Genomic DNA, 144,179 nt, shown 5'->3' with positions numbered 1-144,179 from the left:
TTTCTTCTTCGAGATTGATTATATTTGGTGCGTGATTTCTGGCAAGTAATTTTCATTTCCAAATATGGTAAACCTATACAATTACAAATCTCTGTACAGAGGATGTGACCAAAATTGAATCTAATCTCCACTATTGATATACCCCTCATCTAAGGGATGTTGGGAAAAGAAACATTTACCCAATATTGAGTTGGGTAGTTAAATTGTAAATGTTTTTGCATATATTTACGTTTTTGTAAGTGATCAGGCAATTTACCATGGTGGTGGTGGCATCACTGAGTGGATGTTGAGTGTCGGGTTGCGACGATTTGTTTTTGTAAGAGCACTTCCGGTTATGTAGGTTGTGATCTTTTTACGTCATGTTTAAAGTACTACAAAACGGGCAGTCTATTATATTAAGGTTTGGTGAGTTTTAAAATACAGTTTTAAATAGACACAAACTTGTAATCGTTAATTTAAGTATACGTACAGGCAAATTTCCAGATGTTTTCAAGATCGCCAAAGGCATTCCATTATTTAATGCGGATGACGTTACCCTGATGTCAAACTACAGAGCGATTAGCCTGTTTAGTGTATTTTCCAAAGTCTTGGAGAAGTTAGTTAAAGACCAATTAGTATCTTATTTAGAAGAGAATGATATATTAAGTGACTGTCAATTCAGATTTAGAAAATCTAAGAATATCGCAGATGCTTTTTTTAATATCTCTAAGAGTCTGAACGAAGCAATGGCATCTAAAAAAAAATATTTATTGGCATTCCTCGATTTAGCCAAAGCATTTGGTTCACTTGATAGATACAAATTACTCCAAAAATTAAAATTAGTTGGAATAAAAGATAATTCATTTTAATTGGTTTGATAGTTATCTCGAAAATCTTGGGCAAATAACCTCAATTAACGGAATCAATAGTAATCTGACATCTGTAAATTATTGAGTAATCCAGGGTAGCACTTTAGGACCTATTCTGTTTTTAATCTATATAAATAATATTTCTAAAATTAGAATTTCTGGGAAGCTTCCACTTTTTGCAGACGATACTGCTCTATTTTTTGAGGGGTCCAATTGGGAAGAAGTTTTCCAAAAAGCGCATAGTGACCTATATCTAATAAAAAAATGGTTTGATCAAAATTTGCTTTCCTTAAATATATCTAAGTCTAAATTTATGCCTATTGCCCTGAGAGACAGCAGTGACACCCTAATTAATTTAACACGTGTGGTAATACCACAAGTTGTGGTTTGTCATTGCGGATCTTTAGAAAGGGTTGATCATTATAAATATTTAGGGGTTATATTGGACAAAGAATGAATTCATCTGCACATGTTCTCTATGTTAATGGTTGTAGACTTAGAAAACTCATTTATGCTTTTCATCAACTGCATGAATTTTTAACTTTAGAAGAAATAGCTTATTTCACATATGTTCAATCGCTTTTAGAGTGGGGTATCATAATATGAGGTGCTAGTTACTGAAGTATTTTAAATCTACTGTTTGTAACTCAGAAAGCAATACTTAAAGCAGCACTGGGAAAAAATAGGCATTACGCATCGGAGGCGCTGTGCACCGAAATGAATGTTTTTGGATATAAGAGTAGTTGTTGTATATATTTTTTTAAATTACAGAGGTATATTCGAATTTCAGACTCACCATTACGCAACAAGAAATTTCACATGCTCCATATTTACACCCAGGCTAAATAGAAACATTTTCAAAAACAAATACATTTTATGTTTCTCACATTATTTATAGACATTTACCAGAATTTCTCAAGGATATGTTTTATATACATTATAAAAATTATAAAAATAAAAGTAAAAAAACTGTATAAAAAGTGTGCGTCGTGATTATATGGAAAGGATTATAACATCTGATTACAGAATTTAATGTCCAAAATTGGATTACAGGATGGGAGCGTGTTTTTATATTTGTGATCGCATGGTGATAGTTTTGTGTGTGTGTGTGTGTGGGGGGGGGGGTTGTGTGGGGTGTGAGTGTGAGCGTGTGATATTGGTTGCCAGCTTGGTAGGTAGAGGTGCGGGGTAATAGTTTGGGGTAGGATAACTGAAAGTAGGGGCAGAGGCCTCAAGCATTATCCTGACTGAGGAGTCCGTTTGTTTGTTGGTTTTTTATTTCTTATCATCTAACAGTTCGTCGTTTATCCTTATTTTGATTACCTCCATTCACTGTTAAGTACGTTTGCTATTACGTCTCTTCTATAACCTCATATTGCTTTTTCTTCTTTACCAATATGAGCGTTATCTGTATTTATAATTATTAAATAAATTATTTATATATATATATACATATATTTTTTTTACTAAACAACGTTATTTAAACATCTTATTTCCCTAAGAAAATTATTTTTGAATTAGTGGGACACATTCTCTCACGCACAGGTGCTATGCACCTGTGTGAAGAAATATTCCCACAATCATTTAGAGTAGTCTATACATATTTAATATAAGATTTAATTGAATTAAACATCATTTAAGGTTTATATTTTATACCTTTATTCATTTTAAATATACATTTATTTTTTGAAACCAATCTAGACAGATTGTAAACTAGATAAAATATTAATATACCTCATATGATATTTCTTACTTATTTTAACTTTAAATATTAAATGGTGAAATTTGGCAGGTAAATCATGAACACAGTGCATTTATAATATTGCATTTTCGGTGTATTTACTAAAAAATGACTTTACGCTGATAAGAAAGTCTGTTAATCTAATGTAAAGATGTCCTGACCTAGAGGGGAACTTTTACAATTAGAAAGTTTACCACCACCTCCTGGAATCTTACACTACAAGGATTGATGCATTTACCTTATTGTTCGATTGATTGGGATAGCTAAGAGTCTCTCAACCATTAATCTTTGCAAGGATTCGTATAAGATTAAATACAGGACGATTAAGTGGGCTGAATGAGGTATAGTCTTGCCTAAAAGTGTAACTATAACAATCTGCTTGTTGATGGGAACGTTGCGTTGGGTGATTTAAACCTGACGGTAACAGAGAACTATGGCTGAAAAACTGGCTAGGTTAGGTCACACTGGCAAAGCTCTCTCCTGTCAGATGGATTCTGAGGGATAACAATACTCACCGTACTGATTCTAAATCCTTATGTATAGAATAACATATACTTTATTTTAGAAAAAATAAGTCATATTTTCTCTGAGAATTATATAAAAACACAGTTATAATTTTATTACTGCTGACAAGAAAATGAGTCTGTATTACTATCCGATACTAAATATGTTTCACGGGTAGGAGAATTTTAATTTTGTGTTTTCAATCAGAGTGATCTAATCCAAACAAAGCCACTACGCTCTTTAGTTGTTTCAGTTAAGTCCTCCTTTGTAAAACTTATAATTAAAATCGGTTCCAGCACCAGTTACTTCTTGCATTCCAGCTGTAATTCCAATGTTCCATTTCGATAGTAATGCTGATCGAGTATCAAATATTAAAAGAAATAAAACTTATTTCTTCGAATGGTATACAAAAAAATTAAAGTCCGCACCATCGAATTCATTTGTAGTTCCTTGGTATTTGGAAATTAAAATTGTATGATACAATGAATTTTTAAATAGCTACTTTGAAACTATTTGATGCTTCTAAAAATGTGGGTCAAATTCATAATTACCGAATTTCTTAAATATATTTGGCATTCTCATAACAAAACGCTATACACAGTGCAGCTAAAAGTACTCGTAATATAGGATATAAGATTCCTAAATATTACAAATACTACAATAATACAAATAATTGGCTTAATAATAAGAAAGCAATTGCTTATTTATTGCCTGTACTTCCTAACAATGACTAATAATAAAAAATGTTCAACCATTATATAAGTATTTCTTTAGCTTTTGTTTGAATTAAAAGGGTGTGTTCAACAGTTAACTACGTATTGAACATTATTTGAGTTAAAATGTTTGAAAATGTTCTAGTTTTGAGCTTTTAAGTAAAATATTTGAGATCTGGAAAAATATTACTAATTGAATTATCTTTATTAACTTTGAGTCCAAAGCTGTTCTAATTAAACTAATAAAAAATATCCTCCGGAAAAGATAGTTTACACGTATAAAATATAATGGGAATTATTTTAATTATTTAAAACGAAATGATATAGTGGTACAAACACAGGTATTCTTATTGAAATGGTCCAACAATAGCGATTATATCTGGACTAATAAAAGGCTTAGTTGGATGTGTATAAGTACTTATTTTGTTTCTAAACACAGGGAATGATATTTCAAAGAAATAGGCGACAGCGAATAATCAGGTGTTTACTACCCTAATATGGCATTAAAACTATGAATAATTTTATAAACCATTTGGTTTCATCAATACTTTTTTATGTGTAATGTTTGCACCTTATTTAAAATTTAATTAGGATACACTTATACCTGGTGGTATAAAATTATTATATACCACAAGCAACTGATGTATTTATTGCAATGAATGTCACTTTACCTGAATATTTGTGTAAAACGCAATCCTACAGTAATACCATGACACTCAAATAATTCAAAAGGTTTCATTTAAAGTTACTCAAACATGGAAATCGAAGAAAAGAGGTGTTAGCCTTGTGGCTATAATACTTGGGCTTTCCCTAAGTTTGAAACCGAATTTCGAAGTTTAAAGTGCTGTAACATGTAGAGTCATCTCTCATTGCTCTCACGCCCTGTTACTTTCCTGGAGTTGTGCTACCATCATGTGCTGTTTTAGCTGTGTTCAGGTAAACTATGAGATATATAATTTACGCGTTAAATCTTAGAAAAGTAAAATCACTGATACTATGCTATAAAGCGGCTAGGAAAAATGTATCGACGTTTAATTTTAACTTACATTTCATAAAATAATTTATTTCCGAATTATTTTTAGCTGAGCTTAGCTAAGCCTATCCCTTGAGGGGATAGAAGAATTTAGTTTCTGTCTGTCCATCTGTGTATATCTGTACGATAATTCGTGAACGATCTTATCTATAGACTTGATATTTTGTATGAAGCTTATTTCTAAACATTCTAAACAGATTCGAGTCCTTGATGGTAAATGTCGTTCCATGGTATTTGCCTCAGCGATATTGATCAATTTTACATTGATGTTATGTGCAACCATAGTGTTAATTATAAGTAAGTCTCGTACAATTACTGAATAAGTCAATTTTCAAACAATCTTATGTTCACGTTACAATATTAACTCAATCACGGTGTTTAATAATAACTTATTACTCATTAACGGTATTTCATATAACAATAATTAAACTTAATAGAGTTTTATACACTTTTATTCTTTTGAATATGAATATTGCAGCTAGTTTAATAGTTAATAAATCTCATCTTACCTAAGTAGTTTTAATTATTTTTCTGAGAACTTTCTCCAGTAACTATGATGGTGGCAACTATCTTCACTAGATTTGCCTCTATTACGGATATTTCTAACTCCTTTTTACTTCATTTGCACTTAGATATTTATTTATACTCTTGGATACACCAAAATTAAATATACAACTATATTTAATAAGTTATATATCTTTTGGCTCATTTTGATTCAAGTCTTTATTTGAACTGCCTGAAAATGAGGTTTGAATTTAATTTTGAATAAAATATGTAATTGGCTTTAAAATAAAATTACTTTTGATTTTGAATAATTTTGACAACTCGTCTTACTTAGTACAATATTAATTGGATTTTTATTTCTCAAGTTTTGTCTATTTACAACTATATTTTAAAACCCCACCAAACCTTAATATAATAGACTGACCGTTTTGCACTACTTTAAACATGACGTAAAAAGATCACAACCTACATAACCGGAAATGCTCTTACAAAACCAAATCGTCGCAACCCGACACTCAACTTCCGCTCAGTGTTGCCACCACCACCATGGTAAATTACCTGATCACTTACGCAAATATAGCAAAAAATTACAGTTTTACAACCCACCTCGATCTTGGGCAAATGTTTCTTTCCTCACCATCCCTTAGATGGGGGCATATGAATAGTGGAGATAAGATTCCATTTTGGTTACATCTTTAGTACAGATATTTGTAATTGTATGGGTTTAAAATATCTGGAAATTCCTTGCCAGGAACTTACTCACCAAATATATCAATCTCTTAGAAGAAACATTGCAGGATACAGATGCTGTCTAAACCTAAGTACTTATATCACTTCGAAAACTAGGAGAAGATCCACAATACCACCTTTGTTCCTGTTTCTCATCGATCTATCCAACATGCATCAATCCAACAAATCATCAATCAGTCTTGTATCATGTGATGAGCGACTGAGACAAACATAAGGCATCACTTGTCACTCTGTGACATCAAACAGACAATCCTCCCCATCATTAGCTTAATACACATGAAGGTGTTTGGACATCACATCAGCATATTGATATATCTTTGATTTTATACAAACTACAAAAACAATAGTCGGAAAAAGACTATAATGTAACAAAACGCAAAATAACGAATTTTGATTTGAATATAATATAGAGGTATTAAAATTTTTTATTACGATATTTATAACAATATCTATTTCATGCTTCTAAAACGTTACTTTTGCTTTTTAAATAAGCTACAATATTTAAAAAATAAGAATTTTTTAAAGCTTGTTTTTGAGGTCTAGTATTGGCAGATGATTTACAAGGTGACCTAATCTATGAAACCCGAACATAAGTTTTCTCTGCCCTTCAATGTTATATAATATCTATAAAACTTGATAATTTCACACGATAAGTGCCTTTAAAGCAGTTACAGCACCGTACATGTGAATGAATGAGGATTTTTCGAACATTGATTATCTGTGAAAGGTACAAGACTGAGACAAACATAAGGCATCACTTGTCACTCTGTGACATCAAACAGACAATCCTCCCCATCATTAGCTTAATACACATGAAGGTGTTTAGACATCACATCAGCATATTGATCTATCTTTGATTTTATACAAACTACAAAAACAATAGTCGGAAAAAGAATATAACGTAATAAAAGGCAAAATAAAGAATTTTGATTTGAATATAATATAGAGGTATTAAAACTTTTCTTTTGTATTACCAAGTTTATAAAAATATCTATTTCATGCTTCGAAAACGTTACTTTTACTTTTTAAATAAGCTACAACATTTAAAAATTAAGAGTTTTGTAAAGCTTAATTTTGAGGTCTAGTATTGGCAGATGATTTAAAAGGTAACCTAATCTATAAAACCCGAACATAAGTTTTCTCTGCCCTTCAATGTTATATAATATATATCAAACTTGATAATTTCACACGATAACTGCCTTTAAAGCAGTTACAGCACTGTACATGTGAATGAATGAGGATTTTTCGAACACTGATTATCTGTGAAAGGTATAAGACGGTATACAAGAAATCTTGTAAACAATACGATCTCATTTCTTCCTCAGGTGGATAATTAACTAAACACATATCTAAATCATACGAGAATATTTTGATGTGTTAGGTTTAGGAATCAAAACAGATATAATTTGTGTAAACTCCATGCACACTATCTCTAACACATGAACTTAATAAAAGCAAAAGCCCAATTATTAAAAACGTACTGAACTTAAAGATAAAAATAGATATACAGAGAACGACCAATCAATAAATACGGCCCAGGAGCCAATAGTAATTGGCAAACGTTATGGCGGAAATGAGATAGAGGTAGATAAGTAAACGGTGGTTTTTCTTTTTATTACTGGATGTAGATCAATTTAAAACCACATTGTGATTCGTCATTGGTTTACTAGAAAATCTCTTATCTTTTTTGTGGTTTAGCGTTATTCCAGTTAGTTCACTTTTTTAAATTGACAACCAATGCGAAAAATAAAATCTAGACTGATTAGTACTAATTTAATGTACTTCTATGTATTGTATTGTTTTTTGTCTAAGATTTCCCAAAGTTTGCTAACCATTCGATGAACATCGTAAATATGAATGAAAAAGTATTTTTCGGAAATTTACCATCGCACAGTTTTACAAAAAGACAGTAAAATTACGTTCTAAGATGCTGGAACTGCTCTAATATATTAATGGTTCCCCAAGGACTTATACATTGTAAAAATATAATTCTGAAACATTATTATTTTTATTATTACATATTTAATCATATACCACTGATTATAATTGTGTTTAAAATGTTAACGAAATATTTAGTCAATATCAAAGTTAATGTCGAAATCTTTTATTGCCATCCGACTATGTACATACCATTAACAAAGGTCCGTTCAATGTTATTAGTCTATAAAAATACTTGACATAAGAATTGGATTTTAGAATTCTACACCTGCTTACGGTGTAAACTATGTTATATATCAGATATGATAATTATGTATTAGATACGTTATTAAGTATCACTAGTTTACAGGTTAGACAGTTGGGCGTAATACTTTTGAACACTGTATCATTACGAATGAACTAAAAATTATCTAAGCTTCCTCTGACAAAATACCACATCCGACTCCGACCTACGCGTGGAGGGAGGGTAGTAAATAAATTAATTACAAAGTAATTAGTATGTCTTTAAAAAAAAATTAGTGTTGTGCTTTGGTATAACTAAATATCTGGAGTTTCGTAGATTGTATCTATTAGTATTAGTAGGTGTGAATATGTTCTTGAGGTACTATGTAAAAAGTTAGGGTGTTGAGAATGTATATACCAAAAATTTCAAAAGGTTAATAAAAAACCCTCTGCTAGAATCAGATTTTTTCACCCCACACCCCATATTACAACTGCATGGGACAAATATGGATATATACAGCAAAAATAATATGCTTTAAGTTGGGCATTCTTGTCGGTAAATATTGAAAGCCTCTTAAGAACAAAGATACTACTGCTTAAATGACCAGATACCTTATCTATATTATGTCTTGAGAAATCAAGGTGGGAATCAACTCCATAACCAACACTTTACTCGCCAAACCTCTTGTTGAATCGTTGTCAATGTTGGCGTCGTCAATTACGAAAACCTCCGGCCATTACTGTTTTACAGGAAACAAAACTTGAAAATAACACAAATATTGTAAAATCACCTGACCATAACTTCCTACTATCTTACACGAAAATTAGTTCCACTTTGAATGGTCTAAATTTCATTATTGGTCATTTTAATACCTTAAAACCTTACATTGTTCTGTTCAGAAGGACAAAAGCAATAGGTAAAAAACGCGAATCTCATTTCCTGTGTGGTTAAAATAAGTTTGAAAGTAGTGCATACAAATTCAATAAAACTTTCTAGGACGACTTATAATCTCACTTGGAGAGAACACGATGACAAATAAGGAATAAATTAATTTCCTAATATTTTAGCTGCTTACGTAAGTAATCCACAATCAAACATGTTAAAAAATTCCAAAAACTAATGAACTGTATTAGAGTTAACGAGCCGCGATTGAGTAATACGAGTATACGGCATTATTGTAACGGAATTGCTCTAACCAAAGAACACTCAGATAGGCTATCGGGAGCAGATAACTTTGAAAATAATAGATAACAAATAAATCATAGAGGTACAGCACATAAATATAACCATAAATTTACGTTTCAATTTCAGTTAATAAAAAACAAAGTTATTTGTTATTCCCACCCCCTAAAACTATATATATATATATATATATATATATATATATATATATATATATATATTTTTTTTTTTTTTTCATGAGGATAATCAGAATTCGTTAATAACGTGAAACAACAGTGAAACTTTTCGGATCGGCCTTCAAACTCATAGATACCTAACTACTTTCTGGTGTAGCACATAACCTACATAGTGTTTATGAGTTTTTTCCATTCTTATGGTATTTTACTGCAACAGACAAAGACATACTTCAGTACTTTGTTTGAGTCCTTGACAAACACAAACAGGATCTGAAAAAGTTATTCTTTCAGTGTCCGCACGATATTAGAAGAAAAAAATGATCTGAGATGTTGCATGAAACTATACTTATGTATAAATGTCGAGCTTGATGATGCTGCTTGTCACTCCATAGTATTTGGATGAACATTGATGTTTATACATGTCTTTTGATTAACCTTAATTTTAGCCAACTGTAAAATCGCAGAATAAATACATTTATAAATTAAGTTCAATTATATTGCATTATTACATGTAACATAATAATTGCACTAGCCTATCTATTAGCAATATATTTCGGGAAAGAAGCTAGTAAAATTTCCCTTTTGTCTGCTAGGGGATGTACAATTAATGTTCTTCTGATCGTCAATGTGCGGATAGGACATTTTGTAGCGGATTCCTTGTTAATTATCATATTAATCCTAACAATTGAGTAAGGGCGCAAAAACATAAGTCACAGTTGTTGTGGATTAGAAGAATCTCTCTACCCCGTTTGGGTAGAGAGATTCTTCTGAGGACCCAGTCTGATGACGCTGCTATCTCGAATATCACTTCCATGATGAAGTCGAGCGTCGTCAGTTTCTTCGGACTTCAAATCGATTTAAATTTACGAAAAACATTCTTTTGGTTTATACTTTGGCTACTTTTACTCTCTTTTGAGCTACGGCATTATGTTCTGGGAAACCGCCTCTAAGTTTTCACTTGAGAAAGTTTTTAAATTACAGAAGCAGGTAATTCGAATCGTCTATGGGCTGGGATGTCGTGACAGCTATCGATATGTTTTTCCTACTGAGGGTCTGTTAACTCTACCTTCTATTTTCATATATTCAGTCTGTTTGTTCACTTTTAATAATTTTTTTCCGATTTCCAAATTCATAGCCACAGATTTTTAACTAGGCACAAGAGTATTCTGGTCATACCTGTGTTCCGGACTAGCATATTAAAAAAATGAATTAAATACCTATGACTCAAATAGGTCATCAATCCTTAAACAATAAGAGATTGTTAAAGTGCAACTTCATTAAAAATACGTTTTTTTTGCCGTAAAGCCTATTATTCAGTAGAAGAGTATTTAGAAGTCTTGTATAGCGTGGATTCCTTTATACAATTCATAGTTCTTCATGTACTGTAATACCCTGTTTAAAATTCAATCTTATTTGTTTACTATACAACTGTGTTCTATAAAATGTGTTATCTATGAAAAATAAATGGTTACACGTTGACTTTGACATTGGTTCTTAGACTGTTGATGGTTTCATCTACCGCACCTCACCATCACCGAACTCCCTAACCATCATTCTCTTCAGTTATTCTTCTTCACAACTCGTTGCTAATGTTCACTGAAAATGTGATGCAAGACAATGAAGATTTACTTACAATTTTGTCGATCTCCGTTACATATTCTATATATACTCAACAATCTCTTTGAACCTACTATTCTTTTAGAGATATACCAATCCCATTGCAACAATTTCCCCAAAAATTATTTGAATGAGATTTCACCAGACTCCAATAATTCTCTCGTATCTTCCAACCCACAATTTGTTTAAAAAAGGCAGTAAAAATGTCAATGAAAACAAAAGTATGCTTATTTAGACCTTTTTTACAGAAAAGTACAAAGTTAATATACGACCCAAAAGTGTAAGTGGTGTCGACTACAAATAAACTTCATCGTAAGCTCTCTTTCCTGCCACATTTTTATAATTTTTGAAATACCGAAGCTAATAGGATGGACCCCGTAATTGCAGGCATAGAACCAATATAAAAACAAAACAATGTATAATAACAGTGTACTCAAAACAAAATTGGTCAAAAGAAGTTTTTTTACAAATTAATAATTTAAATTGTAGGATTTATTTTACCAAGGTGGTCTAAACTAATGTAAATATCATTTCTATAAACACGTAATAAATAATATGTCCGTTAATACATTCTAACATTTGAAAACATGTTAAGCAAGACACTAAAATAATAATACCGTACTATATATAATACTTCGGAAACAATAAAGTCTATCACACCGTTTGAAATCAGTGCAACTAAAACGAGTGTTACTCGACTAATACCCTATTAAGCTCGAGTAAGCTAAGAAGAGATTAAGCTTTATAAATTGTGAAGGGTTTTAAAAAGTTGATATCGAAGAAAACGGCGATATCTTGTCCAAGAACGCTTGGCATTCAGAGACCAGCTCCACCCACGTCCGCATCGATTTCGAATTGCCCTCGACTGTTTTTTGCATCGCTGCTTCTGCTACATCGGATTTCTACCACCACTTATAGTTTATCTCTAAGAATTACAAAAGACACTAAATAATGTGTTCAAAATAACTATTTAGACAAAACCTTCTGACGGAACATGTTTATTAAAACAATAGTCTAAATTGGTTTGCCATTTAAAGAAAGAACGCTGTATTTTGGACTTCTAGACCAGACCGATCACAAGAATTTAAACCAGATGAACCGAGGCTTAGTAATGGAGATTATAATAAGCGCATGGTAACGGGTTGAAAGCCATTGCGTCTGTCTTTTGAAGATACGATCGTCGTCTTATTGGGGTTAGTTCTAACTGTAGTAGTGCAATCTCTGCAAAAAAACACTCCCACACAATTTCACCATTCTTCACATCTTAAATTCTTCTAAACGAGTTTCCATTTTTCGATATTTTAATAATAATTTTATTTAAGGTAAGACTTTTAATTATGAAAATAAATTTAATTCTATAATAAAAAATGGAATGCACAGTTGTGTTTATGAGTTTGTTAAAAAAATGCAGTGTAATAGAAGTAGCAAAAAGCATATCTGTCGGCAGGGTTTAATAGATCCTGAGGTGCTGCTCAGCCGTGACCAAGTATCCTCCCAACTCGGTCACGAAGTAATGACACAATTGATCTTAAAATAGTTCAAACGTCTCGTTATGACTTATATGTGAAAAATTGATTAAGTTGTTGTTGTGTGTTTATTGTCATGCACTACTTTTAGGTTATATTATTAACAATTTGAAATTTTTGTCAAGAACTAAAAAAATTAGTTTATTGTATAAACAATTTTGTTAACAGTTCGTAGATTTGTAGTTAAGATTTGAAAATTTACAACTCTATGACGCAAATCTCAGACCTACGAAAAGGTTTGTTAAAACCGGAGCAACAGTCCATGTGAATCATCGCTTCGTCCCTACAATACAATACAAGGTGACTAATTAAATAATTTCTGTTTACATACAACGTTTGTGTTATAAAGATTTAATGCTTATTTGTTATTCTGTATTTAAGTTCTACATTTTGTGATTGATCATAAGGTTTTTTTACTGAATTTCTTGAAATTTAGTACTCTATTTTTGCAAGTGTCTATTGGCCCATGTGTCATAAATCCTGTAACATTAAAGCAAAGAATAAACTCTTCTTTCTTTGAATATTTAGTCCAAAAGGATTTTCGTTACGAATAATCACCGTAAGAATGTACACTAAATAGGAAGGTGAAACTTAGATGATCAGTGCTAGACAACTTGCCTTGTCACAGACATTTCCATAATTGATATTAGACGTTGTCGCTTGATTCACGTTGTTTGCATCAGACACTTCTGAAACTGGGAAAAGCGAGTAGTTGTCGATATTGTAGACTCGAAACTAATATTATCTGTAAAAATAGACAATATAAGGATAAGTCAGATAAGAAACATAGTAGTACGTTTAATGTCTGCCCTCACAGTATGTGATAACTATTATCTGTTTGGTGAATCATGACTCGTGAAAGATGATTACGCTTTAGAGAAAGCCATTCACAGCCCAATGATTAGCTTGCATTATCATCATTAGTTTAATTCACAGTAGATATATTCAGTTTTATTAATTATGTTTTTTTAATGATTCAATTTACAGTTAGAGGAATTTAGCTGTGCTCATAGGGCCCTATTACTACCCTTTCAACAAATAAACGCCATCCGTGTGGCGGGTTGCGTTTACGTGCTAGCAGCTGAGATGAAGGCGCAACAATCTTTTTAACGACTTTAAACTCGCGATTTCGATTTGAAGATTAGTATTGACAAATACATTATTTTCAAAAACACGTTACACAACACCGTAACAACTGATAAACAAGGGGATAAGTCCTATTATTGCTATTATTTGGTATTCTCTTATTATTTAATTCCACCACAATCAGCACTGTCACCAAACAGACTGATTGTAGCAAATTTGATGAGTTATTTGGGTCAATACGATTCCTGAAAGGAGGGTTTTTACCCATGAGTCACAGGAAATGTTTTCGGGACGCAGCGCATAATGCTACCCCAGCACCCCTCCTGCATATCACCACACAGTCAAGGTCACGCGCGCAGCTAAAGTCCTCGAACTGTATATGTATACGATATTTGCAAAAATAAGAAAATAAGTTATAATACAGTGTACTAAGGAATAGTAACTTACGGCGAAATGTATTGTGGTGTATTGAATCAATGTAGGAGTAAGCCACACCACGTGTCGTTTACGAGGAGTCACTGTTGTTCAATGCATGATTTAAAGTATATAGACCATTTAGTTACTAATAGATAGATAGCACAACTGTCAATAAAATGGTAGTGAAATGTTTACATTCCCCGAAAAACTAAATAAAATTTGTATCATCAAACTGAACTCTGTTTTAACTATGTTCAGCCAAACTCCGTGGTTGGACAAACAGCATCATAGAAATACTCTTGTCAAGTTAAGTTTGATATATCCAGACGTTGATATAAATCGTCTAAGTTTAACGGTGCTTGATAAAATCCAGGACAGTTTTTTTTTCAGAATGTTAGGTGTCAAATTGGGCTATCTATACTTTGGTGTACCTTCTGAGGTGGTTGGAGAAAGATTTTGAACCCAATCCGTGCACTCAAGACGAAGGATTATAGACCTCTTGTTCTTATTCAGGTTGATAATCGGTTACCTGTATTCCCCCCAGGTTGCTCTGCAATGTTGACTTTATCGTCCCCAGAGGCACAAGATCGAGATCAGTGTTCCAGAGGAGGTTTATGCCAACGCAATATTTTTACCGCAGTGGCATATAGAGACTTCTACTGGCTGGTAGTGAGGTGGCAAACAGTGTGGACTTTTTCCATGGATCCCAGTCATGTTTTAGACGAAGCCTCAAAGAAATACAGATTTGAGCTTGATCACGACTGAAATTTATTACTTAGAAGCAGTCAGTGTTGATATAAGTACCTAGTAATAGTATTTTAATTCTTCTTTCTTTTATTCAGTGTAATTTTAATTTATATAATTAATTATTTGTCTACTAGATTATATGACTTACTGTTGCCTCTTTCCTTATGAATGCCTTTAATCTAGTATGGTTGGCTGCTAATATGTATTTAAATTTGCTATTCTTAGTGGTTTGTTGTAACAATAATTTGTTAGTCTTAATTAATTTATTTCATTTAATTTATTGCTTCTAATCACCTAATATTAATTCTAGTCATACAACACTATTACATGCCTGTTATAATGTTTATTTATTGTTGTATTGAGTTTTTGTAAAAATATTATTATCTGTTATTATTTATCTGTTATTGATTTGAATGTAAAATTCATTAATCTAATAATGTCATTGTTTACTTATCATTAATTTTAGTATAGACTTAACTCAATATTAGCTTTAAATAACTGGTAAATAGCCATCATTGCATTGTAACGATTTGTATTGTAAATGGTGATTCCGTAAATAAATAAATAAATATATAATTTAAAGTGTACATTGAATTCTGGCTTTCTTGAGGTATCCAAATATTAATTCACATTTATGTACATAAAATTGGATTTCATATTGGTGACAAAATAATGTACTAAAAGTCTACCCAACAAATCCCATAGAGTAACATTCACTATAATCTAACTCAGTGTTCCCCATGAGGAACGTAGCTTCATGCACGATCTCAAGTCCATAGGTCCATAATTAGACTACATGTGTTAACATGCCACATGTTACACGCTTAGACAAATCCCATAGAGTAACATTCACTATAATCTAACTCAGTGTTCCCCATGAGGAACGAAGCTTCATGCACGATCTCAAGTCCATAGGTCAGATCGTTTTAGAGATATCGTGTGAGCAGACAGATACATGGACGAACATAAATTAAAATTTTTTATCCCCACGAATCATAAGCTCACTAAACGCCCAATCCCATTTCTACCACATTTTTATGTCACGATTTTGTTGTATTTAGACTCAATCTTTTATTAAACAACTTATTTGATAAAATTACTTATTTCACTACATAAAACACATTTTTTATATATGTATGCCATAGTGCTAGTTCATGAATCAGGGTAGGCAGGTAATAAAGACGTCCAGCAGTTAATAGGCCGAAGGTAATGAGCAGTGTTAATGAGATTAAAACGTTCTACTTCCTGCCCGATCAGTCGCAGAATCCAAAATTCTTAATGCGTGATGTTCAAGGTTTCCCTATGCATATACGAACTAAAGATGAATATATGTGTAATTTTACCTGCAACTTCTACGTAAGTTTGAATTACTTTAGATGAAAGAGTCTGCCGAAATGCAACTCAGTCGATATTACGGATGCTAGTGTTATATAATTTTTATGCCTCATTTCATTTTATTTGTTTATAATTATAGCTATTAATATTACATAATTACTTTTACTATCCTTTTATTATAATATATAATTTTATTTATGAGTATGTACAGTAACGATTGTGAACTGCTATAAACTAAATCATGAATAGCGTTAGAATCACAAAAACCGAATAAAATATGGTTATCTAAGTAAATGATAGCGTCCCATAAAAACGCGATTCTTAAAATAATGTAAATAAAACGTAATTTAGTTATGAAGCCAAGCAGCCAAGAAACCTCTGTGTAGAAAATGATGTTGGGACAGAGATCCAGATGTTGATTAAGTCAAACCAACTCCATATTCCAGTCACGAGCTCATACGTGGTGGAGTCCCAAAAGTTGTGCTGGCGCACAGTATACATCTTCTTCTCTACCATAAGTACTGTTCTTCTAACATTTTGTTCTTATCTCAATTCTCAATAACTTTTTAAAACCACCCATATCTGGTATTAAAAAACTGTATATACAGACTTATTTTTATACATGATTAACAAAACCCAAACTTGGGAGGACGTAAAATAGAATTTCCTTCCATAAACCTCTCTATTGTATGCATAATCGATATATATATATATATATATATATATATATAAATTATATATACATAAAAAACTGGTAATTAATAAAATTTATGTAGAATATAATAGGACTTACAAAGAGTATAATTGATTACTATGTAATATTTCTGAAAACGTACACGAAAATAAAAATGACGTCACCTATTACATCACATACAACAATATTTGATAGTATGATGAAACAAAAGTCGTGCACGCTTCTGAACTAAACATTCACTTCCAGTATAAATGTGGTAGTTTTCATTAACATTTCTCAGCTACAATGTAAAAGTATCAATTTTGAGTTATATAATAGTCAATAAGCCCAGAGCTTAGGGTAAATAATATTGACGTATATTACTGTAAATAATAGAAGTAATTCAGTTCTTGGTAAATAATATTGACGTATATTACTGTAAATAATAGGAGTAATTCAGTTCTTACTAGCAGTGAAGATTGATTGCTCAAGGATTTCCATTCCAACGACTTCGTGGTCAGTATTCAAGTTATTCATCCTTACTTCGTGGAGCCAGTGTTGTGGTTGTCCTGTTAAATAGGAATATTTCCTAAGTAGAAATTCATTTGGGAACCTTTGGGTGATATAAAGGAGGTGTTCAGGATCATAGAACCATATTTTTAAGTGCCCTTTAATCTAACACCTAGTCCCAGACAAGTGTAAGTACAGAACGTCAGTGCTGTAGCTGTGTAATTATGTAGTTTGTCTTGTAAACTGAAACATATTGTTACCAGAACAGGTTTTAAATTAACTGAAAATCGTATTTTAGGAAACTCTGTACCCGTACCGATAATTTAATATATACCAAAATGTTGGAACTTCAGGGTAATGGTTGTTTATGTTTCATGTAGGTTTGATTTAATTTTTTACATTTTGAACCCGAAAAAGCGAGAATGTAATAATCATGACATGTCCAGTTAGGGAGTTTTTTTACAACAATTAAAAAAAGAAACCACTCATTATCTTATTAACGTTTAATTGATGGATACACCGTTGTTAATAAATGTTTAATTTTGAAACTTATTATCAGCTATAAATATAGAATAAATATTTAGGCGTATACTTAAAATTAAGTGGTTCATAAAGTTAATAAAGTGGTACAAAGTAAATAAATCTATATCAATTCTTCATTTTATACGGAGGAATATAGGTTGCTTTTTTAGATTATAAAAATTTGGGCATTTAATAGGTAAAAACTTGACGATATCGCAGTTACAGGTTGCTATGAAACATGAGCCTTGTTTCTTTCACATGCCATGTCATAAAAATTGCATGAACTCGTGGCCATTTCAACGTGAAAACGGTGTCTTTTACAGGCTGGCTTCTTCTTATACACCGTTACCTTCTTACGCATATTCAAAGTTGTAGAATCATTATTATAGAGCACTTCTATTTATGCCTTCTGAGAGGCTCTTTCAGTATTTTTCCAATATGCAAACAAGAAATACTTTTCATGAAAAATTATAGTAGTTTTTTGGCCTATCATGTTGCATAACCAACCATGGATTTTGGCCAATGGCCTTGAACATTTTCATCACTCAAGAGGATGACGCAAATTCTCTTTTGTTTGTCCGAGGTTGTAAAAATGTATTTGCCTTTGATTGTCCTGCATTCTATCAGCCAATACGTCATTTATGTCTATCTGTCCACAGTTCAACACTTTTTAATACGTCGTTCGCTGTTCGTGCTTGCCGTTTATGGAACTCACTTCCTAACAATATCAGAAGTATCGAGAGCCGTGTTGCTTTGGTGCGATGGTCGAGGACTAGTTGCGGGCGATGTAGGCGTGACAATTGGTGAACCTGTGGGGTGCATGTGTGTCAGCGGTGTGCATGGTTAAACTAATGGAGGTTTCGTATAAATATTAGTACTAGGTTTTATTGACAATTTGATTAGATAATCTGAATATAACTAAGTTCTTATTGCAATTTGATTAGGTTCAATGTATTTAAGTTAATGTAGCTTAGTTTATAATGTTCTTTACATTTATTTTGTATGATTTTAAGGTAATGTTATAAGTATTGCTTGAAATTATTTTGTTAATGTTATTTTTAAATTGAGTTGAAGAGACGACAGAGCAGCCCTATCGCCGCATAAAAATTAAAGACATATTCAATTCCAGTTCAACAATAACATAATCTATAAACTTGAAATTTTGCATTGAATCTCACGACACTCCTGCCTTACAACATTTGAATAATCATAGAAGAATTTGTGTAATATAATAATAAAATAATTACGGTAGTTACAAAGCATTTTATATTTTTCGCATGGGACGGTTTTAAATATTTATGTTTCAAACTGCTAGACATACTTATATCTTATTTTAACGCAATAGCATCTATGGAAGTGTCCTCTTCAAAACACAAGCATGTTGTAGGTAATTTTGCCGAATACTTAATATGTACGGGTGTGAGATTTAAAAGACTAATGAAATGTGCTCTTGAAATATGTCATGAATAAGAGCGTAATACACAAAAAACATGCATTTTGTAAGCTGAAAAGTAGAATTTGTTGACAGATATTGTAAATGCGAGGGTATGGATTTTTAATGATGTGCCGATCAAAATGTAACATAACATTTCAATACGTCATGAATGGGAACGTTATACTCTAAATACATGTATTTTTAAAATGAAAAGTAGGTTGTGTTAACATATATTACTTATACACGGGAATAGATGTTACATGAGATGTCGATCAAATTGTAACTTAACATTTCAATACGTTATGAACATGAACGTTATACTTTAAATACATGTATGTTGAAAGTGAAAAGTAGGTTGTGTTAACATATATTACTTATACAAGGGTATAGATGTTACATGAGATGTCGATCAAACTGTAACTTGTAACATTTCAATACGTTGTGAACAGGAACGTTATACTCTAAATACATGTATGTTGAAAATGAGAAGTAGGTTGTGTTAACATATATTACTTATACAAGGGTATAGATGTTACATGAGATGTCGATCAAACTGTAACTTGTAACATTTCAATACGTTATGAACAGGAACGTTATACTCTAAATACATGTATGTTGAAAATGAAAAGTAGGTTGTGTTAACATATATTACTTATACAAGGGTATAGATGTTGCATGAGATGTCGATCAAACTGTAACTTGTAACATTTCAATACGTTATGAACAGGAACGTTATACTCTAAATACATGTATGTTGAAAATGAAAAGTAGGTTGAGTTAACATATTATATTACTTATACAAGGGTATAGATGTTACATGAGATATCGATCAAACAGTAACTTGTAACATTTCAATACGTCATGAATGGGAACGTTATACTCTAAATACATGTATGTTGAAAATGAAAAGTAGGTTGTGTTAACATATATTACTTATACAAGGGTATAGATGTTGCATGAGATGTCGATCAAACAGTAACTTGTAACATTTCAATACGTTATGAACAGGAACGTTATACTCTAAATACATGTATGTTGAAAATGAAAAGTAGGTTGTGTTAACATATATTACTTATACAAGGGTATAGATGTTGCATGAGATGTCGATCAAACTGTAACTTGTAACATTTCAATACGTTATGAACAGGAACGTTATACTCTAAATACATGTATGTTGAAAATGAAAAGTAGGTTGTGTTAACATATATTACTTTATACAAGGGTATAGATGTTACATGAGATGTCGATCAAACAGTAACTTGTAACATTTCAATACGTTATGAACAGGAACGTTATACTCTAAATACATGTATGTTGAAAATGAAAAGTAGGTTGTGTTAACATATATTACTTATACAAGGGTATAGATGTTACATGAGATGTCGATCAAACAGTAACTTGTAACATTTCAATACGTTATGAACAGGAACGTTATACTCTAAATACATGTATGTTGAAAATGAAAAGTAGGTTGTGTTAACATATATTACTTATACAAGGGTATAGATGTTGCATGAGATGTCGATCAAACTGTAACTTGTAACATTTCAATACGTTATGAACAGGAACGTTATACTCTAAATACATGTATGTTGAAAATGAAAAGTAGGTTGTGTTAACATATATTACTTATAAAAGGGTCTAGATGTTACATGAGATGTCGATCAAACAGTAACTTGTAACATTTCAATACGTTATGAACAGGAGCGTTATACTCTAAATACATGTATGTTGCAGATGAAAAGTAGGTTGTATTGCCATACATTACTTATACAAGGATGTGGATGTTATATGAGGTGTCGATCAAACTGTAACTTATAACATTTCAATACGTCATGGGAGTGTAGTGCTCTAAATACATGTATGTTGCAAATGAAATGTAGGTTGTATTGACATACATTACTTATACAAGGATGTAGATGTTACATGAGGTGTCGATCAAACTGTAACTTATAACATTTCAATACGTCATGGGAGTGTAGTGCTCTAAATACATATATGTTGCAAATGAAAAGTAGGTTTGTGTTAACATACATTACTTATACAAGAGCACGGATGTTACATTAGCTGCCAATCAGTATCTTATAACATTTAATGTGTCATAAGTGTAGGCTTAGTGCACGAAACACAACCTTATCGCTGTCAAAAAGTCTTACTAAGGAATGGTATACAACATATTACATGAGATGTCATTCAAAATAGTAACGTGAAAAATTGTAACATATATGAATCGAAACGTTGAACTCGAAACACAAGGTTGTAACAGGCTGAAAGGTATGTTGCCATGCATTCCATATGCAAGCTGTGATTGTTACATGAGCTCTCCAGACTCTGGAAATGTAAACCAAACTACGTCACTGTTCGGTCGCTCTACGGGTATAAAAATGACTTTCCATCATCACTATCCATACTCGGTGATAATAAACATGTGATCATTAATGATAACACAGTGATACGTTATAATAATAATTGAGCGATAGCGTAAAATATAGGTATACAGTGTATATAAAAATAATCTAAATTTATAACAATAATAAATAAATTAAAAAAATATATGTATAAATATAATATAAAATAGGTTTAACAGGAAATCAGTGAGTAAACTGCAAGCCCAGATAACAGACAATAAAACAAGTTTTAAAATATTACAGGACAATACAGTCAACAGTATGTCTTAAACAAGTAGTCTAGTTTTAAAATAAATAACAATTAATTCTCGTTATGCTCTAAGTTGATTGTTTGCTGTAATTTTTATTCAGCTGTGTGTATAAATTTGATTTTATTATCTAAACTATGTTATGATTTCTGGAATGAATCATTTTGCAAATGCGTTTAGCGGTTTTTTTTACTGAACAGATTGTGTTACTATGTTCGAATCTCAGATTTAACACCTTCTCTACCTATTCTTTTATAGAAGTGACTTCAATTGCTTAGCAAACATAAAAAAATTAATTTCAAGGAAGAATTTTGTGTTGTTAACTGAAAAAATAAACATTGTGAAATAAAAGTATAAGAAAAAGCGTCGTATGACTAAATATGTCTCGTGTGTTATTCCTCAGAATAGAAGTAATTTTGTAAAGATGTACAATAATAAATATCAGTAATGAAAAATAATAAAGCATATAAGGAGAGTTTGGCAAAGAAGTAGAATTTCGTCCATTGGTGTAACAATGCCACGGCTCTTCGTCTCTTGTAGAAGCAAAGGAGGAGTTGATGTAACGTTACACTGATTACTTCCTTTTAGTAAGGATCTTAAAATTGTCTCTTTACAGCAACCCTCTTGTTAGCTATGAATACTAGGTTAAAAAAAATAACAGCAAAATTAGATATTATTACTCTATTCTTTTTTTACATGTTTCACTTTAATTGGATCACGAATGCATTTTTTTATTTTAGTTACAAATTACTGTCAGTTTACACACACACACACACACACACACACACACACACACACACACACACACACACACACACACACACACACACACACACACACACACACACACACACACATATATATATATATATATATATATATAATATATATATACATAAACAGAACTTTAAATTGAGAATTTTCATTGCGTTGATGTTTATGATCGAATTAGGTCTGAAAGCCAACATATATATTTATTTTCTTCAACAGGGTTACAACTAAAACTCAAATGTGGTACTGCAAAGACATATAAGTGAGTTAAAAACTGTCGGAGTAAATATTTTTTAACCTATCGGCAATCAAAATGCTGTAGGCTTAGGGCTTCTCAGTCCAACGTAAGTATGTGTATTTTATTCAACGGAACATCAAGTAAATTGCAATTATGGTACTAGAGATATTTTAGGCCGGGCGTAGATCATATCGGCCGGAGGTAGACGCTTTTGAACCGATGAAGGTTTTCCTGTAATTTACTCTTGGTATGTACTCTTATATGTTCTTGGTCGAGGCATTAGGGCAGGTTAAATTTAATTTTTTAGAACCAGAAATGTAAGCTCTTTCATTCGCAAACACAATATGAACCTGTCACAATTGTTTCTGCCTGAACTCTCTTACCTATAAATACTTAAATAATTAGTACCATATATAGGCCTAAAGTACATACGTTTGAAAACTATCATAGAGCTCCATCATGTTACATCCTAGATCCTGTTAGATGCTTCTATTGAGAAGTTTACACTCTTCTATTTTGAAAATTGTGTGTGAGGCCACGGGTGCTAGTATTAACATTATTTTGTTTGTATTCATCTTTAATTAGTTATAACATATCCTTCGATCTTCACATGCATGGAGTAAAAATGCAAAATTTCAATTTAATATGTTTCATATTCAACTGCAATCTCAAATGCTATAATGTAATCTATAATGCTATAATGTAACACATAGAAGCAAAATATTTTTCACACATCATGTTGAATATTCCATATATTGTTTTGTTTTGTACATGTTACTGCAGCCATCTCTCTTCCTACCTCTGGGAAAGATAATTACCTACATATTGTTAGAAAATATAGATTTAGTTAGTAAACTCGGAGTAACATATGAAAACAAATTTGTATAAATTAAATAAGGTGAACACCCAAAACAATGTTTATTTATTAAAAGTAAACATGCCATGAAAAACTTGTGTAACAGAGCCCACCCTCAACTAAATCTTTATCTGTACTGTGTACTTAAAGTTTCCAGCCTGTCAAAACTGTCAGATAGCGAAACATTTTCGTGTCCATGGTTTCATTCCCAGCATCGTTGGCCCTATTCAATGGAAATAGTACGTGTGTGAGCAAGAATCCACACACAAGCTTAGATATGTGTAGTTGGAAGAACGACACATATCTAAGCTTAATTCCATCTGCCTGAGTCACGGGTACCTTAAATTACAAAGAATAACTGTTCTTCCATTTTATATTCGGCTCAGTATTTCCTCTACAGTTGATCATATTATTAAATTCTGGCTGTGATATAAAATATCATTTATATTTGTTCTTAATTTTGGTACATTGTACACTAAAACCAAATAATTATTTTTCATTGTATAGTTTTATAGATAAAAGTATTAATAAAATAGTGATATTAGAAAAAAATAAGTCCTTCAATATTAGAAGAATATTTTGATTATCGTTGGTTCTAGCTAAGCCAACCGGTCAGACCGGTTTAAATATTAGTTTAACACATGTGAGCCAGGCTAACTGTTAAACCGCACGCACCGCGGGTGTTTTGTGGTTTTGTGTCAAACCTTAGATAAATTGACTTTAGTTCACTGCGTCTAAATTACTTCCGTGTTTTCCTAACCAACGAGAGTTTTAGTAATGGATTTTGGAAATTTGCCAACGATATATTACTAAAATAGATTACTAGTTAGTACCCCCTCCCCTCCCGGCCGTCGCCTTTATGTTCTGTTTGTTTGAGAAGTCTCTTTATTTAAGGGCTTCAAAAGCTCCCATCCAATAAGGCAGAATACTCAATTTATTGCGAATGCATACATCCTGAAATATAATTCAAATAAATGTACATGTCAAGTGTAGAGATGTTTCCTGTATGAATTATGAAAATAAATTTAACTTTTTCACAACATTAAAACAGAATATATAATGCATTTCATGACAATAGTACTGAAAAATATATTTTGCTTATTACAAAAAATATATTATTCTAAATTATAAAGTATAATAAATTGTCTCAATGTAACGTTACTGTTTTCAAATAAAAATGTTCATTAAAGCGTTGAAGGTTACACTCTAGTAGCAAGTTCTAGGAGCATAGGAACATTGTTTTTAAACCCTTATTAATGTGTTGTTAACAGTAATAAAACAGATGTTACATTTATTCAGTTAGTTATTTATTAATAAATCACTAACTTTAATTATCGCTTTTTGATAATAAAAACTGCATCTTTTTATTTAAGTAGATCAATTTAAATAATTAATCCAAAAATAATTCTTTTTAATTTTAATTTCAATGTGGGGTAGTCGTTGTATCCAAATTAATATTCCTGAATAAAATATGCAACGTAGGAATAATATACACTATGAATCAGGCTTAATTGGTTGCAACCGAAATTTCAGTACTTTCATACTGGAGTAGGCTTCCAAGACGTTCAGCAAAGTTTCATGGCTGGAGATTCACAATTACAATATTAATAATTACTGTGTATTTAAAAATGTAGTTTCATGGTAAATGAAATGCCTAAAAATAAAATCTTTCTCAAAATATCTTTCCATTCGGTTTGTTCTCAGTGTTGTCTATTAATTTGGGTTTCATGGCAGTGTTTAATTACTAAAATTCTACATACCAAGTCACTAGAGATGATGTTGTATGTAACACCATCAACATGATATGACATAATGGTGTTGTATTATGTAACAGTTAGTTAGACTAAATGTTATAATCTCATTTAACTGTACTCAGTTTGTTTACAAATTTATTTATTCAGGTACTTTCTCATTGCCATCATGTTTAATTAAGTCTTATATAAAACTCTTTTCACAGAAGTTAGTGTTGCTTATATGGAAATAAAGCTGCATGCAAAAGTCTTTAGTTCAGTTCTATTTTGAGATATTCTGCGGACGTGGAGTCATATAGACCAGACAGACAGAAATAACATTTTTTCTAGCCTCGAGAGTGATATGTTTTGCTAATGATCAGCCAATAAAGTTCTCACATTATCAAAATAATATGTGCGCGTTATATATGGAATATCTACAAAACAAATTAAACAAACATTATAAACAACCAATAGAAAATATCTTCAACGTAAAACTCTTAGAATTGATATTACAGTATGGGGAATATTATCTTTTTATACTCTGTGTAATACGACAATTGTGTTTATTTTAAGAATACATCAATTTTGATCAGATTTTTTACTGATAAGAGTTCAAAAACCATACACCAAATCAAAAATTATATTTATATTAATTTTCGTAGTAAGAAATCCTTCTGTTCTGGAGTACCATAGTACGCGTGTCTGTTTTGGAGCATTACTATAGACTATAAATAATACTAGACTCGGTTTAGCAAAGAGTGATTAAATAATTTTCATTACACGTTTATATGAACGAAATAACGCCAAAAAGAGCACAATTGATTATTTTTCATATAGCGATCTCTGCACATTATCATCTCACTTTTTATATTTTGCCAATTATTTATCGCTTGGTAATTTGTATCCAAGTCATGTTATCTTCTTATTAAAATTCAGTCTTCATTATTTTTCGTAGGCTAATTATTTGTCTTAATTTGTATGACATTTTTGTAAATAATTTGTTTAATAAACTTGAAAAGAAGGTTTATTGACTTTATAGGTTGTAAAACGATATAATTTGACACCTATGAACCTCCTGCCCTCACTAATTAAAACAGTTAATAATTAAAATATAGGGGTAAACAGGGTTGTAAGCACAAAGAAGAATTATATTTTGTCCGATGTCGTACAAAGATTAAATTTGACACACACGTGGATCATGATTTACAAAAAAACCAAAGCATTTTCATGAAGATTTTCATACGAGTTTGAAATGAGTTTAAACCCCTTTAAATTAACGAATTGCAATCAGTCGCCTTTTGACAGATGTAGACTTACAGACCGACGTCCATCTAAAATTCCTTCATAAGGACACCAAGGCAAACGTTACTACTAATCCGTAAAATTTAAGACCGGAAGTGGGTGACAAAGGCAAGAAGTACACGCTTATGAAGTGACGCTAAATAAATTTATCAGACTATGGTGTATATTTACTTCCTTAGACAGGATAACAATGCACACTTTACTTTTGTTCGGACAATAATTTAGATCGCAAGTAGATAACAGGTAATGGAATTTAGACCTAAGTACATTTTCAGTACCAACATATGTTTATACTTTCTAGATATGGTTATCAAAGCAAACGCTACTATTGCATCCGAAATAAAGTGGAAAGGAAGAAGAATATTATATAAGGACTTAAATACTTTTTGACCGAAGAAAAATTTCAAATGTAACAATAGTTTTTATAGATCGAGGAAATAATACAAACGGTAGTAGGGCTTTGGGAATAAACTAGAAATGCTTCTAGGCGCGCTAAATTTGAAATAAGACTACTGCAAAGTTTTGGTTGCTTTTTAACCTCTTAATAATGAAAACTGAAATAATATTAAAAATTTTAGTTGCGAGGCAGTGTTACTGCTTACTATGGCCAATTAAAAAGGTCACTAGAAGTTTGGGTCTGCTATTGGCCGGTGCATGCTAGAAGCCTTGATATCCCAGAGGCATAAGGGTACAAGAGGCTGGAGGCTTTCAGAGCCCATCACCACCTTTAGAATAAGAGCTCTCTGAACCGGAAAATTAGCAAAAGAAGTCCCAAAATTATGGAGCTGACTGAGACCAAAAATCTCTCAGAATATGGGAGCATATATGTTTAAAATTAGTTTTAAAGTAAGTTGTAGTGTTTTTTATGGATCCAGGTGGTTCAGTGACGTATCTTTTAACTTACCAGGCTGAGAAAACTACTACGGAATTCTACCTAAAGTTGTAGCCGGTGAGCCAAAAGCTATTGTTTTCATTAAAATTCATCTGTGCATTCCATTAATCCGTAGATATTAGAGGTGATATAAGGTGAAAGACCGCAACAAATTTTTTAATTCAATACGAACGAATGTATGGGTACCTAATTTAACAAACATAGTTTTTAAGTTTGCAAATCACTTACCTTTAAAAATATGTAAATCATTTACGTTTATTTTAAGGAATTATGTAACAGTATCCCTAAATTACATTGGTTGGTGTAAAAATAGGTAAAATTTAGTTTTGGATTGTATCCGCTGTATGTTTTGTAGCTAAAAAATTAAAAGCGCGTATAAAAAAGTAAAAGTATACACATAAACAGGACATAAGGAGTTTTAAAATATACGATGAAACAACAATACGAGAGTGATTAGTGGTAAGTAAAGAATGAAAATTGTGCAACTTGATGTTTGATTCACTAAACGTATTGGTGACCTGTTCTTACAATGTTCATCTCGAGAAAACTTACTCCATTTTAGTTTTAATTTTATAAATTTATTTTAAACTAACGTTTTAAATTAAATATGTGTCAGAAATAAATCTTTTGTAATCAATCAAGTTCAAGCGTGTCATTGAGGACGGAGTCACGATCCTTGTTATTGCAAACCTTAACATTTGACCAGCTACATTCTGTTCGGGTTCTTACTCCTGTGGCGAAGACGCATGAGAGATTAGCTCAAGATCTGGGGTTCAACTCGCTAATGCCGGACTTCTTTTGCCTCTTTTCCATCCTACTTTTGGACAGCACCAATCTCTACTGTAGTTAATATAGTTACTGGTATATGAAAACTCTGTCCTAATTCCTTCTTTTTATTTGTCATATGTTTGCTCTATGCTTAATTGCATATTTACTTTGCTATTAAATTAGTTTGAGCTATTTGTTGACTATTTGTTTTAAATTATTTGTTGAAATACACATCTACTTAGTTTATCACTTATCAACCATTTTGTACATTTCATTTGAGTAAAAATTAATATTTTCAAAATTTGTTTTCCTAGGATTTAGAGTTATTAATTATTATAATTAGTAATTGATTATTGATTCCAGCTAGACTTAGAGTTCAATTATTTGTCACTTAATTTTTATTAGGCTTTTATCACTAAACAGTTATAAAAATCGTATCTGACTCAATATAGAAGTTGGGTAAACAATAGCTACTACTATTATATGAAATGCCTTGTTTATTAGCATCGTAATTATAATAGGCGTGTAATGTAACTGCTCAACAAGGGTAAATCTTGCCTTATTGTAGGGAAATACAAATACGCTAAATACACTAAACAATGTAATGGGCCTGTCAGTACTAAACGCAGCTCGGACAGAATCCATATTGGTCACCTACAGCCTTTTATACCTTCCGGAACTTGCCACTCACACTCCTGGTGTCTCAAAACATGGATCAGAGATCTTGAGAAATGTCTTTGCTATTACTGGTGATTTGTCTCTCAAAAGCAAGTATGCAACTTTCATGGTCGATAATGAAGCGAAAATGAAATTAAAGATGTCTTTATCGGAAACAATGGCGAAAAAACACATCCAATTGGCGAATTTATGACTATTAACCTTACATAACCATAAATGTATAAATGAATTTTTAGGGTAAAACAACAGCCAAAATATAGTTTACATTACTGTTGTACATTCACAAATGTTAATCTAAATATAAAATAATACAGTTCAAAGAAGGTTCTTAATGAAATAAAATAAATAAAATAAAGACTGGAAGGAAATTAACAGACATTAACCCATCACAATGCATAGGAAACCACCGTCCAATGACCTATGCCACGAAATTGTAAACTCCACAAGGCCCGAAACAGATGGTCTTTAACCACCGTCCGAAAACGTTCCCGCCACGAAATACCTATGATATGATCCGGGGGATTATTCTAGAGACTGTGAATAATTTACTGAAAATAGAAGATCTATGAACTGGAATAGAACAACAAAGAGGCTTCATGTCGATTGTTCCAATTGCTTGTTGAGGAAATAAAGAAAACCGTTCAGACAAATAAGAAGGGGATTAATAGTTATAAAAAATGGAATGCAGCATGCTAAGAATGTGGAACTGACGGACTAGATTCACTTTTAGCAAATTTGACTGATTTATGAAGGGTTTTATACGATAATATCGTCTAAGGTTTCAAGATAAAAGCGAATACAATAATTTTTTAACATGTTGCACTCTATCCGAAAAGCTCCCACCATCATTTATAACTACGCCACAGTCTTCACCAGCATTACTTTAAAATTCATGGGTAGATAAATAGCAAATAGACCCTGCCACAAGTCTCATTACATTATAGGTCCAACTAATATTCTTTGTAATAATCAGTCCTAGATTTTTGACTTTGTCACTGTATGAAAGAGGATGACTGTTAAAAATGAGTGTAAGAGAGTTGTTCAAGTGATACTGCTCAGAAGTCTGGAAGTTCCAATGATTATATTTAGGGTTCTAGGATATTTCTAAGCTGATTTAATAAGTGTTACCAGTAGCAGACTAGTTGCTGACGACAAGGTCTAGGCAGGTATTGAGGAATGAAAACTCCAATGGTATCTTAGTACTCACTCCAAGCGAGTGGCTATGAATAAGACTATCTTCTGATGTTGACTTTGGTGAGTGAGGACTTAATTAAGGTTATTTAAGAAGGAAGGATGAACTTGATCATCTCTCCGATAGCAACGCAGAGCCGATGAGAAGACTGGCTATAACACTTAGGGGACTCATTGCAGCCTAGTGGTCACCGATCTGATTGCGGGCAGATCTCCACTTGAATTCACCATCAGATAGTAATAAAATGGTGGCTAAATAGTTTTCAAAGCTTTTGAATAGTATATTGAAGTGCGATAAAAATCCACATGCCCTCCGAATGTTACATAGACCCTCACATAGACTGAGTTGTGGGTATGAGGTAATACAAAATTACAACCCCAAACTTCATGTTATAAATCTAAATACCAAACTAAATCCATCCCCTCTTTACGGAATGAACCATCTGATAAGAATTTCAGTGAAGATAACTCAAATCTTGTTTTCAAACACAAACTGCTGCGATGTAGTGATAGTCATGCAAGAGACTAGGAGGACTTGCGTGGAACACTGTTGCCCTGGTGCTTCAATGCTGCAGGTTCTGGATCGTTTACGATCACTCAGGAAACACTTATCTAGTCTGAGAATTGTCGTTGGTATAAGTGGTACTAATGTTAAAACACAAACCCCTGCAACTCACCTTCAAGATGCATTAAATCTTCTAATTAATACATTTCTATACAAAATTATAATATCGTATTATAATGACATCGTATTCTTTTTGAAAACTTTCCTTCATGGTACACCAATTTCATTCATGTAATTTGTTCTTGTTAATAATAATTAGCTTTACAATCTGCGCTATTTTAATATAAAATACTTTAGTAAGTAGTAAACTCTTATACTATACTCTTATATTATACCCATTTTAAAGTTATTTAATTGAACTTGTGGTGTTACACGTTGTATTTACTACTAGACCATAACATATTAATAAATGTTGCGTCATTTTTAAGACCATTTCATAAATAACTTAATAAAGGTAAAGATTTAATACATGAGTCAGTTTGGACTCATGTATTAGGAAACCAAATCTAACATTTTGACACAAATATAAGTATATTTAGTATCTCTAACACCGTAAGATGTATTTTGAGTGTAGCGTAGAATCCTTTGTGTTCTTAATTGAGGCCTGTAGTTAATTGTTAATTGATTGCTATTTTACTGTTTGTCGAGCTCTCTTCATGTGTGAACGATACTGTTTTATCAACTGGAGAAGGCAAGACATAACAGTTTTTGTGTGTTGGCTCTATGTAATACACTTCAAAGAATCCCAGAGACATTATAAATTGTACTGTAAGTTATAATTTTGGATAGAGGAGAGGATAATGTTTTAAAAGATAACGAACAGTGAATATTGAGAAGGAATTTTATTGGCAATAACTACATCACAACCAGGGATAGTCAAAAATGTTACCCGCATTTACACTTTTCAGGTTGGATCGTAATCATCCAACACATTTACACATCCATTACAGATGTGGGACCATGTTTCAAAGGCTTAACATTTATGAAAACAATTAATTGTTTTTATAGCTTTTTTGACTCCATCAAACCCAACTTTGACATGATGATTATGACGCTGTACAAACAATGTTTACTTTGATAGAACAGAATTTTATCAATATAAAAAGAAAAATGATACCCTTGTTTAGTAACATTTATCAAACTACAAACGGTACATGTTTTAACATTAATCCATCTTCACAGTATAGAAGTAACCTATTTAATAAAATTAAATACTTATTTACATATAGAACTTAGATACTGGAAACCTTCGTTCAGCATTCCTTACAGGTATAACCATTTACATAAAAAGTAATGGCTCTGTGCCATTTATCTCTATACTGAAAGCTGTTCAAAAACCTTTAAATTTCTAAACTGTGAACTTTTTGTTTACCAAAAAATGAAAAGTACATTTAAATTTTAAAAACAATTCCTTACACCACTTCTCGCATGACAACCTTTACTGAATTGGCATGCAAAATTTCCAATTCTGTAGAATGATATATACCGTATCTAGAAATTAACCTTCTTGGAAAATTTCAAGTGGATACATTAATTTGTTCTCGAGATGTTGTTTGGATAGCAGACATATAGAAATCAATATTCCCTAATTCCTCAAGTAATTTGTTATACGTCTTAAATGTTCCATATGAAAGCATTTGTTTAGCTTTTCTACTTTCTATATAGTGAGGATGGAAAACTGCTGAAATACGTCTCGCATGAAGTTTAATAAAACGTTAAAAGACAGGTTAATAGTTTGCTATCTATTGTTTATAATAATTAAACAAATACTCCTACATTTTGTATTTAATAATATAGAAAACAATTTTATTATTCATAGTTAAACTATTGGTTTGAACCTAATCAAGACAACGGCAAGCTAAGCAAACTTAGCAAACAGTACATAATGTATAATAAATTGTAGCTAAAGTGGATTTTGTAGCTATTTCATTTTGAATTTCATTCAAATGACGTACAGATCTAAACAATTATGAAGTAAAATATTGATCTATATATATTTATTGAAAATAGAATAGATGACTTAATAAATACATTTGTATGTTAACTGCGTAGAAAACTTTCGTTAAAAAGGTATGGAAAATTTATACCTGGTTCCATTGAATTTACTAGAGAGTATGAATAACAGTAAATATTTTAAATAATAATTGTTAACCTAGTTAATAGGCTTTAAAATATTTATTTGTATGTACAAATAAAAGCCTATTTCTTCATAAATAATCGTAATATATTCATGAACAATGTATATTGATTCTAATAACATGCATTTAAACGCAATAAACGTATTCGACAAAGTAATAAAATGATTTGGACTATAAAAATACATGAGATCACAGGTGTCTAACAAAGGTAGTGAAATGAAGAGTTAAATATTACAAATATTACTTCCATAAAGAAACAAATATTTTCGTACCGTAATGAGTTTATTGTTTTAATTTATCTTATAAACGTAAGTTTACGTGATTGATTTGTAATGTTTAATCATGCACGTCATCAAATAATATCGTTTAATCTTGTGGTGGTATACGCTTGTCAGTAATACAATTAGTTCCAAAACCACAATCATTTGGATTAACAAATAAATTATATGGTATTTTCAACATAATTTTTTTCGAAATATAATCTTACTCTATGTTTATATACATCTTTGGCACAAGGTCACGTTTTCTTTACTAATCAAATAAATATCACATTAATCACTATGCGAGTAAGGCAAAGTAAACGATAAGCCTATCATATACAAAATATTTGTTCAGATCTTAAAACTAATTAATCTAGTGTTTAATAAATTGCTTCTTGAAGCTAAATCTACCTAAAACTACATTAACATTGAAAATGGAACTATTAGATTAAATTCGAAAATATCAATACTGTACAGTGTATTTTACTCCAGTAAACTTTAAATTCTAATAAAACGATCTTAGATTAATTTGGAGGAGCCCTTCAAGACATAGAATTTATTTATTTATAACTATTTAAACAATTTATTACAGATTTTGCTTAGTTTACTACACTTCAAGATTATAAAATATAATTAAGTTCTTAGTGTAATCTGGTTATTTTTTAAATCATTCGTATTTCCACGTTGAAATAATAAAATACCTAACAATATATTCAGAAAATAATAACATGATTTTGTTATATTAATTATAAATTTAATAACATTGTAAATGTTACTTTTTAATAATAAGACAAAGAATAATTTAAGAATCTTGTGACATACTTCAATTATCTAATATTATATCGATTAAGATTTTAGAATACACTTTACACATTTATGAAAACGTATAAACTAATTAACAAGTTTAAAATTAGAATGTTTACACTACTACTGGCTCCTTTATATAAATGTACGAGTTAAATATGCTATAAAAAACTTATATAAAACACAAAACACCATTTTATAACGTTGAATATCTGAATTAGTTTTTCGCCATGAGTGTAAAAATGTTAGTGAAAATCGGATTTAGAAAAATACCACTAATTCGTTTTAGTGAACATCAGTTCTTGTTCTTGTGACTGGACTATTATAATCGAGTCTATGGATATTATATGAGACTGGCACACGTTTAGCTTAACGGAAGCTATCACTTAAACATTTTTAATTGTCCATTGTAGGAACTTTTTTGAGAATTCACCTGTCTTATAAGTACTGAAGATGTTGATTATTTAATAAATTTATCAAATCTCATAACACACTAACTGATTTTTATAGTAAAATACAACTTTATCATACACTTCCAAATCTAGTGTTGGTTTATGTTACTTGATAGTTTTACTGTAATGAACGTATTAATTTAGTAAATTATGAACATATAATTTCATCCTTTATACTTTTCAAAATACTTAGTTTTAAGCAAGCATATAGGATAAAATCCACAAAAAGATTACCATGCATGGACGGATTTGAATGTAGTTTTGAAAAACTCAACTTAGTTAACCTCTTTTTTTATTATATGTGGCATTAAACTATAGCCTTGCCATGTGTTTTGATAAACCGCCTAGGGCATTCAGGCTTTCTGCAATTTCACATGAAACTTAAATAATTCTTATCAGGTTTTTAATTAAATAACAGCAGCACATTCAGATCAAAAAGCCAACTTAAGAAAATTAAGACTATGTTACGTTTATGTAACTTTTTTACTGCACGCACTGTACAAGGTCACGATAATAATATGACAGTGACTACATTCCTACAGATGACATACATGTTTTGTTTATGCACGTATTTTGTTATGCACTACGATAATTTTAATTCTCAATAATAATGTTCTATTATAAGTTTAACATTTTAATTTATGTGTTCTACTAATATTTAAATTTCCGGGGTTTATCAGTGTAAATATTCTTTTATACTCAATTTGAGTTTCAAATATTATTTAGCGTTTACACCATTATTACGCACAATAATTTAGTTTATTGCTTAAAAGTACAAACATTGTGAAGTATAATTATTCAATGGAATCTATAAAAATAATCTTTTTGTGTTTGGCAAATAAATAATACATTAACCTGCCAAATAGTAGGAGTAGCTTTGCAAACTTGAAGCCGTTCTTAACTAACTAGTTGTGAATTGCATAATGTAAAGAATTTTCGCAGTAAAATTAATTTCAAGGACTTATGAAATTCAAAAGTTAATAATTTTAAAAATATGTATGGATGTCGAATTTAATCAAATTATAAATTAGCACTTTATCTCAATAAACGAAAAAACTAAAGGACTTAAATAAATTATATATATTGCAAATTGGCGGAAGTTCAAAATGCCGTGGCAGTTTAGTGACAAACGCCGGCCTAATTAATACCTGGTAGTCTACGCACCCATCCACAATTTTGGCTCTGGCGGTCCTCATTCTAATATGTGACTAATGGCCTGGTAGTAAAAGGGTTGACCCTGTTTATTATAATACACTTCAATCATTCAAATGGCTCCAAAATGGAAACATTAAGTTCTATTCCACTAAACTAAACAAATGCCAGCGTTATATCACCAACCTTCACAACCTCTTCTAGGACGGTTCCTCACGTCTACTACTAGCCTACTCAAGTCTTCTTTGCGAGCGTAGAGCAGTCTCTTGACTGCAGGGGACACATACAAATTTACAATGAGGGTATCAAGGTCAAGGGCAAAGTTACAATACCGTAAAGAGAAAGATGTATTGAGATGGAAAATATGTACATGGTACAAAAATACAGATTTAAGAGTGGGTTAGTGCTAGTTTAATTATACTTATATAAAAACAAAAAATTACAGTATAACTTAATAGAAGTGCGTAAATGAGTTACAGGTATTATGCAAAATTGTGGTATAACTATGATTTAAAATTAAAATACTAATTTTTAAGCCTAATAAACCAGTCCACAAAACGAAGTGTTGCTCGTTTTTAATTAAATACATCACTAAAAACGTTATAAAAAGTTCCTGAAACTTAAAGCAAAATTGCTATGTATAATAATGACCTGGAAATTAATTGTGTATAACTAATAACGAAAAATATAGCTTTATATTACTAGAGTTGTTAATCGTCAAGAAGTTAATATTCAAAAAATTAATTATATAACAAGAAAATTAAAATAACAAGTAAGGTAACATATGAATTATTTTGACCAACATTCAGTGAAGATGCATTCACAAATTCCACAATTAAAACATATCGTACCGTATCCTTGGTTGCAAATGGTATATGCACAAACTTCATCAATGATATCGAAAAGCAGAAAATTGTAAGTTATAACACAATTTATGCAGTAAAGAAAATCAGATGATACAATTATAATGTAATAAACGTATAAACAAATGCAGTTGTGCTTTAAGGAACTTATTTCACTTAGTACTCACACACAAGACATAGTTTTACGTACTGGAAAGAGAAGAGAGTACAATGTGAAGTAGCTAATGATAAAATACAAAACGACATTATTCGTTTTATTAAGGTCACAGTCCAGTTAGGTTGATACCACATCTATATTTTTCTCTAATATCATTTTTTTATCACACTTTCCAAGGAAGGTTTTAATAATGAAAATGTTCAATAAGTATAAAAGGCAAGGGAGTAAAAACAATGCCCTTGGTATTTGTTTACCGTTACTGCGATAAAGTCTCCTCGGTATCTATATCAGAGCCATGCACCTTTGTTTCGTCTTCTTCAGTTCACCCTCTCACTGAGGTCTGGACGGGCAGCACACCGGGTGCCTCTACGAGATAGGGTTGACCTGAGGCTGCTCAGGGGTGGCTACGAACCCCGGGTTCTCGTAAGGGTTACAATGTTGAGGGTAGATGTCCGGTACAGCTTGCACGTCGTCCAGACCATTACCCAGCTGGTGCTGCTGTTCCAAATACAGATCGTCATCTTCGATGTCCTGAGATGGCTGAACCATGAAAGGGGCGTGTTTCAATCGCACGGCCGTCGTGGAGGGAACCTGGAAAAGGTGGTGGTAAGGTGGTATTTGAAATATGACTAAGTGATATATTTAAAAAAGGGGAAGAAAATATAAGAACTAAAAAAACAAAACTATCTTATTACTGAAATAAATTTATGTTTATTTGTAGTATGTAAATGGTGATAATAATATGTTTTGGCGATTGGAATATATACTTTTCACTGATTATCAAACCTCAAGACAAAGGTAAACATACCATAACAAGTTAAAGTTCTAGTATATGTGTGGCGAATTTATAAATAAAAATAAGAGTTTGTTCGAAAAACGTTTATCATCCCATAATTACTAGATTTCAAAATGTGCACACGTCGTTAACCTTATATCGGCACCCTGATATAGGAAGGAAAGAATAGATTACAATCTTAAGTAACATATATTTACTAATTTACATAAATTTATATTTTTGTAATTTATTACGATAGGAAATGGTTGAAATCCTTTCGAATCGATAAATAATATGTATTACATTTTTATTGTCTGATATTTTAAAAAGATATGGAAATGTAAATTTAATCTACTTAATGCCTGCACAAACATACAAAATCTCATAACGCAGATTTCCAAATACACAGAAAACTTCTTTTTCAATCCCATTTATGAAGAAAATTTAGGAGCCAATAGCCGATTTGCACTAAATAGGACCACAGCCTAATCTTTCGTGAAATTAATTTTTAGAGAAATAAATCGATTATCAGCCATGCTTGATTCGGTTTTCCTTCAATAAATGAAGGAAAGTTTTAGAAGAAAGTAATTAATAATCCTTTACATTGGTTTTGATGGAGGTTAAAATAAGAGGGTATGAAATCGTTAATACGCTTAAGCACTACCGTACGACACATAAATAATAGTTATAACATCGTAGGACAAGTTTATAAAGAGATTAAAATTCCCACTTCTGCAGAGTTTATATGTGGTTAGCTGACGATGGCTGGACAGTTATTTACAATGGTTACAGAATAAGCATGGAACTATTGCTGAAGAAAATTACATATCTACGTAAATTTTAAATTTAATTTTTTGACACTCCCGTGTGCTTTGCCATTTCGATCTTCACCAAAACTAGCGTGCTAGTGATCAATTTGCTCCTTGATGGGATTTCCCTATCAAATTGAATAAAACCAGTTAGTGTGATTTTGCTACGGAAATTTGTTGTGGTTCTCGGTTTATAAAAAATGAGACATGTCCCCTTAAAATGTATTTTCGTCGGATTCAGATTATATACGAGAATAAAGTGGAATGATCCAAGACTTTACAAATGAATGTATCAATATGTTATAATTTATTATATTTCTATGTGTTTTACTGTGCAATTTTAAACTAATTGTTTGCAGGAGTTATTGGTAAGCTGGACAAAGTTTAAGCCGGATGAGTATAAAACTGTGTGGTGGCTTTGGTAGCATTTATAATGCACTTCTAAGAGCTCTATAATGTAAAGGTGCTTTCACAAAGGACAACATTGCCTTTCAGCTTGGTACTTTAGGAGAGTAACTACCTTTTAAGGACAAAGGTGAACCTTTCTGGGGACATTCATTGGTGTATTCATAAAATACAGAAGCATTTTCAGAGTCCAGCTCCAAATTGCTTTCCTTGAAATTAAAAAAAATTACAGAAAATATACGTAGTTCTATTATTAATATAAAAATACAATATAAGAAATTGTAAATCGATGTAACACAAATAATACGATATTAAATTTTTAAGTCACAAATGCAACATTTGATAAAGAACGAATTATTCAAAATAAATACTATAATACTGTATTTATAGTCAGTGATCCCTGATCCAAATTTAATGCAAAAAAAAATAATTTGATCCCATTGATATAAGAAATATATTTAAAAATAGCAGTTTTATTACTGAAATGAAATTATTTCAACTGTACAGTGTAGGATCTGTTGAAATTGACGTATTCTAAAGATTATACATGGGGGCGTTCCTTTCATTCTGCGAGTTGATGACAGATATGTATACACTATATTGAAAAACAAAAATTTGTGTATATTTATCTTTATTAAAATTAAAACCACTTCCTCAATATCAATTGGTACAAGAAATGGTCATGACCGCCCGCACTCGGACAGTAACAAGGCCTCGGTCTCCTTAAGTCCAAAATGCAGTAGAACATTTTTAACTTTAGGTTTGTTGTTGTTGTTATAATACCCATAATACACAAATATGGGTATTATAATAGAAAATATCTATTATAATACACCGTTTTATTTTTCTAAAAATTCAGGCTAAATGAAATTAAGGCAGGATATACATTATTTATGAAATCAATTATACCAATAGGTAAAAAACCTCATTCCTTCAACTATCTCTTTCAACAAAAAGAACATAACAACCGGAAAGTAGTTATGCAATAAATTATAAATAATACTTGACATAATTGCTACCTATCTGTAATTTTTAAACAAGAAAATATAAATGAGACCTTCAAGGAATAAATGAGAATATCAAGGGAAAAAGTTTTATAAAACGAAAAACATGCTTTGGCGTTTAGTTTCATAAGCACGCAGAGTGCTTTACAGCGAACGTTAGGCCAAACCATGAGTATGATTTTAATGTATCTGCTTAGAGTTCTATAACTTTACTCTAGCCCTGCGGCAAGTGCCACAATAAATTTGAATTTGGCGCGCGTAATATATCAGTAGCCGCGAACACGATAGCCAGCTCTAGCCGACCTACTAGGTCATAGCTTAAACAATGGGAGCCTCCTACTATCCGGAATTCTTCTGTGCAGGTTCTGGTAGGATGATTCCTGCCTAGGTTATCAAGCGGAGAGCGGAGGTTGTGTCGGAGTCGTTGTGCGGCTATCGGGTAGAGTAGACCGGGTAGAAGTAAATGTACATTGTCTAGGCTTAAGTATAATATTTAGGGATCTTTTGGAACCGTATCTTAATTATTATTTTATCTTTCCTCATAAAAGCTGGTTGGGTTTGGATAGGGAAAATCCGGTAGCGGATCCACGGTGAATTATTAGTCCTCAGGAAAGGTGCCCTCTTCCGATCGCGACGAACGAGGTTGCAGCCCTCAATCAGATATGGACTTTTAATACCGAACTATGGTTGTACCAGAGTAATTAGTCTTAAATACAATCCAAATAATGATTTGAACAGCTCTCCAATGTCAGAAGTTACATCACCAGAGTCAAGAAGATCAGTAATATTGTTCATGATTCATAACCTGGTGTCCAATTCCAGTGACTGAGATAAATATTACACTAAGGATTTATCTATATAATTGGGAAATAACTACTTTTCTTGTTTAAATACTCTGTACGTTGTTTGCAGTTGAAATAAAAGAGAAATGTTTAGTTTTGGAAAATGTCACGTGAACACTCAGTATAACACATTTGTGTATCGATTACTTGTACAATAGCCATCAGTTAATGCTGTATAACGCTGTTACCAACTGAATGTTAATAACAACAACTAACCATAAAAGATGACCGAACTAATGGTATTTTATTCACGCCTACAAGCCAACAATAAATGTACTATGACAATATCTCTATCAGGATTGTAATCACAGCAAGCTCAAAACCTTGGTACAAAATTGGTACAATATGTTAATGTCACCAGCATGAATATAAAACACAGTAGACTCAGATCCTTGGCAAAACAAAAGATCGGGTTAGAGCTAGTCCTGTCCAAAACCACAACCCGCAACTAAGTGTAATATGGGGATATTACAAGCATGAATATAAACACAGTGGACTCAGATCCTTGGCAAATCAGAGCACCGTGTTAGAGCTAGTCCTGTCCACAACCACAACCCACCAGTAAGTGAACTATGTGAATGTCACGACCATGAATATAAACATAGAGGTGTCAGATTCTTGGCAAAACAGAGGACCGGGTTAGAACTAGTCCTTTTCATAACCACAACCCGCCACTAAATGTACTAAGAGAATGTCATCAGTGGAATGTATACACAACGGGTTTACAACCTTGCCACAACAGAGAATCGGAGTAGAACTAGTCTTGTCAGCAACCACAATCCTCCAGTAAATGTACTAAGAGAATGTCATCAGTGGAATGTATACACAACGGGTTTACAACCTTGCCACAACAGAGAATCGGAGTAGAACTAGTCTTGTCAGCAACCACAATCCTCCAGTAAATGTACTAAGAGAATGTCATCAGTGGAATGTATACACAACGGGTTTACAACCTTGCCACAACAGAGAATCGGAGTAGAACTAGTCTTGTCAGCAACCACAATCCTCCAGTAAATGTACTAAGAGAATGTCATAAGTGGAATGTATACACAACGGGTTTACAACCTTGCCACAACAGAGAATCGGAGTAGAACTAGTCTTGTCAGCAACCACAATCCTCCAGTAAATGTACTAAGAGAATGTCATCAGTGGAATGTATACACAACGGGTTTACAACCTTGCCACAACAGAGAATCGGAGTAGAACTATTCTTGTTAGCAACCACAATCCTCCACTAAATGTACTAAGAGAATGTCATCACAGGAATGTACACACAGCGGTCTTAGAATCTTGCCACAACAGAGGATCGGAGTAGAACTAGTCTTGTCAGCAACCACAATCCTCCACTAAATGTACTAAGAGAATGTAATCACAGGAATGTACACACAGCGGTCTTAGAATCTTGCCACAACAGAGGATCGGAGTAGAACTATTCTTGTTAGCAACCACAATCCTCCACTAAATGTACTAAGAGAATGTCATCACAGGAATGTACACACAGCGGTCTTAGAATCTTGCCACAACAGAGGATCGGAGTAGAACTAGTCTTGTCAGCAACCACAATCCTCCACTAAATGTACTAAGAGAATGTCATCACAGGAATGTACACACAGCGGTCTTAGAATCTTGCCACAACAGAGGATCGGAGTAGAACTATTCTTGTTAGCAACCACAACCCGCCACTAAATGTACTAAGAGAATGTCATCACAGGAATGTACACACAGCGGTCTTAGAATCTTGCCACAACAGAGGATCGGAGTAGAACTAGTCTTGTCAGCAACCACAATCCGCCACTAAATGTACTAAGAGAATGTCATCAGTGGAATGTATACACAACGGGTTTACAACCTTGCCACAACAGAGAATCGGAGTAGAACTATTCTTGTTTGCAACCACAATCCGCCACTAAATGTACTAAGAGAATGTCATCACAGGAATTTACACACAGCGGTCTTAGAATCTTGCCACAACAGAGGATCGGAGTAGAACTAGTCTTGTCAGCAACCACAATCCGCCACTAAATGTACTAAGAGAATGTCATCAGTGGAATGTATACACACAGCGGTTTACAACCTTGCCACAACAGAGAATCGGAGTAGAACTATTCTTGTTTGCAACCACAATCCTCCACTAAATGTACTAAGAGAATGTCATCACAGGAATTATCACACAGCGGTCTTAGAACCTTGCCACAACAGAGGATCGGAGTAGAACTATTCTTGTCAGCAACCACAATCCGCCACTAAATGTACTAAGAGAATGTCATCACAGGAATGTACACACAGCGGTCTTAGAATCTTGCCACAACAGAGGATCGGAGTAGAACTAGTCTTGTCAGCAACCACAATCCGCCACTAAATGTACTAAGAGAATGTCATCAGTGGAATGTATACACAACGGGTTTACAACCTTGCCACAACAGAGAATCGGAGTAGAACTATTCTTGTTTGCAACCACAATCCTCCACTAAATGTACTAAGAGAATGTCATCACAGTGGAATGTTACACACAGCGGTCTTAGAACCTTGCCACAACAGAGAATCGGAGTAGAACTATTCTTGTTTGCAACCACAATCCTCCACTAAATGTACTAAGAGAATGTCATCACAGGAATGTACACACAGCGGTCTTAGAACCTTGCCACAACAGAGGATCGGAATATAACTAGCCTTGTCAGCAACCACAACCCGCCACTAAATGACCCACTTTACTTAACTACCCACCCTGCAGAAGTTGTCACCAACCCCAATTAAGCCACGGCGGGCTCATCAGGCTGTGCAATGAACCCATTAGCATTATTAAAGCCGTTGACAAAGTCTTTGTTACAAACAAAATAACATAAGTGAGTGCTGCTTGCATTCTAAACCTTACGGGTAATTAATCTGGCGTTTAACGTGAGTTTGTCAAATATGGATAGTTAAAAAGTACGTAGATGATAATAATTATTTATTTGGCATATCCACGTATACTATTTTCCGAAAAACCTCCTACGTTAAGGAATTTACCACCTTGTATTAAAAACATCTAGTTCATCTTAAAAATTCCATATTACCTAGATGTATAATCTGAAATATATTTAAGGTTCTGCAACCAAAGTGACTAGTTAATCTTTACAATTTTAGCAACATTTTCTTGAAGATCTTCGACTAGGATCTGCAAAACAGCTTCAAAATGTTACAAGAGATTTGAATAGAGAGACAATAGAGTGGTCGCCCTTATATACATAGAACATATTGCTCAAACATTTGTTAAATCCTCACAAAATACATAATTCCAGTTATATCTACGCTGCAGTTCGGTTAACTTATTTTGCCGCACACTATATGCATTAAATATTATAATTACAGAAGCAGATAGTGTCGTAGTCATTTTAAAAAGTTGATGATTTTAATTGCTTTTAAATATTCAGCAGTAGTTACTTAGATTGTTTTAAATGTTTTAAACATTTTCTACGTATTGACAAATATAATAAAATCAGAACCTCACACAGACCAATGTGGCCCATTTGGGGGGGGGGGGGAGGGCAGAATAATGATTATTGAAAATGGATTGGCCTCTTCTAAAAAAATGTTCTAGCAGACCATAATGGTAATTGTCAATGATTTTTTCCTAAGTTTAGAAATAATGACAAATTCATAAATATTTTAAAATAGAAACAGACAAATATGTTAAAACAAAGTGTCTAACACGTCTAAGATCTTATATTTGTAGTATAGCATCTATGACTAATTGCAGGAAATATAATAGATGCAAACGAGATTATTACACATTTACAATTAGGTAAGTATTTGTCATTGATATGATCCTTACAAAGTTAAAGTAAATAAGTTAATTTTCATTAAACCTAAATTGTGTGAAATGTGGAATACGACGCCAAGTAAGAGTTAGAGTACGAAAATAAATATAAAATATAACATAGATGTCGAGTTTTAATTAATTTGGAAAATACTTTGAAATTTAATTTTTAGCTCTTTGGTTTGTATTCAATCAATTTGCTAAAGAAATTTGTTGTTTACAGGAAATTTTATATTTTCAGTTATTCATTCTAACATAAAAGACATTATGTTTTTGCGATGATTGAATTTTTTTTAGTTTTTAAATTTTGGATAAAGTTATACGGTATGTATATTTAAATATGAATGATTTTTTATTATCATATAATAACACTGATAAAAATTCATGATTATGGCAAGAAACGTTTTAAAATATAAGTAATGTATGTACAAGTTAAATAACGATTTTATAAGTGACCATGTTTAACTAAAGTTTTGTAAACATTTTTTTTAGTTTAAGTGTATTATAAACTCACTCATATATCTGGTTAAATAAGGCAATTAAGCAGATACGATTGAAATACGGAGAGTTTGTACTAGAGCATTTTCATTTATAATCATTAATATGCAATGAAATCAAATTAAAGAAATGAAAAATATCTGTATTTGTTTGCGGTGTGATTAGGGCTGTTTAGTCCTCTGGCGTTCATTAAAAAAATAATAATAGGGCTAATAACTTTTATTTCAAGCTACAGAACATAAAAAATAAGCATACATATATATTTTACTAAGCTAGTAGCATTAAATACAACATGTTTATAAAACAAACAACGTTAAAAATAAAAATTTTTAGTTAAACTATTAAATTCATAAATTAGGTATTACCCTACATACAACTAAAAATCTCACGCGTGCAACCAAGCAATTCACCTGTCCACATGCACCCCAAAGGCCCTACAAATCACCTACCCTACACAGCCCGCAACACAACACTAAAGCGAGGACGGATCTCGATATATCTGACATTGTCAGAGATCGAGTTTCACAATCAACTGGTTTGAACAGTGAAAAAAGTATTGAAAACTGATAAACGATTAATACAAATAGCAACTATAGAAGCAGCCCTGGATGGAGGTTATCCACTGATACTAGATAAGAAACAAACGATGTCGGAAATGTACCTTCAGGATGTTAAGGTGATGATTGATTATAAAATACTGAGGATATGATAATCACAAAATTGTGAAGTATAAGTGAAGATAGTTGCCTGGAAATAAGAATAAAGATGTTAGCACGTCAAAGATTGAAATTAAATCGCATACAATAATGTTTGGCTCTCTGAGGCCTACTTGACAGCTCAAAAGTCTCGTCCTTTATCTTTACGTCAAAATAACTAAAATTAGTAAACACAAGAATCTTGACTGACATTACTTTGTTTATTCATTGGTAGGTATACTGAAACCTTTTTAAACAGTAAATGGAGGCAAAAACTCTTCTAACAATTGCAGTTACTTGATCAGTCTATTTTAAATTTCAAATATGTGTTCATACTGTTAAGAGATTTTTAGTTTAGTAGGCCTACTCAAGTACTGAAGTTCGTAATTGTTTAGTATAATTTTTGGTACATTGACTAAGAGATTGCTGAGTTATTTGGTATCTATAAGTATGGTCTTAGTTTAGCTTTAATTTAACTGCAACCTATGCCGTTTCGTTGAAAAACAGTTGATTTTGTATCTGAATTCAATAGTAAAACAAAATAGTCTTTTTTATATATCAGACGGGTCAGTATGGTTTAAAATATGCAGATGAGTTAAAATATGTCCAATTTAAATTATATGCAAAAATAAATGGACATTTGAATGTCTAATATTAATGATGAAACGCTACTTATGTAAAGTGAAAAAAGTAGACTCAGAATAGAACCCTGTGGAACGCCAATAAAGTTTCCAGTCAGATATTATTTTCTCCTTCCTTAAAATTTATTGCAGTACAGTGAGATATAGAACAAACATGTTAACACAATCATTAATGAAATCTTAAGCCCTTAGTTTAATTAGGAGGAATTGGGTAAATCTTTTCTGATTGGTAAACTCAGAAAAGGCCTTGGAAAAACATACTGTATACAGTAAATGTTGCCTGATTTTTATCCATTACCGAACAATTTTCATCAGTAATTTTTAATTAGGTATTAGTAGTTCTATGATTCTAGGAAAATGCTGATTAAGATTGAGTCAGGATGTCTTGGTTTTTACAAATAATAAGTGAGCTGCTAACAACCGCTCTTTCAAGGCATTTAGATAGGATAAGTAATATACTGATTAGCCTGGGTTTTAAGAATAAATTACTAATCATATGTAGCACTACTGGCTAGTATAATGATATTATAGGTAATACATTCTTATTTAGATTGAAACTGAAACTTACCTCGTATTTTCATTTTAAAATGGTTTTCACTTTAGAGAATATTATTTATATGATTGGTAAATACATAAAATGCTTAAATTCTTTCAAGGAAGTACTGGGTTTGATTACAAACCTCGTGAAGGATATCCCGATCATCCCCTAAGTACTCGACCTGGTTGCCGTAGCAGTAGCTGGGGTTGGCCGAGCCACCCGACGATACGCTGAGATCACTCTGGGACAATCCAGTGTTAGGGGTGGGTTCCTCTCCCGAGTGGTGAACCAGCGCCGTACTGCCTTCCTCAGACACGAACGTCTCTAGCGGGCTGGGTTCCGTGTATGCTGTCTCACTCTCCCCCTGGCGGCATGAGCAAGAAGGAATGTCATCGCACAATTAAGCTACAAGTGTTAATCGAAATACCAATCATAGTACTGAAAATATTGGGTAGTATGGGTAATGATTTAGAAAGCCGCTCTGAAATTGCATTTTGGAACCACTTTGTTAAATGTTCTAACCTTATAGCTAATTACTTTGTTTATTATATTAGTATTTGTGAAAATTTTCACAGAAAGTGATAAACTTGTTTTTCTTGTCTTAAAATAGTGCTTTTAATTATTTTCCTGTTGATTTTAACAACCTAGAGTTGTTTATTGATGTTTATACCCAGTACATATAATTTAATTACATATTATTGTGTTATATTGGTTAATACTTCCACTATATTTAGAATAAGTGTGTTTTTCTACATATGAGAAGACTTTTGTTTAAAGGAAGCTATGAATCATAGTAGTAAGCTATGTATTACCTTTTCTGTTGTTTTTTATTCTCCAATATTACAGAATACCTATATCCTGAAATTTGTCTAACTTTAAGAAAAAAAATACAAACAAAACACAAGAAGGAACATCGTAAATAAGGATAAGTAATCTAATAAATGTACAGTCCTAAATTGTTCTCTTGGCAAGAAATCATACAAATGCGTTGTGATGTTCATATATTTATTACAGGGCATCACGTAACAGGCCTCGCTGAGATAGCATACAAAATAACGTCTATATCTAATTTCAGTAGGCAATATGTGTAACATGTGACTTAAAACATTTTTATATGTGCTAGTTTAAAAAGTCATATCTGTCTTTTCAGTTAAAAAAATTATTTATTTTACGATTTTCTCATTATCTTTAAGACCAATGCAAAAATGTTCACTAAAGTTCTGGTAAATGTCATGGAGGATTGCTACATGATCGAACTGGATGTTGCTTTTGTAGAAGTGAAGATTTGTGCAAAATTTGAAGTCAAAAGGTTAGTTAGTTATCGAGATATTGTGCGTACAGACTGACAGACTTGAATTCGGTAACAATTTGATAACAAATTTATCGAAAGAACACAATTGTCTTCCCACATCTACTTAGAACAACCAATCATTGAAGGTGGTACAGACCTAGATGTATTTTGAATTACTAATACAATAATCATAAGTATACTACGTATGTTGTGACTAGTAATTTCTGTGAGTCTAATAAAATGATAAAGATTTGCTAATTTTCACCTAGGTCTCCAAAATAGATAGAATTGAAACATTCTAAACTTACTTTTACTATATTTTTTGGATAAGCAATGAATGGTAAACGTCCCAAATAAGAACTAAATTAAAAAAACTCTCCACTATCAAAAAATAAACTTGTATCGTAATGAATACTATTTTAAAAGCTTTGTGTAACAAGCATATTATTAACTTCCTTAAAATGCTTTCGTAAAATACTTGAAGCATACTTATGCCACATGTTCTATACTATAATGCGTCTTAATAGCACTAGTAACAATAATACATTTAAGAAAACACATACTCAATGTACAAGTTGTTAAAATGACGCAAAATGGATATACCAAAAATTTAATGTTTATCAAATATTACTTTTTAATTACACATTGTAAAAATCTGAATTAAATAATACTAAGCACTTTAATAATTGTAAAGTATCATCTTTAAACTTGGCCTCTGCTGTGTGGAGATATACAATCAAGAGGTAGTTGTGGACCGCCAACATTATTAACCGTTGAATGACCAAGGGATAATAATTGGCCAGATGCGGTGGTAGAAATGTTGACTTTGCTACCATCAAACTTGTTGGCAAGATCGATCGATGCTCAGACCCTGGTAAGTGCAGTGCCATTACCTAGAGAGTAGCACTATATCTGGGAGCTCCAAGCTTACTTAACAATGCCTCTAGTCGGATAGTGATTGCAGCTTTTCCAATTGTAGAACACATTCGTTTCAACGACGCGAGTTTTTTTTAAATTTGAAATTATGTCTAGTTCCAGGTAAGAAAGTATTGGCAATAGTGGTAGTTTTATAGTCCCATATTATAACCACTATATATCAGTGTAATGGCATTTAATTACATAGGTTGTGTATTTAATTCATTTCAAAGTTCTAAATGTCATACAAAGTTCCTCGCCGCTTTTACGCACACTATTCTTAAAAACATGTACAGATAATAACATTCTACTTTGCACTTCGTATGCATTTCAATTCTGATCTGAGTTATTATATTTTTGGTACCATAATAGAGTTAACGTCAATAAGAAATACACACGAAACCAAAATAAAGCTTTCTATGGTTGAAGAGAATTTATTCTGGCCATTTTAATGTTGTAGTCTATTTTTGTATATTGTTTGAAGTGAAAATTCCAAACTCCAGCTTTAGATTTCCATTCGATAAATAAACTTTAATGTTTAATCTTACCTCTGTTCGTCAATCTGATCTCAGGCTAATATGCAAACAAAAACACACACATGTACGCCTGACACATAGATACAAATTAACGCAAATTAACGTGAACAGACGTGAACCTTTTGGATTACTTTGATTTACCAGCTTGTCTTCGCTCAGTCAATAATGGTATACATATAATTTACATTTCTTTTTTTCAAGGTAGGTTTAAGCTGTGTCTAAAATTCAATTAATTTAGTCTTTATATTCGAAGCTTAAAGTTTGTATACAACAAGTTATATATAAAAGTTTACGTTAAATTAAAATAGTATAGCATTATTATTATAACAACTATAGTTTAGAACAGCTTATGGATATTTAAGTAAAACTTTCTTGGACTTGATTTCAAAAACATAATTAAGTTCTTTTCTCTTATAAATGTGCATCATATGAATACGCGTGAAAAACGTTTGGTCGGGATGGTGAGATTTCCTGAATTCTTGTAGTTTGGGTTAAAAATATCTTTGCGTATGAAGAGATTTAACATATAGAATGACTATTTCTGAAATATTTTTCCTCGTGCTAATATACAAAAATGTGTGTACTGGTTGGATTATAAGTCAGAAGGATCAAATAATCTTCCATGCAACTAAAAAAGAAAATAGATGGCAAAAATATAAATGTGTTATATTTTTTATTTACATGAGTTGAATAACAAATGAAATAAAGATAATTTTTATACGGTTTAAATGATTATCATTTTATTTTATTAGAATAGAATGCTATCATAGTAAAAAGTATTTTTTCCATTAATTATATTAGATATTAAAAATAAAATAAGCAGTAGGGCATAAATTTTAACAGAATATGTGCAATTTTTTTGGGATTTCAGATACATCATTATTATCAATAACACCAATCTTCATATACCAAATAACCATACCACATTTATTTGTACAGTATTGTTTAAACGAGCTATAGATTTCTAACTAAAAATCACACAGTCGGTAAGCTATACGGATATGAGTTAATATAAGGAGATGTCTTGGCTCTGAGAAAAAATCTCCTATATATTGGTAGTGATTCCAGAGATAACCTATCTCATAGTCAAAAGTTCATGTAGAGGACATCAGAGGAGTGTAGTCCAAGAACCAAATAACGTGCCTATTTTAAACTCCTCCTCCACACACGCACCAAAAGCACAACTCAAGTTGCAAAACCAATTGAGCACAGTGCTGCAGCTCGCGGTCAACGCAGGAACTATTACAACAGTCCATAACTCCTAGTCACAACCTGAGTCATATTCGTTTCACAGGAATTTTCTCTCTGTATTTTTCTTTCTGTGTGTAAAAACGTACACTAAAATTTTCTTTGTTACTAAAAGAAGTTGAGAAATTGCTCTTACTTCTAAAAGGATATTTGCACTGCTTACAGAGTGACAGGGTATTATGGAAGGGTGAGGTTAGAGGTAAGGGGAACCTCCTTTCAATACCCACGAGGACGAATTTTAGGCATTAACCTTAGTCATGACTTCTCGGGAGAAGGGGAGGCAAATAAATACCAGCCTCTCGTGTAAAAACAGCCAGGGGTGGAACACTCTTATGTCTAGACTAGCAACTGCTAGTCACTAACACTTAGGGAGCTCCACCAACTCCAACAGTCATCCCCGCCCTTGACCTATCGATCTACGCTTGAACCCCAACTAGTTAGTGAAGTTAGTGATATGCCATTCCTGGGCATCCATAGGTTACCCAAATATTAGTCGTACGGGTTATACTATACTATAGGATAGTATGATGAAAACAATCATCAAGTTGAACTTTAATTTTTTATGTGGCTGAGTTAATAATTCACTTCGGGTATAATCGTGGTGGTATACGGAAGACTAATTAGCCTATGTCAGCCACGTAGCCATTGTGCCGTAAATTGAACTGTGTCCATAAGTATAATTATTTCATTATAGAATAGTTATTAATCCGCAGCGTATTGTAAATATTAATTCTAATAGATAAATTCCTTCTTAACTTTTCTGGCCAAGCAGTGTTTATTTATTGTAGTGTCACTAGATAAAGGAATACAACATTTTCCAATATATAATTTTTTATATATTATATCCAATATATAAAAAAACTTACAATAAACAGTTTTTCCAATGCTCCAAGATTCTACATACAGTGTTTATTTAATTAATTAATCTCTTGGCTTGAAGCAAATTAGTTTGGGGTAATTTTAGGTTGGTTCGTAGTCAAGGATTTCGTGTTCGACACTAATGGTACACAATCGTGGGATCATTCATTTCGTGGTCAACATTCGTAGTCAAAATTTTTAGGTTACCAGTTTACATTATCCTCTTGCAGTGGAGTGGAGTTGAAGAGAAATATTTTATGAAGAAATTTATTAAAAAATTTGCCCACTGATAAAATGGAAATATTCAGATCATTAGTTTGTACCTCTGCTATTCCGTGTAAATTACACATTGATTTTTCTCTACCCAGTGTATTTTCAACTGGAAGGTATAAATCTGGAAGAATTGAAACCTCTTATAGAGGTTTAATAAAGGAAATATATATAATATATACAATATATTTTTTTATTTTTAGTCATTACAAATTAAAGGGCGATACGGATTCGATGAGTCTACAGATCAGAGAATATTTCCGATATTATATATATATATATATATATATATATATATATATATATATATATATATATATATATCAATTCAAATTTAGGTCAAATCAATGTATTTTTTTTAACAAATTGTATCTACAAAATTGTAGTCTATTATAAATTTAATAAAACATTTCAACTTACTTCGACATTGTGATATTTCTGTTCTAAATATTCAAAAAGTTGCAAAATGTCATTGAGAGATGTTGAAAAGAGAAAATGAGACCTAGAAAATACAAATAATGACCTAGTTAAAATAGAACAAAAAAGGAAAATTCCAAACTCTTTTTTCAATAGTGTTATACAATAAAAACGTTGTTAACTCTTCAATTGAGGAATTTTAAAAATTACATGGCAGCTTATAAAAACCTCAAAAATTTACTTTACAAAGAGAGGAGTGATGTGATAACACGAATTTCCAAATTTTTGGATGAAAACATTTATAAACCACTCGGACCTTTCTTACTTGTTCAACAAAGATGTGATCGAATGTTTCCTCTACTTAAGTGAATTTCAGGTGGAAGAAATTGAAAGTGACGAGTTTAAATTGAAAATTCACTTCTTTTTCAACGAAAATCCATTTATAGCAAATCATGTGCTTTCTAAAAAGGTTTCAATAGAAAATGACAATTACACATCACAAAGTACGGAAATAAATTGGATGAGAGGCAAGAAACCGTTGAGAAACGTCAGATCAAAGTTTACTCTTCTTGGGAAAAAAATTTGAAACAGGAAAGTTTTTTTGATTGGTATGTAAGTAATACAAGTTTGATGGATTCAGTTATCATTAAAAGCTTAAAGGAAATTTGGGAATATCCTATGCCCTACTATGTGTCAAATGATATTGTCACAGACACATAAGACATTTGTTAAAACAAGTTAAAAGGAACATCTAATTTTATTTTAGTCTAATATGAATGAAAGGAAAACTCAAGTAACACAATAAAGTGTTGAATTTTTTTAGGTCTGTTCTACGGAAACAAATATATCTTTTTTGTTTAAAAAAAAATCCTTTTTGCGATTCAGTGTTTATTGAAATTATATATATATATATATATATTATATATATATATATATACAATATGAGCTTGCATACGTTTGTAGTTCCCATATGAATTATGTTTGAGATGAAAAGTTTGTGTTGTACCCTTCCTTTAATCATGTAGACTTTCTGAGATGTATAATTTGTAAAGGATTTTGTGTAGCGAACTAATTCCCTAATCTTGTAATTTAGTACATGACTCGCTACTTCGTAAAATAAGACGGATGTTTTCAAAAGAGATCGAGTTGCCTCTTAGCTTACGAAAGCCGACTTAAAGATGCTTGTTAGGGATCTATCAACGTCCCCTCTCGTCATCTCAAGCTGTCATTATAACTGATTAGAACTGATGACGCGATACTATGGTGAATAATTGTCACCAGTTGCTGCAGACAGTTTTTGTCAAATATTTCACCTCTTTCATTGCTACTTATAGAAAATGTTAATTTTGTAGTTTCACATAGAACATATTATACAAGTCTTTCTTGTTGCATCATTACCTTACTTTTTATATGCAAAACACTTTTTATGATTAATTTTTGCTATTACTATCGAAACAGAGGTCTTAATAATTAAGGCCTAATATTAGCATTGTTATTGAAAAATCATTATTTGCACGGATATCAAGGTAAAATGTTTAATTAGATTTTTTTAAATATCACATGTAGATATTTATTATTTTGTTAAATTAAACAGCCGTTTTATATTTGTATTAACAAACATATTATAAATACAGGTATCTTATATAACTTATTTTAAAAAGTGTAGTTATTGTAATCTGAGAATTATTGAGTTATTGCATATGGAATTTAATATTTATTTACGTCTGAATACCCTAATTTTGAACCGAATGCCAAGCCATATCACGTAAATTTAAATTTCATGTATTTAATTTTATTATCCCTAACCGAAAATAAATATAACTCAAATTAATAAGTATTATCCAATTAAACTCAATTTTAAAGACATTTTACGCTGTATGAGCGTTTATATGCATTTTATTGTTTACAGAAATTATATTTAAAGATGTTATTGTTTCTCCCCCTAAACAAACTAGTCACTATAAAGGTTTCCAAAAAAATAATTTAAAGAGTTCTTGAGCACTTTCTTTGTATTCTAAAAAGTTTAGAAATAATATTAAAAGTAGTCCCCCAATTGACATGGTAACATTTTCTTATCCGACGTGATTTCGAGTAAAGAATTATTTATCTTGTTTTAACTAACTCTTTTGAAATATAGATAATAATTTATAAGTAAATATCGCAGGACATTAACGAATCAAATTTCACTTATGAACAATAATTCAAATATATTATAACTCAATATGAAATGCTATAGCTAATGCTTTGATACATACAGTAAATAAGACAAGTAAACGTTGACAATTACAAAGATGTATCATAGAATGCTGTAATAAAAACCCTTACGAGTATCCTCTCCTCGGTCTCGACTATGAGGTGGTTGTTCTTCATGGTCATGGTGATGATGCTACCGTTAGCTGTCGACTTGCTGGTATGGTTGTGGTTATTGGTGTTGACGCTAGGAGCGCTGTTGTAAGACGTCAGCACCTCCTCAAGCTCTTCCGCCGGTATCACAGAAAACTGGGATTCACTCGTTTTTATCTAAAACAGCGTCACGTAGTATAAAAATATACGCTATATTTCTTTGAAAAAATTATTTAATTTAGGGAAGGCAATTCCTATTTAAAAAGGTAGTTATATTATTAATACAATGATATTCTTCTATATAAGTCGAAAATAACTTGTGAGTAAATGTAAATAATTTTCTTGGCTTCTAAAACATAGCATTGTTTCGTTATGGCGTGATCGTGTTATTTAAAGCATCTAGATGATCCATGTTTCTGAAAGCGGCTCATCATTAACTCAGTTAAATTTCTGTTAAGATTGTTAAGGTCCAATTCCATGTAAGCTATATCTAAACGCTTCACTTAATTGAGGTGGCACACAATCTGTTTGCCGTGTTTCCTGACTTATTTTATTAAATTTTTGAGGTAATATCTTAAAAAATTCCTGTAATTTTTAACGTTATCCCGGAGGAAAATGCAATTTAGTTACTTTATTGCAGTTCGAACTGTTTTTCATGCGCCGATTTCAAGGAAAACGATGCGTACTATTCGATCACTAATGTAATTGCATGCTAATAAGGGAATTTTTTGAAACAACCTCCTGAGTACTAATTGACACTAATTATCTATTCTGATGACTCAAATGAAATAAAACAATACTTAGATTGCAGTCATGTGTTAGGTATGTTAACCAACTGAGGAAGCGATCAGATTGTAAACCTCAAAATGGAAAGTGTATAATTCTTACTGTTATATGTTAGAATAATTTGGTTAGCATCTGTCTTCTCTGACTAAAATAATCTGGCGTACACAGTGTCTTCTGGACGCTTCCCAGGAAGTGTGTGTGTGTTCATGGCATGTCCTAGGACATGGATCTTTTTCCCTAACCCAGTACTGTATGCCCGATCTTCTATAATGAACTGATGTCTCACTCTTTCTTCCTCTATCCCTGATACGGTATCTATAAACAAGGCGTGGAGTATCTCGAATCCCCCTTGTCTCCTTGAGAATGTGTAAAACCCGTTTAATTTATGGAGGATTTTCTTTAGGCCCAAGGGAAGTTAATTGCTCGGTACCATGTCCCCCCCCCCGCTGATTACAGTGACTTTTGTGAACCGATCGCGGCGTCACCAACTACCCATCTACCAAAGGACACCAAGCCAACACCATTGGAGAACCTACAGAGGGTGTGATGTCTCTGTACAACCTTAAAGCTATATGTTACTGGAAGAATACCACGTCGAATAATCGGCATCAATCCTATCACGCGTCTATCCTTAGTTCATTTGTCTCTTTTGAATGTTTTTATTTCTAGCAGGGTACAGATCTGTTGTTATTAATTAGAGTCTCACTGATTTTCTATCACTAAAGCAAAATATCCGATAAATCATGTTACCTTCACAAACATCAATAGTATAAAACAAAACTTAAAAATAAAAACCAAAATCTGGAAACTGCTTAATTAAAGAATACGTTTTGTCTGTCATAATGATTTTGTTTAAAATAAATGACAAAACAATTGGAAAGCATTCAATTTTCATGGCTTTCAGTGTTCAAAAGTTTGCATAACCAATCATTCATAATTAACCTGTCAATCGCTTTTTTTCTTACGAAGCTGAATTTTAATCACTTTTTATTCACACACTAAATTATTAATATGCAAATCTTTTACATCTAATTGTATTAAAGTATTTTCTGCTGAATATATTCGCCAGTCAAAAAATATATTTTGGAAAATAGCAATTTGAACCGTGTAATGTGCACGGAGAGCACGGAACCCCAATCAGAAATTCTTTCTTCATTCATCAGTGTCTCCTCTACCATGTTGGTAGCCATATATACATTGCTTTTAGAATGTTTATACAAATTAGTTAGAGCTTGTAAGATGGTCTTAATCATGATAATACGATGACAGCGATTGGCTCACACATATATATAGTAATCAGGATCTACTCAAAATGAAACCATGAATGTCCAGTTTACAAAATCACAATGCAGTACAATTGTCAGACCATATTTATGCAAGAGAGGACCTAGCGATTGGAAGAACAAATATTAACACATCATTTGTTCTCTAAATGAATTCCAGTCAAAGTAGAATTAAAATGATTTTTCAGGATATACTGCGTATTATAACAATCATTAGACATATTTAATTAGTTATAATGAACTGATGATGGTTTCTGTATTGAAATATGTGTTTTTTAATATTGAGTGAAATTGTTCTGATAATTTTATATAATACTTAGAAGTACCTTTCAAATTACTAGCATCAAATGCTACATTACTTAGTTATATACCAAATTACTAAAAAAATTACACTTCAAGTAAAGTACAGGACTTTCATATTTATCAAATGCAATCAATAGACAGTGCAGATGTAGGAAAGTCTTTTACCTCATCAGGCAGCAACAGATGACTGCTCTTGTTAGGGTCTGAGGAGTCTGTTCGGCGCAGTGTTCTCTCTTCACTCTCCCCTCTCCAATTCTTCCAGACCATCCTGAAATAATAAAACAAAAATTGAATGATATATAATAATATATAACTAACATTTATTAGTCTCTTAGAATAAATAATATAGAGAGAAAAAAATAGAAAAGTTTGTCTACAATTGCATTCTTAAGCAGTAAATTTTATATTATTATGTAGGATATGTTGCCTAATTTGAACCATTGCATTATTTAGTTTTTATATATCGGAGTGATTATTAATTCCTTCATGTGAGCCTACTTGTTATTTTCTAAAAAGTAAAGTTGTCTTATAATGATGAATATAACCGGATGAGCGTTACTGAGGTTTTTCACTGGAGGTGCTGGAAGATCTTAATTTATGTATTTTTATCTAATTGTCTTTATGCCTGGCTGACCACAAAAATGATCTGATTTACATGAAGCTTAATTTTTATGAACAACTCGAAGGTTTTTATGAGTTTGACCGGAGTTTATACATTAGTTTTATGGGTATCCATGATAGAAACGGATAGATAGCTAAGTAAGTACATTTTAAAACAAGCGTAGGCTATGCAGATATGTAACCTTTGATGGAAAGTTGGACAATTTAATGGTTCATTGACACATAAACATGTAAAAATTCCCATTGATCCAGGGAAAGTGTATACGATTGATGGGTGACATACCTCAAACCGAAGACAGCGAAGAGGGTTAAGGCCAGAGGTATGAGTGTGGCGACACAGGCTATGCCTACCGTCTGGAGTTCTGTGAATCCTGCAAACAAAACTCTGTACAGTGTTTATATACAATACTACATGTTCAACAATGAATTTTTTTTGTACTTCTCTTCTATTTATATCTTATTTATGACAACATATAACCAAAATTCAACCCATAGTTTAGAAATTTTCATACAAATACTTCGAATGAGAGCGAATTCGCCTGCCATATTAGTAATATATCAACAAAAAAATATTTTCCTTAAAAAATATTGTTAGAATGCGAATATCAATAGGTATTAACGAATCACTATCCTTAAAATACAACATAGAAGCAACATTGTTTACCTCTTTAATGTTTTTGTCTTTTTCAGAAGATTATTTCAGATATCAAGCTAAGAAAAATGTTTGAAAATGTATTTCAAACTGATAAAACGCTAATAATTTGATTTTAATTTGCATGAAACCTAGAAACCTAGTTTTTGATATTGGCTTGTTAACGAGCTTATAAAAGATAACTAAGCAAGGAAACGATACATTGAGTTAAATAGTTTAATCAACAGTGTATAATCAAAGTGCAGTGTACATACACACACATATACGTGTTTTTACGTAGACACTATAAATGATCGGATAGTGTCGGATCATCTGCGTTTAACAGCTACGTGAGTGTGTGTTTCTTCCAATATGCATTCTAGTTTACTTCCAATTCCCTTAGTAGATAAATTAGACATAAATCCAGTTTTACATATGACAGTGTCAAACTTCGATATCACTCTTAGTTTCTTAATCTATGTATATTAGTTTCTTACTCTATGCACTGCAAGGATATTGAAAGTACATTTTTCGCAGAGATGACGGTATTTGTGTGGCCTCCAGCGTCCACGGACAGCCGCAGTTAACCCTAAGTTTCGAAGATTAAAATCTACCATCTTCTTCAGGTGTATTTACCTAGTGTTACAGTTTTCTCTACCATATAACATGTAGGAAACGTACAGAATCCGACTATTCTTTTATATCAACCATCGAAAAAAAACCATTTTTAAATGGAGAATATTAGTTTAAATCATGTAATTTCAGTTAAATACGATCAGCAGCGCTATCCTAATAAACCGATGAGCCGTATTCGAGTAGTGATAAGGATCAACAAGACGATACCAGGCTCATACCACTGGAGAATTAAGCGGATATTCCATTACATTCTCAAAGGAATTTGCACTGACCTATATCCTCGTGCTCCTCGTCAGTGAAGAAGCCACTAATGTTGACATTCCCTGAACTATTAAGGGTGGGGGTGGAGGCAGTTGAAGTGGTAGTAGTCATCTTGAACGCTATGAGAGTCCCATTGTCTGTAACACAACATATATACATTTACTGAGTAGCAAAACATTCTAATTTGTGATTTTCCTAAGTAGCTCCTATCGAAATTTAAATAATTACACGAAATAACTAATGATAGTATCAATATTCCAACTATAGTAGGCTTGAAGATCATTGATAAGATATTAAGATTATTGATATTGAATTTATATATATATATATATATGTATATATATATATATATATATATATATATATATATATATATATATATATAATATGTGTGTGTGTGTGTATGTTGTGTGTGTGTGTGTGTGTTGTGTGTGTATGTTATATTTTCATAGTAACTATAAAATATGAATATTTATCTAACTGCAATAATAGACTAATAAAATAAAAATATTTTATTTTGCCATATATTAGACAGTTTGCGAGCAGAGAGATTATGTACCTTCTTTAACATTCTCAACCAGAATAATCGCAAACAGATAGTGTCTTACAAATTAAACATTGAAGGGTACCCATAATGTCTATATGAAACATTTAACTTTAAAACTTATCCCTTATGAGTCTGTAATATAGTGCAGAAATATTGTTCTTTTGTCTGTTACAGAGCTTATTTGCCTTAAACGAATATTAGTTATGCAAAATGAAAATTAATATTACAACAATTGGTTGCAGGAAATAAAATCGTGTGTTAAGTTTTATGTTTTTTTAAAATTATCGTTAATACATGTTATCATATACATTTAAAGTTTTGCAGAGATATTGACACCAAAAATGTTACGTTTAGGATTGTATTTTACTTGCCTAATAATGCTGTTTGTGTTCTTTTATATGTTTCAGATATACAAGGTAGGAATACGTCCACCCTATGTACGTAGATTACGTACATGCTGCTCAAGATTAGATAAAAATGTTCAAATGCAGTCCTATGGAAAATAAGTATACATCCATTTAAATAAATATGAGAAGTTGTGTCAGAAATTCCATGGTAGGACAGGTACAATCACACAATCATTCTTGTTTATGTAATAATAAGAATCCGTGAAAATGTAACGTCTGCATATGAAATCTTACTTGGGACATCTTGCCAAAATTCCCATGTTTGTTAATCGAGGTAGGTTTCATAGCAGTGTTTGAATAATAAAACTACTGATGAGGTTGGCATGTTACTACGATGAAAGAGCTCAAATCAAATCTTTTCACTGCATTTAAACACTGACTTTCCACTCTATTACTTTTATACAGTATGAGTAAGCTAAATTTGTTAACATTTCACATACAATATGATTATACTCTGCTTATTTTCAAATTTATTTACTCAGCTATCTATTCGTTGCTTTCATGTATACTATAAAACTAATATGAAAACCTTCATCAAACTCAGAATAGCTCTTAAAAATGAAGCTGATGCAAAAGCCTGTCAGTTAGATTATTCTTGTGGTCAGACAGGCATAGAGACAATAAGACAGATATGAAGATCTTCTAGCACCTACAGTGAAATACCTCATTAATGCTCAGCCGATTACATTCATTATTGTAACAAAACCGAACTTTTTAGACAATAACAAGTCTATTTTTAGTCCATGAACTAAGAGAAAACTTACATTGTATAAACACACAAAGTCGTTTATCTTGAAACTAAATTGTAAGACTTTTTACTATTATAAAAAAAATTGTGTAAAATAATATTGTAGATATTGTATTTTTATCTGCTTTACACACACAAAAACAAAGGTTCAGTCAGCAAACTGTATACAGGTCCTTAAACTGGTGATCTTCAGTCTCGATATATAGTTGTCTGGCGGTGATTTAACTAATATTTCTGTATATAACAATCCGATTCAAGTTACCTAAGCTTAGACAAATTTAGTTTCAGAAAAACTATGATGCCATATTTTTAACAATGTTGATAAACATTTACGTACAGGTCCCATTCCGACCTGTACGTAAACCATGACCGTTGATCGATTTAATTCTTAGGATAAATTCATTTATCGATTTAAATAGGCAGGTTGAGTGTTTATACACTGTAAATTGGCTCCCGGCTCTTACACTATCTGAAGGAAGTTTTGTGGAAGAACATTCTATTATATTTTCCTACAAACGTGAAACTTTGTTTCGGTCTTTGAACCTGTTGACATTGTTGTAAATAAGTGGTGGATGAGAAAATACTTTTAGCATTCCAGTTTAGGAATTCAATAGAGCTTTAGTTAAATATTTAGTAAACGATGTTTATAGTTCACACTGAAACGATATAAAATAACATAGTATAAAATATATTCGATTCATTGTTATAACAAAGGCTAAACACGAGATGGATACAAGTTACTTAGCGAGAAATGAGCGTCAACAGATCAAAAGTGACGTGGCAATATGCTTGGATTATCTCTGCTTTTGTTATTAAAAGGGCAGAACGTTACCTCGATTCACTTTAAAATTTAAATGAGCGCCAAGAGACAAAACGTAACATAGTAAGGACTTGGATGATCCGTGCTTTTATTATAACAAGGACAGAACATGGCCTGGTTACACGTTACTAAACGAGGAATGAGCACTACGATATAAAAAGTAAATTGGTAATGTACTTTTGATGATCTCTGCTTTTGAAAATATCATCACACATCTCTGACCAATATAAACCTCATATTGTAGTCAATTTTGGGTTCGTAGTGTTACAGCGTTAGTTACGAACTTTGAAAACTTTGTGAACAAAACCATTGTATACAAACCCTGTTTTAATCACTATGCAAACTATTATCGTCTGATATATTTGCCTGAAAAATATTTTGTATTTTAAAAAATAAAAGGAGCATTTTGCTATTTTATATTACTATAGCTGTGTTTGGGGGTTTTGTATTACGGTGTTTATCTACACATAGAGTAAAAAGGTTATTGCTGTATGACTGTATAATGGAACAATCATAGTTCATTATCTTGCTCAATAAAAAGGATAAAAGTATCATTGACGTTTCCAGTCGTAAATAAAAAAAAACCGAAAGATGCTTTTTTGACTAGTATTTTCTAACTCCTCAAAAACAACACAGAAAAAGAGGTTGTAGAAACGTTTTAATACCTCAATAGTGCTGGTCTAATAGTCCAATCCTAAACACTATTATCTAGCTAAAAATAATATTTTTTAATCCTATCTGAAATTAGTTAACAACGACAATAATACATAACTAAAAATAGTAATTACGATTTAAATATTTAGGTATCTCATCCAATTAAATTTGGAAAGACACGTTGATCTTGATGGCAACATGAATAAATAGGTGTAAAAGTAAGAAAAAAGATCCACCTATTTCCCTCTTCCTCCCGCTCTATTCTGTTTTTGTCTCTGCGCCTTCCGGTTAGTGGTGGGACAGAAGAACGTTTTTATCAATCGATGATTCATCCGGATGTTTTCGTCTGGACGTTTCACACTGTTTTTCTGCGGATTATGTGCTTCATTGCATAAGATTATTTTAACCAAAACTTTAGCTATCCAGTAGATTCAGTAATTTTTTTAAAAAAATACGATGGTACTCTAAAACCGTTTATAGTTCACACAATTATTGCAAGAAACAATTTATGGAATTCAAATAATATTACAGTTATGAGCTGAATAGGCCTATTATATAAATTTTTCAGTTTTAATATTTCAATCTTATTTTGATGTAAATTTACGAATCATTTTCACAATTATGAAAATTTAACGAAAAAGAAACATTTTCACTTGGATTAGGTTTTTAAAATACTGCATAGTTAAATAAAGACGAAATGTTTATGTATTTCCGAAATTCTTTTAGCATAACCTATATATTTTTGTAAAAAACACAGCATACTCTATGAATTATTTTATAAATATATCACTATGGTACCTAAATGACCGTAACAATACTATCATTCAGAAATATAGTTGTTTTTAAAACGCTTAGTTATGAAATCTTAATACATATGTTTTATATAAAACAATATTTTATTAAACATTTTTACTACCAGTAAGTAAGGATATCATATTCGTTCATCTATCATACAATGTTTTCGTTTTAATAACTCTAACCTTCTAAGGTTTCAATATGACATCATCTCAGAAAACTTTATTAGTAATTTACGTATAAGTTATATCAATATGTTTTTATACGATGGTTTTATCTTTACGATTCTAGAGGCAATAAATGAATTGATTGGTTTAACAGCATGAACTGAATTAAACGTTCCGTTTCACCCAATAGTACTTCCAGCTCAGTAACCACTTGCCTGTTGTAGTACATACTTCGTGTTGAGTAGTGGTTTTACTATTTCAGTTATTTTTTTTCCTTTCTTATTGTATTCAGCCACAAAAACACTTCAATACTCTGTTTGTTTTCGTTAATAAAAAAAGGGGTAGGAAAAGTTTCATTTCTGTCTGTCCACACGATATCCCCAGAACGAACTTAACTATAGACTTGGAATTTGGCACGAAGCTATATTTTTTCACGAACGGTATAAAAAATATTGAGCTTTATGATGATGCCTATCATTCCATAGTATTTGGATGAAAATGATCGAAATTTATATTTATCTTTTGAGTACCCTTGATGGTAAACAGCTGGAAAACCACAGATTAAAACATTTTATAAATCGAGTTCAATGATATGGCATTGAAGGAAACAGGACTTTTCCGGACAATTGCCATCGTTCAGTGAAACAAAAATCAGTAACACTACGTTTCGAGATCTGCAATCTTATCTCTTCATCAGGTTAATAACCAACTTAATACATAATTACAAACTAGGTTCAAAATAAAACAAATCATACCAAAGCGTTGGATACGCCTAAGTCGGGAATCACAACCAACATGTTGTGTGTGTCAACTTCAATAACAATAAAAACATGCACTTAATAGAAAACTATACACAACACTAATCATTAAGACTGAACTACAGAGAACAGGTCACAATGGCGGTTACCCATGTATTAGGTTAGTTATATACCTGAAGAAGAGATCAGATTGCAGATCTCGAAACGTAGTGTTACTGATTATTTGTTTCACTGAACGATGTCAAATGTCCGGAAAAGTCGTGTTTCCTTTACAAGCCTTACATCGTCATAAATAAATTTCAAACAAAGTATATGCCATTATATATTGACAAGATATTTCGGGAAAGATTTTGATGGCACAGTTTCCTTTTGTTTGCTAGGGGATGTACCAAACTTTTTCTTCTGGTTGTCAGTCTTTGTGTAGGATATCTAAAAAATGATATTACCTATATTTCTATCAACGTTAGGGAAGCTTGTTTCACGACTGTTGTGGCATACTCCTTGTTAATTATAATATGTCTTGAAAATTGCGTAAGAGCGCGGACATTAGTCAGAACTGGGTAGAGAGTTCTTAGACAGGAAGTAATTAGACTGATGATGATCTCATCTACCTCCCGTCACTATCCCCCAACACCCCCTAACCATCATCCTCATCAGTTATTCCTCTTCAAAACTCGTTGCTAATCTTTACTTACAACGTGCCGCAAAACAACGACGATATACTTACAATGATGCAGATCCTTGTTACATAATATTATAAACGCACAGGAAAAGCCTCATTTGATTTATTATTATTTTAGTGCTATGTAATAGTTCCAATGCAATAATTTTTCCACAAGAATAAGTTTGTACGAGATTTCACCATACTCCAATGTGTCTCTCGTACTATGTAATGGTCCCTAATATAAACTGTGTCATCTCAAAACTTTGGCTTATTTTTAGAACATTAAGGTTTGATTTTTATTTCATCGCCTCCTGAATTTTCTAACTACTGTATTTAGATAACCTACTGGACCATTTAAGCCTTCACCGTCATAACATTTTGACTTTTTTGTACGTTTTAATATCATAATCTGTGATTTTGTGAACACAATGTAAAGTATTTAACACCGATTTAATCAGAGGAACATAAATATAATCTAAATAATTAACATAATCGCGAAACGCACGTGTAAACTTCGTTTTTTACAAAAAATATTAATACTAAATGTCAGTGAATAAGATCACCAGAACTATTTCATTAGAGACAGTTCAAAGTATACAAACTCTTTTCAAATTTCTTGGGCTTAAACCCAAAGTATTCTTTTTTAAACTTTTATTACTAATCAAATAAAAAGTTAAAAAATACTGTAAAAATATATGTTTGTGTCTACTGCCAGTTATCTTCAGCAATGAATTCTTTCGTTCCAAATTTTTACCATTTCCGAAATGACGGAGCTAATTTGAGTATGTATGCAGGGTTTCACAAACTGCACATATATAACCGATAGACAATAAAAACATTTATGCCATGGCGGTCGCTGCCTTGTAACTTGTTGACTGTTCACAAGTCGTTTTACAAGTACTCAGATTTTATATGACCAGGTTATTATAACTTAACATTAATATGATTTGGGGGGGGTGGGGGGGGGGGGGGGTGGGGGGGGGGGGGGGTGGGGGGGGGGGGGGGTGGGGGGGGGGGGGGGTGGGGGGGGGGGGGGGTGGGGGGGGGGGTACGAAAATAAATATAAAATATAACATAGATGTCGAGTTTTAATTAATTTGGAAAATAATTTGTCGTTTAATTTTTAGCTCTTTGGTTTGTATTCAGCCAATTTGCTAAAGAAATTTGTTGTTTAACAGGAAATTTTATATTTTCAGTTATTCATTCTAACATAAAAGACATTATGTTTTTGCAACTATTGAATTTTTTTTAGTTTTTAAATTTTGGAAAAAGTTATACGGATTGTATATTTAAATATGAATGATTTTTTATTATCATCTAATAACACTGATACAAATTCATGATTATGGCAAGAAACGTTTTAAAATATAAGTAACGTATGTACAAGTTAAATAACGATTTTATAAGTGACCAAGTTTTACTAAAGTTTTGTAAACATTTTTTTAGTTTATGTGTATTATAAACTCACTCATATATCTGGTTAAATAAGGCAATTAAGCAGATACGATTGAAATACGGAGACTTTGTACTAGAACCTTTTCATTTATAATCATTAAGATGCAATGAAATCAAATTAAAGAAATGAAAAATATCTGTATTTGTTTGCGGTGTGATTAGGGCTGTTTAGTCCTCTGGCGTTCATTAAAAAAAATAATAATAGGGCTAATAACTTTTATTTCAAGCTACAGAACATAAAAAATAAGCATAAATATATATTTTACTAAGCTAGTAGTATTAAATACAACATGTTTATAAAACAAACAACAAACAACGTTAAAAATAAACATTTTCAGTTAAACTATTAAATTCATAAATTAGGTATTACCCTACATACAATTTAAAATCTCACGCGTGCAACCATGCAATTCACCTGTCCACATGCACCCCAAAGGCCCTACAAATCACCTACCCTACACAGCCCGCAACACAACACTAAAGCGAGGACGGATCTCGATATTTCTGACATTGTCAGAGATCGAGTTTCACAATCAACCGGTTTGAACAGTGAACGACGTATTGAAAACTGATAAACGATTAATACAAATAGCAACTATAGAAGCAGCCCTGGATGAAGGTTATCCACTGATACTAGATAAGAAACAAACTATGTCGGAAATGTACCTGCAGGATGTTAACGTGATGATTGATTATAAAATACTGAGGATATGATAATAACAAAATTGTGAAGTATAAGTGAAGATAGTTGCCTGGAAATAAGAATAAAGATGTTAGCACGTCAAAGATTGAAATTAAATCGCATACAATAATTTTTGGCTCTCTGAGGCCTACCTGACAGCTCAAAAGTCTCGTCCTTTATCTTTATGTCAAAATAACTAAAATTAGTAAACACAAGAATCTTGACTGACATTACTTTGTTTATTCAATGGTAGGTATACTGAAACCCTTTTAAACAGTAAATGGAGGCAAAAACTCTTCTAACAATTGCAGTTACTTGATCAGTCTATTTTAAATTTCAAATATGTGTTCATACTGTTTAAGAGATTTTTAGTTTAGTAGGCCTATTCAAGTACTGAGGTTCGTAATTGTTTAGTATAAGTTTTGGTACATTGACTAAGAGATTGCTGAGTTATTTGGTATCTATAAGTATGGTCTTAGTTTAGCTTTAATTTAACTGCAACCTATGCCGTTTCGTTGAAAAAACAGTTGATTTTGTATCTGAATTCAATAGTAAAACAAAATAGTCTTTTTTATATATCAGACGTGTCAGTATGGTTTAAAATATGCATATGAGTTAAAATATGTCCAATTTAAACTATATGCAAAAATAAATGGACATTTGAATGTCTAATATTAATGATGAAACGCTACTTATGTAAAGTGAAAAAAGTAGACTCAGAATAGAACCCTGTGGAACGCCAATAAAGTTTCCAGTCAGATATTATTTTCTCCTTCCTTAAAATTTATTTGCAGTACAGTGAGATAGAGAACAAACAGGTTAAAACAATCATTAATGAAATCTTAATCCCTTAGTTTAATGAGGAGGAATTGGGTACATCTTTTCTGATTGGTAAACTCAGAAAAGGCCTTGGAAAAACAGACTGTATACAGTAAATGTTGCCTGATTTTTATCCATTACTGAACAATTTTCATCAGTAATTTTTTAATTAGGTATTAGTAGTTCTATGATTCTAGGAAAATGCTGATTAAGATTGAGTCAGGATGTCTTGGTTTTTACAAATAATAAGTGAGCTGCTAACTATCCTCTTTCAAGGCATTTAGATAGGATAAGTAATATACTGATTGGCCTGGGTTTTATAAATAAAATTACTAATCATATGTAGCACTACTGGCTAGTATAATGACATTATAGGTTGAACATTCTTCTTTAGGTTGAAACTGAAAATTAGCTCGGATTTTCATTTTAAAATAAATTGTTTTCACTTTAGAGAATATTATTTATATGATTGGTAAATACATAAAATGTTTGAATTCTTTCAAGGAAGTACTGGGTTTGATTACAAACCTCGTGAAGGATATCCCGATCATCCCCTAAGTACTCGACCTGGTTGCCGTAGCAGTAGCTGGGGTTGGCCGAGCCACCCGACGATACGCTGAGATCACTCTGGGACAGTCCAGTGTTGGGGGTGGGTTCTTCTCCCGAGTGGTGAACCAGCGCCGTACTGCCTTCCTCAGACACGAACGTCTCTAGCGGGCTGGGTTCCGTGTATGCTGTCTCACTCTCCCCCTGGCGGCATGAGCAAGAAGGAATGTCATCGCACAGTCAAGCTACAAGTGTTAATCGAAATACCAACCACAGTACTGAAAATATTGGGTAGTATGGGTAATGATTAGGAAAGCCACCCTGAAAATGCATTTTGGAACCACTTTGTTAAATGTTCTAACCTTATAGTTAATTACTTTGTTTATTTTATTAGTATTTGTGATAATTTTCACAGAAAGTGATAAATTTGTTTTCCTTGTCTTATAATAGTGCTTTTAATAATTTTCCTATTGCTTTTAAGAACCTAGAGTTGTTTATTGATGTTCATACCCAGTACATATAATTTAATTACATATTATTGTGTTATATTGGTTAATACTTCCACTATATTTAGAATAAGTGTGTTTTTCTACATATGAGAAGACTTTTGTTTAAAGGAAGCTATGAATCATAGTACGTAAGCTGTGTATTGCCTTTTCTGTTGTTTTATTCTCCAATATTACAGAATTCCTATATCCAGAAATTTGTCTAACTTTAAGAAAAAAAATACAAAAAAAAAAAAAACACAAGAATTTACATTGTAAATAAGGATAAGTAATCTAATAAATGTACAGTCCTAAATTGTTCTCTTGGCAAGAAATCATACAAATGCGTTGTGATGTTCATATATTTATTACAGGGCATCACGTAACAGGCCTCGCTGAGATAGCATGCAAAATAACGTCTATATCTAATTTCAGTAGGCAATATGTGTAACATGTGACTTAAAACATTTTTATATGTGCTAGTTTAAAAAGTCATATAAAGTATTTCTTTTCAGTTAAAAAAATTATTTATTTTACGATTTTTTAGTTATCTTTAAGATCAATGCAAAAATGTTCACTAAAGTTCTGGTAAATGTCATGGAGGATTGCTACATGATCAAACTGGATGTTGCTTTTGTAGAAGTGAAGATTTTGTGCAAAATTTGAAGTCAAAAGGTTAGTTAGTTATCGAGATATTGTGCGTACAGACCGACAGACTTGAATTCGGTAACAATTTGATAACGAATTTATCGAAAGAACACAATTGTCTTCCCACATCTACTTACAACAACCAATCATTGAAGGTGGTACAGACCTAGATGTATTTTGAATTACTAATACAATAATCATAAGTATACCATGAATGTTGTGATTAGTAATTTCTGTGAGTCTAATAAAATGATAACGATTTGCTAATTTTCACCTAGGTCTCCAAAATAGATAGAATTGAAACATTCTAAACTTACTTTTACTATATTTTTTGGATAAGCAATGAATGGTAAACGTCCCAAATAAGAACTAAATTAAAAAAAACTCTCCACTATCAAAAAATAAACTTGTATCGTAATGAATACTATTTTAAAAGCTTTGTGTAACAGGCATATTATTAACTTCCTTAAAATGCTTTTCGTAAAATACTTGAAGCATACTTATGCCACATGTTCTATACTATAATGCGTCTTAATAGCACTAGTAACAATAATACATTTAAGAAAACACATACTCAATGTACAAAGTTGTTAAAATGACGCAAAATGGATATACCAAAAATTTAATGTTTATCAAATATTACTTTTTAATTACACATTGTAAAAATCTGAATTAAATAATACTAAGCACTTTAATAATTATTGTAAAGTTTCATCTTTAAACTTGGCCTCTGCTGTGTGGAGATATACAATCAAGAGGTAGTTGTGGACCGCCAACATTATTAACCGTTGAATGACCAAGGGATAATAATTGGCCAGATGCGGTGGTAGAAATGTTGACTTTGCTACCATCAAACTTGTTGGCAAGATCGATCGATGCTCAGACCCTGGTAAGTGCAGTGCCATTACCTAGAGAGTAGCACTATATCTGGGAGCTCCAAGCTTACTTAACAATGCCTCTAGTCGGATAGTGATTGCAGCTTTTCCAATTGTAGAACACATTTGTTTCAACGACGCGAGTTGTTTTTTAATTTGAAATTATGCCTAGTTCCAGGTAAGAAAGTATTGGCAATAGTGGTAGTTTTATAGTCCCATATTATAACCACTATATATCAGTGTAATGGCATTTAATTACATAGGTTGTGTATTTAATTCATTTCAAAGTTCTAAATGTCATACAAAGTTCCTCGCCGCTTTTACGCACACTATTCTTAAAAACATAAACAGATAATAACATTCTACTTTGCACTTCGTATGCATTGGCAATTCTGATCTGAGTTATTATATTTTTGGTACCATAATAGAGTTAACCTCAATAAGAAATACACACGAAACCAAAATAAAGCTTTCTATGGTTGAAGAGAATTTATTCTGGCCATTTTAATGTTGTAGTCTATTTTTGTATATTGTTTGAAGTGAAAATTCCAAACTCCAGCTTTAGATTTCCATTCGATAAATAAACTTTAATGTTTAATCTTACCTCTGTTCGTCAATCTGATCTCAGGCTAATATGCAAACAAAAACACACACATGTACGCCTGACACATAGATACAAATTAACGCAAATTAACGTGAACAGACGTGAACCTTTTGGATTACTTTGATTTACCAGCTTGTCTTCGCTCAGTCAATAATGGTATATATATATATATATATTATATATATTATTTACATTTCTTTATTTCAAGGTAGGTTTAAGCTGTGTCTAAAATTCAATTAATTTAGTCTTAATATTCGAAGCTTAAAGTTTGTATATAACAAGTTATATATAAAAGTTTACGTTAAATTAAAATAGTTGCATTATTATTATAACAACTATAGTTTAAAACAGCTTATGGATATTTAAGTAAAACTTTCTTGGACTTGATTTCAAAAACATAATTAAGTTCTTTTCTCTTATACATGTGCATCATATGAATACGCGTGAAAAACGTTTGGTCGGGATGGTGAGATTTCCTGAATTCTTGTAGTTTGGGTTAAAAAATATCTTTGCGTATGAAGAGATTTAACATATAGAATGACTATTTCTGAAATATTTTTCCTCGTGCTAATATACAAAAATGTGTGTACTGGTTGGATTATAAGTCAGAAGGATCAAATAATCTTCCATGCAACTAAAAAAGAAAATAGATGGTAAAAATATAAATGTGTTATATTTTTTATTTACATGAGTTGAATAACAAATGAAATAAAGATAATTTTTATACGGTTTAAATGATTATCATTTTATTTTATTAGAATAGAATGCTATCATAGTAAAAAGTATTTTTTTCCATTAATTATATTAGATATTAAAAATAAAATAAGCAGTAGGGCATAAATTTTAACAGAATATGTGCAATTTTTTTGGGATTTCAGATACATCATTATTATCAATAACACCAATCTTCATGTACCAAATAACCATACCACATTTATTTGTACAGTATTGTTTAAACGAGCTATAGATCTCTAACTAAAAATCACACAGTCGGTAAGCTATACGGATATGAGTTAATATAAGGAGATGTCTTGGCTCTGAGAAAAAATCTCCTATATATTGGTAGTGATTCCAGAGATAACCTATCTCATAGTCAAAAGTTCATGTAGAGGACATCAGAGGAGTGTAGTCCAAGAACCAAATAACGTGCCTATTTTAAACTCCTCCTCCACACACGCACCAAAAGCACAACTCAAGTTGCAAAACCAATTGAGCACAGTGCTGCAGCTCGCGGTCAACGCAGGAACTATTACAACAGTCCATAACTCCTAGTCACAACCTGAGTCATATTCGTTTCACAGGAATTTTCTCTCTGTATTTTTCTTTCTGTGTGTAAAAACGTACACTAAAATTTTCTTTGTTACTAAAAGAAGTTGAGAAATTGCTCTTACTTCTAAAAGGATATTTGAACTGCTTACAGAGTGACAGGGTATTATGGAAGGGTGAGGTTAGAGGTAAGGGGAACCTCCTTTCAATACCCACGAGTACGAGTTTTAGGCATTAACCTTAGTCATGACTTCTCGGGAGAAGGGGAGGCAAATAAATATCAGCCTCTCGTGTCAAAACAGCCAGGGATGGAACACTCTTATGTCTAGACTAGCAACTGCTAGTCACTAACACTTAGGGAGCTCCACCAACTCCAACAGTCATCCCCCGCCCTTGACCTATCGATCTACGCTTGAACCCCAACTAGTTAGTGAAGTTAGTGATATGCCATTCCTGGGCATCCATAGGTTACCCAAATATTAGTCGTACGGGTTATACTATACTATAGGATAGTATGATGAAAACAATCATCAAGTTGAACTTTAATTTTTTATGTGGCTGAGTTAATAATTCACTTCGGGTATAATCGTGGTGGTATACGGAAGACTAATTAGCCTATGTCAGCCAAGTAGCCATTGTGCCGCGAACTGTGTCCATAAGTATCATTATTTCATTATAGAATAGTTGTTAATCCGCAACGTATTGTAAATATTAATCCTAATAAATAAATTCCTTCTAAACTTTTCTGGCTAAGCAGTGTTTATTTAATTAATTTATCTCTTGGCTTGAAGCAAATTAGTTTGGAGTAATTTTAGGTTGGTTAGTAGTCAAGGATTTCGTGTTCGACACTAATGGTACACAATCGTTACAATCGTCGTGGTACAGTTTACATTATCTTCTTGCAGTGGAGTGGAGTTGAAGAAAAATATTTTATGAAGAAATGTATTTAAAAATTTGCCCACTGATAAAATGGAAATATTCAGATCATTAGTTTGTACCTCTGTTATTCCGTGTAAATTACACATTGATTTTTCTCTACTCAGTGTATTTTCGACTGGAAGGTATAAATCTGGAAGAATTGAAACCTCTTATAGAGGTTTAATAAAGGAAATATATATATATATAATATATTTTTTATTTTTAGTCATTACAAATTAAAGGGCGATACGGACTCGATGAGTCTACAGATCAGAGAATATTTCCGATATTATATATATATATATATATATATATATATATATATATATATATATATATATATATATATATATTAAATCAATTCAAATTTAGGTCAAATCAATGTATTTTTTTTAACAAATTGTATCTACAAAATTGTAGTCAATTATAAATTTTATAAAACATTTCAACTTACTTCGACATTGTGATATTTCTGTTCTAAATATTCAAAAAGTTGCAAATGTCATTGAGAGATGTTGAACCAAGAAAATGTGACCTAGACAATACAAATAATGACCTAATTAAAATAGAACAAAAAATGAAATTCCAAACCCTTTTTTCAATAGTTTTAAAACAATAAAAACATTGTTAACTCTTTAATTGAGGAATTTTAAAAATTAAATGGTAGCTTATAAAAACCTCAAAAAATTGCTTTACAAAGAGAGGAGTGATGTTATAACACGAATTCCAAATTTTTGGATGAAAACGTTTCTAAGCCACCCGGACCTTTCTTACTTGTTCAACAAAGATGTGATCGAATGTTTCCGCTACTTAAGTGAATTTCAGGTGGAAGAAATTTAAAGTGACTAGTTTAAATTGAATATTCACTTCTTTTTCAACAAAAATCCATTTATAGCAAATCATGTGCTTTCTAAAAAGGTTTCAATAGAAAATGACAATTACACATCACAAAGTACGGAAATAAATTGGATGAGAGGCAAGAAACCGTTGAGAAACGTCAGATCAAAGATACTCTTCTTGGGGACAAAAATTTGAAACAGGAAAGTTTTTTTGATTGGTATGCAAGTAATACAAGTTTGATTGATTCAGTTATCATTAAAAGCTTAAAGGAAATTTGGGAATATCCTATGCCCTACTATGTGTCAAATGATATTGTTACAGACACAAAAGACATTTGTTAAAACAAGTTAAAAGGAACATCTAATTTTATTTTAGTCTAATATGAATGAAAGGAGAAAACTCAAGTAACACAATAAAGTGTTCATAAATATATTTGAATTTTTTTTAGGTCTGTTCTACGGAAACAAATATATCCTTTTTGTTTAAAAAAAATTCCTTTTGCGATTCAGTGTTCATTGAAATTATATATATATATATATATATATATATATATATATATATATATATATATATATATATTATATATATATATTTACTAATTTAGTAAACGTGTGAGCCATTTGGCACCTAACCTATCTTTGAAAATTGAAAAAAAACCTTCTGGTAAATAGTATATATATACAATATGAGCTTGCATACGTTTGTAGTTCCCATATGAATTATGTTTGAGATGAAAAGTTTGTGTTGTACCCTTCCTTTAATCATGTAGACTTTCTGAGATGTATAATTTGTAAAGGATTTTGTGTAGCGAACTAATTCCCTAATCTTGTAATTTAGTACATGACTCGCTACTTCGTAAAATAAGACGGATGTTTTCAAAAGAGATCGAGTTGCCTCTTAGCTTACGAAAGCCGACTTAAAGATGCTTGTTAGGGATCTATCAACGTCCCCTCTCGTCATCTCAAGCTGTCATTATAACTGATTAGAACTGATGACGCGATACTATGGTGAATAATTGTCACCAGTTGCTGCAGACAGTTTTTGTCAAATATTTCACCTCTTTCATTGCTACTTATAGAAAATGTTAATTTTATAATTTCACATAGAACATATTATACAAGTCTTTCTTGTTGCATTATTACCTTACTTTTTATATGCAAAACACTTTTTATGATTAATTTTTGCTATTACTATCGAAACAGAGGTCTTAATAATTAAGGCCTAATATTAGCATTGTTATTGAAAAATCATTATTTGCACGGATATCAAGGTAAAATGTTTAATTAGATTTTTTTTAATATCACATGTAGATATATATTATTTTGTTAAATTAAACAGCCGTTTTATATTTGTATTAACAAACATATTATAAATACAGGTATCTTATATAACTTATTTTAAAAAGTGTAGTTATTGTAATCTGAGGATTATTGTGTTATTGCATATGGAATTTAATGTTTATTTACGTCTGAATACCCTAATTTTGAACCGAATGCCAAGCCATAGGACGTAAATTTAAATTTCATGTATTTAATTTTATTATCCCTAACCGAAAATAAATATAACTCAAATTAATAAGTATTATCCAATTAAACTCAATTTTAAAGACATTTTACGCTGTATGAGCGTTTATATGCATTTTATTGTTTACAGAAATTATATTTAAAGATGTTATTGTTTCTCCCCCTAAAAAAACTAGTCAATATAGGTTTTAAAAAATCATTTGAAGAGTTCTTGAGCACTTTCTTTGTATTCTAAAAAGTTTAGAAATAATATAAAAAGTAGTCCCCCAATTGACATGGTAACATTTTCTTATCCGACGTGATTTCGAGTAAAGAATTATTTATCTTGTTTTAACTAACTCTTTTGAAATATAGATAATAATTTATAAGTAAATATCGCAGGACATTAACGAATCAAATTTCACTTATGAACGGTAATTCAAATATATTATAACTCAATGTTAAATGCTATAGCTAATGCTTTGATACATACAGTAAATAAAACAAGTAAACGTTGACAATTACAAAGATGTATCATAGAATGCTGTAATAAAAACCCTTACGAGTATCCTCTCCTCGGTCTCGACTATGAGGTGGTTGTTCTTCATGGTCATGGTGATGATGCTACCGTTAGCTGTCGACTTGCTGGTATGGTTGTGGTTATTGGTGTTGACGCTAGGAGCGCTGTTGTAAGACGTCAGCACCTCCTCAAGCTCTTCCGCTGGTATCACAGAAAACTGGGATTCACTCGTTTTTATCTAAAACAGCGTCACGTAGTATAAAAAATATATGCTATATTTCTTTGAAAAAATTATTGAATTTTGGGAAGGCAATTCCTATTTAAAAAGGTAGTTATATTTTTAATACAATAAAATTCTTTTATATAAGTCGAAAGTAACTTGTGAGTGAACGTAAACAATTTTCTTGGTGTTCTAAAACATAGCATTGTTTCGTTATGGCGTGATCGTATTATTTAAAGCTTCTAGATGATCCACGTTTCTGAAATCGGCTCATCATTAACGCAGTTAAATTTCTGTTAAGATTGTTGAGGTCCAATTCAATGTAAGCTATATCTAAATGCTTCACTTAATTGAGGTGGCACACAATCTGTTTGCCGTGTTTCCTGACTTATTTTATTAAATTTTTGAGGTAATATCTTAAAAAATTCCTGTAATTTTTAACGTTATCCCGGAGGAAAATGCAATTTAGTTACTTTATTGCAGTTCGAACTGTTTTTCATGCTCCGATTTCAAGGAAAACGATGCGTACTATTCGATCACTAATGTAATTGCATGCTAATAAGGGAATTTTTTAAAACAACCTCCTGAGTACTAATTGACACTAATTATCTATTCTGATGACTCAAATGAAATAAAACAATACTTAGATTGCAGTCATGTGTTAGGTATGTTAACCAACTGAGGAAGCGATCAGATTGTAAACCTCAAAATGGAAAGTGTATAATTTTTACTGTTATATGTTAGAATAATTTGGTTAGCATCTGTCTTCTCTGACTAAAATAATCTGGCGTACATAGTGTCTTCTGGACGCTTCCCAGGAAGTGTGTGTGTTCATGGCATGTCCTAGGACATGGATCTTTTTCCCTAACCCAGTACTGTATGCCCGATCTTCTATAATGAACTGATGTCTCACTCTTTCTTCCTCTATCCCTGATACGGTATCTATAAACAAGGCGTGGAGTATCTCGAATCCCCCTTGTCTCCCTTGAGAATGTGTAAAACCCGTTTAATTTATGGAGGATTTTCTTTAGGCCCAAGGGAAGTTAATTGCTCGGTACCATGTCCCCCCCCCCCCGCTGATTACAGTGACTTTTGTGAACCGATCGCGGCGTCACCAACTACCCATCTACCAAAGGACACCAAGCCAACACCATTGGAGAACCTACAGAGGGTGTGATGTCTCTGTACAACCTTAAAGCTTATGTTACTGGAAGAATACCACGTCGAATAATCGGCATCAATCCTATCACGCGTCTATCCTTAGTTCATTTGTCTCTTTTTAATGTTTTTATTTCTAGCAGGGTACAGATCTGTTGTTCTTAATTAGAGTCTCACTGATTTTCTATCACTAAAGCAAAATATCCGATAAATCATGTTACCTTCACAAACATCAATAGTGTAAACTGTACACGAAACTTTAAAAAAAATCTGTATCTGGAAACTGCTTAATTAAAGAATAGGTTTGGTCTGTCATAATGATTTTGTTTAAAATAAATTACAAAACAATTGGAAAGCATTCAATTTTCATGGCTTTCAGTGTTCAAAAGTTTACACAACCAATTATTCATAATTAACCTATCAATCGCTTTTTTTCTTACGAAGCTGAATTTTAATCACTTTTTATTCACACACTAAAACATTAATATGCAAATCTTTTACATCTAGTTGTATTAAAGTATTTTCTGCTGAATATATTCGCCAGTCAAAAAATATATTTTGGAAAATAGCAATTTGAACCGTGTAATGTGCACGGAGAGCACGGAACCCCAATCAGAAATTCTTTCTTCATTCATCAGTGTCTCCTCTACCATGTTGGTAGCCATATACATTGCTTTTAGAATGTTTATACAAATTAGTTAGAGCTTGTAAGATGGTCTTAATCATGATAATACGATGACAGCGATTGGCTCACATATATATAGTAATCAGGATCTACTCAAAATGAAACCATGAATGTCCAGTTTACAAAATCACAATGCAGTACAATTGTCAGACCATCTTTATGCAAGAGAGGACCTAGCGATTGGAAGAACAAATATTAACACATCATTTGTTCTCTAAATGAATTCCAGTCAAAGTAGAATTAAAATGATTTTTCAGGATATACTGCGTATTATAACAATCATTAGACATATTTAATTAGTTATAATGAACTGATGATGGTTTCTGTATTGAAATATGTGTTTTTTAATATTGTAGTGAAATTGTTTCTGATAATTTTATATAATACTTAGAAGTACCTTTCAAATTACTAGCATCAAATGCTACATTAATTAGTTATAATATACCAAATTACTAAAAAAAATTACACTTCAAGTAAAGTACAGGACTTTCATATTTATCAAATGCAATCAATAGACAGTGCAGATGTAGGAAAGTCTTTTACCTCATCAGGCAGCAACAGATGACTGCTCTTGTTAGGGTCTGAGGAGTCTGTTCGGCGCAGTGTTCTCTCTTCACTCTCCCCTCTCCAATTCTTCCAGACCATCCTGAAATAATAAAACAAAAATTGAATGATATATAATAATATATAACTAACATTTATTAGTCTCTTAGAATACATAATATAGAGAGAAAAAATAGAAAAGTTTGTTTACAATTGCATTCTTAAGCAGTAAATTTTATATTATTATGTAGGATATGTTGCCTAATTTGAACCATTGCATTATTTAGTTTTTATATATCGGAGTGATTATTAATTCCTTCATGTGAGCCTACTTGTTATTTTCTAAAAAGTAAAGTTGTCTTATAATGATGAATATAACCGGATGAGCGTTACTGAGGTTTTTCACTGGAGGTGCTGGAAGATCTTAATTTATGTATTTTTATCTAATTGTCTTTATGCCTGGCTGACCACAAAAATGATCTGATTTACATGAAGCTTAATTTTTATGAACAACTCGAAGGTTTTTATGAGTTTGACCGGGGTTTATACATTAGTTTTATGGGTATCCATGATAGAAACGGATAGATAGCTAAGTAAGTACATTTTAAAACAAGCGTAGGCTATGCAGATATGTAACCTTTGATGGAAAGTTGGACAATTTAATGGTTCATTGACACATAAACATGTAAAAATTCCCATTGATCCAAGTAAAGTGTATACGATTGATGGGTGACATACCTCAAACCGAAGACAGCGAAGAGGGTTAAGGCCAGAGGTATGAGTGTGGCGACACAGGCTATGCCTACCGTCTGGAGTTCTGTGAATCCTGCAAACAAAACTCTGTACAGTGTTTATATACAATACTACATGTTCAACAATGAATTTTTTTGTACTTCTCTTCTATTTATATCTTATTTATGACAACAAATAACCAAAATTCAACCCATAGTTTGGAAATTTTCATACAAATACTTCGAATGAGAGCGAATTCCCTGCCATATTAGTAATATAGCAACAAAAAATACATTTTTCCTTAAAAAATATTGTTAGAATGCGAATATCAATAGGTATTAACGAATCACTATCCTTAAAATACAACATAGAAGCAACATTGTTTACCTCTTTAATGTTTTTGTCTTTTTCAGGAAGATTATTTCAGATATCAAGCTACAAAAAACGTTTTAAAAATGTATTTCAAACTGATAAAACGCTAATAATTCGATTTTAATTTGCATGAAACCTAGAAACCTAGTTTTAGATATTGGCTTGTTCACGAGGTTATAAAAGATAACTAAGCAAGGAAACGATACATTAAGTTAAATAGTTTAATCAACAGTGTATAATCAAAGTGCAGTGTACATACGCACACATATACGTGTTTTTACGTAGACACTATAAATGATCGGATAGTGTCGGATCATCTGCGTTTAACAGCTACGTGAGTGTAGCAGATAGTAGTTTACTTCCAATTCCCTTAGTGGATAACAAAAAAATCCAGTTTTACATATGACAGTGTCAAACTTCGATATCACTCTTAGATTTCTTAATCTATGCATATTAGTTTCTTACTCTATGCACTGCAAGGATATTGAAAGTACATTTTTCGCAGAGATGACGGTATTTGTGTGGCCTCCAGCGTCCACGGACAGCCGCAGCTAACCCTAAGTTTCGAAGATTAAAATCTACCATCTTCTTCAGGTGTATTTACCTAGTGTTACAGTTTTCTCTACCATATAACATGTAGGAAACGTACAGAATCCGACTATTCTTTTATATCAACCATCGAAAAAAACCATTTTTAAACGGAGAATATTAGTTTTAATCATGTAATTTCAGTTAAATAAAATCAGCAGCGCTATCCTAATAAACCGATGAGCCGTATTCGAGTAGTGATAAGGATCAACAAGACGATACCAGGCTCATACCACTGGAGAATTAAGCGGATATTCCATTACATTCTCAAAGGAATTTGCACTGACCTATATCCTCGTGCTCCTCGTCAGTGAAGAAGCCACTAATGTTGACATTCCCTGAACTATTAAGGGTGGGGGTGGAGGCAGTTGAAGTGGTAGTAGTCATCTTGAACGCTATGAGAGTCCCATTGTCTGTAACACAACAGATATACATTTACTGAGTAGCAAAACATTCTAATTTGTAATTTTCCTAAGTAGCTCCTATCGAAATTTAAATAATTAAACGATATAACTAATGATAGTATCAATATTCCAACTATAGTAGGCTTGAAGATCATTGATAAGATATTAAGATTATTGATATTGAATTTATATATATATATATATATATATATATATATATATATATATATATATATATGTGTGTGTGTGTGTGTGTGTGTGTGTGTGTGTGTGTGTGTGTGTGTGTGTGTGTGTGTGTGTGTGTGTGTGTCTGTGTTATATTTTCATAGTGACTATAAAATATGAATATTTATCTAACTGCAATAATATACTAATAAAATAAAAATATTTTATTTTGCCATATATTAGACAGTTTGCGAGCAGAGAGATTATGTACCTTCTTTAACATTCTCAACCAGAATAATCGCACAAACAGATAGTGTTTTACAAATTAAACATTGAAGGGTACCCATAATGTCTATATGAAACATTTAACTTTAAAACTTATCCCTTATGAGTCTGTAATATAGTGCAGAAATATTGTTCTTTTGTCTGTTACAGAGCTTATTTGCCTTAAACGAATATTAGTTATGCAAAATGAAAATTAATATTACAACAATTGGTTGCAGGAAATAAAATCGTGTGTTAAGTTTTATGTTTTTTTTTTTATAAATTATCGTTAATACATGTTATCATATACATTTAAAGTTTTGCAGAGATATTGACACCAAAAATGTTACGTTTAGGATTGTATTTTACTTGCCTAATAATGCTGTTTGTGTTCTTTTATATGTTTCAGATATACAAGGTAGGAATACGTCACCTATGTACGTAGATTACGTACATGCTGCTCAAGATTAGATAAAAATGTTCAAATGCAGTCCTATGGAAAATAAGTATACATCCATTTAAATAAAAATGAGAAGTTGTGTCAGAAATTCCATGGTAGGACAGGTACAATCACACAATCATTCTTGTTTATGTAATAATAAGAATCCGTGAAAAATGTAACGTCTGCATATGAAATCTTACTTGGGACATCTTGCCAAAATTCCCATGTTTGTTAATCGAGGTAGGTTTCATAGCAGTGTTTGAATAATAAAACTACCGATGAGGTTGGCATGTTACTACGATGAAAGAGCTCAAATCAAATCTTTTCACTGCATTTAAACACTGACTTTCCACTCTATTACTTTTATACAGTATGAGTAAGCTAAATTTGTTAACATTTCACATACAATATGATTATACTCTGCTTATTTTCAAATTTATTTACTCAGCTATCTATTCGTTGCTTTCATGTATACTATAAAACTAATATGAAAACCTTCATCAAACTCAGAATAGCTCTTAAAAATGAAGCTGATGCAAAAGCCTGTCAGTTAGATTATTCTTGTGGTCAGACTGACATAGAGACAATAAGACAGATATGAAGATCTTCTAGCACCTACAGTGAAATACCTCATTAATGCTCAGCCGATTACATTCATTATTGTAACAAAACCGAACTTTTTAGACAATAACAAGTCTATTTTTAGTCCATGAACTAAGAGAAAACTTACATTGTATAAACACACAAAGTCGTTTATCTTGAAACTAAATTGTAAGACTTTTACTATTATAAAAATATTTGTGTAAATAATATTGTAGATATTGTATTTTTATCTGCTTTACACACACAAAACAAAGGTTCAGTCAGCAAACTGTATACAGGTCCTTAAACTGGTGATCTTCAGTCTCGATATATAGTTGTCTGGCGGTGATTTAACTAATATTTCTGTATATAACAATCCGATTCAAGGTACCTAAGCTTAGACAAATTTAGTTTCAGAAAAACTATGATGCCATATTTTTAACAATGTTGATAAACATTTACGTACAGGTCCCATTTCGACCTGTACGTAAACCATGACTGTTGATCGATTTAATTCTTAGGATAAATTCATTTATCGATTTAAATATGGCAGGTTGAGTGTTTGTAAACTGTAAATTGGCTCCCGGCTCTTACACTATCTGAAGGAAGTTTTGTGGAAGAATATTCTATTATATTTTCCTACAAACGTGAAACTTTGTTTCGGTCTTTGAACCTGTTGACATTGTTGTAAATAAGTGGTGGATGAGAAAATACTTTTAGCATTCCAGTTTAGGAATTCAATAGAGCTTTAGTTAAACATTTAGTAAACGATGTTTATAGTTCACACTGAAACGATATAAAATAACATAGTATAAAATATATTCGACTCATTGTTATAACAAAGGCTAAACACGAGATGGATACAAGTTACTGAGCGAGAAATGAGCGTTAACAGATCAAAAGTGACGTGGCAATATGCTTGGATTATCTCTGCTTTTGTTATTAAAAGGGCAGAACGTTACCTCGATTCACTTTAAAATTTAAATGAGCGCCAAGAGACAAAACGTAACATAGTAAGGACTTGGATGATCCGTGCTTTTATTATAACAAGGACAGAACATGGCCTGGTTACACGTTACTAAACGAGGAATGAGCACTACGATATAAAAAGTAAATTGGTAATGTACTTTTGATGATCTCTGCTTTTGAAAATATCATCACACATCTCTGACCAATATAAACCTCATATTGTAGTCAATTTTGGGTTCGTAGTGTTACAGCGTTTGTTACGAACTTTGAAAACTTTGTGAACAAACCATTGTATACAAACCCTGTTTTAATCACTATGCAAACTATTATCGTCTGATATATTTGCCTGAAAAATATTTTGTCTTTTAAAAAATAAAAGGAGCATTTTGATATTTTATATTACTATAGCTGTGTTTGGGGGTTTTGTATTACGGTGTTTATCTACACATAGAGTAAAAAGGTTATTGCTGTATGACTGTATAATGGAACAATCATAGTTCATTATCTTGCTCAATAAAAAGGATAAAAGTATCATTGACGTTTCCAGTCGTAAATAAAAAAAAACCGAAAGATGCTTTTTTGACTAGTATTTTCTAACTCCTCAAAAACAACACAGAAAAAGAGGTTGTAGAAACGTTTTAACACCTCAATAGTGCTGGTCTGATAGTCCAATCCTACACTATTATCTAGCTAAAAATAATATTTTTCAATCCTATCTGAAATTAGTTAACAACGACAATAATACATAACTAAAAATAGTAATTACGCTTTAAATATTTAGGTATCTCATCCAATTAAATTTGGAAAGACACGTTGATCTTGATGGCAACATGAATAAATAGGTGTAAAAGTAAGAAAAAAGATCCACCTATTTCCCTCTTCCTCCCGCTCCATTCTGTTTTTGTCTCTGCGCCTTCCGGTTAGTGGTGGGACAGAAGAACGTTTTTATCAATCGATGATTCATCCGGATGTTTTCGTCTGGACGTTTCACACTGTTTTTCTGCGGATTATGTGCTTCATTGCATAAGAGTATTTTAACCAAAACTTTAGCTATCCAGTAGATTCAGTTATTTTTTTTAAATACGATGGTACTCTAAAAGCGTTTATAGTTCACACAATTATTGCAAGAACAATTTATGGAATTCAAATAATATTACAGTTATGAGCTGAATATATTATATAAATTTTTCAGTTTTAATATTTCAATCTTATTTTGATGTAAATTTACGAATCATTTTCACAATTATGAACATTTAACGAAAAAGAAACATTTTCACTTGGATTAGGTTTTTAAAATTCTGCATAATTAAATAAAGACGAAATGTTTATGTATTTCCGAAATTCTTTTAGCATAACCTATATATTTTTGTAAAAAACACAGCATACTCCATGAATTATTTTATAAATATATCACTATGGTACCTAAATGACCGTAACAATACTATCATTCAGAAATATAGTTGTTTTAAAACGCTTAGTTATGAAATCTTAATACATATGTTTTATATAAAACAATATTTTATTAAACATTTTTTACTACCAGTAAGTAAGGATATCATATTCGTTCATCTATCATACAATGTTTTCGTTTTAATAACTCTAACATTCTAAGGTTTCAATATGACATCATCTCAGAAAACTTTATTAGTAATTTACGTATAAGTTATATCAATATGTTTTTATACGATGGTTTTATCTTTACGATTCTAGAGGCAATAAATGAATTGATTGGTTTAACAGCATGAACTGAATTAAACGTTCCGTTTCACCCAATAGTACTTCCAGCTCAGTAACCACTTGCCTGTTGTAGTACATACTTCGTGTTGAGTAGTGGTTTTACTATTTCAGTTATTTTTCCTTTCTTATTGTATTCAGCCACAAAAAACACTTCAATACTCTGTTTGTTTCGTTAGTAAAAAAGGGGTAGGAAAAGTTTCATTTCTGTCTGTCCACACGATATCCCCAGAACGAACTTAACTATAGACTTGGAATTTGGCACGAAGCTATATTTTTTACGAACGGTATAAAAATATTGAGCTTTATGATGATGCCTATCATTCCATAGTATTTGGATGAAAATGATCGAAATTTATATTTATCTTTTGAGTACCTTGATGGTAAACAGCTGGAAAACCACAGATTAAAACATTTTATAAATCGAGTTCAATGATATGGCATTGAAGGAAACAGGACTTTTCCAGACAATTGCCATCGTTCAGTGAAACAAAAATCAGTAACACTACGTTTCGAGATCTGCAATCTTATCTCTTCATCAGGTTAATAACCAACTTAATACATAATTACAAACTAGGTTCAAAATAAACAAATCATACCAAAGCGTTGGATACGCCTAAGTCGGGAATCACAACCACCATGTTGTGTGTCAACTTCAATAACAATAAAACATGCACTTAATAGAAAACTATACACAACACTAATCATTAAGACTGAACTACAGAGAACAGGTCACAATGGCGGTTACCCATGTATTAGGTTAGTTATATACTTGAAGAAGAGATCAGATTGCAGATCTCGAAACGTAGTGTTACTGATTATTTGTTTCACTGAACGATGTCAAATGTCCGGAAAAGTCCTGTTTCCTTTACAAGCCTTACATCGTCATAAATAAATTTCAAACAAAGTATATGCCATTATATATTGACAAGATATTTCGGGAAAGATTTTGATGGCACAGTTTCCTGTTTTTTTTTTTTTTTTTTTTTTTTTTTTTTTGCTAGGGGATGTACCAAAACTTTTCTTCTGGTTGTCAGTCTTTGTGTAGGATATCTAAAAAAATGATATTACCTATATTTCTATCAACGTTAGGGAAGCTTGTTTCACGACTGTTGTGGCATACTCCTTGTTAATTATAATATGTCTTGAAAATTGCGTAAGAGCGCGGACATTAGTCAGAACTGGGTAGAGAGTTCTTAGACAGGAAGTAATTAGACTGATGATGATCTCATCTACCTCCCGTCACCATCCCCCAACACCCCCTAACCATCATCCTCATCAGTTATTCCTCTTCAAAACTCGTTGCTAATATTTACTTACAACGTGCCGCAAAACAACGACGATATACTTACAATGATGCAGATCCTTGTTACATAATATTATAAACGCACAGGAAAAGCCTCATTTTATTTATTATTATTTTAGTTCTATGTAATAGTTCCAATGCAATAATTTTCCACAAGAATAAGTTTGTACGAGATTTCACCATACTCCAATGTGTCTCTCGTACTATGTAATGGTCCCTAATATAAACTGTGTCATCCAAACTTTGGCTTATTTTTAGAACATTAAGGTTTGATTTTATTTCATCGCCTCCTGAATTTTCTAACTACTGTATTTAGATAACCTACTGGACCATTTAAGCCTTCACCGTCATAACATTTTGACTTTTTTGTACGTTTTAATATCATAATCTGTGATTTTGTGAACACAATGTAAAGTATTTAACACCGATTTAATCAGAGGAACATAAATATAATCTAAATAATTAACATAATAGGGAAACGCATGTGTAAACTTCGTTTTTTACAAAACATATTAATACTGAATGTCAGTGAATAAGATCACCAGAACTATTTCATTAGAGACAGTTCAAAGTATACAAACTCTTTCAAATTTATTGGGCTTAAACCCAAAGTATTCTTTTTTAAACTTTTATTACTAATCAAATAAAAAGTTAAAAAATACTGTAAAATATATGTTTGTGTCTACTGCCAGTTATCTTCAGAATGAATTCTTTCGTTCCAAATTTTTACCATTTCCGAAATGACGAAGCTAATTTGAGTATGTATGCAGGGTTTCACAACTGCACATATATAACCGATAGACAATAAAACATTTATACCATGGCGGTCGCTGCCTTGTAACTTGTTGACTGTTCACAAGTCGTTTTACAAGTACTCAGATTTATATGACCAGGTTATTATAACTTAACATTAATATGATTTATATAAATACTTTGTCCGTTAAACATTATAATGCTAATAGAACTTTTTAACAAGGCAGTGACATAATATTACCGTGCTATACAAATAGTTTTTAAACAGTGATGTCTACCACACCATTCTTAAAAATAGTATACCTAAAATGAGTGTTCTTTATTTTGTAATACGCTGTTACTAGAGAGCGCTAAGATGAGATGGAGCTTTATGCATTGTGAAGGGTTTAGAAAGACGATATCCAAGAACACGGCGATATCTTGTCCAAGAACGCTTGGCATTCAGAGACCAGCTCCACCCACGTCCGCATCGATTTCGAATTGCCCTCGACTGTTTTTGCGTCGCTGCTTCTGTTGCATCCGTGTTCTACCCCCCCCCCCCACTTATAGTCTATCTGTAAGAATAAAAAAAACTTGTTAAATAATGTGTTCAGAATAACTATTTAGATACAAAAAACCTTCTGATAGAACATGTTTATTAAAACACTAGTCTAAATTGGTATCCCATTTGAAGAAAAAAAACTATAACTTGGAACAATTTTCGGCCCTGGAGGATGTAAAGAGTTTTTTATTCGCAATTAGAGTTCTAGAACTCAAACTACAATACGATACATATTCCGCACTGTTTCTTTTAATTCATGTTTGAGCTTTCACAGAAAAACATAATAAGATAGTGTGAATTCAGGGTTGATCTGACGTTAAAATCAGGTTTATATCGTATTTTATCAGGTTTATATCAGGTATTTTATAATCTGGCTTATGACTGAACCACCTAAATTTGTACCGTATTTAGGACTTTATTTTGGCCGAGCGTTAGTGAAGCTTGTCACTTCAGTGAAACTTTATTTCTGCATGTTTGTCTATCTCTGAGTCAGTTTGTGTACCTACATGCCAGTCTGCACGAAATTTTCCAAAAAAATAGACCTATAGATAAGATTCATTTATGTATAACGAAAAGTGAGTTATATGATTGATTCGCCATGGGATTTAGTAATGCATTAGGAAAGCCTACAATATAGGGTTTCATATATATCAAAAAATGAATTGAGCTATAAACTTAGTAAAATAACGTATAAATCTTCTCATTTACCTCTAATAGCTTTTTCAAAGTTCTTCTCTAATCTATCTATCTGCCTGTGTTTCTCGCTGGGTATCTTAAGAATAAATTTTACTATTAAGTTTGCATACAACTTAATTCCTACCAAGTCAAACAACGTCATATTTGATGATGGAAATTTGGTCTGCAGGGTACTTCGAGTACAATTTAACCTGGACTTCAAATTGTGCACGAAACTTCATTCGTACATAGAGAATAACTGCAAGTTTTATGAAAGTGCACTGACTTATACTGAAATAAGCGTCATTGAAGTAGATAAGTTTTTGTATACTGACAGATTTCATCTTCTGTCTGTCTGGGGGCTTTGAAATGTCTTATCGATCTTGTATTGGTAAGTTATTTCTTAAAATTCAATTAAGAGCAGTTTGGCTGGTATTCTATCTGTATTTCTGCAGAGCTATTGAGAATTTCTCGTAAAATAGCAATGGACTTGAGCGAAGCATGTTACGTAACAAGTCTTGTAGTTCACTCCTACCTTGCAATTATGTACATGATTTATAATTCATCTGGATATACAAAAGCTTCTCTCTTACATACTAGAAGATTTGAAAACCCATGCTTATAAAATATGATGATGAAACTAAGACAAAAGAATCAGTATTCATCTTAGTGATACCGTTCGTAGTAGTTACTTTATAAATAAATAAATAAATATATATATATATATATATATATATATACGAATATTATATATATATACGAATTATATATATATTTTTTTATTTATTTATACTATTAAAGCAAGTTAGATTAGTTCGGCTTAGCATCCGATTAACTAAGCCAGTTTAACAATAAATAAAAAAAGAAGTTAAATAAGATGTGATACTGTTGTAGTAGGTAGTGTAAAAGATGTACTTAAATATCTTGATTTTGTTCTTGATAGTTGATACATTATTACATGATAGTTAATCATTACAAAGAATCGAAACATTTTCTTGTTAAAAAAATAACTTACACTTATATACTAAATAGAATAAGTAAAAATGTGAGTGTTTTCCGCAATTTTATTTTGATCAGACGACCCACTGCTCTATCTGAGGATCAAACAGAATATGAAATAGAGTCAATGCAGTACAATATGACTAATTAAATCCATACACAGGACAGACAAGGTTTAACCTTCATTATCCATATAAAAAGTTTATTGTGTCTATCGGCTTTTTCAACGTGAGGTACATACTTTACAGTTACATCTTATCACGCTCATTCCTGTGTTGCGATTTTCCATCACAAATTCTCAGGTTTATCATAAAACTTTACAATAGAGAATCACAAAATTTTGGACAAACATAAAATAATAATAATAAATAATATATTAGTTGATAAAATTACGCTCCACTATCTCAACGCCTCATGCACAATCTACGGTGCTATGTTAGGGCAAGGTAAGTGTCTTTTTTTAGTAATTTTTAATAACTTAAGTGATTTTTCAGAGTTATTATATTTTCAGTTTTGAAATTTTAATTTAAACTCTGTGTTAATGTAATATAAGTTTTATTTTTACTTTTTCTTCACCTCAACCTCTAAATTATTGAAGGTGCGTACTTCATGTGTTGTGTAATAAGGTTAGTTTTTTGCACTGATATTCTTCAGATTTACTTTTAATGATGTATAACTACAGGTAAATGCTGGAATTTTGTCTCCTCAAGTTCAACTATTCTCTTATAACAGTCAATTTATTAGTTTTAAAATTTGTATATTTTATTGCTATGTGAATTGATACTTGATACTTATTGTTATTTTTTTATATAACAGCATTAGGCCGCAAGTGTTCAAAATCCTGTTATCTTTCAAGTCATTCCCACCTTTGACAAGTTGAAACAAAAAGCAAAGCATGTACTATTTTTTAATGAAATCTTTAGTCAGACACATATTTGAGGCAAATACTCCTCCGTAAGAATATACACTAAAATATAGTGTAATCAAAGTGTAAAAAAAGTGTAATATAGTGTAGTTGAACATGGTACTTTGATGTTCAAAACTAGGCAGCTAAGTGACTGAGATTTTCGTGATTGATAGTATACCTTGCCGCGTACTTAATGTTGCTTGCATTCGACACTTCTGAAACTATGAAACTTGACATATCTACACGATGCATTTATAATTTTGTCATCGAATTAGATTCAATATCAGTGACCATATATATAAAGGTCTACACAAAAAGTCACCATCACATGATTTTGGATTTGTAGCTATACTTAGGCTATCTATATATATATATATATATATATATATCGTGTTTAACTCTATTATGAGTACACTAACTTTGTTTACACAATTGTTTATTATGATATTTTTTCGTTTCCATTATGGTTAACCGTAATACCATTGTTAAACATTCAGTAACGCTTGGCCTAATTCCATTAAATGGCACGAGTCATAATCTAACTCAATATTCCTTATATTATAGAAATGAAGATTTATACACAATCTGAAGTCCATAGTTCAGTTCGTTTTGGAAATATTGGGCGGGCAGTCAGATATGTAAAGAAACAGAAATTACATTTTCGATCACCTAAAATGATAATCTCTCTAACACTCACACAGAACAGCTATGCTTTCATTTGGAAATATCGCTTGGGGGGGAGGTAGTAAAACAACTCTAAACAGACTGTTTTTATGCCAGAAACAGTTGCTAAAACTCGCCTTTCATAAAAAAACGCCGTTACCCTACTGACACTCTATTTAAAGAATTATCAATCCTTACAGTTCGTCAGGTATTTATAAAATCTCTCATAGTTCACATCTTCTCACATTTTCACTCTATTTTTTTCAGAAATTCCCCATTCATATAACACCCGATATGCCCGTGACACAGGAATAGCCACTTTACAACTATATAGATCTTTCTCCACAACTAATTCGTATTACATATCAAATATACTATTCAGAAATGTTTCTAGATTCTTTCACGCTTATAATTTCTTTAACGCACAATCCTTGTCAGTTTTTTTTTAAATCGTATCAATGGGTGGCTATTGCAATTAGGCGCATCAGAGGCGGAGATCATTATCACTGCCGGGTACAGGGGACCTGACCTTTGACCATGACGTTGTTACTATTACTAACCGAACAAACACACAAACACACACACACATTCTCTCTCTCTCTCTCTCTCTCTCTCTCTCTCTCTCTCTCTCATCTCACTCCTTCATAAATGGATCGTTTAGTTTTAGCCACACATACCATTTTTTATTTCATTTATTTTCCACCACTTGAATAAAAACAATCACTTATAGAAAATTCAAGAAGCAATAGACATACATCCCTTTATCTTTTTTACCTTATTCTATTACAATCATATCCAGCGTATTATCTAAAATTTATGTTGGCGGCTAGATGCAACTAGGCCTACGCACAGGCAGATTGCCCGTGCAGGCTTTCCAGTATTGTTACATTTATTTTTCTATTCTTACTTATTTTACATTTCTTCTATATATAAGCTGCTGTATATATAAAATAATAGCTATTTCATCTAAGAAAGATATATATATATATATATATATATATATATATATATATATATATATATATATATATAAAATTGCTGGAATAAACGTTATTCATTTATTCATTCATTCACTCATCTGGTTATATTTCCACCATATTATAATATTACGATTTTCTTGAATATAGACTCATTTCTATCAAATAACTTTTTCATACAATTCATATTTTATTACATTACAACAATTTTCCATTTATGACGCAATGGTACTAGTTCATGAGTCAGGGCAAGCAGTTTGTTGCCGGCTGTTAATAGTCTAAATCTTAAAAGAGTCCTGTTTCTTTGAACAGAGTATATGTTGAGGCGAAAGAACAGTGTTGAGGCAAATAAAACTTTCTTCTTCCGTCATCCTGCCCGATTAGTCACATAATGTACGCTTGTCATACGTGTTACTCAAGGTTTCTTAATAAATAACTTGAACTAAAGATGAATGCAGAAGTAACTTTGCCTGCAGACACTACGTAAGTTTGAAGTACTTCAGATCAGGGAGTCTTCTGAAATGAGTTAGTCAATATTTACTGATTATAGTGTAATATTCCTTTCCTGCCTCTTTTATTTAAGTTTTATCCCGTTTAAATCCATTTGTATATAAAAAAAACTTAACACAATTACCTTTACTACTCTTTTATTTTAATACCTCGTGTGGTTTATTAGTTTTTAGTGTAATGAGAGTGAATAAGAAGGCGACTATAAACAAGATCATTAATAACATTGAAATAAAAAAATAAAAGACATTATGATTTATTTATGTAATTTAAAATGATTACGTCCCAGAAAAACACGAATCAAAAAATAATGTGAATTAAACGTGATTTTTTGGGAATCCAAGCAGCCAAGAGACCTCTGTGTAGACAATGATGTTGGGACAGAGATCCAGCTGTTGATTAAGTCAAGCCAACTCCATATTCCAGTCACGAGCTGATACGTGGTGGAGTCCCAAAAGTTGTGCTGGCGCACAATATACATCTTCTTCTCTATCATATGTATTGTTCTTCTAAAATGTTTATTCTTTTATCAATTCTCAATTACTTTTTAAACCCACCCATGCCTGGTATTTAAAACTGTTTATGCAGACAATATGATTGATGGTTGACAATATATACTTCTTCTCTATCTTAACTATCGTTCTTCCAAAATTATATTCTTGCCTTAATTCTCAATTCATTTTTAAAGCTATACATGTCTGGTATTTAAAAACCTTTTATATAGACGTAAAATAGATACGTTCATTGAGGATTGACAAAATCCAAGCTCGGGAGGGCGTAAAATAGATATTTCGTTCCTTAAACCCCACCATTGTATGCGTAATAAATATATTATAATAATATTTTGGAAAACATATAACGTTACTTACTTACTATTCCGTATATTGCAATATTTGATAGTACGATAAAACAAACATCTTCAACGTTTCTGAGCTAAACATTCAACTTCGTATGGATGTGTTAATGTCCATTATCCTAAATTGACATGTTTCAGCCCCAATGTATAAGTATTAATTTTGAGTTACATAATGCTTACTAAGCCGTGAATTTCGGTTAAATGTTAATATTGACGTGTTATACAATAAATGATACAAGTAATACAGTTCTTGCTAGTAGCGAAGTTTGAGTGCTCAAGGATTTCGATGTCAAGGACTTCGTGGTCAGCATTTAAGTTATTCATCCTTACTTAACGTAGCCAGATATGTGGTTGCCCAATTAAAAGAGGATATTTCTTTTAAGAAAATTCATTTGGGAGCCTTTGGGTAACATAAGGGGAAGTGTTCAGTATGTAGAACTGTATCTTAAGGAGTTAGTCAGCGATTCGTCTCGTACAAGTATCGATACATACTTTCAGGGCTTTGCAATAAATGATCACTGGCAGCTCAAAAGGGTAAGATTTATTTATTGGTGCACACCCTTTTTTACTTCGGTATATTATAATTGTTTCTACACAGTAATCTATAGTAAAATAATTTAAGCTTTATCCAGAATAGTAAATCCGAGATGTACTTGGTTAATTGAAAAACTTAAAAATATTATAATCCAATAATTCCCAAATCCAATTATAATCCAATTATCAAAGGATTACATGGAAAAAAAAACATTTATAATAAATAATTTAAAAATTATTTAAAATTTTTTACTATTTATTATCTCTTTTTGTTTTCTTGTATTATCGTTAAATAAGTAATTGGCAACTTTATAGTTGTATTTTAATATATTTAATTAATATTATGTTGGTTGTTAAAATAGGTTTCAAAATACCTGTAATGTTAAGATAGGATTATTATGTACATTACTAATTACATATTTTTTATTATTTTTCTATGGAATATGTACACATGCTCTTTCTGTGCATTTTTATCTAAGTATCCGTCATGTGAATAAAATAATTTTCTATGCTAACTTTTACTCACTTTTCTTGTTTATAAATATCAATTGTGAAGAACTCAATTATTTGCTATGATCAATTAAATTATTACTCTCATTTCAATACCTTATGACCGAACATATGTTACTCATGTATTTAACACAACGCTTCTCCCACTTAGACACGAATATGGCCATATTTTCAGGTACAGACGAACATAACAGGTTCTGAAGCAAGGGATTTCTCACAAGGGACCTCACTGGGTACAGATGCAAGGTATTATTATTTTTATAAAATGCTTTGTTGGAATTGCTGCCGAAGAAATAGAGAACACACTCAAGCATTTAAATAAGTGTAATACTTGACACATGTCTTTAAAAGGTCAAACAATGTAATACAAATACAACTATTGCACATGGTCTAGCATAAATGAAGTGAGCTTTACAATCCCCACGAGACATTGCCTAGGGATGAGTGAATGTGGCAAGAGGAAGGTTTCGCACATACATGAATATACTGGACTATATTATACTGGATTATATCCAAGAAGCAGTGAAATTCTTTCTGAGGAATAATACCAGACGTGATAATTCAAGAGCTAAGATCCAATTTGCATTTTATAAGCAACTAGCACTTACCCGCGACTTCGCCAGCAATTTCGTAGGCTTTGCACGTAAGGCTGAGCAATTCTCTTTGAATTTAATAATATTTCTGCCATCAAAGTTGAGTTTACCTTGTTGCACGATTAAGAAAATCTGTCTAAATGTGTACATTTTATGGGCGTTGTACGTAATTTACCACGCTCTTAGTATTTTGTTTTTATAGCTGATTTTGCCTTGAATCCCGATCAAAGAAATATACATACATTTACGGTTTTGAGAAGCCTACTTCTGTAAAAAGACAACTAATATAGGTTTTATAAAATTATATAAATTTTAAAGTAAAAGTCAGATAGCAAATTTGTTATATATATATCTGCATGACTCTACAGCACTGCATCCTTAAAATTGTCTAAAATCTACAGTTAAAAGTATATTTATACTAAAACCTAAATAGTGGCAAACTCAACTAACCATATAGTTGTGCTGTCTTAAAAAAATGTTTACACAGGACAGCTGCTTACAGTAAACAGGCCCTTTGAAATAATATTTCGTAACTTGTGACCAAGATGGGAGATTTTCCTACTTTGGAGACCAGTCGGGCGTAACCCGTAGGGATTTTCTAAAATATATTAAGCCTATATTCATACTAGGGGCCCTCGCAATTTAACTGGTTATCATTAAAACCTCATCGTCAGGTTCCTTACTGGTAACTAGATATACAGTATAAAAATTATAGTAACCATATTCCCAAAGACCATCACGGTCTCAGAAGTTATTTAACGCAGTTATTATTAAAATTTTGTTGAAATAAGAAAGCAATGTACATAAAAATGTTTCATTCTCATTCCCGTTCAAATAAATTATAATTCGATTAAGTAATATTGTCTATTATATTTATTATTAAAGAATCGCTACCTTTAAATTTTATTTTTTTACATTTTTTAAATTATTTTTTAATCTTCTCAATTTACAATACATAACTTGTATACGTGTTAAATTACAAAAGAGAGGGATACATGCAAATAAAGAAATAATTTTAACGCATAAATAATACATGTCTGAAACTGGATGATCTTTTATCCTCAGAATTTGTCAACTGTCTAAAGTTTTTGCCCTACCTATATTAGTAATAACGCCTAGTAACATTACAAACCATTTTTGTTAATGCTTTCTGATTGACCTGTCAACATTTAAAATTTTGCTGGGCTTAAAGGATCATACTCGAGTTCTGGTTTTATATTATTAGGAATTCTATAACTGTTACTGATACTACAAATACTGATAGTAAAACCAATACTGCGATTATAATCGATACTAAGTCCAAAGTTTGGACTTTAAAACGGTGGGAGGGGTCACTATAAACACAATATATGTATTCTAAACGAGTACAGAAGTTTAAATTTTAACATTTTTATCTCTGTTCTAACATTATAAACTTCGTCAATTTAATAGAAATTTAACTATTTCATTGTAAGCGTTTAAAGTTCACATTCAAATAAGCTTCAAGCTAACTTGCTTTCAATATTAATTGTTTTTAATCAGAATGTGTTACATAGGAAAAAAGGCATATTTGTCATCGAAAGGAAACATATGCGATTAAACATAGGAATTCTGCCAAATAAGCAAATTTTATTTGCCTAGGTAATGGATTCAATCTTACAAGAACACCTGTTGTAAACATGTGTTTTATTAGCAACAGCTGATTAATTCATATTAGGCCAGTTGTATTTAATCCAATACAATTATTATGGCGACTTATTATTTCAACACTTAAAAACTAACCCATTAAAGAAATGTTCAAAATCTAAAACAATTTTGCACATCTTTAGTCCCTGATAATTTCTTTTTTTTAGTTGCAACTTAAATGTTTGATTATTGTTCAGTATCGAGGGTGATCCTTCATGTATATACACTGGTGTTAGATTCATAGTAAACTGAAACATAAAGTTTCCAGATCTGGTTTAAATTAATTACAAATTAATAGTTGTGTACGTCTAAACTTATACCAATATTTAATACAGTTAATAAGTTAATGCTCATTATTTTTGGCATATTTAGCGTAATGGTTGTGTAACTTTCATGCATGTTTGATAATTTGTTTGCATGTTGAAACAGAAAAAGTGAACATATACTAATCTCAACACGACCAGTTAGGGTTTTTAAAAACTATTGCAGTAAGCAAAAGCTTACAATCTTATTAATTTTAAATTGTATATCCACTGCAAGTAATAACCTTAAACCTAGTATAGATCGTCTGATTAAAACTTTAGACCAATTTTGTGTTATACATTATTGACAACATTTCTATAGTATTAACCATTATTATAGTAATCAGCGGAATAGTTATAATGATAAGTTTAGGCCAATACTTACTAGGTTTCCTAACGTTAACATATTTTTTATAAAGTGAATAAATCCATATCACGCTAAAAAATCTACTATACATGTTTATTATCACCATTTTGGTATTGAGACATATTAATTGCTAGCTAGATTATAAAATATCCCAGTTTTTTGCATTTAATAGGTAAAGAACCTGACGATATCGCAGTTACAGGTTACTATGAAAGATGAGTCTTGTTTCTTTCACACCCCATGTTATGAAAGTTGCATGAACTCGTGGCCTTTTCAACATGTAAACGGTGTCGCTTACAGGTAGGCGTCTTCTTTATACACCGTTACCTTCTTGTTAGGTAAATTCAGAGTGGAGAAATCATTATAAAAAGCAATTTTATCCCCTCTTCCTTGAGTATTTTTTAAATGTCCGCTACCCATAAAATACCTTTTGTGAACAAATTATTTTTGAAGAATACTTACTACTTTATATTTATAAACATAAAGCGTTTCAAAGTTTTGATTCTAAAATATTATTATGTTAAGCGGTCTTATAGATGAATTTGGGTTGAATATAATAAATTATGTCAGTTTAACTATTGAATTTACGGTTTATGATGTAATGCATTAATTATATGTAAAGCAAACATTTTTGATAACAGAATACAAACTTAACTTTAGTTTTAAACTAACAAACGGTATTTCAAAACGATTAAACCGATTACTGACTAAACCCACACGCCAAGCATAAAGGAAGATCTTAGTTTCAATACCTTGAAAGTGGAAAGACTAAGTAAAATTACAAAAGTTGTGCTAGACTACTACCCTTCTGTTCCGTTGCTAAAATATTTTAGGGTCACATCATATTTTATATCTTTACTTTATAGCTTCTATTGAACGTTGTTACTTCCGCTTAAATTCCAAACAGATGTTTCAAACTCAACACTCATGAAAGACTAGCAGTTATCCGTGGCTTTGTCACAATTCGTATTGAATTACAGGTAGGTTATATTAATATTTTTAAATTATCTAATAAAACTCCTGAAAATCAGTTAGGATTATTGGAATTCCAATATCTTAAACCATCACAGAATAATGAAATTGAGTTATTTTCGGTGCGTAATAACATTTTTCTGTTTCCCCTATTAAGAAAATTATAATGCTGTTGTTTTGAAACAGTCTAATTTGGACGAAAACTCAACTGTTTCCGGTGCCGTAGTAGAATTTGAATTTTTGCCCTGATGAAGAAAATACAAAAATATTGCAATATTCTTCATCAGTCAAAAAACTTCTACTACCTTTCAACAAAAAAGCGGGTTTTCTAGGGTTTTAGCCCTATTTAAATCCCTATGGGTAATTTTCCTTTGTGTAGAAAAAGGTACACAATTAATTAGAAGATAATAATTACAATTACTGTGTGAATTTTCAGTTTGCTCCAGGTCACCTTCCTCTTAGTTTAGCGTTTGAAACCTGACGACACTTATATAAGTATGGCACTGTCACAGAGATCCAAAAAGTCTCTCAGATGTCAAAACGAGCAAAATATTCATTTTCAGATTCCTCGTCACCAACTTCTTGTATGTATTTTGCACTCCAGATTTCAGGAGTCAATTGTATAGCATATTTCAGCTCAAAATTAAAATTGAATCATCCCTTCTCATCGTAGCTGCGTTATGTGTAGAATAACATATCGTTGCATGTTAAAAAAATATTAACAGGTTTTATTTTAGAAACAATATAACACTTTTTCAATACAGCACAGGTCAGCACTGAACTCAATCAAATAAAGATCCTAAATAATAAAAAAATACAAATTAAATACAAATAAAAATATGCAAATTTCACATTTACTTTATACAATCACATACAATAAGGGGTAAGGGTTTTTTCCCACCAAAAAGCCCTAAAAATCTTGCAGAGTCTACAAATTACATTAATAGGTTATTTTTTTAAATAAAAAAAGAGTGCTTGTTGGTATTTTACATATTTATGACTTGTATCATGATTTAAAAATTTAAAAATATGAAATAAAAACTCCTAAATGACACTGAAACTGCAGTTGTCTAAATAAACAAAATAACGCTAAAAAGTGACCCTCTTAAAAAAATATTGATTCCAGATGACAATATTCAAAGCTAAAGTTATCAATAATCTAGCTATGACATTTAGAAACAAATTTTAATAAGTGAAAAAAGTCATTTCTAGTTAATTTCTAAATAAAATGCATTGAGAATTATCACCACTTCAGATGTTATTTTCGTCGATATGACCTCTATTTCGCCACTTAGAATGATGTCCGAACTTTCTAATTGTCCTTAATGGTTATCTATTGTAGATATTTATAAACATTCGCAATGGTTTTGAATTGAAGTTGTGGGCTGCCTATAAGTTTTTTATAGAAATATAATTGTTTCATAAATTTAAATTTTATTTGTGATATGATAATATAACCGCAAAAGGTAAATGCAGGTAGTAAAACATATTTCAAATAGCTGTTAAAACTGAAAACAAAACAAACGTGACCGATTTGGTAGAAACTGTTTTTATTTATAATGACCAGAACAAGTACATTATTAGATCTACTAAGAAAGAAATTGAATACAGAAATTGGTAAGATGTGAGGTGAATACAATACCTTCCTCACTGAGCTGAAATTGAATGAGTTCAAAAGGAACTATACAATTACATAAGACCTAGTTATACAGTAACCATTATATAAACTACAGGGTGAGGCAGACCACCCGTACAGTACGTACAGGTATAGCAGCCAAACCAAACGAGGTAGATTATTCGTAACAACTTAAACCGCCCTCCATTTCCACCCCAACGAATTTGGAGAAATTATTTTGAAATCTCTAAAACTCCCCAAAAGGGTAGTTTTTGGGGGGTAGGGTTGGTTTTTGGAAAATTTTCAAATGTAAAGGTATGTTGAGTTATACCTCATTTTAAAGGTATTTGTTCACCGATTCTTTTAATGCAAAAAGTTTGAACCTATCTGGCCACTTATCTACAGGGTACACCAAAACGTAAAAAAATCAGGGGTTTGTGGGTAAATTTATTGCAACTACCTGCACAAATGTAGAGAGACGATATTTTTATTCAAAACTAATGATGAGACGGCTTATCGAAAAATATCATCAAATGCCACCCTACCCCAAAATTTACACATTAAAAAAATACATCGAATTTCGAAATACTTAACAGCCCCAATCTAAAAAATACCAAATAGCAACCTAGGTTGTGTTGTACATAATTAATTAGAAAGGTCTTTAAAAAATAAACATTTTCTACATTTAAAGTTTGTCTCTATCTGCAATGGTTTCAAAACTGTAGTACAAAAATAGATGTTTTAATAATTGTACTGTTAGTTTGTATTAATATCAAAACTCAATGAAACAAATGGAAAACAAGGTGGACTTTTAAGTTTAATTTGTTTTTAAATAATGTAGTAAAAAACACATTCGATCAGGATTTCTATCAGTGTAACATGTTTCAAAAGCAATCTAACCGCGGTGTTCATGTTTTAACAGTCCCAAAATACTCGAGTTGCCCCTGGAAGAACTTTGGAACCAATTCCTTAGTCTCTTATCTAATCTCTGTTATTATCGTATCCCTTTTAAGTTCGTGTGACCACGTGGTATGAGGTAGATATTAATTTACATTTTTTTTAAAGTACGTAGTGTAAGTTTTGTTAGTTCTAAAATGCCGTTCTCAAATGAAGAGGCATTCCAGATGCTTATGGTGTTAGGGGAATGTTTCCAAAATTACTCACCTGCCGCTCTTCTTTGATCAACGTTGATGATGATCAACGTTACGCAGACCGCGAACATCACTCCAGGAACGTTTTTCAAAGACTTGCTAGTCGAGTTCGTGAAACAGGTCATTTTCAACCTGACCACAACAAAAGAAAAGGAACTCGCTAGACCCGTGAGAAGTGATAGGGCACCCGAAGTTTTGGCAGCCTTTGAACTGAATCCGCATGATTCCACACGAAGAGTAGCTCTTGATTCTGGTATGAGTCAAAGATCTGTTTGAAGAATCGCTCACGATCATAAAATGCACCCATATAGGATGTCATTACATCAAGAACTCCATGGAGATGACTACCTTCATAGAATGAACTTTTGTTTTTGGGCTCGAGAAAAACTACAACAAAATCAAAACTTTCACCGTAACATTTTGTGGGGTGACGAGGCTACGTTTAGGAGTAATGGAGAAGTGAACGGTCACAATATGAGATACTGGGCGTTTGGAAACCCACACTGGATGCGAGAAGTGGACAACCAAAGGTAATACACCCTAAATACCTGGTGCGATATTATCGGTGACAAAATTGTAGAGCCATTCTTCTTTCACGATCACCTAGACCGAGTAGTTTATATCAACTTTCTCATTGGTCACTTGCCTAATTTATTGATCGAAATCCCTGAGGAAGTCTTACAACGTATGTGGTTTATGCACGATGGGTCACCAGCACACTACGGTCAGTTACTAGGTTATTATTGGTTTTAGTTTGATAATTGGTAATTGTCATATTGATAATTTACCTTGATGCTGCTGTAACATGGTAGATTTGTTTTCAAAACCAGTTTGAAGTGTTTATCTTTTTTAATAATGACAAGATACTCCTTCCTTCCATGGCACTCACATCAATGATTAAACAACAACCGTTTTTCTCCTATACATTTTGTGTAATTTAAGTGTAAACTTTTTATAATTCAAAATGTACTAATTTAATAACTGGGTAATTTTCCTGTTTCATGAGAGAACTCAGCACTTATCGTAAGACATTGTAGTTTACAGTGTTCCAATACATTTTTAAATTTTAATAGATTCTTTTAAAAATTGGGTACAGTATTTTTTTCAATCATAAACATAAGAGACGAGTTTACTGTTAGAACTTTTTTTACTTGCACATTGCACTGATTTTATGATAAATACATTGAGTAAAATTATTTATAAATCTGTTTTTGTACTACGGTTTTGTAACCATTGCAGATAGAGACAAACTTATAATGTAGAAAATGTTTATTTTTTAAAGACCTTTCAAATTATGTACAACACAACCTAGGTTGCTATTTGATTTTTTTTAGATTGAGACTGTTAAGTATTTCAAAATTTGATGTATTTTTAAAATGTGTAAATTTTGGAGTAGGGTGGCATTTGATGATATTTTTCGATAAGCCGTCTCATCATTAGTTTTGAATAAAAATATCGTCTCTCTACATTTGTCCAGGTAGTTGCAATAAATTTACCCACATAACCCCTGATTTTTTAACGTTTTGGTGTACATAAGCGGCCAGATAGGTTCAAACCTTTTTTATCAAAATAATCGGTGAAGAAATACCTTTAAAATGAGGTATAAACTCAACAAATCTTTACATATGAAAATTTTCCAAAAACCACCCCTACCCCCCAAAAACTACCCTTTTGGGGAGTTTTAAAGATTTCAAAATAATTTCTCCAAATTCTTTGGGGTGGAAATAGGGGAGTTTAAGTTGTTACGAATAATCCACCTCGTTTGGTTTGGCCGCTATACGTACTGTACGGGTGGTCTGCCTCACCCTGTATATAGCGATGCTGACGTAATCAAAATTAGCTATGCAGCCATTCTTGTCTTATTAATTTTAGGCTGAGCGTTAGCGAAGTATATTATTTGAGGGGATAAGAAATGTCAATTTCTATCTGCCTGTCTGCACGATATCTCGAAAACGAGCAAGACTACATACATGAAATTATGTATGAAGCTACATTTCTACATAAGTAACATTGGGTTCGATGATGGTTCAAGTCACTGCTAGGAACTTGGCTGAGCTTTAGTGAATATTTTACATTGGTTAATGGGTAATCAGTATGGCAACGATAAACAGCAGAAGGAATAAATAAGTAATCAAACAAAATAAAGATATGCTCATGACATAGTTTAACACGTGGCATATTAACATATGTAGACTAACAATCCAAACACATATAACTTTACTTTTTGCGGATTTTGTGTTCAGTCTTTTATCATTTTAACATTGGCAACAAACCCAAATTTGATAAAAAAATTTGAATGTACCATGTGTAAGATATATTGAGATATATATTCATCTGTAGACTTGACAATTTGTATGAAAATTAAAATTGACATAGACAAAAATGAATTTTATGATGGTGCATACCCAAACATTGGAGTTTGGCAGAAACCTATTACTTAGAAGGTTAACACAATTTCTATTCTGTTAGCAGGGAATATACAAAGTTCTTGTCCGCACGATTATCTGTTCTTCTATCTGTCAATAATGAAATGAAATAGAGAATTCAAATTTTACAATAAACCTTAGAGAAGCTTGTTATGTATCACGTGGTGTGGCGTATTCACACCTTGCTATAATTTATAAACCGGTAGCCTAATTTTACTGTATAGGCACACGGCATGGGTTCTGTAAAATTCGATAGAGAAATGTATCTTACTAAAGAAATAGGCCTCAACTTGTCTTATCTTGATAGAGGTTGTAATAAAAGGTTACCAAAATAGTTAAAAATATGAAACCATAAATCTTTTCTACCTTGATTAATTTAAAACCGCAGACATAATAATTATTATATATTTGTCAGACAACTAGATAGAGAAATTAAACAGCAATTACGTTTGTGTGTATAAGTATTAGTCATCTTGAGAAACTTTGTAAAACTGTAACACGTTGTAAATTGGTCTTTTGACCGTTGGAAGTTAAATAAATAGATAAATAGATAAATTAGGCTACGTGTCTGACGGTTGTTTTAAGTGTCTTAAGGTAAACAAACACGATCTAAGGTAATCGTATTTCATTATTTTATTAACCCTTTTAAAACTATATAATTTTGGAGCTCTGAATAAAATAGTGTAGCTGACAATTATTTTTAAGACACATTTTCCTATCGAATTGAATACAAATCAAGTTATGCATAAAAATTGGCTCTCTGCTCCTGGACTATTAAAATTACATAGTTATTCGATTATTTTTTATAAGTTAGATACCATTTTATAACAGACTGAACACTATACATTTATTTGAATGGTAACTGCAGTTGATTATTTATTTCCACAAATAATTATATTAATCACATTGAAAAAGTTTCTAAAGTATTTAATCCACTTATAATTCGATCCTACACATCCCCATTTATATAAATTAATATGCTTATATAAATATTTATAAAAAAAAATAATCTCCAACCTTGTAATATTTAATTTCTATTGTGAAGGTATGGATGCGATGCTGTGATTACTTAAATGTGTTATGATGTTGTGTAGTATCATAGCTTTCAATTATTACTGGAAGGTATACTTTAGAAGAGATTGGATGTCACTAATGGATTTAAGATATTTACATACGTCATTCAATTTAAGATAGATGCTCAAAAACTATAATATTACAAAACTTACATAAAATTACTGCTTTCTGTAAATTCTACTAACGAAACCCATTGAATGCCCATGATACAGAGGAGGTAAGGCATCACCATCTTTCATTCTCTGCTGAAAATTGTTAATTAGAGGAATCTCATTAGAGGGGCTCATTCGGTAAGAGTAGCCAATTAAACAGTTTTCGTCGGTTGGAACGAGACAAGTTTAAAGGGCATCAATTTTAATAACATTTGTCAATTACATGTTAGGAGTTTTTGGACATTTAATTGCAGAAACCCATCATACATGGTTCGTTACTTAATAAAAAGCCGCAACACGTCTAATAACATTTGCTTGCTTGAATATTATTTCAGGAACAATTCTAGGCCCTGGAAATAGTCCAATGATCATGAAATTACACAAATGCATTTTATTACCCTTAAATATCCCGGTAGCTTACTTGTTAAACACGTTTAGTAAAAAAGTTGAAAGGAAAAAGAACTAAGTAATGCTAACTTAGGATATTGGAGAAGAGGAAAACCAGTTTAAACTTAAACTTCAGTAAACTACTTAACAGACGTTTAGTATTCAGGGATCGTGTTTTGAAGTCACCCCTCCCACTGCCTTTCAGTTCTAATTTACGAGTAACTATCGTCTACAAACTTGGCATTCATGATGGATTTCATCCAAGTATTTGAGTTTTACTGTGCATACCTTAAATGAAGTTTTAGGCAACGTTACAAATCACAACACGGTATTAATGTAGGGTATGTTCCAAATTCCTGACTGTCAAATTATATTTTTGTCCAACACGCAAATCTTTTTTAAAACTAACACAAAAATTTCAAACAGGTGAAACCAATTTTATTAAACTTAGTCTATATTAAATTTGTGATTGTCATTATTAGATATAAAATTTTGTATTCTTCGAGTAATTTGGAGTAAAAAAGAATCTAAGACTGAGGAATGGTAAATTGCGATGTGTTTCGAAATTAAAGATAATTTCAGGGATTTTACAGAAATTATTTCATAAACTAGTTTTCCGAGCGTTATAGGATATTCCAATAAAGATGCCGATAACTATTCTTATTTTTTGTGTGATATTTTTAATCTTGTTGTTACCTTTATAAACCAAAATAACACTCTAATAAACTGGAAAAAATTGTAAAAAGGCTTTTTTATATGTTATCTGATATCTCCTAATGTTTCTAGATGATATCCCCATGGCGTACAATTGATTGAGATCTCTCGTAAGAAAAGAATATACCTCATTAGTTCATTTTTTATGAAGTTTTGATCCAATTTTGAAAAAATACCGACTTAAAAGATGGGCAGTTATACACCAATACCTTTTTATATATTTTGTTTCGTGTACGTCCACCAAATATTCTGAAACCACCTATCCAATTTTGATGATATTTTTTATAACTTATTAGAGCTACCTCAAAGTGGCATCCGTATTTAATCAGGAAATCAGTTGAAAAAATATTACATATAAGATCTGAATTGCAAATTGTGGAGATAATAATTTCTTCAAAATTACTACATTTTAGCTCAGAAGTGACAAAAAAAATTTCTCTTTGGTCTTTGAACGGCATCCCTATTGGAATAAATATAAAAAACAGCACTGAATGCGGAAATTTAAATTTTATAAATTACTGTAAGTTACATCAGAGTTGCTGTTAGAAGTTGCCTGGACAACATTAAGGTCCTAATTAGTGTTCTTTAGGAATCCTTTGAAATACGCGATGGATAAAGAAGACGCATGAGTGGCGACGTGAAATTATCCTCACAGATGGTAGGGAACATACCGTTGTTCAAGTATAAAGAATAATCAAGTATAACGAACCAAGTATAGAGTATAAAGTTCATATGGTCCAAGTAATGTCCTTGTCGGAGGAAAGAGAGTGGAATTCCTAATTGAGCATAGAGACAGGTTTCAGTATAGATCAACAGGTTCACCATATGTTACCTCAGATTTGATGTGGGAGCCTTTCTTGTCACCATTAATATTCCAGATACTGTGTTCCTTTTGAACGTACCATGTAGAAACAATACGGAATAAGATGGTGTGAAGTAATTTTCTGCCAATGAGCATAAATTACCTTACATAAGCTTGAGAACATGATACCTCATAGTTGCTATGGGAAACTGGCAATGTACATCAGAGCTTCATATGATGCTCCTTTACGTTATATTCGAAACGGCATGGGGAACGGAGCAGAAGAAGTTTCCGATATGTAGGTATCTTGACAATCTCTAGCGTAATATATGTTAGGGAGTTTATCATTGCGGGTAATAATGGTCTGAACAGCCTTTTTTCGTTATCGCGGACTCCATCCTGGAGCATCGAGATAAAATCGTGTGTTGAGCTGGAAATTTTAGTATAAATTACCACAGAAATGCTATGGTCAGCTTTCCTACAGGAGATCCCCAAATAACTCTGGGATTTCTTTGAAACACAAGAATGAACAACGAGATGGAATAAGTTGCTGAAATGTATTTTTCTATAATATACCTCAGAGATGCCAAAAAGTATTTTATTTGGAATGGCTTTGAGTGACTGTTGACATGTTGTGTTGTGCGATTATGAGACAAATTGGGATCAAAATTATAGTAGCATGAATGGGTAGAATCCATAAAGTATAATTACTTAAATTAAAATTGCAGACCTAAACGTTGATAGGGGATGTTTTATCGCGTATTTAGCACCTCTGTTCCGGATAATGCCTCTTTTGAAAAGACCCTTATCCCAATTATGAGCATTTAGTAAGTTAAGTAGGAATAGGGGTTCATGGAATATGATTGTATAGAGTAGTGCTAGGTAAAATAATTACGTTATTAAATCCATGGAGATGACACGTTAGTAGGAGTACACGTGGAATATATTTCTTGGAACTCAGGGATAATATAGAAAGCAGTGATTATGATTTCTCTAAATGACCACAAAGCTTAGACATGGCTTGGAAGTGTTATACTTTATCAAAGTTTTAAGTTCTTAACCATGAGAGAATATGTTTAATACAGCATGGAACAAAAGTAAATAATAATTCAAGGTTCATTGCCTTTATAACAATTATGCTCCTTAAGGAATTAGCAAGTTTTCCAACTTATTTACCAGATCGAGCCACTAAAAGTTATATTCTAGTCCCAGAATATCTTCATTCGTGTTGCTAATTACAGGAAAGGTTATTCAACATTAGGCACAAAAAATTAAATTAGAAATCAAAATAAACCTAAGTAAAAATTATGTAATAAAATTAGGAAACAAAATCTTTAGTTTTAAAGTAGTAACCCAAGTCTTTCATTTTGTTTTTATAAACTTCAAATTACTGGCTGAGCGTCAGAGAAGCCTGTCACTTGAGAGGCTGTAAAAACTTAATTTGACTGTCCACACGATATTTTAAAAACGAACTGACCTGTAAGTTTGAATCAAGCTTCATTCTTATATGAGAAAATCTGAGTTCCATGATGGTACATATCTCTCCATAGATTTTGGCTGAGTGTTAGCGAATATTTTAAATTTGTCTTATTTATGGCTAAGCATGAAAGCTACGTGAAATTTCAGATTAAATACATTTTGAAAAAACTAAGTACAATCATATACAGTTTAAAATTTATGAGAAATATATTTATACAAGGACAAGAACGACTTCTCCAATGGTCTAAATAATTGTTTTATTATGGTTATCTGTACGTCTCTCTATCTGTCCACAGGAACCCTCAAGAATGAAAAGAGCAACAGATTTGAAACTTTGCAAGCAGCCTTGACGAAGCCTGTCACTTGACACGCAGTGTAGAGTACTTCTATCTTTTTTAAATGTCTGAATTAAAGGGAAATGTATATAAAAGATAACTTTTAACTTAATTGTATATTACAATTTTTCCTTACAATTTTGCATAACTTTCAAAAATTTAGTGGCTTATGCATGGCGTATCCAGCAGTTTTAGGGGGTTGTGACCCCTAATTGATAACGGTATTCAAGGTATTCTGTAACTTGTGTAAAACTGAAATTATACTCGTTGTCAAACCAGATACTTGTAGTTGAACCGTGTTCATAGTTCAGTTTCGTTTTAATATATTATGATATTTTGTCTATAACAGCTGACAGAAAAACTGTATTTGATTCGGAATGAAGTGTCTACGTCCAACTCGTAGTGATTGAGACATGCCAGACCCTTTCGTACAACGCGCTGCAACCGAGAGAGACAGCGAATGTTCAATGACAATAACAGCCGACTGATCATCGTTAAACTTCATTCTTATCTCTATTGCTGTTGAATGAAGTTGTATTATGATTACTTTTGTTAATAATAAGTACCAACATTGTATAGTATTGAAAATTCTACTACAAATTTCAGAGAAGACATAAAAATTATATGATAATTAAAATAGGTTTTATGACCTACCTCTTTATAGAAATAAAATTACTGCTTATATTTCTTAAGTTATGAAACGATTAGTTTAACTGATATTTTTACATATTTTAACAATGAAATGTTTGAAAAAACTGTACGCCAACAAAGAAAGTAAGGGAATATCGTAGTCTCATAAAATATTTGGCTTGAGGTATGTATTCTTATATTGTTTTATTTAAGAAAAGATTAACACGTTGTTTGTGTATAAGTTACAAGAATAAAATACCAATGAAATAAATAGTGAAGAAAACCACTACAAACTATGCCTGATGACACGTTTATATTTAAAAGACAATTGATCAAAGCGATGCTGTCTGAGCGCCAAACTGTTTCTGAGTATGTCCCTTTGAACAACCATTGACTATTTCTTGGTACGTGAATGAGTAATTCAAAATATTTATTAATACCCAAATATTTAGGTAGGCCTACAATGTGATACAAGTAATTACCGCTTCTTAGTATAAATGTATTAGGTAGTATTGGCATGTGTAAGCCAATTTTTATGGTATTCATACGAGTTTTTGAAACAACTGGTTTGAAAAGCAAGAAAATAGAAACAAAACCATGGCTACCGTAAATTACTGTAGTGGTTTATGGTATTTGGTTGGGAAGATCCTAATATTTCAGCAGGTGCTATGGGAAATTCCCAAGGGTTTGAGGCTGGACGTCACAGGACATAAGTTACTTGGCGAATTTCTGGAAGTGAACTAATCAATCTGCCAAATTGAGTGGTACTTATTTAGAATTGTTTTGAGAGTTCTGCGCTTCGTATCGTAGACTAATATTATGTGGAATCCTAAAATCAAATGATACAAAAAAATGTACATATCTCTAATGTAGTATTTTATTGAATAACATAAAGTGCTACAAGATTTTATGGTATGGTGATTGATGAGATCTGGTATTTAAGTAGTTGCCATGTAAAAGTACTGGAAAAAGGTTGGAGACTGAAAGTGAGAAACCATAACCGTTTCCTTATGTCAATCCCTGAACTCGCATAAATATACACATGTTTATATTTGCATGATAATTATCCCAGTATTATTGAAATATTAATGGTTTCTTTTTTGTTAAGCAATCTATTGTGGATTTTAGTTGAATATGTCTTGAGATTTAAAAAAGTAAAATGAAATTATTAAAATTCAAATTGAATAAACGCGTAAATGATGAAACAAGACCGTTTTTGGGAAAATTCAGAATCTCATGTAAATATTAAAATTTTTTGTTACTAATATAAGCTGTGACATATACATTAAAAGCTGCATATTACTCTGTAATATTAAGCATATAATATGTTTATCTCATTACATTCAAGGTGGTTAAATAGGGTTTTAGGTCTTAAAGACAGACACAATAAACATTTTTATTATTTAACAAGAAGCAAATTTTTTAAGTAGTAAATCAATAAAAATCATCATTTAAGAAATGTTCAAATCAGCCCTATTAAAGGCAATCATATGTATGGATATGAACTTCTAAAGTATGTAAATAAAATATTACTGGAAGGAATGAATAAAAAGTATAATACGAAAAGTGATCTTTAATTGAAGAACAAATTATTTTCTTCAACACCATGCCAAAAAATATGTAATTCTTAAAGTTTTCATGAAATAACTGGTGATAAATTACTATAACAACTTTAAAAAATATACCCCTTTCTTTAGAAGGTTCCAAAATTTTAAAAAACGTACTATTTTATCAATATAAATGTACTATTATGAACACTATCCGGATTTTCTGGCGCTAAAACTTGAAATCTTAGACGACTACGGTTCTATAATTATCAAAGTGTGATCTCACTCTCAAATAGAATAGCAAGAAATTAAGACAATACAATCTGTTTTTAGTTGGAATAATTTGTTCCAAATTTATATCCTCAAAGAAAACTTGCTTGACATAAAAAAGAAGATCCTTTTATCAGTCCAACAGGTATGACAAGCATTTTAAATGGAGATGTTACGCAATTAGTCCCAAATAAAACGGTTGAACAGTTTAATGGGAATTGTTTGCAGTACTTACTTAATTTAACTTTAGCTAGTGACATGATTTGTAATAAACAAATGATTTAATGTATGTTTTTTCAATACGTTAATATTAATACAAAGGAAATGACCTAGGCCATATTATATTACTAAATATGGCTTATATTTAAGTATTTTATGTTTATTTTATGTATATTTTATTAACACAAGATAAGTTATTTCATATAGATACTTCATATAGAAAAAGTCATACCAAAATTCCTAGAGTCTGCTTCGAATGTCTAAAAGTACTCGTGGAGCTATGCATTTTTATATGTCTCATCCATTTGAAATAAATTTTTATTATGTCATATTTGAATTTGAGTAACTTGGTTAAAATTAAACATTACAAAGGAAAATCGATTGTAACACATAAATGATAATGTTAGCTGCGATTGTGTTTATTTATAACAAAATCTGAAATCGTGATAAATAAAATAATGTTATTTAAACGCTATAAATGTTAGTAAATCATTACGCTTCTAGCAATTCCATTCATTGTCATAGGAACTTCGATGACAAGTGAGGAATAAAAATTTAAACTCTCTTAAGGTGTGCTAAAGCTAGGCAAATTGGTTTTGGTTAATGTCAGTTCAAATAATTTGAAAAGATAAACTAAAAAAACACAACCCTTTTGTAACTTAATGTTAAAAATATTTTTCAATCAGTAAAAAAATAAAAATAATATATACATACGTATATATATATATATATATATACACATATATATACATATATATATATATATATATATATACACGATATTGTGTAGCTTATATGGCTATGGGAATTAATTATCCTTAATATGTAACAGATGACAAATTTTGTTAATTTAAATTTACAAAAAAATATATCTCTACAAGTAATCATTTCATGATTTACATATCAAATTTAAACGGTTACCTCCTCAATATTTCGATTATTAACAATTTGGTGATAGCAAATATTATTCTATCAAAACTTAATTCGCGTTCATTTCAATACGTTCCAATTGAGTTAATATCGGAGATATTGTATTTCATTAGGATAAAATATTAGTTCCCCACCTTTTTAGTACTAAGAAACAGAAGAAACATTGTATTTATATTTCATGTGGCAATTTGCATAAACATGCCTCAGCCTAGTGATAGCTTAGCTACGAATACAAAGGATATTCAACCTAGATATAATCCCAAATAGAATATGGAACCCAGAATGAGATTTCAGCTTAAATGTATATGTTGTCGATAAGTTTATTGCATTATACAACTCACCATAGTTCGTGATGACAGTGGGCTGTGTACAGAGTATTCCACAAGCGGGCTAGAGCACATCACCACTGAGAGAGTGGTCCAGACGTCGACACACACCCACCCCCACCGTCACCGCTCTCAGAGAGATTTCATTGATTCTGTGCAGGAGCCGGGCACGGAGGAGGACGAGGGGTGGGGTGGAGGGTGGACTGCACAACTACCCCGTTATGTTGTTATCCTCCCAACACATATTATAATCTGGTCCGAGATGAGTCCGCAATTGATACCGTAACTCCAGGGATCCTTCTTTCTGTTTGCGGAATTAAAACTCGTTCCCCCTTCCATTTCGGTCTCCACTGTCGTTGTTTCTTTTCATAATACCTCTCTTTATGCATCTAGACTACAATGTACCTAAATGGTGACAAAAGTTTAAACAGCTTGGAAAGAAATTATAATTTTTTAAATTTGTTTTCGTAGGAATTCTTTTCTTTACAGTTGTTTTCATGCTCACCTGATGGTTTGTTTTAGTTTAAAATCTGATCTACAATACAAGTTGCAACTAACATATACAGATTCCTTCGTGTAATAATAGTCCAGGAAAATAATAAACGCAACATCAAGCATTGTATTTAAATTTTAATGAGAATATTAAAAGCACTTTAGATACAGAATTTATCAAATGTATACCCAGAACCACGACCCTACCAAACGAACTAATCACTCGTGCATTTAAAATTGGCAACATACATGAAGGATAGGCAGCTGCTAGAATAGTATGTTAGTTGGCTTCCTCTTAAACAATATATGTTCCTTACATACGAACATCCCAAAGGTAGATGATGAACGAATATTACCGAAACCCCGGTCCGAAGCTTCTGCTGGAGAGTTTGTAACTGTTGTACAAGGATTGTAATATTACATATATGCATAAAGGTCTAAGTTTGCGAAAAAATATTTTTTTTAAATAGTTTGAATTCCTATTTAGGTTTTAGTTACTACTTTACGCAAACAAATTGATTGGCCTGTATAATTAACGGTTGGCCTTTATTGACCTTCCTGTACCAAATGAATTTTGTGAATTCATCAGTATACATCCAATAATATAATCTGACATCATGAACAGTATCCATAATTAGTGCTAAGAAGTTATATAGAAATAATGGTTGGGAAGATTAGCCAAATACTCAATAAATTGATATTGTTTATTGATCTTGTGATTGGGATGTTTATAATCACTGGGTACATACTATAAACGTACTGCGAAATTTCATTATAAACATGTTAGGAAGGGTTTTGATTTATATGAATGTTCGGTTCAGCTCCATTTAACTTTACGATTTGTGATGCGTCTAAAATTTGACATTGTTACAGACTTAAGTCCAGGAATCTGGAGTCAGCGTCCGTCTTTAAAGCTATAAACGAAATCGTTGCATCACTTCGACATCAGAGGCACCTGGACTATAAAATTTTGTGTCATCAAAAGCAAGTAAATAAATTTAAAAATCACCATACTGTGGAAAACATTTATTATTTTTGAAGTGGTAAGAGATATTCCCTTCGTGTAAGGGACACTATATTAGACTTATAAAAACACTCATGAGGAAAAACGTGTGCCCATTCAAAAAACGTAAAACATTGTAAAATATTTGAAGTATTTCTCTACAAAATCAATCTTTCTGAGATGCTAGAACACTATTAAAAATGTATTTTACAAAAGCTTCCATTTGTTCCCCTATCTATACATCCTCCCCATAATCACCATCCATTTGACAACAAGTCAATTTTTATTATGATAGAAATTAATAATTATTTTGTTCATTGTATTATACATTTGTAAATATTGTTAAATTAGGAGTTTTAAAGAAATATTTTTGAAGAGAACTCTTAAATAATGTTTTCAGCCCTACATTTATATTACACATAAAATACTAAAGTATTATAAATCGCCACTTTTGGTTCATAGGAAATTTATATTGCCAGGGAAGTGTTTTCATACACCGTTGACATGTTTTAATAACCGATAAAGGAATATAAATTCGCTAAGGACCACCTACTCTCCACTATAATATTGCAATAAACATTAAGACAAAATTAATGATCACGAGATTCTTAAAGAAACTATTCCACATATTAAACGTGCGAATATCACATGTCAAGTAGGACTGCCAAGTAAGACAGAAAAGACCATTTTATTGTTTAGCTTGCTCTGAAGCTTAAATTAATAGTTACAATTTGTATAAAACAAATCAATACAAGAAAGTAGGTACATCGCATATGTTATTAGGTACTCTAAATATCATACGATGAACGTTCACAATACTGCTTACTTGCTTTCTTTTTGTTATTTTTACTTCTAACATATATGCAGAGTTATTTTAGAAGTGAAAATAACAAACTAACTAAGTTAGCGTCCATCGTTCTATATGGTCACCTGTAAGACCAATGATAATCAGTGTCAAATGTTTACTGGCAGAAATAAAAGTCCAAGGGACTGATGCATACCGCTTTAAATGCCCACGTAAAGTTAGTAGATATATGAGTTTCACTGTAGGTAACCACGTTAGAAAGTTATCGTGCGTACAGACGCTCGAGTGAATCGCTGAGTGAACAATATTTTATAACCAATGCCTGGCTTAACATGTGTCATCAGACAACCGAGATATTTATAAACAAAGTCCAACCTCTTTTATCCTCCTAAATTCTTGGAAAAGAAGTTAAGTCAAATGGTATTTGCTTGTTAAAAGAAGAGACCCTTTTTTCACGCAGTGACGTAAAACTAAAAAAAAAACTGTTACTATTATGCCTGGATAGCGCTACCGTTACTCGAGATATACAAACCATGGATTTATTCTAACTCAGGATTACAAGACCACTGCTATAACTAATGTCAAATTCTTCCAAACTGCATAGAAATATTCAAGAACGAAAATGACAACAGGAAAGTAGATAGCGTAAAATGATATACAAATTTGAAATATGTGTAAACTGAATCGACCAATGAGAAGAAATTTCCTCATACCAACTCGCCTATAAAGACGACTGCTTATTATTGGCAGTTTTTGGTTTAACATCTGTTGTCAAAGATAGTTCTTCACGGTGAGGCCCAAATACTTAAATAATGTAACTTTATTAAGCAATCTATCAACGTGGTATGAACCGAAAAATTATGATGTACAGATTGATTAGCATATTAAAATTTTTCACAGTCACATCGCCATGTATAGTATTTTAATCAGTATACACTATGCCACATCTGGTAGAAGGGTAAGTTTTATATGATGTTGTCTGTAAATAATACAAAACACTAATAAGAAAACTTTAAATTGAATGCAGATGGCTAAGGGAATTGTTAAGACGCTGTTAAATGTAGTCGGCAAGGTTTGATTGGAACCAGTTAAGGGTTACAGTAGTAATCGTTTGTTCTCTCGCATTTTCCAATGTCATTCTAAGCTTCAATAAACTTTTTATAGTTTAATTGTTAAACCGTACTACGAGATATACAACAACTTATAATGAGGACAATTGTTTTAATTAACATGATAACATACTAAAAGCTGTGTTCCTTATTTACCCCACTACCTGATATAACTATACCTATAGTTTTATGGCTACCTCTTTGAAACCTAAATATAAACCAAATTATTTGTATTAAATTTTTCCTCTCCAAAATCAATATATTGAAAATAATCAAGATGGTTAGGTTTTAATAATACATACAGTCTCCCTTTTAATGCTTTTTTAAAAAGGACATTAAAAACTAGTACGATATATATGCAGCTAACATTTGATACTACGTTTGTTGTATGTCGTAGAGTAATGTTTGAAGTAGTCGTTACTTCAATAGTAACGTATGTTGTCGTTTTATACGTCACTTATCTTTATACATATTTAAACCTTAGGAAGTATCGCAAGATTGGTATGAATAATAACTGCTGCAAATTGCATGATAATTAATTCTAAATCGCTTTTCAGCTTGACGTGAAGAAGCTTTATTAGATGGTATATTATTTGTCACCATTAAATACGACATAACAACTATTTATGTTTAGATTCAATAGCGCACTGGTCTACACATATTAGGTAGATATTGAAGGCTGAAGTGGACACGAATGAAGAGATATTGTGTAAAGGAGTGCTTGCAGTGGGCGTTTTTTTTTGACAACTATACCGAAAGTTCAGATTGTATTGCCCACATAGTTAACTTCAGAACCAGCAAAATATTCAGAACCAAATACACTAAATGTAGACAGGAAGTTAGGCAATATGTGTCTTAAATATTTAGTGATTGCCATATTGAAAATAATGTATATATATATATATATATATATATAACTTTTGTCAGAAAATATTTAATATATATATATATATATATATATTAAACATTTTCTGACAAAAGTTTTTGGTCTTGGTTGTTTCATATACAACCAATATGTTACCAATGTAATGTGTGATTATGAGCACAAAAACCCTCAGGTTACAGTGCATTGGGGTTGTTAAGCATACCACTTCAACAGAAATATATGTATGAGTAACCAATAAGTTTCTCAATCGAGATAACACATTTAAAATTAAGCATACCTTATGAATCCTATCATTAATGTAAACTCAGTATGAAGAATTCTGTAGGATCCGCTAAAAACTGAAAGACGACAGGAGCTCTATAGATTTAATCACTGAAACAATAATTGAGGGCCTTCTATCTTATAAATATAGAACTGACTCCGATCAGACAATAGTATAACATCGTCAGAAAAAGCAAGCTACGGAATTGATCTGCTGTATCACAATATAAAAGTTTATATTCCAGGGCACGTGCTTCATAATAACACCTACAACATATAGGAACAACGATTTATCCAGCTTTACACCATTTCCCATAACCTATATCTTGTAACTATTTCCTTTCATTTCCAATACCGTTGAATTTGACCAATATAGATTCTCGTCACGTATTCTCAAAACCCATTTGGCAATCGTAACTCTGCCAAAACTTGAACAATGGCAAACTATATTACATTATAAAACTCTTTGCCAAGACCAGAAAAAATTAAGCTGCATACGTCTTTATTTTAGCCGAACCACTTGATATATTTTAATATACAAAAACTGTTAAAAATGATTCAATGGAAGTGTTGAACTGTTGGCCGTAACTGGAAAAGCATCATCCAAAATATAATAGACAAAACCTCATCTTGCATTCTACAATTGACATTAACTATTTATTTATTTCACTTCCAACGACAAACCCAACGTACAATAATAGGAAAACAAGATTTATAAATATAATCGTATTGTATTAAATTAGAATAGAAAATAGGTAATTTATGTTTACTACTTAAACAGTAAAAATATATTTGAAAAAAAAAAAACATAAATATGGTATTAAATTAATAAATAACAATAATAAATATATGATAAAATGATAAATAATAATAACACGGTGATAAGTTACAAAAACAAGTAAATAATAATAAAAATTTATTCTCCAGATATTGCTCCTAATTTTTACGCTTAGATATCAGCCAAAACCCCATTAAAACATACGCCATCATCCAACTCTAACTAGTTTATATACAAATAAACTAATACAAAGGAGTATCGAAGGGCGAGATTGAATGTCATGAATCTCTTACCAACCAATCCACCATATTAAAGTTTCATATGATTGTAATCATTCTGTATACAATCTAATTTCTTCTATGATTTCTAGTTTCCAGAATGGTTAACCACAAGATTAGTGTAAACATATTCACTATTACTCAGCCAAATCCCACGAGTGACATGCACCATCATTGAAATTACAGTTTCTCATATATAGTATAACTTCAATTCGTTCTTCAGATAACATGCCGACAGATAAAAATGAAGGCAGGTAAATAAACAGGCAGACAGAAAAATATTACCACAGCTCCTCGAGTGGTATAGTTATACTAACGGGTTAAACAACTGGTTGCTTTCTTAATATTATAGTAATCATCAATATTAAATGGGAATTCTCAGTGATTAAATTGGTGTGGGAGGGCATTAAGGTGGCGTACCCCAGTTACTGTACGGTTTTAACGTGGGATGGCATTATAAACTGACGGGTTACGTAGAAAATACACAATGTTACTTCCTTACGATACATACAACATCGCTTCAACCAGGTCTTAAGGCTCTTCCCTGAAGACCACGTAACGACATTCTACGTGGTTGTACGTACGAGATTCTTGACTGCACGTAGCATCCGCCCATAAATGGTTTCAATAATATATTAATACGCCACTTTAAGGAACTAAAGAACTTCCCTTGTGGATGTTACCTTCCTTTTTACTGTAAAATTCATCGATAGACACATTGAATACGTGTGTATTCTTGAATTTGTGTCGTTGTCTTGTTGAATATTCATTGCCCAATGATAGCCGTTATTCAAATTTTCTAAAGGTTAAAGTTAAGTCCGTTTATTTCACTGTCTGACTGTAATAACTCTTATATAAATGCCATTGAGACTTAAAACTTGGTACATAGGTTTCTCTTGGCTAAAGGAAGAAACCTCTTGATATTATCTGGGTCATAAGGTCAGGCACGTCCTTCTGTCAGAAGATTTATTAATTATGTTCTGACGTATCCTTTGATACTCGGATATATCGATTTATTTACCCCTTTGACAGGTAAATATCCAGTCCAATATTTACAAATTCAGAACCAAAACTACATGATATACCAAAGAAACACTGAGTGGGTTAAGTTAAGGATAGAATGTAATGGAGAAGAAGGCGATTAAATTTAATTCCTCTTAAAAGGATTAAGAATTAATAAGTATTTTATCCAACTGGTAAAGAAAGCTTTACAGTATGACCTATCCTAGCCTGCTTTGTCACTTTTAGTTGTTTCTGGTCATTAGGTTTAATCACCCAAAGCAATGGTTTGATTAAATACCTATCGAATAGGTGATAAATAATATAGATACATTTTAAGCAAGTCTATATCTCATTCAGCCCACATTGTGCCGTATTCAATCTCATAAAACATTGGAGTGATTAAGTGATGAGAGAATGTTAGCTATCTTCAGTAGCTAGATCAATCTTAGTAGTCTGGCATTCCAGGAAGCTGTGGTAAACTTTCTAATTATAAAAGTTTTGCACTAGGTCATTACATTTTTGGATTCAATGAAACAACCTTTCTTATCAGCGTGACGTCATTTGGTTACTAAATGCACTAAGCATACATATTAAATTATTATTCATACAGATGTCCATACATTACCTTGGCAAAATTCACCATTTTATTTTTCAAGTTAAAATATTTAAAAAATGTCATAAGAAGTATATTATCTTGCCTGGAAAACAGTCTGTCCATATTTTTATGTTTATATGAAATATATGTCTTATAATTATTAAATAAAGGTTTAAAATTTGTAAATTTGTAGTACAATTAAAGCTTGTTTGTGAAAAGTTTTTCTGAAAATGCCATCTTAGGATTTAAAAAATCGGCCATAAATATATTCCAAACTTTTACAGTAATGTTATTTATCTGTTGATAATATTTAGCTGATTGTTGCATTTATCATTTGAAATTATTACCTCATTTTTTCAATATTTGTACTACCAATGAAATTTGATTTCACGCATAAATATTTATTTCACTTAACTGTGCTTTTAAATTAATTGCATCTGTTTAAATAATGTAGCCAAATACCACTTATTAAACATACAACTAGTTTATTTACACAATTTAATTTTGTATGTATCTATTACTATAAAATATAATGTTATGCACTAAATAAAATTACCAACATTTTGCCAGTATTTTTTATGTAATAATTACCTAAGCATGTAAATAGTCCTAATAAATTTTAATCTAGTTGGGTCCTTCATCGGGGCAACAATTCAAACACTACTACGGAACCGGAAATACGTTAGATCGGTAGACTATAATAGCCGGAAACAGACGCTTTATGAGGGAGGAAGATTTGTATATACTTATACACTGAAAATTATAAAGGCATTACCTTGTAACGGAAGTAGTTGGTAATCACCAAAAATATACACTTTTAATTTTAGTAGGAATCTCAAACCAAGTATGTGTATTCTTTTTACCAACCTCTTTTAAATAATGTTCTTTGCTTTAAGACCTTAAAAATCTGAATGTAAAATCTTACCCGTCCAGTAGGGTTTACGTGTGTCATTACCATACACACTCACACACAAACTCAACTATAGTACCAGAAATCACGTAGACTGAATGAAAATGACATTGGACACATATGACTAAAGTAAAATTATCGACTTGCGTATTTATATATTTTCTTGATCGGAACACATAAAATAGAGTATGTTATAGTAAATTCCTTGTTACGGAAGTAAATTAATAGTGTTGGAAACATTCTCTTTTAGTATGATTTAGACTTTTCAGGTCTTAGAATGCATACATTTTTTCTTGTTTGGGGTACCAAGGCAAACCCAGCCATAGCTTCGAAAATATTACTTTTTCTAAACCAGAAGTGGTCATTCACACGTTAAACCTTCAATAAAAATAATAGCTTACATAGTAACCTAAAACTTTTCTACTTCAATTTCACATGTACTAAGAAGCCCATTTTATATAAGTATTAAGTGTGTTAATTGAAAAGTTAATTTTATTATTCTCCTACACTAGTCTAAAACAGTTCAATTGTTAATTAAATCGTTAGACCTATTTAACCAGTTATAATGCAATATTTAAGTGAAATTCAAGTTATTTCCAAGGTACTTTGACTATGAACATTGATCTTTAAATTTATATCTAAAATTTATAAGCAAATTGGAATATTTCACAGAGATTAAAAGTTATATCAGGAATTTTTATAATGTAATTTGAAAAGAATATGCCTCTGTGTCCCTGCTTTTCTAGAATTAAATTACATAATATACCGTGGGTAAAGGCTAGTATAAGCTAAACGTTAAATAATATTCCCATACGGGAAAATATTATTAAAAGAAGTAAACTGAAATTAAGAGTGAAGCAGTTTATTGTTGGATGCTCGACAATGCTCTATTTATCTTCACTTTAACCTCATAACTCCTTAGAATTACTAACTAACAAACCCAATTACATTATCCAATCAATCGAAGGGATGGAAAATGTTCATTTCTGTCTGCCCTTCGCCGTCTGTTGTTAGTCTATTTATGTGTCTGACTATCTGTCAGTTGATTAATTTATACAGTGCAAACATATGTGTTAAATTTGTTTGATTACTTTGAACAGTTAGTGTGACTGATACAATGAAATTAAACTTTCTCGATTTCACTTCTTTTTAAGTGGATACCAAGTTGAAATATACTCTTTTTATAGACAAGGTATATTGAAAATAAGTTTTTGTATAATATAGCTAGTTTTGGAATATTTGCAATAGTTACTAAAGATGAATGTTAGAACCGTTTATGCTCATGCAGAATATACTGTGACGGGTGCCGGCCCCATATCGACAACATCTTCGGACGTCCATTCTCATCGCTGTCGCCTCCTCGCGGTGATCCGTTCGAGGGGACTAATACCATTCTGCTGAACTCAACGCCCCCTCCCCCCTACACCATGAACCATGAATCTTAACTCGATGCGTTGATAATTGGCTCGTCTCCGCACAGGCGCAGTCCTGGACGGCCTGCGCCTTTCAAACACAGCTAACTGATACCATAACTAATAACAACTTAACTCGAAATGTTTTAAGGTCCCAACTTGTGAACAGCAAACTAAATTAATAGACACTCCTCAATCACAACAATCAACCACTCAAAAAAATTCAATCCGACTGCTTCACCAAAATGCCCAATAAGAGACAAACAAACTGGAGAAACTGCAACTCATTTGAAAAGAGGAAAAAAGACATCCTTGTTGTAACCGTAAACGGTTTCAACATCAGGAAATTTTGGAAAAATTCCTTTTCAAAGGAGTGGGTGTCTCAATTTTTAAGAAGGAAAATTTTAAGTTCTACCGTTTACCAGTCAAGGAACGGTTCAGATTTTTCAGCAGTTAGAGTCAAAATTCACACCACTAAGTCAACAACAATCGTTATTGGCATTTATAGGTCTCCTAACGGAAACGTTATCGTTTATAAATAACATTATAAAACGTTATATGTTTTCATGTTAAAATTTGAATCGTTGCTGACAGAATTTATGACGTCAGCTGGAATGCATCCTGCTTGGCGATTTTGAAATTGACCCAATAAATCATACTCATCCGTTAAAAAAACACTTCATTCGTCAATACGTTGTAATACTTTCGTCTGATGTTGCTGGTCAAAACTCCCACAAGAGTGAGGCCAACAACACAATCTTCTATCGGCAATGTCATTTCAAATCTTCCAAATGTCGCAGTGTCCGTGATCATCACGGCAATCGCGGATCATTATGGTCAAGATGCTATAATCAAAGGACAACAAATCAAGACTGAAGTAGAAATTAATAATACAATAAGAAACATAAAGCCTAGCAACTTTGCTCTCCTATATGCCCTACTTTTGAATGAGCAATGGCATTTTATAAATGTAAGCCAACCATTAGAACAGCAGTTCCAGGCTAACTGCCTAAAGTTTTATATAAATTTATCCTGTCGTACAGAAACACTTAAAGTATGCCAAAAACGGCAAGAAATACTTGAAGCACGAAATGAATATTGGTTTCAAAAGATAAACTGAAATTAATTGCCAAAATTTATATATAAAATTCAAGAGAAAATTAATTTTTTTTCTCTACGGTATAGCAGTGATTTAATAAACATCTATCAATCCATGTCTTTAGTATGAGGATATACATTTCATAGAGACCTCTTTATTTTGTATCGAACTTAATCCTGCAACTTTGTGTTTGCAAGTTTTGTGTTTTTTTTTCAAATTACACACAATTATTCCATCTCAAGTAAAAAGTAATAGTAATTCTCGAACTGTATAGGTTGTTAAATGGTTTGGTTACTTCCCGGTAAGATTACTCACAAGGGGAATTTAATATCCAGGGCTGCTGGGAGTCACGTAATACAAGATTGCGTCTGAATACAATAATAGTCACATCTAACGGATTGCAATACAATGCAATGGTGTTGAGTTATCTGAAATTGCATGTGGTGTGGTCCAGTATTAGATCGACATTCGCGAAGGACGCCTTAGCCCAATACGTCAAATGAAACCCTTGATTGTATAAATTATAAATAGATAACTCATTAAACGCTATAAATTGAGGTTATGATAAGTAAAAGCTCGGACTGCCCTCTATGGAGCGCTAGACTCAGGTAGTAAAGTTACGTGTCGCCGCCCTAGCGTCGGACCTCAGTACTAGCTGAGATAATCCCTCGGGCTCCGATACACCTCGTTTGTATAAGTGATTTATCTCCTTTATGTAATACAATTAAAGGCGAGACAATCAGATGGTATTGAAATTTCTGTTTTGGGTCGTTCTTATGCATTACATGTTACGGAGCTTAAAGATAACCATTATTACTGGTTTTAATTCAGATAACCAATATTGAAGGCAATGACACCGTTATTGTACAAATTAGGGATATTTTAATTTTGTAATATAAGCAGTAAGGTAATGACAACTGATAAAATTTGCTTAAACAAAGGAAGGATAAAATAAACAATATGCTTTGGAATACAAATTAGCCGTTGGCGGTAATATCGTAAAATTATTCTGGCTCGAGAAAAGGTTTAAAATTACCTCAGAGCAGGTCCCTCCCTTGTAATAACGGTGCTATTTTCTATAATTTTATACGTCTGACTCTACACTTCATTACACAGTAGAAGAAACAATTATTATTGTATTGCTTAACTGTAATTTGAAAGTTACTTTTTGTATGATAACATAAAGTCTATTTCGTTTTAATTTACAAATGGATAGGAAACGTACTGAAGAGTATACATTTCTCTACATGATGTGATTAAATGCCCTAAACACTAAATTTTTGTTGTGAAATCGTATTAGAATATTGGTTTAGTTTGGTTTTACTTTGTAAAAGATTTTTTTGCAATACAAGAGCTGACCACTTCATGAAGCTGCTGGGTTGAAATGATGAGCTACGTTGGTGTTAGTTCACCCAGAGTGACCACTCACACCCCACATTTAATTTTAAAGTACTTACTCTTACTGTTCATCTAACGTTTAGTATAAATCTAAAGTAGTTTATAGTTTTCATAAACAAAAGAACTGTATTAGGTTGTATTCTTTTTAGAAAGAGTCTTTATACTTTATCGTATTAAGTGGATTTAGGCGTCAACGTTTTCCTGAATTAAAAAACTTGTTAATTATTAAAGTTTGAGGCAATGGCCTTTAGATAAGACTAGTTGCAGCATGATACAATATATGGAAAAGGTATAGCTGGTAAAGGACGACAGATGTTGTATATTAGGAATTTTAGGTTCACTCCGACTTGCAAATATTTACCGGGAAGCCTCCGGTCTATCATGTAAAACGTCGTATTACGAATTAAGCTCGAACACAAAATACGGCATATTTTGATAACTAAAGCTGGTGTTATATTCTGGTCAATACTAAAGTATTTCATAATATTTTAAACTAATGTGTACCAACTACTAAAATACGCTCACAATTCATTAGAATAAGATTTAGTCTCACTTTTTAGATTACTTTAGTTTTTATTTGTGTTCTCTATCTGACAGGTGACTGTTCTCCATTAGCTGAGATTCACCCGAGATCACAAAACATTGCCTGAGCGTTCCTTTGTCGGCTGCCCAGCCAGGTCGTCTAAAATATGACCGGAGTGCATCTCTATCCTGCGTTTCTTTGCCGAATACTTATTATACTAGTCAAGAACCAAGTTGAGAGGTATCACGAAAACCCCTCCTTTCCCTAGTTAGATTTTATGAAGTTCTTTGGCCTTGGCCAGATGAGGATTTCCTTGTAACCACTTTCCCTCCCCATGCCAGTGACTAATCTTGTGAAGTGTGTACAATGTTGTCTGTGACTCCAATTGCCCATCTAACTATGAACACCGAGTCGACCGCGTGGAAGCCCCGCCAGAGGATGCTGCGTCAGCTATGTCGCGCAGCGCGTGTAGGCCGTGAGAGCGACATCGGTGAGTCGTATCGTCCCATATAATCTATTCTCTATCACTTTAAAAATATACCAAATATTACTTATTATCCATGAATAGTCTCCCTGAACTATAGTCTTTTTATATTTATTATCATTCTCAAAGGATACACCAAATACATGAAAAATTATTGAAATTGTTAGTTTGGTATTATTTTTTAAGTATATCACAAGAGGTGCTGGCCAAATGTTTCTTCTATCTATCTGCTAGGTGTGTAAATCCCTGCACACATTGATACAACATTTTGCAAGAAACTTCAATTTCATGTCATGAATATGGAGTCCCATTATGGTGCATGTCCTTCTATGAGATTTGGCTATGAGTGTCATTACAGCACAACTTTGAGTTTAAAGATGGTTCATCTTCTAATTAAAGAAATATATATGGATTTAGAGTGGTATGATTTTTTACAGAATGTTTTTACAAATTTAAATTTTATATAATAAGGTCGAGATTCTTTATGGTGCATGTCACAATATTAGACCTGTGTCAGTATTAGATAAGCCCATCTATACACAGAGTATTTTGACAATGAATTGAACAATAGACATATATTTTGTATGACACTTCATTATTACAAAGAAACGATTGATTTCGATGTAGTGCAAGTCTCTTTACGGGTTTTCACTTAGCATCATATAAACAAAAAGTATAAACCCCAAAACCTTGCTTAATATGAGCAATAAAACGTGTTTCAGTCCACAAGGCGTTAAGAATAAATTGACGTTTTGCGAGCAGCTTCAGGAAATAAAATTAGTCGGGCATATTTATATCCTCCTTTCTTCACCAAATTACAAAGTAACAAACTTTTTATATTTATATATATATATATATATATATATATATATATATATATATATATATATATATATGAAACATAAATAGGCTTTAGCTTAATGCTTGTTGTTTAAATTCATTTCACAATATCGTGTTTATTAATCAATAAATACCAGAGCAGTTTCAGTGAAATAACTTTTTCAGACGCAGGACTTAATCATAAGGTAAAATGAAGCTGAACTCAACATTCGTATAACACGCAGTTGTAGTATACCAAAATGTAATATATTGCAAACAATGAAGATTTTTTTGTTATTTATATATTTTAATAATGTACAGTTATGAACTCAAATATTTATGTCTAATTTCAAATTGTATACGCTGCTAGGAGATTATGGAAATAAGAAGATTCTAGCCAACAGAATTGAAAAGTTTTTAAACTAACAGCTCTGGTTCTTTTACTCGTGTTCAACATTTCTGATTATAAAACAAATTATTTATTTAAATATACTCGTAGAAAGTACTTTTTTCCTAGCTAAACCCGATGATATATTTTCCGTAGACACATAACTCAGATACAATGATGAGATTGAATAAGGCGGAACATCGTTAATTGATTGTCTCAGGGCCTGGGTTTGATATACATTTCTCCTGACAATGATAAATGAACAGTTTGACCTGATTCTTAGGATGTGATATAAATCCTAGATAACGATTACAAAAAGATCAAAGTCGCCAAACCTTACATTCACCTATTACTTTAAATACACCTGGAGTCCATCACACACCCTACATCCAGACTCCATATCAATAAAGGATGTAAAAAATTGTTTAATAATTCATATTATTTTATAAGTTACGTTACTTTTTGAGGTATACGTTTTCGGAGGATCAATTCCTGCTGATTAATAAGAACACCAGAACAAACCTTTTGATCTACCCTCCATTCCTATTCCACCACCACTAGCGATAAGTGCTTTTAGTATGTTATTGTTACGACAATGCGGAAAAATTGTTCCTGATAACGGACGAGCCTCCGATACAAAGGGATAACTGGTGAACAGCTTCGTTTGAGAGAGAGCGCTCAGTGGGTTGGGTCAGTTTTTCTAATGCGGCCGTCACCACCTCTCCTTACACGAGGGGCAGGTGGGCTCTGTGACCATTCGTCGTGTGAACTCGTCTGGTCAGTTCTGGAATTGTAAAGCTCTGGAAGCGCTAATAACTTTATTAGGAGCTGTAGCGACGCAGCGAGTGAGTTAAGCACTAGAAGTGAACTTGTGAAGTGACAAAGTTAGTGGCAATCCTCATGATCGTGACAGGTAGAGTTGTGTTAATAATTTCTGACTGTATCTTTGTAAAATAGACTCGTGTGTAACTAGATAGAAAACTAATATTGGTATTGTGATAATATAGATTAGTGACATTTTTTAAAAACAATTAGTTTAATTGAAGCCAGCTTAGTTTTAAGTAGTTATTATATTTAGATTACTTGTAATATTTTTAAATAGTTAGTTGATTCAATATTCACAAAGAGTGTTTCATTTAAGAAACCCCGTAGCATTATACTATTAGGTAACCTGAAAACGTTTCAACGTTATTGTTTGTTTACTACCTATTCTTTTAAAATCATTCGTTACACTAAGATATTGGTTGGGCTTTGATGAAAACTTTGAATTATATGTATAGTTTTGTAAAATACTTTTTTATAAACTGAAGTGTTTTATTTCGGAGATAATGAATAATTTTAGGTTGTGGATTTACACTTACTTTAAGCTTGGAATTTCAGGGAAATCCTTTGTTTGAATATATTTGTTCGAACGTTTGCTAAAACTATTTTAAGTTGAATAGTTTGTAATTTAATTTAATTGATTATCTATCGCTATATTGGTTATATTTTTGTACTGATTTTAAACAATAAACTGTGGTAACAATACGTGAATCATGGCCGTCACTCAATAATACACAAAACAATGCAGTTTTTAGAGAGCACGGCAGACTCGTTAGTTTTGCTCCCTGGAGGTATGACGGACAAAATATGCTGATATTTCCCTTGATTCAATTGATGAAACTTATTCATACTTCGTAAAAGTACATTCACAGAAAAAAACAGTTATTGTACCAAATTAACGTGTATAATCAGTTAAACTAAATCCTTATATGCCTTTAATGTAAAAAATGGTAAAATATAAAATTACTACGTTGTTATGCGTGGCAATCTTTTCATCTAAAATTATTGATAATAAAACTTGCATATCCAATCATCGTTCGAAATGATTACTCACTTTTTACTGTTTGTAACTAAATCACGGGACAAATGAAACGTTTGTTTTTAATGTAATAATTTTAATTTTATTATATTTTACTTCCATTTCTTATAAACTAAAGTAGTCTTGAACATTGTAAAACTTCTGTTTGTAACTCCTGAAATCGTTTACAACTACTATCCAAAAGAAAATTAATAGTACTGTAAGAATATATGCTTCATTACAAAAGTACCTACTCCCTATTAATAAAAATAATATGGGGAAATTTGTCAAGCTTTGTAATCCTTATTGGTTCACCAAATTTATTTTTGTGGAATATCTTTTGAAGCAAAGCTCCCTCGATAGTAAAACACTTTAAAAGTGGGTAACAATAATTTTATTCATATAATCACAAAATTTCAAATAAAATTTAAAAATAACTAATAATGGAATAATTAAAAAGATATTAGTATCACAGTTTTAAAATGAAATGGCGGGTTCATCATGCTAACGTATTAATTTCTATTAATTACGTAATTATTATAATTTGGGAATTTAAAGTGGGGTTTTCCTCAACGAAGTTCAGTTATTTTTCAATTAAATATTTTTTACATTAACAACCTGAGTGGATGAGGTGTATATTTAGGATCCATATTGGCTTGTCAAGCAGCATACAATGTGAGCACTTAGGGCATTGCCCTGGTTGGTATTGACGTTTCTCCATAATCGTTATTGTTTAGTACCTTGTCAAATCCATGAGATCTAAATGATCTAGTAAATAAGGACTACCCAAGTTAGGAGTTTAAAAATTAAAAAAATAAACTAATATTCAAATTCTGTATTAATTTTACTAAACACATAATGTAAATAAAATGTAAAACTTATTTTTATAATCTAAAATCCAAACATTATTCAATAAGACAATACCGAAAAACATTTTATTGGTTATAAAGTTAAAAAATATGTGCGTTTAAATAATTAATTATAAATGTATCTGTTATAAATTGTATTTCCATTAATACAGAAAACAAGCAATTTAGTACTTTACATCACAATAGCAAATTCGATGGTTAAATATTAATTGATTCATAAATTTATCAGTTAAGCAATTATAGTATAGATTTTCTTTGTATAAGAGGTTATATGTATGTAAAAAGTCCATAAATACAGGTATCCTAAACTGCACATGTATTTAATTTATGTAATTCAGTAACCAAACTGAATACAATAGACCGTATTCTATGTAGCGTACGTGTTTGTTAATATACTGGTTCGATCCTTTAAAAAATTAGGCTACATTGAGATCACTGGGGAGCTATCATCTCTCTTTAAAGCGACATCTAATTAATTAAAATCAGCTTTTTGGTTTTGAACGAATCGGTAGAGAAACATAAACATTTGACATAGAACTATATCTTTGGCGGTTATTATATTTTTTAGCCAAGAGCATTGTGAAATATGTTCCAAATATAATTAAATATGACAGTAAAAATGAAAAATTCTCGTTTATGAAACATACTATACTTTGTATAAAAACACATAGCCTTATATGCATGTATATTATGTGTAAAAATTATACCCTATTGATATATTAAAATAGTAAAACTTATATTAAATTGAAGTTTGTCTCCTTTACCTAGTATTGCGAACACGTAAAATAGTTTAATTGCATTGAGAAAGACACGCTTTGATGACTTAAAATTACATTCAGTCTTATACAGATAAATTCAAATACTGCACGTGTATTTTCAGTGAAAGTGGGGGATATGTTGTAAATACCTACTGTCAGCATAAGAGTTTTGGTTAGTTGAAAATTAAAATGTTTTGTAAAACTTATGTGAATTTAATATTTTATAAGAAAAGCATAAAGGCTAACAAAATTGTGCTATACAGGGAATGCATGAAATGATAGCTTGGACTGTGGAAGGACAAACTACGTCAATAGATTCTTTATGAAGAGCCAAATGGTCAATATTATGAAAGTGATAATAGTGGTTAAGAACTTACTTGTTTTACTTAAAATTGAGGGTATAACTCTGAATATATGAAGATTTTAGTGATTCTAGTGATTTCACAATCACTAGAAACGCACTCTAAATTATCATGGAAATAGAAAAATGGTTAATATTTATTAGTTAATATACTACAGAGTTAATTACTATAGTAATTGTGATAGTAATTGTGAGTAATAATTACTTCACAATAAGACTGATGATAGGTAGAATAAATTATGTAGTGTATAAACAGATTGAAATTCTGCTGTAGCACTACACTTAATCTCAGGTGGTGGAGTCGACTGCACTCTATCACCTATTTCCACATGACAGAGTCATATTACCAAAATAACGTCAACTATTTTCCTTCTGATTGAATAAGAATTAAAAAAAGTTATATTTGAGAAAAGGAATGGAAGACGCGGGACTGACCAATACTAATACAGAAAACACTAATATTACACAAAAAAACATGTTGTTTACGGTTTTATTTGTGTTTGTATGAAATTAACATTTCTTTTAGCGGACTGTGAATATGCGTCTTGAAAAAGTACGTTTGCTAGTTATTAAATGGTAAATATTGTTTGTATGTTATTCATTTGTAGGAATATAAACATTTTTCTAACGTTCTGGTCTTTTATTTCCTCTATACAAATACATATATGTATTTCGTACGTACATACAATGTACGTAAAGGTTTTCTTGACGTTTCTTTTGAACGTGCCATAGATGAACAACTAATTGTATTATGTTATACATTTGTGTGCCATTCTAAATGTCTCATTTTACGTAATTTAGCCAATTATTTTTGCCTTGCTCGAGGAAAAACAAAATTTTCCAAACGATATGTTCTTTTATCGTCTCTATACCTTTGCGAACGTTGTCTTGCAGTTTCTTTTGAACGTGCTATAGATGAACAACTAGTTTCATCCTGTTATAGGTTTGGGTGCCTTTATAAATATCTCATTTTACGTAATTTAGCCAATTATTTTGCCTTACTTGAGGAGTATCAACATTTTTCAAGCAATCTACTCTTTTATTGTCTCAACATCTTTGCGAACGTTATTGGAGCGTGTTTTTGAACTTAGAAAAATCTTTTGCTTTGCGTTGTGGCGCCTGCCACTTTTATTTTGTTGGCCTATGGTCGGACTGGTAGCTGTGCCGAGCCTTTTTTCTAATCTTGGCTAAGCTGGACTTGTCTGTTTTTGCTGGGTTTCTAACCGCGTTGCTAGACGTTTTTCTCTGAAGATTACATGTCTGTATTTATTGCATGTAAAGTTTATTGGGGACAAGGTTTTGCTCGCTCTCTTATCCTGGAAATAGCTTATAGTGAAGACGTGCTAATGAATACAGTGGATAGAGAAGCTGCGATTCTTCAAAGTTTACTGCTCTGCTCCTTAAAGGTCCTGGCACGGTGCAATGTTTTCTGGCTTTTCTAAATTACAAATTCTGCTTCGCTGTTTTCAGAGCTTACACTAACATTTATTTTATTTGGTTTTGTGGATGAATCGGAATAACTGTCTTTGTGTTCCTTCCATTAAAATTGTTAGCTTAAAAAGAAATAAAAAAATGTTTACTACCTTTCAATCCAAATAATAGTAACATATACGCTGAGTCACAACTGATTGCAGACAACATTCTCATTGCCTAGTTGGGGAATGCAGTAGTTTCTGTAACAACTTTAAATGGGATGGTAGTTCAGATCAGATTTTTATATAACGGTTTAGGAACGTTTCCGTAAAGCTCTCATTCTACTTTGAAAGCATGTGAAAACATAAACAAGTGTGACGTACTATGACGAAAAAACTATAGTTTTCTATGGATTATAGAAAATTATATGGATAATACTTATCCATAGCCCGCCAAAATAAGTACTAACTTTAATAGGAAAATATTTACGGAAAATTGCTATATATTTTAATAATTTTTAGTGAAGCCTACTACTCGAGGGGTTGGAAAAAATAATTGTTGCCTGTCTGTCCGAATTTTATTTCCGGAACGATCTGACCTATTTATGCAATATTCAAAGTTTTTAAAATATTTTACAAATTTCTATACAAGCAACAATGAAATCAATCCTACCGAACAGTTAATTATATGATGGCACCGGGAAAATGCCAGAAAAAACTGAATGTTTTAAAACAAACTGAGCACTGGCATTTGTTATTTTACAATTTAATATACAATAGTAAAGCATGCATCCTAACTATCAGCAAGATATCTCTAGAAACATTTCATTAGTAAACTTTCAATTTTGAATAAAGCTTAATTTTTACATAGAAAACAATAAGTTAGACGACTCTGCATATCTATCTATGGGATTTTGCTGATCGTCATTAAACCCTAACACTTAATAGGCGGGATCACCTTCTCTATTGATTATCTGGGATATGTAAATATTTCTTTTCTTTATGATGGGTGTTTGTCTATGAAATTGTGAATGGAATTTCAGCGAAGTTCTCATGAAGTCTCGAGACATCGTATTTTGTGTCCAGTCTATGTTTAAATTCAAATAACAGTAATAAATTGAAATTGTCGATAAAGCATAGGTTTTTCATTTTGGTATACGTTCTAACATTGAGATATAAATGTCATTGTAACAATTGTTATAAAAATTACATAATTGCATTACAATAAAGAAAAACACTGGTCACTAGAAGCATAATACAAACATATTCTAGTTTCCTCTTCGTATTAAACCAGTGGAATAATTCAAAGGTATCTAATGGTATATATTGGAGATTCAAACTCGATCTTATTGATGTAAATTTCTAACACTAATGTACAATTAATACTATAAAACACGTAGAAAAATACATATACTGTTTCATAGCTCCTTACATTTTGTCACATACAAAATGGGTAATTATTCGGTACCAAATTTATAGAATAATTTAAACTGTGAAAATAGAATCTTCTTATCGTAATGTCAAGATATGGAGGCGGGTGAATTTAATAAGGCAAACAGCGTGATTACCTAGACGGGATTCGCAACTAGCTCAGGCAGATTGGTTTACGGTTTTTACGCTTGTGACGGATGTAAAATATATTTAATAATTGCTATATAAATCGTATTTATTTAAGATATATAATTTGTTTTCTTCAAAAGTGTTTACTATACAGACGAAGAAGAAATTTAACATAAATATTCCAGTATTTGCTCCTATAGAGATCCTATTGTATCCTATTGAATAAGATTGTTGCTTGTGAGCTTGTGATTCATGTTTCAGGCCATGTTTCTTGCTTTACGTATCACTTTATATTTTATTCATGGTTTGTTTTAGTGTATTTTTCCTACCTTTTCGTTTTGGTTTGGCCAAGTTGTATTGCGTGGTTTTATTCCAAGCATTTTCACTTCATGGTACCACATATTGGTAACTTTCGGTGACAAACTTTATTTTAAATATGTCGCAGCATGGACAATCAAATAGGGTTAATTTCAAAGTAAATTGAAAAATACAAAGCAAAATTAAAATTGACACCAGTGATTATAGTGTGTCCTTTCAGAAGATTATTTAGTTTTAAATTTTTAATACGTCCATTTGACGGCATGAGTGCATATTGTTTGTCATAAGCTCCTCTAATATGTCATCCCTCCTATGCAATTATGGCAGTTATTCATTTACAATTACATTGAAGGACCGTAATAAAACTATAAAATTTATTATTAAAAATATTTTTATCAATTAAAAATGAATTGCAATATTTTAAGAACGTGATGTAAAGACTTTTGCCAAAGAGATTACAAGCGAATATAACTACATCGTACCAATGAGTAGAAAATTAAGCGTTAATACATACCAAGAAAATGTAAGTAGTACTATAATAGTATTGATTTATGTACGATGATGTGACAGGGAGACTCCCTTAAACTGATGAAAGAATATCTGTTTATTATATAATTATTTTATTACCTTATATTAATGTTGCATGTCTTCTATGTGAAAATCCTAACTTACAAAGTTATACAGATCGTCCTTTATTAACCTTATATCCTACAGCAGATAATTGACAGAGCATAGAAGAAGTAATATAATTGCCTCTTTCACTCAGCGTCATTTATTTATTAGGCGACATTAACTGGACCTTTTCAAATTTAATAATAATTTTTTTCAGTAAATTAATACAATTAAACTAGTACCTAGGTGGTTCAAGTCTCAAGTTAAACCCCGCTTTCTTCGATTTTAGGCAATTAATTCATAACCAATTCGAAGAACCAGTAAACTTTATAATCCATATAGATAACTCGAAATCACGGTGCACAATATTTATTCTATATTAATAAAATAACTAGTGACAACAGGCGTCTAAAATAAATACGTTATAATTATGTATTTTCATTAAATGCAAGACATTACAGCTCCAAAGCAGAAAGCACTTTGACTTTACCATATTCTCTTGTTTAAAAATTAAAAAAAAAATAATATGTAAAACTATTAGATTTGGAATTGGGAGGAAAAATGTATACGTATTTTAGTCTTCCTATACCTTAAGATGAGGAACTGACGATGCATAAACCTTAATGAATAATTATGTACATACATTAACTAAAAGAAGTATGGGTTATTGTCGCGATTATCACATACATATCTTAACTTCCCTAGTGAAATAAATGGGAATGCTAATGTCACTGGTACAAACACATGTGGATTTACGATGATACATGTGTCCCCTGACAGCAGATAATTATACACATTGAGCCATGTGAATGATGAGCGAGATGGCATGAGTGGTACATAACGTAAATTACATACATTAATGTGGTGGTAGATAGATTTTGTATACACAACTGTCCTCAATGCATCACTTACGTCGATTTCAACATAACTTCGTTCAGTATTACCCCAAACATCGAAACCACTTCTAAGTTTATTTAATGATATTATAAAATAAGTTAAAGATAAAGATTAAATAAAAAAATACTTTCTCCACCGACACTTGAGAATGTATAAATTATTAGAAATGAAATAATTGATTCCTTAAAATGTAATAACTAAATTGATGCTACTAAATATGCCCTTGGCTATTCTTGTACTTGCATAATAATATATGAAACCGGTTTTGAAATACTTCGTAGTAGACGCGAACCATTATTTCTTTTTTTCACTAATCACTGAAGAAGTTATAGAAGAAAAGCAGTTTTATGAAATAAAACGTTATATGAAAAAGCTATTCGATCGTTTGAAACACAGCATATTTTAAATTTTAAACCCTTTCTATTACAGACATATGAATCTATTATTATGGTTATGTACTGTACATTCAAATAAAATTTGTATTAGCCTATCACTTGAAGGACTGGATAAATGTGTTTCTGCCTGACTGTATCAAGATTACTGTATAGGCGCAATCGATTTCGATGATGGTGCAAAATCACTCGATATAATTTTTCTAATCGTTAGTAAACATTTTTGAGGCTTTACGTGGAATCATAATCATCACGAGAAAATCATAAAATAAATTCATTTTTAAAGGAACTCAGTACCGCTATATGACATTCTACCATGAGCGACGATAAAACACGTAGGCCGACTATTCATAGAATATTTCTGGAGATATTTCATATGTAGAAACAAATTAGCACAGAATTAAAATTTTTCAGAGATAACAATAAAACCTATGAATGTACATGGCCATCCAATATATTTAAATGAGCGTATTTTAAGTCTTTAGCTCACTAGGCTTCAAAATTTATTTTCCGTTGGAGAAAATAAAAATGTGCTTTCTGTACGACTGACTGTGTGATCCAGCAGATCATCAAAGGAATGAAGATGACTGGCAATCTTGAATGCAAAATTAGCCAAATCCTGTCATACACATGGTCTTGCGTATTTCTTAGTTAAGTTATCAAATGTTGTCTTTTCATAAAATAAATATGATCTTAAAGAAAGAGAGTAGGAGAGAATATTGTGAGAAGGGGTGAAAGGAGGAGGCAATAGAGAGAGAAGGAAAGATCCAAACGACACCTCATAATGAAGGTATGTTTTCACTCAAGCCAGCAAATGACATTCTGGCGAGGAACTACAGCCGACTGGGTTGTCCAATATGTAGTAATGTATTGCCTTTCTTCTTAAACTTTAAAATAAAATCCTTTGCTATTAATTTTATACAGGCATTGATAAATTGAATTTTCTTTCAAATATAGTGCATAATACAAAAGTGTAATGGTTTAATTCTTCGTGGATAACAAAAGTGTGTAAATAAAAAACATTTTAACTTCTAGCAGAGCTTTTTCGATATATTAAGAAAAATATGCCTGTAAGTTAATTTTGAGAAAATAACTGTAAAAAATTTAAAATAAAGTAAACTCTAAAACTGTAAAATTTTATTTAGTATATATTAAAAAATAAAAAGTATATTTTCTAGATAATTTATATAAGAATATAAAAAATGTTTACATTTTGGTATTTTTAATAAAAATATAATTTTTGGAAAAATAAATAGTATAAAATTATTAGATTTCTGATTCGGAAGATTAGCAATAGCTAAAGTAGATTATTGCATTTCTGAGTCTGTTGTGCCCTTATAAAGTTACAAATACAAGCACAAGATTATTTTGTACGTAGGCTATGGAACGTTAGAAATAAGGTTTACGTTGCTAAAAATCTCAAAAGAGCATTGTCTATTATACTCTCTCAATCATTGATTTTGAATTATATAATACAATATTGTTTAATTCTCCTAAATAAATTAATTATGGCTTAGCTATAGATATTTACTATTGGAACTAATTTCTGAAATAGGGCTGTAAAGTTAAATTGTACACAACCTGAAAACATAAGCACTCTCTATAAATTGATTAAACTACCTTCTTTTGTATTGTATTACGGTTAGCATATTTAGTACTTCCAACTGGCACTTCCATAGTTCGACAATATGTAACTGGTCGATAAATGAGACAAAATAAAACTGGACTCGACGCCAATGTACTCGAGTTCATAAAATACTTTGGAGATGCAAGTAACAATGTACCACTACGCAAACATGAACATGCTGTAGTGCTGCCAGAATATTGTTTGTACAATGATGGTTGGTCATCCATACAGTCAAATATACTTGTAAAGCGTGCATCTGAATGTACAATTTTCGTTACTTGCATCAATATTTATATTTTTACAGTACCAAAGCGGCTGCTAAGATTATTAATATTCAGCAAAATCTGTGAATTTTTTCATTTGAAAACATATTATAAAGATCTTCAGAAACGTCTGAGTACATAAAGGTAAATATTTTTTAGTAATATTAAGGCCTTATCACACAGTCTGGCATAATCACCAGTAAATTATTCCGACATAATCTGACACCAGCTAACCAAATAAAGCCAAATTAAAGGAACTCAGCAGTCATTGACGTTCGCATTGAGACACATCATCTTTAGATATGTCTTATTTCTCTCACAAATCTCTTCTATTTCTAGAACAATTTTAGTACTCCAAATTATCCTTTTTATGAAGCATTTTTATATATCGTTATGTCTTATGGTGTAGAATCAATGTAAAAATCCCCAAATATGTCTGATTCAATCGGATATATAATAGATAGTATCCTTTATATAAATTTTATATTTGACGAAAGATTGATTTGATTGAAAGAATAACAGGCTTTAGGAAATTAACCATTTTTATACCTCACAAAATCCATAAAGTACGTTTCAAGAATAAAATGAATAGAATAAAAAGAATAAAATCCTCTTTTTCATGTGTAAAATCCTCTAATATATGAATAGTATCTTCAGAGGATGTCCATTTCCACGTCTTTCAGTCTAGGTTTTATGGTACATATTTATGTATTATATGTTATTAACCTGAAGAATACGGTAAATCTTAATCCTAGAAAAGTACTTTTTGACTTTTAGCAACATATAGCGAAAGCAAATGTCATACATCTTATTATGTAATCAAATTATCTCTGTCTTTACAATGAAATAATCAGTTAGTTTTAATACAACTCTCTACCCTCAAACCTCATGATCTATTTCCTTATCTGCAGTTTAATCTCCCGAGCAGTTGAAATGGTAGTAAATTATATCGTGTAGCCAAGACTTGCATGATTGAATTATAGGTATGTATAAACACGTGGCGTGGCGTATTCCTTCACTGCATGAACGTTTCATGTCTTCGCTGAGTTGCATGAAAAAAATCAACGCTCTACGGTAGCACATTTTATTAGGGTATTAGGTATGGTATTGTTTTAGTTTATTGAAGTCATAACCTATTAACGCGTGAAAAACTTCTTAAACCCTTTTTCAATAAATCTAAAGTGAAATATTTTAATACTAGTTTACTAGCTTATAACAAATAAGTTAGGCTGCGGCCGTCGGCGCGGCGCCGGCATTTCTGTGAATTCTCCCACAGAAAATTGGCCAAACTCTGTGAACTACAACTTGCTGTATAATCTGTAAAGCAAGGAGTTACCGCGTTCATTGTTTGAAAAAAAAAACCACTCGCACAAAGATTTATTATCGTAAACAACGTTGTGCAAAGGATAATGTTTAAATCCCTGTTGCTGATGTGTCCTGTTTGTTTTCCATAAACGCGTAAAATTGTATTACCATACAAATAAATATACATCTACCTGTATATGCCTTGTTATAGCCAGCCCAGTAGTTGTTGTAAACACGATTCTAAAAGCTTTAAGTAATTTCTTAAATTTTAAGGACCTGACAGGTTCTTATTGTAATTATATCTTTTTCTAACCTTCTGTCGGTCTTTCTGACTGTCAGTCCGTCTGTTTATGCGATAAATCTCGATAGAAAGTCAAAGAGACAAAACTTTGTATATAGGGTCTCTTGGTTCTATCGAATCTCTATCTAAGTTCTCTATCGATTTTGGGATCAAAAAGAGTCTGTCTGTCGCTATTTAAATATATCTTAATAATTAAATCGTGGAGATTTAACAATTATTACACTATTTCCTATTTCTCCAAGGAAGAACTCTGTCGATTTCTTAGTCAATTCTTGTAAATGACCACCAAGAAACATAGATTAACTGTTTTCTGATCATCAATCATTCAGTTATTACATTTTGTTAATCAAGTCTACAGGTTTTAAGAATTGGGTTCAATATACTGCGTCTAAGATTTTCCCTACAAGGACTGGTGATAATAACCGCCCTCGTTGTCAAACCTTTGGTTGTCAAAGACGATTTCTCTACCAGCTGTTTAGCTACCCCAACCTCAGTCTCGTTACTACCATGTAAGGTGAACAGCCCAACCATACTGTCCCTCATTACTGATGACTGTGAACAGGTCCCTCTACACTTCATCACTGCCCAACCTGCTTCGCTGGACCCTCCCAAGTTCCCCGGCCACTCATCTCCCTAACTGTATCTAATCTCGATGTAGGCCAACCTATCTAGATAGTAATAACATAATATATTATATATCACATTGGCCAGAGGTAGTGGCGCCTCCCTGGCGGATATGCCAAAATATGAGTTATGAGTACAAGGAGCTCGTGTGATGATACTGGTTATGAGGCCGAGTACATGTCCGCTTCCTCTCTTTAAAATTATATAGACTGAGTAATCCAAAACTACTATAGCTCAGGTTTTACAGCAGCATTGTTTCCTTTAACGACTAATAGCTCTATCATCTGATATAATTTTCTAAAGCAGCTGCCACGAAAGTATTCCGATGGTTTCTGATGCGTCTGAATCCTCCTACACCCTACATCAAACACTGCTGCCAGTTTTACGTGTATTGAAATTTACTGATCAGTCTTAATATGTTTATAAAAAACAAGCATAATCAGCTGTTACGTATTTGATCGTTCAAATATTACCACGTTTCGTGTAAACCATGCAGAACATTGTGGCTACTGCCACGTCATATCAGACACAGCTAGTGGTCAACAGTGATATAGAAACACCGCCTAAAATTCTATCGAACTATGTTGGTGCGGGGTGCTCTAGTAATCCCACCTAATATAAACTCGACATATAAAACCTATGATTGGCTGAGACTGGCGTAAATCATGAATAAACGGAAAAAATCTTGTCGTCATAATCTCAGTTGCAAAACATATAGTTTCAGCAATATTGTCTTACATCTTAATTCGTTAAAGTTCCTAGAATTTATAACTAAAGTGGTTAAATTATTGTTGATAATCATAGTTAATACGATAAATATACTCATTATTTCAGGTCGCCTGTTTTACAGTATATAGGTATTCTTGTGTTAAAGCTTCTAATTATGTGTATAAATAAAGGTCTGTGATAAATATAACGTCCATTCTAATTTAAATATTAAACATTTATCCGAATGACTGCGCTTCAAAGCTGCTGACGGTAATTTCAATTCAATCAGTGTCAGAGAGAATTCTGAAAATAAACAACAGAACAGTCATTACATTTCTCGTGTGTTTTGATATATGAGAATACGAGGATTGGGAAAATTTGCCTAATTGGAGCGTTTCGAACAACAGATTGACATCAATGAAATATCACAAGTGGTTCAATATATTTTCCCATAATGTTAACCAGGCATTGTTCACGTTTTATAATAACATTATTTATTGATAGTTTATTGGATAATAAGATTAATTCTACCTTATGTTTCAGTAGGGATGATAATATCGCCGTTGAGTTTTATGTTGCAAGGTGGAATAGAGAAATATTTACTGTTGAATTTGGATTGACAAAATTAAGACTGTGATTTTTATTAAGAGTAGATCCAAAGTAGATTAAGAGTATTAAAATGATTCTATATTTACACTGAATTAGAATGTTTTCTTAATTATAACTGTTTATAAAATTACTATTAACAAAAACATTTAAATTGTTGTAAGTATTTCGTGTTAACGAATGTAAAACATCTAGTGACATATGCACTATACAAAATAACTCATATGTGTCGTTATGCATCATTATACTTCCTAGTAACAATGTATACCTGTTAGGGAGGTACATCATAAATTAGCACCAGCCTCGATAAGGAACACGCATCTTATCTAACGTAACATTTTCAGAGGGAGTAAAATATTTATAACAATTAGAAACAAACATATCTGTAAGGCTCCATAGTGCAGAAAGATTGTCCATTGCTTTTCTTTCTTCCCTGGTGTGGATGTTATCGAACCGCAGGCACCGAGTTATAAATATAAATCGTTTTAGAGACAAAGCTGCCCTAAAGATTTATACACCAGTTCCATAAGTGCTCCAAAACCGCTCTATGTTCATTTTACTGACATTTAATAATCCAGCTATGTATATTAAACAAAAATAAGCCTTAATTTCAATTACATCTGTCTTTCTAGCCATATTTGGGTCACTGGTGTAATTTTGTTGAACAGAGTCAATATAAATATTTGTAGATTCTACCAGCAAGCCAATTAATATTTGTCTATTTCACTATTTCTAAGGTAAGTTACCATATTCTATAATTACATATAAACATATACAGCACTAAAACATAAAATGAGATTGGCCGGAAAAAGTAACGAGAACGGTCGGGCTGGGTCTCACAGGCCCGCGTGCACTTTGATTCCGATCTAACAGATAACTGAAGACAACAACAACCGGATGCAGACGATTGCGCGCTCTTCAGTTTGTTACCGGCAGGTACATGACCGTTAAATTCAAAATAAAAACTGAAATTGATTCAAAACTACAGAAAAAAAAACTGTCGGGTCTCACAGACCCAGCCCGAACGTCCTAGGGTTAAACGAAAATATTTTTCATTTATGAAACGAAAATTTTAGCGTAAAAAAAGATCGTTTACAAAATAACCAATATTATTATACACATTAATTAATGGCATCTTCAACACAGATATTCTATGGTTTAAATAAAATCCTTTGCATAACGTCACAGTTAGCCACTCTGACGCTCCCGCTCGGAAAAGTAACTAAACTCTTACCCAGAAACTTCAGTGAACTTCTGGGAATTCTCGGCAGAGAGTCTGTATGTTGAACAAATACAATTAAAGAACCTTCTTTCTCTATTCATGTTTCTCAATTGAAATTAACTACCTTTGGTTTAATAATAATTAATTTAAATATTTTTTTATTTCAGCACAAATCATTCAATAATTTTCAATAAATCTTCACACCTACGCGGCGACTACACGTTTGCCATGCATCATTTTAAAACGAATCTCGTTTTTGAGGCTGTCCAGGAAAAATATTTTGATTAAATTCTTATATCGAATAGAAAAACTTATTATAATTCACCTTTGTACTTAAGAGTGCAATAATGAAATGACCTACACTTTCTTAACTACAAGAGAGCATAACCATTCATCATATGTTGCGTAACAGTGTCCACTGAGGTTACATGCAAAATTCCCAATCTGTACGTTATTTAGTTCTTGAGGTATCTTGCGAACAGAGAAAAAGATGGACAGACAGTCGAACGGGCAGACATATAGGCAGAAAGAAATAAAATTTCTTCAGTGTCTCGAGTGATAAGCTTCGCTCAGCTCAGACAATAAATAAGGCGTTTAGCGCATACCCAAACAGCTAACACCATGCTTCTCTCTGATTTTGGTGATAGTTTCATTGATAAACCATCTTTTCTAGTACCTTCTTTCTCTTAAGTTTCGCTCATTGACTGACCATTAATGAAGCCTATCACTCGAGGAGAAGGACAAATTCCTTTTTTGTTTCCCTTTAATTTAATATTGGCTGGAAAAAACTTAATATATGTCTGCCTGTCTTTGTGAGTATCTGCCCGTACGATGTCTTGGGAATGAATTAATCCGTAAACTTGACATTTTTGATAAAGCTTCATTTATAAATAGAAAACATCGAGGTATCTACGAAATTTGGCTGGGCCTAAGCGAACATTTGCCTTATAGGTTAAATGGCAAGGGGAAATCACAGAATAAAACGTTTTAAATAAAAAATGAGTACACCCATAAAAACTTTTAACGTATGAATTTATAGTAACACATGTTGCCTAAATATCAAAATTAATTTGATTATAAACTTTAAATTTGGCACTTAACCCCAGGGTAGCCTGTGTCGCTAAAGGTGGTGAATACCATGAATAAATTTGAAAATTACTAACAACCAATATTTTTTTATTTATTGGTTCAATTTGCCAACTTATATCAATAATGAAACTAACACCTAAGCATTTTAATTTTTAGCACCATTGTGGATGACTTTTATAATAATTTACCCCAATATCCTTTATTTTAAATGTTTCCGAAAACAATATATAACGAATATAAACTATTTCACGGTATGATTGTATCAATTGCAGAAGATATTTCATTGTTTTTGTTAAAGAAGTAATAAAGGTACGATGACAAAGTCAGTGTTTACAAACACTCGATGTGTAAATGTTGTTTGTAGATCAAAGAGGCATTGTACACCGTGGCCTTGTGACACCAACATGACAACAGCTACTCAACAAGGCATACGGTGCAGCGAGTTAAGTGTTGGTTGTCAATTGAATTTTTCGTGTAACTTTTAAACACAGTTTTACTCAGGGATAGTTAATAATATGTGATTAAATAGACAGTAACGATAATTATTCACACTTACGGTCTTATATTGTATAAATCCTTATAGAATAATTAATATATTAGTACGCAGATCCATCATCTTGGCTTCATATATTAAATTAGCGGACAAGCCAATTAGTCAACTATTAGCCGAAATTTGGCCGCTACAAATTACAATGGATTATAAACTATCAATAAAATACAACAATATCTAATAAATAAATGCCAATTCACACAGTATGATTTTAAGAAGTTTATGTAGATTTAAGCAATAATAAAAAAGGCAATTTTTCTGTTACTGGTTTACGATCGCCATTTACTATTGGCCCCTAGTCAGTATTCAGTGAATGATCTTTCAGTGCTAATGTATACCTGTATTTATCTGTATTTTTAGTTCGGGTTCAATAATTAGGGTTTTGTACGTATTAACTTCATGTTTTAGATATAGTGTGCATGGAGTTGACACGTCTGTTGTAATTCATGTGTGTCACACTATCCAAATGTGATATTACTTATTTCTTGTGTCATTGTACGATC

General features: G+C 31.7%; 2 protein-coding genes across 2 annotated transcripts; both read right to left on the bottom strand.

The window, feature by feature from the left end:
• Positions 1 to 31,953: 31,953 nt before the first annotated feature.
• LOC124366091 lies at positions 31,954 to 59,490 on the bottom strand. Its single transcript, XM_046822340.1, has 6 exons — positions 59,370 to 59,490; positions 58,114 to 58,201; positions 57,375 to 57,477; positions 54,820 to 55,014; positions 47,102 to 47,323; positions 31,954 to 37,547 (listed from the first exon to the last, which is right to left on the bottom strand). The coding sequence occupies exons 1-6, from the start codon at positions 59,467 to 59,469 to the stop codon at positions 37,323 to 37,325; spliced, it is 933 nt and encodes a 310-aa protein (XP_046678296.1). The 5' UTR covers positions 59,470 to 59,490; the 3' UTR covers positions 31,954 to 37,322.
• On the bottom strand, positions 59,478 to 112,237 carry LOC124366821. Its single transcript, XM_046823423.1, has 7 exons — positions 112,136 to 112,237; positions 80,664 to 80,789; positions 79,423 to 79,510; positions 78,685 to 78,787; positions 76,122 to 76,316; positions 68,403 to 68,624; positions 59,478 to 59,495 (listed from the first exon to the last, which is right to left on the bottom strand). The coding sequence occupies exons 2-7, from the start codon at positions 80,761 to 80,763 to the stop codon at positions 59,478 to 59,480; spliced, it is 726 nt and encodes a 241-aa protein (XP_046679379.1). The 5' UTR covers positions 80,764 to 80,789; positions 112,136 to 112,237.
• Positions 112,238 to 144,179: the final 31,942 nt, after the last annotated feature.

This window comes from Homalodisca vitripennis, chromosome 7 (genome assembly GCF_021130785.1).
Source record: "Homalodisca vitripennis isolate AUS2020 chromosome 7, UT_GWSS_2.1, whole genome shotgun sequence".
Lineage (NCBI taxonomy): Eukaryota > Metazoa > Arthropoda > Insecta > Hemiptera > Cicadellidae > Homalodisca > Homalodisca vitripennis.
Note: the sequence above shows the minus strand (reverse complement) of the source record. Positions and strands in the feature narration are given on the sequence as shown.

What these genes read in the sequence shown, in the direction of transcription:
- LOC124366091 (XM_046822340.1), bottom strand. Translation starts at nt 59,469, where the DNA reads ATGACTACTACCACTTCAACTGCCTCCACCCCCACCCTTAATAGTTCA. An exon ending in CGAGGAGCACGAGGATATAG is followed by an intron (nt 58,202 to 59,369) that starts GTCAGTGCAAAT and finishes TTTTGTTTGCAG; the next exon opens with GATTCACAGAACTCCAGACG. An exon ending in AGACCGAGGAGAGGATACTC is followed by an intron (nt 47,324 to 54,819) that starts GTAAGGGTTTTT and finishes TCATGCCGCCAG; the next exon opens with GGGGAGAGTGAGACAGCATA.
- LOC124366821 (XM_046823423.1), bottom strand. Translation starts at nt 80,763, where the DNA reads ATGACTACTACCACTTCAACTGCCTCCACCCCCACCCTTAATAGTTCA. An exon ending in TTCGCTGTCTTCGGTTTGAG is followed by an intron (nt 78,788 to 79,422) that starts GTATGTCACCCA and finishes TTATTATTTCAG; the next exon opens with GATGGTCTGGAAGAATTGGA. An exon ending in ATCTGTTGCTGCCTGATGAG is followed by an intron (nt 76,317 to 78,684) that starts GTAAAAGACTTT and finishes ACGCTGTTTTAG; the next exon opens with ATAAAAACGAGTGAATCCCA.